At 39.7% G+C, this 144,179-nt stretch overlaps 2 protein-coding genes across 5 annotated transcripts; both read right to left on the bottom strand.

Annotated features, from left to right (window-relative positions):
- Window positions 1-22,492: 22,492 nt before the first annotated feature.
- BBS10 (Bardet-Biedl syndrome 10) lies at window positions 22,493-24,584 on the bottom strand. Its single transcript, XM_032687501.1, has 2 exons — window positions 24,370-24,584; window positions 22,493-24,301 (listed from the first exon to the last, which is right to left on the bottom strand). The coding sequence occupies exons 1-2, from the start codon at window positions 24,567-24,569 to the stop codon at window positions 22,528-22,530; spliced, it is 1,974 nt and encodes a 657-aa protein (XP_032543392.1). The 5' UTR covers window positions 24,570-24,584; the 3' UTR covers window positions 22,493-22,527.
- Window positions 24,585-28,158: 3,574 nt separating this feature from the next.
- On the bottom strand, window positions 28,159-112,659 carry OSBPL8 (oxysterol binding protein like 8). Of its 4 annotated transcripts, none has more exons than XM_032687498.1 (24): window positions 112,537-112,659; window positions 82,845-82,950; window positions 77,354-77,390; window positions 74,938-75,072; window positions 55,778-55,848; window positions 52,360-52,440; window positions 51,504-51,605; window positions 50,091-50,294; window positions 45,542-45,626; window positions 44,246-44,417; window positions 40,747-40,981; window positions 39,217-39,401; window positions 38,465-38,546; window positions 37,664-37,762; window positions 37,106-37,202; window positions 36,696-36,794; window positions 35,116-35,213; window positions 33,641-33,730; window positions 32,943-33,079; window positions 32,465-32,650; window positions 30,079-30,166; window positions 29,574-29,676; window positions 28,902-29,007; window positions 28,159-28,666 (listed from the first exon to the last, which is right to left on the bottom strand). In XM_032687498.1, the coding sequence occupies exons 2-24, from the start codon at window positions 82,884-82,886 to the stop codon at window positions 28,531-28,533; spliced, it is 2,670 nt and encodes an 889-aa protein (XP_032543389.1). In that variant the 5' UTR covers window positions 82,887-82,950; window positions 112,537-112,659; the 3' UTR covers window positions 28,159-28,530. The 4 variants fall into 4 exon arrangements, with proteins under 4 accessions (XP_032543389.1, XP_032543388.1, XP_032543390.1 ...); XM_032687497.1 differs by having other exon boundaries at window positions 74,938-75,075; XM_032687499.1 differs by lacking the exons at window positions 77,354-77,390; window positions 112,537-112,659 and having other exon boundaries at window positions 74,938-75,075.
- Window positions 112,660-144,179: the final 31,520 nt, after the last annotated feature.

Raw genomic sequence — 144,179 nt, forward strand, 5'->3', positions numbered from 1 at the left:
TGCCTGGCACAAGGGGATAGGTTGCAGCCCACAGTTTGTCTGTGCAAAGAATAAGGTGAAGCAAAAATGCTCCCAATAGCATTCTGTGTCCCACCCACAGCCCAATACTTCTGTTTATGGAGGTTTCTGACATAAAAATACATCTTACTGACTAATGGTAACTAGCAAATATTACCTACATGTCTTCAAACAACAATATCTGCTTGACAGTGATAGGAATCAACATGAACAAAATGCTGTAGTCCAGAACAAGGATATCCCAGTTGTTCAGGCTTAACATGGCATAGTTCAGGGCAGGACTGAAGTCAACATTATGGACAAAAATAAACCCCAGTTGTTGTTGGAAGCTTTCAGAACAAAAGCAGGCTTGAAGCACAGCCAGTACTCTTCTCCTCTGATGCCTCTCCCACGAGGAACAGTGAGGAAGGCACAAAGAAGTGGGATTTTATTTATTTTTAATTAGCTGCAATGGTGTTTCCCCTCCATCTCACTTGTTCTCGCCGTGGCACTCAGTGTGTGTGTTTGTTTGCCCACCATTTTCTTGTTCACTACTATATTTCTGTGAAGAAGCACACAATGCCAAGTAGGCTATTGCTACTGCCATGGTCTAAGGTCAGAGGAGAGGTGAGAATGGCAGGGAAGGGTCATGTCTTTTAGACCAAACAATACACTCAGAAAAAATTGGAGATACCTGTGTGCACCAAAACTTGCCAGCTCTTTTCTCCTGCCTGTGTCTGGTGGTCTAATAAAAGATAATAAGCTCTCCTGACAGAGCCTGTCTCCTGATGCCAAGGGATGTTCGCTTTGCCCTAACATTTTAGGTGAGCATAGAGACTGTGAGGTGCTTTGTCTCTGCATTCAGCAGTCCCACGAGAGCCTTCCCACATCTTTTGGTGGGTGCAGACCCAGAACTCCAAAGCGGGAAAAACCTCCCTTTTGTGCAGAGCAGTCCTTTGCATAGTCAGACACATCATCAGGGTGCACTGAGCCACCTGGCTGGCTAATTGTCTCCAAATGTCTTCCAGTGTGGATAGACAAACTCCAGAGCAAGGAAGCACTGCATTTAGTGACGTGCTGTGAGAAATACACAACCAGCCAGTTGCCTTTGTCCCCACCAACCAGTCACGCCAGCTGAGGGAGCGAAGACAGACAAGTCCCAGGCATGAGACTTGCACTGTTGGGCTGGAAGAACGCTTAGTACATGGGCTGGTTTAAGTGCAGAGGACAAGCTCTGCAGGGTTTTTTCCCATCCCGGGGCTATCTTGCTTAGGGCTGAGCAGGCCAAAGTGGATGCTGGTGAGGACAGGCTGGGGTTTCCTCGGCCAGTGGGGTGCCTTGCAAAGCCAGAGACCCCTGGGAGTCAGGTAGCTGCTTGCTGCCCCAGGGACAGGGGCTGCCAGCAGGAGCAGCTGGATGCAGGGGACATGAGGGATGGGATAGTATCTCACCTTGCACTTTCAGGGCCCCTAGGAGCCTGGGCCCTGTGGCTAGTGTCTGAGTACTAAGGAGTGTAATTTCTCCTTCTGCCCTAAAGGCAAATGGTTATGGTTCAGCAGGAGAGAAAGCCACATGCTGACACCCTGTGGGGCAGCCACAGCTGAAAATGCTGGTTTCCTTGAGCAAGGATTAAACAGCTCACCAGAATAATATTGCTGTGGTTTCTGACTGATTTCAGTTTTGCAGAAACATAAAAAGAGGGTAAAAAGAGAAAGGGAAAGAGTTTGTTTGCTCTTGTATTCAGATATTGCTCTTTGGAGGCAGTGGCTGCACTGACTGCTCATCCCTGAGCTCCCTTTCCTCTGTCTGTGCCCCTTGCATTGACAGAAGAGCAGCTCCTTTTGTGTGTTTGATTTTCATACCCACACATGAGCGGTTTCCTTTCACCTGTGGTCAGCTGTAGCATCGTTCAGTCTTAGGACTCCAATCTGGTATTTCGTCAAAATTATGCAAATAGATGCCCCTCCTTCCCCAAGTAGTCTGAGCTCTGGAAACTCATTTAGCTATTTCTTTCAGTGAATGATATCTGTTTCAGTTCTGAATCCCAATAAAGATGAGGAAATTGCAGAAGTCTGCTACGCAGAAAGAGATGATTTTATCTTTTTTTCAACCTGAGATGGAAAAGTCTGTGTAAGCAATTCTAGAGGAGACATGCTCCAAGGACAAGGACAAGAGCTGGCAGGGACAGTGGGTGGCCTTGGCAAGCCACCCTGCAGTGAAACCCAAGTGAAACCACAACTCTGCTTTCACCTCAGGACTGCTCACCCTCACGCCTTGCCTGGGAGGGAGCCCAGAAACATCCCACATCCCATCAGCCTCACCTCCACAAAGTTTGTGGTTTTTACTTTTCACATGCTCAAGCAAAACGGGCACCCAACAACTCTTAGAGCCTGTTCTCTCATGGCCAGGGGATATTTTTGGAGGTGGATTGGATGGATTTGTTTGACTGGCTTTTTTGCCTGTCTTGCACTGGATCAGATACCAGTGGCTCATGTTCCTGGGAGGAAGGCTTCTGGCAGGGATTACTGTTGGTAGACATGGCTTAGCCTGCCTTCCTCTCCCAGGACAAATCACCTCTCTGAATAGCGAAGGCCAAATCTGCAGGGTCGGCATGTGCCAGTTAATCCATACTGCAGGATGATTCTGCTCCAGACGTCCTGAGAACAGCACTAAAAACATCTGCACTTGGGCAATCAGTCAGGAGATGCAGCTGCTTCAGTAACCTCTGATCCCAGCCAGGAGATGGTCTGTAGGAGCCTACCCTCCAGATACCTCTAATTTTAGTCTGGACTGAGCTTCAGAAGGGTAAAGTGAGAATGACTGTGGGTTACTCATCCTCTCCAAGAGCGTGACAGGAGGTACCTGTGGCCACTGCCCTTTGCTGTGGGTAGTGCTACATGGGTAGATCTGAAGCCCCTCTAGCCCTGGGCAGGGGCTGTGAGCCATGCCAGCTGCAACACCATGAGCCCCTGGAGCCACCACTCCAGGTCGAGAGGCTGGAGCACCATCAGAGCTCATGCAACAATAAGCTGTGATGCCAAAGAATAAGCCAGATGAAGCAGAAGATCCATATTCCTCCTGAAAGCCCAAAAGACATAACAAGAGCGGTGTGACATTCCCCTTTTCAAGCTCTGGAGGACACATACATCTGGACAGTGGAGCTCTTGAGAAGCACTAACAGCCTGGGGGCTGCTTTTGGCTGATATGTTTGGGGCTGAAGGAAAACTGATGTCCTTCAGGCTCTTTCAAGCAAATAATGAGGATGCTCAAGGTGATTGTAAAGCAGTTGGGCAACAGAAATGGCATAACAGTAATTCTTTAGAGATAAGGGAGAGAAAAGAAACAAAGAAAAACTGGCAATGACAAACACCACTGGGAGAGCATCTTCTCAAAACCAAGTAAGAGTCATCTGGGGCTCAGGACAGCTGCTGCTTTTCCTCAGCTGTGATTTCTATTGTTTATGCAGCCTCTGAAGCCAGCCGAGGCCACTGGTCTCAGCTGTCAAGGACCATGAGCCAAGGTCTCAGTTTGAACCAGCCATAGAAAACAAAAGCTGAAAGCAAAAGGTTCAGAGGAGAGTCTCTCAGGCCAACACAGACATACTTCCACAACACGAGGGGCAGACAGAGGTTTGGTGTTATTTCTTCTGGACACCTTCCCAGGCAAGTGATGAGCTGCCAAGTACCTCCATTTGGATACTCCATCTATATCACTCAGGCAGTTTCTCAGGGTCCAAGTTGAAGGCTGTCTCAGTTAAAGTCAAAATCCCTGGTGAACTCCAGCTTCCCAAACTGGAGTCACCAGTGCTGGGGCTTTGCTGGAGCTTCACAACAACCGTGGTGCAGTGATATCTCTTACTAACAAAGCAGAAAGTGAATTAAGGAGTCTATGTGAGCCAAACTTTCTTTGGTCACCTGTGTCTCCTCACCTAAAGAAGATGCAAGATGAAAACTTCCCACACAGCAGACCTTACCTCCGAAATCACTTTCCCACTGCCAGTTGCTAGTCCCCAACTGACCAGCAATGAGGAATGAGAGATTAACGGTGTTCAAATGGCTGTGCAGACCTCGTCGCACACCTAGTTGTTTGTTTTCTGTCCAAAATGAGTCATTAGCACAGGTATCCAGATGCCTGCATGGCCCATGCTGAACATTTTCCTGTGCTGACCTTCCATCTTTGCATCCCCTCTCTGCTACCAGGTACCAGTATTCTCTGAAAACCTTACACTGTGCAGCAAGGGGGCTCTTCATCAAGACTGAGGGCATTGACCTACATAATCAGTTTACCTTCTGTTACACATAAGTATATATATATATGTATATGTATACCTACACCTGTGCACATGTATGCATACATACACAGGGGCACACATGAACTCTTCATCTGTGTGGTCCACAGCGAGCAGAGGACCCTGTGGCCAGAGGTGGGAGGCTTTATGCACACAAGCTGCTTGCACAGGTCCCGTCAGACCCAGATGGGTGCTGAGCCTTTCCCAAGCTTGGTGCTCCAGTGTTGCAGAGACAGGGAGAGCTGCACCACTAAGCCACAAGGCAAATGTGCCCCTACAAGGTCCCTCTCCATTTTTTTGGGCAAACAGGTTTGAGTCTGGGTGCAGCATCCCTGGGGACAGCAGGTGACATGTCTGTTGTGCCCCATGGCCAAAGTATATGAGTTCTCTGCCTAATTTAGCAGCACTCAGTCAAATTGTGACTGCTCACACCCATCTGGGCTGCCTTGAGTCTGCTGAGGTGTCCCAGGATGACCGCACTGCCCGTGAGTAAGCTGGAGCTGGCAAGCTGCCTGCCGGAGCACAGTGTGTCCTGCCCCTCTGGCAGGCTCGCAGCTCACTCTGGCAGCCAACTCTTCAACAAAGCTGAGGTGACACAGCAGAAAGAGCAGCGTTCACTCATTGAATCAATCAAATGGTTTGAGTTGGAAGGGACCTTAAAGATTATCTAGCTCCAACTCCCCTGCCATGTGCAGGGACATCTACTAGACCAGGTTGCTCAAAGCCCCATCCAGCCTGGCCTTGAGCACTTCCAGGGATGAACCTCCTTCCCCTTCTGGAAGGCAGAAGGAAGGACCAAGCTGGATCAGCTGTGTGACCAATACCCCAGACCCCTTCTGCGGGCACTGTGCAGGCAGGACTGGTGGGCAGAGGTCCCCTAGACCTTGCCTGATGCACTCCAGCCACCAGGGCTGTGGCAGGATGCTCTGCGCTGATAAGGCCTTGAATCCTGTCAGAGAATCCCAACCATGCAAGCTACCTGTGATGAGTTACTGTGGTGCCAAGGTGCTGGGTTTAGTGTTGAAATATGTTAAAACCAGCCTGGTTCACCAAGCTTCAAACACACATGCTGCTTTTTGAAGCAGGATTCGACAGATAAGCTGCTAGCTGACCTGGCAACACGTGACTGGCAGTATATCACTTTATAACTATGAAAGCCCAGTCAATTTTCATATAGCAGATCCTTCCACATACTTTCTTGAACTATGTGGAGCTTCTCCTGCAAAGCAGGGATGCCTCTTCATGGTTACTCCTCAGAGGTTAAGTGAAAGAGACAGATCTGCTTGCTATCATTTTGCGGTGAGTTAGATCAATCTCTACTTAATGATTGTTTCTTTTTGCTAGCTTTGATACAATTCCTTTAATACAGTTGCTTTGACATAGTGCACTATACTATTTTATGCTCTATTATACTCTACTAGTAGATTTTAGCTTTTACACTGTGTAGTAAATAATTCTGCTTAAGATCTTTCGTCTGTTCACTTGTCTGTTCATTTGCCATAATAAATAATTCATTTTATATAAATATATTTTATTTGCCATCATTAAAACCTGAGGGACAAAGTGATTTAAGCACACCTCTCTAATTCCTTAAAGTTAAACCATTGACAAAATTGGGGCTAAGATTGGATACAGCTGTACCCAGGCTCCTCTCTGAGAAGGAATTTAGAAAGCAAGGGGGTCCTTTCTGCACCTTGTAGCTCAATGAAAGGGCTACTCTAATAAACTTTGTCTAAGCCTTCCCCTGCCCCATGACAAAGGTCAGTGCTGGGGGAGGTGAACCAACCAGGAGCACATACAGATCAGGCTGCATGAGCTGTGCAGCAATTTCTGTCTGAGCACTAATGCTTGTGCCGTTCCTGCAGCCTGAATTAGCAAAGGGGAAAGTAACTCTGCTTAGTACATTAAAGCAACCCCCCCAAGTCCACATTTCAATGAATTCACACGTGTTCCTCAGAAATTGTCTTGAGGAACAGATGCTTTCATTCTGTGAGGATGGGTACGGATGTTAAAACTGATCAAGTACAGGGTAGGACAGGTCTGTAGCCATGCACAAAGAACAGGGAAATTTGCTGCAAAAGACTGCAGTGGGAGATGTCCTTGGCAGTTGTCCTTCCCAGGTGTGAAGGACAAGATTTATTCAAATCCAGCTGAAGCACGTTTCCCAGCAGCTGCAGCAGCCCTCCTTGCACCTGGTGCAAGAGGTGCAGGTGGGTTGGGGGAGGCCACTGCCAGAGTCCTGCAGCCCTCCTTTAAGATCAAGGTGGTTGCTTTGGGCCATGCAGAATGTAGAAACACCTCAGGAGGAGACACAAGTGAGCAGGCAGTCTGTTCAGACTGCTGGGCAGGTGGCCCTAACCAGCCTGTTCTCTCCATTCTGGGCACAGCAGCCCTTTGCAAATGTGAAGGCAAGCACTGTCTGCGTAACGTTCGGTTGCCCTGGGTTTGCTACAAACAAATTGTGCCAGCAGGCAAGCTGCGATCAAATGAGTTTACACCATCTAAGCACTGTGAGGTAGAGGCAGAAATTGTTCAGGAGGGGATTTGGGGAATTGGGTCCTGCTGGAGTTGCTGTCCCCAGGGCCCATCACTGCATGGACTCTGCACCTGTGCTCCTCTGGGGTCAGTTCCCCAAAGTTTTATTCCAGATTCTGTTTCATGGGAGGAAAAAATTGTTGCAACAGACGAGCTGACAGTGCATAACATATGCTTAATGTATAACATCACCAGGGATTGGTCAGGGAAGGAGAGAAGAAGAGAGGAAAAGAGTCATAGGTGCACAAGGCAGAATAAAAGGAAAGAGAAAAAAAGCAAAGGTAGCAGAGTTGAAAACAAAAAAAAACCCGCCAAAAATACCCAACCAGAACCCCCAGAATTAAGCCAGTCAATCTGCCATTCCGCTCTCTCATGGCTGATTTCTCACTTGCCTGCTGCCAATTGCTCACACACAAATTAGCTAAGTTATAGATTGCAATTTCCCAGAGTTTGCCTTACTACTCAGCTTTGTGTGATTCCCTGGCAGCATCTGTGCCAGCAGCTACCTCCAAGGAAAATGGATGTGTTTTTCTTGCTGTTGTCTGATTTAAGATATTATAAGTCTGCGGTTCTGTATCTGGAAAGTCTGCTGCCTCTCCACAGGAAGCTTGCTCTCACTTTTCAGGAAAAGTTTTTGGTTGTTGGCCACAAACAGCTGATAGCTTATGACTCCTGCCTCTGTCTTACAGTCAGTTGAAAATGGATTGTGAGATTCACTTCTTTAACTTAGTTTTCTTCATTATTTTCCATTTAATCAACATGGGCAACATTGTTCATCCTATAACATTTATTAAAAGCAAGGGATAAAAAGCATGACAGTGATTCATTCACACACATTTTACTTGGAAGGCTTTGTTTATTTGTTGGGGAAAGGATTAAATTAAAACAAAAAGGGGAAAAGAAACAAAATTAAGAAAAAAACTTCTCCAAAGATTTTCTCCTCCTGCAGAATGAGTGGCTGTCCTTTCCATTTGCTACTGTGACTAGTAGCAGTCTAATGACTCCAGCAGTTTTGTGCTAGTGTAAGGGAGCTATTAATTAGGCCCAAAGATTTATTTTACTCTGGAATAATCCTGTGCTTTGCCTTGTGCCAAAATAGATGGGACACTTTTCTCTCTGGTACTCAGGAAGAGCCCAAATTTCCCCCCAAGCATCAAACACTCAGCTAGGAGGGATTCATAACCTCCCATGGTTGGGGAAAGAGGGGGACACGTCAAGGAGTGATTCAGCTCTGAGTGACAAAGCTAGAGGCATCTCTCTCATCCCAGGGACTGTTGAGGGAATCAAGGGCAGCCCAGAACTTCATGGCACAGCCTTCTGGAAACGCTTTAAGTGGCAGCATTAATAGGAGTCCAGGTGTCCCAAAAATGCTCATAAAGGGCTGAGTTGAAGGGGCAGGCTGGGAATAGAGTCTTTTTAAATAGGAGTTTTGTACAAGGTGCAATCATCACAGTAAAACAATTGGTCCAGAGGTGCAGAGGCTGGGCAGGCAGGCACCATGCTGACTCAGCTCCCATGTTGCTGTCTCCACATACAAACCTTGAATATTTTTGTGAAACAACTTGCACTGCAAAAGGTTGCCTAACATCTTAATGTTACAATGACAACAAGTCCTTGTAACTGATCTGGTCTTGTTTTTACCTCTTAGCTGGGGTATTGGTATCCCATGGACTTCATGCATGGATCAGGTGGGAGGAAGCCAGGCTGTGAGCATAGACAGGATGCCCCTCAGGCACAGGGGCAGCAGCTGCTCCTTGGGGATGGGGAAAAGTGTCACAACAGCACAACCCTCCCTCCCAAGCCTGGTTGCACAGTCATGCACCACTCATCAGCAAATATATCAGGTTTTCCTCAGCATCAGAATTGTTTCAAGATGTGATCGAAGAGCTGGGCCCAGCAGTGCTAGTTGGCTCCTGCTCAGATCGTGCGTCTCCATTTCCCATATGGACCAGATGGACTTCACTGTTACACGACAAGCTCATCTGGGCTGTACTCCTTCCAGACAGCACAAGGACAAGGGACCACATGTGACATTTTTGTTCCTCCCTCTCTGGAAGGTGATAAAACACCTGAGCGCCAGGACTGCCTCCCAGCACAGCTGGATAATCACAGATGCTGCTTTCTCTGAATTCTCCTACCACTCAGGGGTGTCTGTCCTTGGTAGCTAATGCCTAGCCTTCAAAGGCACAACACAGAGTAGGTCCTGACAAGGGGCTTGCTTGGGGACAGCAAGGACCACCCACCCTGACACTGCTGTCCGTGGAGAACTCTGGATCACAGCTCCATGGTGTTGAGCTGGGAATGAAGGAGAGATGAAGTTCAGCCATGGCCCCACTACCACTCACGTGTGTGCATAGGTCTCCATCCATGGCACTGGCACTGGGTCAGCTGTGGGCACTCAGGACAGAGACCTCAAAGGCACTGGAAATCGCAAAATGTTGGCTCAGATGTGAGTGAGAGTCACAAGGGAAGCAATATTAGGGGCAAGAAGGAGAGGAAATACTGTTCTGTGACTCTAACAAGACCAGGCATGTGCATACCTTAGGTATCATGCACTATTCCAACTGGTTCTTTTAAAAGTATATCTATTGTAGGGATAGAAAATATAAAGAAAAAAGTAAAGGGGTTGAACATACAGGTATAGAAAAGCTTTGTATGAGAAAGACTAGACTCTTCTGCTTGGAAATGAGAAATGAAGGAGAGGAAAGAGCATGACCTCTATAAAATCCCTAGTGGCCCTAGAAGGAACATGCAGAAAGAGACTTACCACTTGGGTTAACATAAACCAAAGGAACTCGGTCCTCACTCAACCCACCACTGCACTATAAATGTGTTGCCTCAGGTGGCAAAACCTGAACGTTTTGATCTTGGTTCAAAATCCAAGAACACTGATTAACACAGGATAAGGCAAGGCCAGTGGTGGCAATTAAAAATTATATAAAAAAGCAAATCCTCCTTTAGATGTGGTGAAAAAGTGGCCTCACAGATGTCTTTCATTAGAAGGTCAGAAGACAGAGAATTGAGTGAGAAGGTGAGGCACAGTGAGGCATCTGCTGTCAATCCTCAAAAATACATTTGAAATCTACTTTCCACTGATTACATCATTCACACATACTTGAGGAGGCTCCTGCTGCTTAACCCATGGCTTTACCAGAAGAAAGGCTGGATATTTCAGTAGCAAACCTATTCCTGAGCTTTTCTAATGCCAAGGGGGTTGCTGCAGCACAGCAACAAGCCAAGCGCCCATCATACCAGCTCCTTTCTCAGCAGCCCAGACGGTGAAGCACAGGGGAAAGCAGGGTCAGCATTCAGCCAGAGCCAGCTGTGCCAGCAGGGACCAGTGGCCTCCTTCAGGTAGCTCCTGATGGTAGCTAAAGCCAGGTGAGGTTTTAATCTTGCACCATTTCACTCAGCGGGGCTTACAGACACAAGAGTTATTTAGAGATTCCAGCACAAGTAAAGATTTTTTCCTAGTAAATAAAAAAAAAACAGTGAAAAGATGGCTTTAGGATTTTCCAAAGATAAAGCTGCTGCACTGGGTACACCAAGAACAAAACCATGCATGGGAAAAGATGCCTTTTTCATTCTTACTAGCATCACAGGAGCTGGCAGATTAAAAATTGATAATAAACAAGCAAATAAATTTTAATATATTTGTGGTATGGATGTCTAACAGTCATTAGGAACATACCTCTTTTTGCAGTGAAGAAAAGGCCAGAGAGAAAAATATTTACAGCAATAACTTGCTTTATGTGCTTGTATTGAGTAAAGAAAAGCCTAGTTTGTACCCTGCTGTTTAGTAACAGCTCATTTCTAGGTCTCTGACTCACTCGAAGCACAGCAGCCATGTACATTATTTACTGAACTGAAACAAAATTGTGTGCAGTGCTTACAGATAGTGTCTGATGCTTTGTAGTGTAGCAGGCAGGCAGCAAATGCCTGCTGTGGTTGATTTATACCTGAAGCACAGCAGAGGTACACAATGAAACTCAAAGTTGCAAGAAGGACTTTGGTTATTTCCATAAGGGTAGAGAAAGCAGCAAACACGTAACGTTCTCCTATCCACAGCCAACTGGAGTTATAGCTGGACCAACTTCATCTTTTCCAGAAGCATGACATTAGAAAATGACTGGGTTGAAGCCATGCACAGAGACAGGCTTAAATAGTGGGTTGTGCTCTAAGAAGCCGACTGGGGAGACCAAATAAAGTCGTGACTAGGGAAAGGCCTTATTGTGAGGACACAATAAGCAATATTTTAAGACCATGAGTAGGAGTGCTTTTTTAGATAATTCATGTTACCTCTGTTGAGAAGGACAGCAATTCCTGCTCAATCTACTGTGTTACCTTATAACAATGCAGCAAAAACCATACTGCCTGCAGTATGCATCTCAGAAACTGGAGATATGCCAATCATTTAAAGGTTATTTGATCCCATAGCTTACCCAATAATTTCAGGACATCTGAGGCTTGCTGCTCCTTTGTTGGTGCTGCAGGAGCACTGTACAGACAGCAAGGTGTGAAGGCAGTTGCAGCACTTGAGCACCGCAAGCCATGGTGGCATTTGCCTGGTGTCGCGTCCCTCCCCAGGGGTTTGGAGTGTGCTCTGCCACCCTCACTCAGAGGCACTGCCATCTCCTCAATGGTCTGGAGCCCCTCCGGCAGCTGCTGCACAATTCCACTTTCCCCCACCAATGACACATGGCATGGAGTCAGATTGCTTGGGAGCACTGCTCTGCTCTGCTTTCCACACCTGCCCAGGGCATTGAGCGTAAAATGCTCCCTTCCTAAATGAATCTTGAGGAACTGGGGCCCCTGCAACACAGTCCTGAGATCTATTTTAAAAGAAAACCATGTGAAAATGATCAACTGCTAATAAATACCATAGTCTTGAAGGGTTGCTTGTAGTCAAAGCATAGCACGTCTCAGAATGGGCTGGGAGTGATTTAATACACTGACAATCAAACACAGTCCACGGGTTTCGGTAAGACTTTTGAAAAGTCTTCTTTGAGCAAAGCCTTGTGACAGAACACAGCTTCATTTTCAACTACAACTTTCAATACTTTCAGGATTCCATTCATTATTTTCCAGCCTTTTAAAATTTGGTTTTCAGATTATTTCTTAGCTGTTATTCAATGTTTTTATTAGTGTTAACTAAACCCAGGGAGCATTTGCAGTTTTAGTCTGAATTAGTCCTTTATTCCTCATTGTTTTAAATGCATGGAAGTCAACCGAGTTGTTTCGTTTGATGTTCTCCATGCCACGGTGAATTCCGTGCTGGTAGGACCATAAATGGGCCACGTTGTTCATTAATTACTAATCCCTGTCACTCACATTTTCTGGGGAACAAATGCTATATTTAGTCCTTATACTTGGAAAAACAAATTTGGAGAACTTTGAGGCTATTTTTCTCAATAGGAGCCTTTAGAATATTCCCTAAAAATGATAATTCAAGTCAGATAATTCAGTCACGTAAGTGTGAGTAAGTGCTATTCATTAACTATGGTGGAAATTAGACCCTTGAATTGAGAGGCTAATTAAGATAATTATATCTAAAGCCTGAAAGGAAACTACACAGACACTTCTTAAAATTTCATTTGTACTTATGTAAATCTGGACCAACTCCACTGTCACTTTCTGGATTTAAACCCAAGTAATTGAAATCACTATTGAGCCCTTCTAAGCTCTCAATATCAGAAAAAGGCATTGAAGTAAAACAATTAACAGTCAGGCTGTGTTTTTCTCTGTAACTTCTAGATGAACTTAATAACACAATGCTCTTCTTTCCAAACATACTTTGCCATTCTGATGGATAACTTATTTTTAAAAAAACCAAACCAAAACCCATGATTAATTTAGAGGGCTGTCATCAATTTAAAGAGCTGCCAACTTTTACAACATTAGCAAATGAAGAAAGTTGAAATGCTCCAGTGTAAACTACTGCCTCTTCCAGAGGGGACATTATTTTTAATCTGTGTCTTTCCTATAATAGGAATTTTCTCCTCTGCTGTTTCTTGTGACTGACAACTTCAGTAAACCATCATTAAGTAAAAAACACTAAATAAATACTGTACGTGAACCAAGTAGAAAAGTGGACACAGTCAGTGAGGAACATCATTAAATTACACACAGGTAGGAATTTTAACAGTGTGCATTCATGTGCAATCACCTGCCATGCAGTTATCAGGAAAGTGAGTGTTTCTTGGCTTGCATTTGGTAGAGAGGGTTGGACAGATTTCTGACAAGCTATTCTCCCTCCTACCCCATCCTAACAGGGATATAGCTGTAACCAGAGCTGTGCCAGTCTGTCGGACAGGGAGCTAATGTGAAATGAAAGGCAGCCTGCCCAGACAGCTATGAAACACTGAGCCCTGTAGTCTGCTTATCTCTTACATCCAAAATCTGTCATGAGAAACTGGGAGAGTTCATGGCTCCCTCTGACCCGGCTCGCCTAAGACAGTTCCAGGGGACACATCCCTCACACCTAAAATCTGCAGACAGGCAAGCATTAAAAACACTAAAGATCCAAACCCTGTCCATCACCAAAAATACCATGTTATTCTATGTTTTGGAGCTGGTTTTCCTCTCAACCTCAAAGAACTGAAGGAACCAAGAGCAAGAAGCAGCCTGGAGGAGACCAGATGCTTCAGTGAGAGCTGTTGGCAAAGAGTTTACAAAAATATCTTAACAGTAAAGAAAGAAGCGGATGGAAAGAAGGGCACCATAAGATAACAGCAGGACTACTAGCTCAGCCAAAGGGTCTCTCCAGTCCTTTAACCTGTAGGTTGACACCTTCCAAACAAATGCTTCAGAGCTTCTCAGGATTCCTAGTTCCTTCATCATCCTTTGGTGACATTTCAAGAAGATCAACAATGCCCAGAGCAAGCACAACCTTTACTTGGTTTCACATGTGGTGTCTGGAGCAGAAAGAAGGGCCTCCAGTGAAAGAAAGAGGTTTCCTTTCATCTGGAGTAAAAAAGAGGTAGAGGGGAGCCAGGCTTATTTAGTATATAGGTACCTAAGCTGCTTTTGCATAAGGCCCTGAAGAGTATCCAGGATACCTGAAGCAGATGTGGAATCTGAGGCTAACATCTGTTCTCATTACTGATATGAAGTGTTGTTTCTTTTTTAAAAATTCTCTTCTTTGGAAGGTTTTCTAGTGCTGCACACAGCAGTCAGAGAAAGACTGCCAGCCTCGGCATGGGAGGCTGCTGTGTCATGAGGAGTGTTAGCTTGCCTCTGGAAGACGGCCAGTTCTGTCTCCTGCAGCTCTGGCATCTCAGTGGGAATTGGGAGTCATTGCCTTGCAGACAGCAGATATCCTTGGCTCGATAAATAAGCATGGTGCTCTCAATGAAACCAGAGACAAATGCAAATAGGCCACTTCAGTCCAACCCCTGACTCCCATTCCCATTTCACAGCACTTACAGTCTGAATTCAAATTTGTGGAGTCAATGCAAGCTCTCCTGAGTTCAGGATCAACCCTTCCCAAATGTCCTTTGCCTCATAAACCTAAAACCTTCAAGTCGACATCCTGTGGGAACCCATGTTCTGTAGAGTATCTTGAATTTAAGAAATAAAAGAGGTCCCCATTTCACCAAATGCAAAGGGGAGTTCAAGCTCCAGGACTGTACACTCTGTATCTTTTCCATTTGTACTCTGGATTCGATTTTTATTTATTAAGACAAATCACTGCAAGTGACTTCTTTCAGCAGGCAGTAAGGCAAGGCAGCTTTCCAGCTATGCACAGCTCAGGGCATGAGACCAGTCTGTCCCTCCTGGTCATGGCAAAGCCCAAAAAAAGCTTCCCCCGCTTCCCAGCTTCATCAGTACTCTGACATTTAATGTCATCCACACACTGGTGTGGTTGGGATTCTCCTTTGCAGCAGCAGTCAGATTTTAATCAAAATCTGTTGCTTGTTTTATGAGCAACAATAGGCATGAATTCTTTTTTTTTTTTTAGCATAAAATTGGGGTTTCAGTTGCTAATGGTGTATGATTCAGTTCTCTCTGACTTTCCTGTATAATCTTCAAGGTAATTAGTCAGCTTTTTTAATACAGTCATGCCTCTCTGTCCTTTTCCTTGCTGCTAGGATGCTCTGTCAAGGAACGTGAGGAAGCTAAAGTTCAAAGTCAGAGCACTGCAACAACCTGACCACAACTAACATATGTAACTCTACAAATAAACATTGTGTTGGACCTGTATTAGTGTAAACACAAAGTTTCTAGCATTTTTTAAAAAATGTCGTCTCCAATAGCTATGGAGAAAGAAGCAAAATATAATATAATATAAATATAAATATATGGGCATTGGACGACTTATTTTAATAGCAGTAGTAAATCTTCCAAAATGTGGACTATTTCACGAAGTTAAAATTTAGCAATCTAAGGAGAATTGCAAGACATTTTTACTTGTGCTGGTGATTCACAGAAGCAAATATTGGAATTTTGTGACAAGTATAACCCACTAAATGGTCTCTGTCTCTACACGTTTCATTCCAATGTAATCATCCAGTGTTACATGGATAGTCTGATGCACACTTAACCCAGGCTCCCAGCAAACCAAATGACACACTAGATAACAATTCGGCATATGTTGTTCCCGAAACATTAGATCTGGACTTGGATTAAGGAACTAATAAATCAAAAATCAGGCTGCACAGGAAGAAGAGAGAGCTTCCCAGGCAGTGCTTTTCCATACACTTCTCCTCCATTGCTTTTAGGAGACAGAGCCAGTGCCAGGCAGTATGGCAACACTCCTAGTTGTCTGACTATGGAGATCATATAATTGACCTGGACACCATTATACCACAGACAGGCCATGCAAGCTACAGGAGTGAGGCAGCTTGCCCTTGAAGGCTGGCTCAGTCAGGGATACCAGGGCTTCTCTTCACACCTTTTGGAAGTCACTGCTATGGGGTCTATACCACATATCCTGATTATCACTTGTTCCAAGCTGCTTGGAGTTCGAGTCATGTGCAATGGCTCAGGAAAACACAGGAACAAATACAGGGTTGCAGCAAGGGAAAGGGACAGGCTCATTTTAAACACTTCACCATACTGCACACAGAAATCCTTAGTATGCGAGGGAGTCAATCTTCTATTAGAAGGGAAAAGGACACAGCAATGGTGCCTGCTTCCTCATTAACAACTCAGTTTTCCTATAGTAGTCATGGGTAAAGGAAAATACACAATATCTGCAATCCTGGCAGAAAAAGTTTTCCACATTTTATAAAAAGATAACTGAGAGATTGAGAGGACATCCAATGCAATAATTTTTTTTTAACAGACAATGATTGCACCTGCATCCATCCTTGAATTCCCAAAGATTTAAAGCACAGCCTGAAACCTTTATGAATATGAAGCCCACTAATATCTCATGATGAAAAATTATCACATGGGCAATAACTGACTTACTCCAGGCTTTGCAGTAAATAAGTGCCAGCAATGATAAAATCCTGGGGTCTTAAACTCTGACTCCTCCTCTAGCTGACGTCTTCACTCCATGATATTTAACAGCTATTTCTGCAGAAGATCAACTGTTGGTTAGTTATTTCTACAAGAAATGCCTGTCACTGTGAAAAGTTTGAAAAGTCCTCAGCATTTGCTTTCTTTAAATTGAATATTCATATCTGCTGTTCTGTATTGAATCATTCAATGACTCTTAAACATAATTTTTGAATAGGGCAATTAAAAATATGTGAACAGATAAGTAGTAAGTCAAGAGAAACTCTTGCATCTAAGATTGTAACAGAACATGACAACTTTCTACCTTCAGGAAAAAAAACAGATAAGTAATGGCCAGTGTCACATGGCACTTCAAAACAGTGCAAGGGAGGAAAATAAGTGAGGGAAAACACCTGTCACATTATGGAAACTAAGGACAGGTACACACACACACACATATATTTTTTTCCTACAGATGTGGGTGTTTTTATGAGTGGAACACATTTATTCCAAGTTCAAAACTGGAGCTTTTAGAAAGCTCATGATGACAAGTGCAACAACATTAGGAGCTGAAGAGGCAGCATTTCAAGGCACTAGCATTTTTTCTACCTTCTGACGTGAACACCCACTCATTCTGACAACAGAAATCCAGCAGGAATAATGATGAGAAATTTATTTCTCTGCATTATAGATTCAGACTTTGTTATGAACCTGAGCAGTGTCAAAATGTAAAGGTACAATTGTTAAAAGGTTGCATAATTTATGAGATACTAAACACAGTTTGCAGGTGCTGCTGGTTCAGGACCCAATCCTAATCTCAGGCACACATTGTTATAAAACTCTGGAAGACAAAATCCACTGGTTTTCCCCAATGGTTCATAGTATCAGATTTCCAAGATACTCAGAGATGTTTGCTGTGTTTTTATTATAATTTGATCTTCACTGTTAAAATGTTACAGCCAAAGTCAGGCAGTTACTGAACGATTATGAAGCTTTTAAAATCAGATATTAATCATATTTACAAAACCCTAGAGACAGCACAGAAAAAATGGTTAAAGCACAAATATTTTAAATACAATACCAAGAAAATGATCTATGATCTTGTTCACACATTTTATTTCAACCATGCATTTTTTTTTTCTGTAGGAAAAACAATGAGAATTGTTATTAAAAAAAAAAATCTGGTATCAATCATCATCTGCTCCAAAGTACTATGCAATTAATTTTACTGGGCTGGTAGCCTGTCAGTTCAGTATCTTCTGATCACTTGAATACATCTGGATTAGCGGTCTGGAGTACGCAAGGCAGAAATGTGCTATTTTCGGTGGGGATAGACCTTTTTCATGGTCATAAGTGCTAGCTAATAAACAAACAAGATGTTGTCAATAACAGATTGGTACTGGAAATGCTGTAATCTATAATTTTTAGAATAATTGTTTCTCTGGAAACTGTTCAGTCTTATGAGAAGTCAGAACTACACAAGAAAATTAATTTTTCCCTACAATAAGGAGGCTAATGGCATTGAACTCCTGTTATAATTCACTATGAAAAACAAGCTTCAAGGTCCTAGACAGGCTTTCTCTGCTCAAACACAAGTAAATTTAGATTCATTATCTAAGGCCTAGCAGATGGCAAATTTATCAGGCGATGATTTATAACGTCAATAACAGTTCATGAAATTCTTTTCAAAGCAGTAGACCCAGCAGCTTCCCATTACAACCCTGTGTTTTCACAGTATGACCTGTAACATGAACTGGCTCAGTGCTCCCCAGGCACGAGGCACCACACAAGCTCAAGCCCAGAACCTCTGCTCACCGAGGCTGGGGAGCCAAGCACTGTATTACTGATGACCCCTGCCTGTACTTTGCAACTACCTAGGGATCAAAGCACATTCCAGAGGCTCGGGACAGTGAGGGCAAGATGTGCTATCTAAACAAATGTAATCCACACCCAGTAATTTCTCATCCACTCCTACACTCTTTGAGCCTCAGGAACAGAAATGTGCATCTCTTATCTCAGGCTGTCACAAGTTTACAGCCCAGGACTCCCTTGAGATATGCAGACAGGCTGTCTCCACAGCTCCTAATGCTTTCCAAGGTAGCTACTCTCCTACATCAGCACAGGAAAAAATTAGTTTCATGGATTTTTTGTCCACTTGGCAACCATCTTCTGCTAGTCTTCCAAGGGGAGAGCAGAACTTAATGCCTTCCTTTTGCTACTGCATCCCAGGGAGGTAGGTGTGAAAGCTGGGGCTGTTTCTTCCCATTCATGTATCTGAGACTCTACATTCTTCCTTCTACATGACAGTCCTTTTCTATGCTCTATTCACCATTCAATCTTCATCTTTTCTCTGCTCTTCCTTTTGAACTGGGTCTTCTTATCTCCTGACTTCTCTTATTCTTGTCCCTCCTCTCCACCCACACACCCATGGAGTTATTACTGTATTACACTGTCTCATGAGCTTCACAGTCACACAGAATAGAAGCAACTAAAACAGGAGAAAATTTCCTGCTTTCTGGATGATTACAAATTGGCTCCATAAATCCAAGCCATGTAAATTCTGCAACATTTAGGATTATAGCCCAGGTGACAAACTTCTGAAATAGAGGGGAGTTCTAGAACAAAAGAATGCTGATACTTGCTAATAACTGCTAAGGCTTAAAAAGTGTCTCACTGGAAAATTCTGCAAGGTGACAAAAAGGTCTCAAATTACAGGGAATGCAATTTCCAATACTTGCTCTATTATAAGCACCAGTAGTTGGGAAATGCCAAAAACCCCCCCACTTACCTACACCGCAGTTTGCAAGATTGACTGAGCTGCCGAAATTCATTCATAAACACTCTGGGGCAAGGTGAACTGTACAGCTTAGGCTAGGCACAGTAGGACCACTCTTAGGTGTGACTGCTGGAGCGCAAGGGCAGAGCTAGCCCCAGTCCCAACGGGAATGGCAGCAGAAGCCCTGCTGTGGGGCATTGGTCCTCAGGATTATACTCCTAACACCAGTACTTTAAAAAACACTTATGCCAATAAACATCTCCAGCACAGTCAACACTGATAACAGACTTTTTTGAGCATTGTGTAACTATTTTGTACCTTTTTCAGTACTGCATCAGTAATTAGAGGCCTCAGAGTATTTCTGATTTTAGAAAACAGCTCCCAAGCAGTTTATTTGCCCTATGAATATAATCCAGCTGTTTCTACAATGACTTTCAGTGTTCTAAAAGCAGTGGTATATAAATATAATCCTTATACATGAGAACCCAGCTGCGTTGGGCAGGGCACGTCTCAAGGATGAAGGACCACCGCCTCCCTAAGATCTTGCTCTATGGTGAACTTGCCACTGGCTGCCGCAAGAGAGGAGCCCCGAAGAAAAGATACAAGGACTCCCTGAAACAACATCTCAGCCTTGGCCATATTGATCACCATAATTGGTCCACTCTGGCCTCAAATCGGGAGGCTTGGAGACACAGCATCTATAACGCTGCGGAAGCCTTTGAGAACACACGCAGGATCTCTCTCGAGGAGAAAAGGCAACGCAGGAAGAACCGTGTCTTGCTGAATACTTCATCTAAGGAGTCTTTCTGTTGTGCTTTTTGCAACCGGATATGTCTGTCACGTATTGGCCTCATAAGTCACCAACGTGCCTGTAACAAATGTGGATAAAGCCTTCCCAAATCTTCGTTCGCGAAGCCCAGCCATGATGACATGATATTAGACACGTATCAAGTCTAATGTTAAAATCTCGGCAGACATTACTCTCATCTGGAACTGTCTGTTCTGCCACATACACTGAGAAATCCCTACCATGTGTTCCCTCTCTGCATTCCCATTTTAAGGTAATATTTAATCAGATGTTAAGCCTGCAAAATGAAGACATCCACTGAAAGTAGGTCATGATTATTATCAAAAGCAAAATCACCATTCTGGCTTATTTTACTGGGAATCTCAAAATAAGAACAGATTAGAGATTCTGTTTAGTAAAATAATACCTTTTTTTAAAATACCTTAAATGGAAATTTTATCTTTTATAGTGATTTCTGCTGTAGGTGGTTTAGGACACAGCCATGTAGGACACAGTATTACTGATGTGCCCTTAATCCCACACTAAACCAAAGCCTCAGTGTAACAGTTCTTTTATCTGCTGGTGACTTTGTGAGAAATAAACTGTCTGCTGAACTAGCACAAATGGTGTTCCTATGGAAAACTATATTGTATTCTTTTTGACAGAACTGTTTTTAGAAAGAGTGAACTGCTTGATCTATCACAGGAATAAACACTGCTTACATAGTCTAGTCTTTTACTGAATCATATAATAAAGAAGGAGCTACTACATATTACATTTATTACATTTTTGCTACCATTATTTTTAGTTTTGGAATGAAAAAATTAGAATTTCTATTCCTGGATATAATTATTAGCTTAATATTCTCAGAGGGAAGTAATTTACATAATCCTAGATCCAAACATCTATTTCTAGTCTCATTAACAGAATATAAATGACACCTTGCACAAAATGATGCTGCAAAATTATAATTGCGTTTATTACAGCCAATGCATTTCCAAAGCAACTGCTGATAAATTCAGACATTACTCTCTTGATTTGTTCAGTCTTAAAAGCAATAATGTGATAAATACAATAGTAAATAGAGCAAGTATTTCATATTTGTGTTCACTAGTGACAAAACCACAGTTTCTTAGATTTCAAAATCAAGATGTAAACAGAATTTTGCAACTGAATATTGAAACAGTTTCTCTCTTAGCATGAGATTTAAAAGAACCTCACTAAAAAACAAATATGTAAGGGGATGGATTAACCTAAACAAGCATAGAAACAATTCAGAAATCAAAACAGGAGTCTCTACCACTAATAGCAGATTTGTCACATAACAAAAAGCAAATTTAGAACAGATGAATAGAATTCTAGTGAAGAATTTAATCTTCCTTAATCTTCTCACATGGCGTGATTAATGCCCTACCTTTGGGCTCTGGAAGATGATTTATAAAGATAACAACAGAAACCATATACATTTTTCTGCATGCAAAATATACAGAAAAATATAAAATATGCCACTATACAGTTATGCTCCTAAACAAGATGTTGCAGTCCCCTATTTCCTCTTACAAACGTGATTCAGCAGCGTGAGATTTGTGACACAACAGAATAATATTCTTTGTTGTGCCTGGTTCCTATTAACGATGCTCTCTGTATAGCTGCCAAAAACGCTAAAGGTCAGCAATCAGCTAAGCATGGATGAAAATGTAAGGCCATACTTAGGTTGCATAACTTTCACTACAGAAACTAAGCAATGCCTATTTGGTAAACAGGGAGATACTGTTCCAGAGATCAGTGAGAAGGACCAGGGAAGGTGTAGAGCAGGGAGCCAGCTGGGCCAGCGGCAGGGGTGGCAGCTGGAGGAGAGCTGGGGAATGGAGGCTGTCTCAGTGTGATTCCAGCACCTGTAAAAGTCTGTTCAGACTCGACCCCCACACAAACCAACAAATAAAACCAGACCATTCCCATTCTCAAGAGTTGCATGCAGCTTCAATCTAGTCTTATTGTACATTACTACTCATGCATCTTAAAAACTGGTTTTTAATTAAAAAAAAAAGGAAACTACCTGCCCGTATATGTGAATCTGCTACCTGACAAATAGGATCACTTTGCTTAAAACGCACCTACACTCCTTGCGGTTGGGGTGAGCACCTTCAAAATAGTCTGCTGAATTTCACATGGGGCAGAATGCAAGTTTGCCAAGGGCTGCAGAAAGGAGGCTTAAAACATCAAGATTTTTTTAAAAAACATTCTTTTAATCTTTGTCTATTAATACCAGTATGCCTGCACTTTACATGATATTTTGAGTTTAGATCTCAGTCGAAACGTGTCCATGTGTACCTGAATTTCACTTTGCATGGAGGACAACCCATATTTAGAAATATGATAGAATAACAGCACAAAACAGAAATAATCTCTGGGAAACAGTGCATGAAGAAAAACCCATAGGCTGCTACAACCTCAGTGCATGCCCAAACACACCACTCCCTGTGGTGTGTAAACTGAGTCAACACATTCTCCCAAGCTGTCCCAGCCTATCTTCAGCTGGTTAGCCCTTTTTTTCCTTTTCTTCTAAAAGAAGTAGCACAGTAGATCTCTAGACTTAAAAAGATATCTTTTAGTCTCTAGCACTGAATTTTGAGACACGTCCATTTGACAAGAAGACATAAGGACATAAGACATAATCAAAACCATTCTTTATTAATGATTTCAAAAGTCATCTTCTGAATCATGGTCCTCAGTTTTTTGCACCAGCTGCTTAATACCAATTATTAAGTCAATGGAGAGAAGCTCTGTAACACAATGAAGAACTGAAACGACTAACTGGTATTTGCAATACACTGACTCTAAGCCTTCCTTGTTCTCTGGTAGTGGTTGATTTTTTCGGAGTGAATTAACAGCTTTGAGATAGAATTTGGTAAAGCTGTCTAGTTCTGTTGTCCTGTACAAGGCCTTAGGGATACTTAGCAAAGCATCAGCAACCACATTAGATACGACAGCTATCTCTGACTGCTGACACTGTTTTGCATAGTACTGAATATAATAATGTAAAAGGATTTCAAAGTAACCTCCTACTGGCAAAACTGATCCTGCTTCTATGAGGGAGCTGGAATGATCCTGTGCAATAGCTACACAACTCTCTTCCTGTTTAAATGGAAGTATATTGCAACGTGTTTTATCTAGTCCTTTGCCAACATCCAGGAGCTCACATGCAGTCACTGTATCAGCGTTACATGCCAACACAGCAGTGCTGTAGCTCTTTTGCTTGTCCACCAGTGAACTACCTTTATCAGGGTCTAAAATTTTTGTCTCTGTTTCATCACTAAATGCTTTCAGCTGACATTCAGAAACCTGGTTACTATTACAAGAAATATTTTCTACTACAATTTGTTTCTGAGTAGGTGAAGAATCCCAACTGCAAACATCTGAGGCTTTGTTCTGGCTTTCACCTTCCGCTTTGCATTCCCCCCTCTGATCAACTGTTTTAAACAGCTGCTGCAGCATAATGAAGGCCTCTTGTAAAGCAGCGGTATGTTGCTCATTGACCCCATCGACTGGCCCACAAAGGATCAGGCAATGGGGCTGGAAGGCACACACACTGGTGAAGCCAATGTGGACACATCTCTTGGAGCCGAGCAGCAAGGGCTGGCAAAACGATGCCACCGCAGTTTCAGTGATTTCCCTGTACATGTCATCACCAAAAGGTGCATAAGGCGAGACGCCGGTGATTTCACCGATAAGGGCCATTTCTTCTGACAATAAGCACTCTACAACAGAAACACCATATAGTTGGGCATAATAGATAACTACTTCGTCTTGCTTCGTGCTCGACAGTAACAGCTTAACGCTGTTGCTCTGCAAGTGTTTCACTAAGGCTTCTGTCCTCCTTGTGATCCAGCGCAGGGAAGCCTCATATTGACCCTCGGAGTCGACAACAAACTCGACGCCGGGGGCCGTCAGGGCGGGCTGCAGGGGCTCAGTGACTAGCAGGACCCGCAGCTCCCCCTCGGCCGGACAGTAAGCAGCGAAGTCCCTGCGGAGGACGATGCCGGGCAGGATGGTGGAGCTGGCCAGGGGCAGGCCGGGCACGGCGGCGTGCAGGGCCGCGAACCGCCGCGCGAGGAGCCGCAGCGCCTCAGGGCGGGCGGCGGCGGCCGGGGCGCAGCGGCGGCACAATTCGGCGCAGAGCCGCGCCAGGCGCCGCCGCTCGCCAGGGCCCAGCCGGCCGGCCAGGTACGGCTCCAGCAGCGCCTCCAGCAGCGCCTCCGGGAGCCCGGGCGGCGCCGGCCGCCAGTGGCGCCGCAGCCCCCGCGCCGCCGCCCGCTCCAGCACCTGCGCCTCGAAGGCCCGCAGCGCCCGCCGCAGCCCAGCGCCGCCGCCCGCAGCCCGCAGCCCGCCCAGCACGGCCGCCAGCAGCACCACGAAGCTCTTGGCGCCGTCCCCCGTCGCGGCGCGGTGGCTGCAGGCGCGGGCCGCTATCACCCTGCGGGCACACGGGCAGCGTTAAGGAGCCGCCGCCGCCGGCCCCGCCCGGCCCCCCCGCCGCGGTACCTGGCCGCAGGCGGCTCCAACCTCAGCGCCTCCAGCAGCCGCCGCCCGTCCCGCGTCGGCACCGCCTCGCCCGTGGGCCGCAGCAGCAGCGCCCGCCCGCCCCGCGGCCCCAGCGCGCCGCGCACCGCCCCCGCCAGCGCTGCCGCCTCCTGCCACAGCCGCGGCAGGTCCGGCACGGGCTCCGCCATCGCCGCCGCCATCGCACCGCCCCTTCCGCCTGCCGCGCGTCACGGCCGCGCCTGGGCAAGGGCCGAGGGGCGGCCCAGGGGGACGGGGAGAGCGGGAGCGGGAATCGGTCCGGCCCGGGGACCGGCGCACAGAGCCGAGAGGCTGAGCCGAGGTGCGACACATCTTTATTGGAGGCGGCGGCGGCGGATTCCGCCGCCCTATTACAGTTCAGATCCCTCACAGAGAGCGGTGATCCCGAATGACGGACTGCGCGGGACACGCGGGGACGGGGGAGGCGGGCGCTGTGTCCTGAGGGCTGATTTTCGCGCTTGGCAGAGCGGGGCAGGGCAGAAATGGGAAAAAGTTAAAAGAAAAGGCCCAAATAATGTCTCCGTGAAGTTCTTACTTCGTTATGGCTATTTCTGTATCACTACAAAGTAGTGCAGCTTCACTGTAAACACCCAAAATCCTCCACTTTCGGCTCGCCAGCCAGAAAGAGAGAGTAATGCAATGCTTTAAGAGTTTTTTTTCCCCTCCCAGAGTCTGACTAAGCAGGAAAATCAGTTCACAACCACAAAAGCCCTAACAAAAGGTCAGATGTTACATATGGCACAAATTTGACAAATCTTTACATGTCTCGGAACAGCAAAAAACCCATCAAGAAGGCACTGTTTACAATACTTGAATATCTGCTAAATTTTCTGTGATTTGAGGATACTCTTGAAATAAAAATAATTAAAACTTACAGATGTACAGAATTCTTGTTATACGTTATTTACACAAACAGTGGTAATAACCAAAAGTAACAGCATTTAAGAAACTATAGGAAACATTGAATCCCAAGTCTATTTCATAAACACTAGTCCAGCAAAAAAGAAAAAATTGCCAAAGGCACAGGAGAGCAGCAAACAACAACCAAACCAAACCAAACATGACATGACGACCAGGCTATATACTCTCATGTAATGTCAACTATTTAAAAGGAATCAACATGTGAAATGCAAGAAACATCATCTACTGCTGAAAATGATACTTGTTGCATTTCACATGGCATATTTACTTTTTCTTAGCTTAGGTCATCTGTACCCAACTAGGCAATCTGTACCTAAATGGCAAATTAAAGGCATAGAGTGCATTTGAAAACAAACAAACCAAACAAAACCACATGGCAACAAATTCTGAAAATATTTCCTGTACAAGAGAAGAAACCCAAACAAAACAAGATTTGTAAATCAAATGTGAAGTGCTGTTTTAAACTTCAAAAACTAGTAGGAGGCCACAGCTCTCCAACATCTGCAAACTGTACAATCCATTTTTATAACTATGAGCAGAACTCAAGCAGGCAGGAGAGTCAAGATCTGCTATACATCATGGTTAAACAGGACAATGGTGATACACTAAAGAAAAGGCTCCATACGTGCCTGTGACCAGCTGTACTGCAAAAATTCAAGAAGTTTCTTTGTTCTGTTCAAATGAGGGAACATCATATAAAACCCATCAGAATAGGAATTACTACATTTTCACTGTACTTTTCAAAATTTATCTGATCATACACTCAAGAAGTCTGCAATTTTACTTTTCAAAAAGTTTCATCACATATCCTTTACCTTTTCAGATCATCACTAAAACCACTTTTACAACAGAATTCAACTCTAAAAAATAAGTTGAAGAGGAAAATAAGCATAGGGATTTTGTCTTGCTCTGTTCAAGTGCTTTACTTATCTTCTTGCTGGGTCAAATCCAGTTACTACCACGCAGTCCATGTACAAATACATGCGAACTGTGTTACCTACTGCTCTTGAACAGAAGTGATTAAAAAATCAACATGAAAAGGCAGAAGGACATTTCTATTTACAAGGGAAACAGAAACTTATAACTATCGGTCAAGAGTTTCAGCACCACAAATTTAGCAGAGTATTATTTCAGGCGATTGAAGTCATGGCCCAAATCTCATTTAGTGGATTATTCTCATGTACAGAATATGTTTAAAGGCTCGAACTGGATCTTAAGACAGGTGAAGCTTTGACATCTGAATGCAATAACGAATGGCCAAATTCCAGGCTGAGAACATTAAGTGAAAGCTGTAATATTCTGCTTTCTTAATGCTATTTTATACATGGCTAACAATTTCAGTTTCCACTTAGAGACTTAGGCATTTGTAATTTTTTGTTTACAAAGGGACTTTGGTCTTGCCCATAGATGCAAGACCTGCTTAAGGTACCACATTCCAGAAAAATTATTCAAGACCAAACCATGCTAATGTGAAGCTGTAAGCAATATGCTGAAGTTGAGTGCTTACACAATAAACTTTCACATAGCTAAGGCTCAAAGGGGAAAGGTAAAAAAGAAGGGGAGGTGTGTGAAGCTGTCAGCCACAGAAATATATAAGCTAGACAGATAAAAGAGTAAACAGTATTTTCACTAAATACTAGTGAGACTGATGCAGAACAGAAAGGCAGATCACCTGGTGAGTCAAGGAGGCTACCCCAAGGCAGAGGGATAACCTGGCCATGCCAAAAAGCCAAACATGCCCTTTGAACTGTTCCACTGCCCAGGATGGATTTGATTCCTGAGAGGATCCCCTGAAAATGAACTTGTCTGCACTTCACGTTGTGCCGCTCGTCTTCCTGTTGTCTCATCTGGGTAACTGAGAGTATCTTTACAATACTACAGCCTCTTCTTGACTTGGTACGCTTGACTGGCACAAGGAACTCACCAGATAAACACCAGCACTAAATTTTTTTGCTGAAATTTTACAAATTCTACACATGCATAATAAAAAACATTAGGAACCCTGCTTCTGAATTGAAATTTAATCTTCACATTAATTTGTATGGCTACAGCATACTAAGTAGGTGTATTCATGTATTCTGGTAGGTAGTATATACTTGCAGTAAGGAGGGATTTCCTTCCTCACAAATACTTAGGGTTTCCCTCTCATTTGTTTTGATATATGTGGTGTTAGCCACTGCAAAATTTCTGAACTTTACCCTTGTAAACACACGTTTCATTTGCAAGTGAACTCATGACAGTACCCGAATCCTGTTCTACATTGTCTGCCTTTTGGGAGGTTCAGCTCAAGCTACACACTAAACACACCTCTTCGTCTTCACATTTTGTTTCAAAAATAAGCAAGAATTCTGGCATCAGCAGTCTTACCCTGACATGGCCATACACAAATCTAAAGTCAAAACTGTAGATTTATCAAGACTTACAAACATACCAGAAATTCTTGACATTTGCAGTTCATGAGAGAGAGTACCTTCCTGGGTGCTGTACAGTTAAAAATGTGCTCTGTACAGTAGATGCAGGAATGTTTTTATGAAGAATCTGAAGTTTTAAAACTATAAAACAGCTGGCTTTCAAGCCTATAGTGATTCAGGATAAAAACTTCATACTTCCAAAACAAATCAAGGACATTATGTTGCAGATTTCCCAAAGACTTCAGCTTTTTACTTGCCAGTTCCTAACGCTCATGATTTTTTGTATAATAATGTATTTGTTTGACCTTAAGCAAAAGCTTACTTCCAAACTCCCAACGCTATTTACAAAAGCTGTTGGCTACTTCAAAAGTTCCTTTTTTATAAAAATGATAAGTTTATATGTAATGAAGTATATTCGTTTATCATTCTACCATAATAGTAATCACATCCTACCTACAAGGTCTGACCTCTGAGTTTTTAACTTCATCTATTCTGTGGTGAAGATTGATCAGTACAGTGTATGATGTAATATAAACGCAAGGCTGATGTCGTATGACTACGAGACAGAGGCACACACCAGGAGCAAGAGTGTACTGGCACTTACACAATTCTTACTTCAACTGGGTAGACAGGAGTATGATTCTGAACCATGAACGCTGACGCAAAGTTCTGTGAGTTGTTGCTACACGGTTCTTTTAGATAATATTGCATCATTTAAAGTCCAGTTTAAAATATGGTCCCCAGTAACAGTTTGATCGTTCCAGTTTGAGAAGGCCTTTGTTCACACTTCCTATTTGAACAAGAAATTAATGACAAGCTGTAGTAGAACCAAGAGTAAAATGAAGACATAGTGCTTAAACTGCAGGAAATGGTAGTCCACGGGTGGTGAATTAGAAGAGACTCTATTTCGTAGAGCCATAATGTCCCTGTAAGATAGAAAACAATATCCTGTAAATTACAAACTAGACAATTTGGCATTTTCTACTATGTTAAGGCTCCCTGTCGAAGGGAGCTTTTGAGGAAAACTATAAAATATCAATGAGCAATCAATAGTTGTGAAGAAGAATAAAAACAGTAAGGCTCTAAAGCAGAAAATGGGGGGAAAAAAGCTATGGAATTACTATTCTCTAAACAATTTTCAAGTATTTTGATTAGTACTACCTCTTAATGTCTTCTTGTGTTTCCTTTATAGATTCAATGGCACTCTGCAGTTCACCAAGGTCTGCCCCTTTTTTCCTTATTCTTGTATTATGCTTCAGAAGTTGTGCTTGAAGGATAGAAAAGCCAGATGTAACTGAAGTGACTTCAGCCACAAAAGGAATAAAGTACAAATGACTAACTAAACCGGTTGCAAAAATGAGGAGAAAGTTTTCTAATTATTTTCTACTGAAACCTTTATTTCTGAGTGACCTATAGCACGGAAGGACAGCAATTTAGGCGCTTGAAATATCTTAAACTCACGATGTTGTTTAATTTTTGCAAGCATTGTCAACAACAAAAATCTGCCCCCTTGCCACATACTAAACTACAAATTAAAACAATTCATCTTGTTTTAAGAAAGAAAAGATTTTACAAACACCATTATTTTCCCCCAGGTATTAAGTACGTGCAGCATTTAAGCCTGCCTACACTGCATTTAATAGGACAGGAAAGTTTGCAATTAAAACCATGAGTTGTTCTGCTCCTTTTGTTTTCCAGAACGTGCTTCACATCATATTCAACGTGATATAAAACATAATACAGTCACTGAGATAAGAAGAGTATGTGTGACTCTGAACTCTTTAGCTGTCAAATAAATTTATTATTTCTGTATGCAAATATATCTTTTCATACCTTCACTCCCAGAGGAATCCTGGTTATCAGGCTCTGGGGATGAGAAACCACACTCTCCTTTCTTCTGACTGGCTGGCTTTCGTTTAATTTTTGGAACAGTAACCTAAAATTGATAAACCTATGTGTTATATCCAGAGAACCAGAACTGTAGCAAAGCAGGACATTCTAACAGTTACAGTTAAAAGAATAATATTCAATAGAAGTCCAAGTTAAAATTTTTGAGGCATAAGCAGCCTAAAGTTTGTGCATCTTACCCTTTTAGGATAATACACATTAAACTGCTGAGTTCAAGTTTGCATATTTTATACTCCCATCCATTCAAGTTCATCTTTACTGCTTAGGATGCAACACACAAGTGAAAGACTATGGACTGGGCAAACAACATTTTTGTTGGATAACAGCATTTCCCATCAATCCCAGTGCTTTGATGACCTTTATACAGATAATGCATAATATATGCAAGTCCCTGGATCTTGCTGCACGTGCTATCAGAACTGGAACATACCATTGGTGTCCGATGTCGAACTTTTGTTTGGATTGTGCCATCTTTTTCAAACTGGATCATATCATTCAAAGGGTCCCATGGTCTGGTACTAGAAAAAGGAAATATTATTAACACTACAGCGATTTAAATATTTCCTTGCTCAGTAACTACTCAGTATGAAGAGGCTAAAGCTCTCCCTATATAAAAGTCAGACATGGAATAAGCGATCTGATCTTCCACTTATAGCCCAGTCCTAACCTAAAGGGCCAAGAGAGACAAAAAATAAAGTTCACATCCAGGTCAAATCCTCAGCCATCTGGTAAGAATACAAGCTATTGTATTAACCAACAATATCATGAATTTATTTGGTCAGTGATATGTATTTGTCAAACATGGAGAGATTTCCTGCTTAAGATACAGTTATTATTTTAGAACTACAAGGAAATTAGGGGAAATTAAAAATTATTTTAGTTTTTGACCACTTTTTGTTGCAATTTTTTTTTCTTTTAAAAGATGCCTAGGAAGAAGAGGTTAAAAATCAGTTACCTCAAACCTGCTTTCATCCCAAAGGGGGCTAATAGTAATCAAGACTGACTTCATGAGACACTAATGAGCTATGCACAGTTTTCTTGTTCTGATTTTTTAAGAAAGCTTTTCCAAGTATAGCCTGATATAGAACTTAAAAAAAAAAAGCGTAAGACACATAGCTCAGTGGAGAGTAACAAGTAGCCAAAGGCAAAGACCAATGGCCCCACTGATTACAGCTGTGGACTGTTTCAGGAAACTGCAAGTGAGCTGCATCAGAGTCGTTCTGACATGCAGCTTTAGGGAGAGTAGATTAAGCATGGATTTCCTTTCATGTGCTTCTGTATGCCTTTTAATAGTTTGTAGATGTTTCATGTGTGGTGAACATAGTCCTGCACTTAACATCTTAGCTTAACCTGACTTGAATTAAATGCCATCTGAGGTAACTGGGTTAAGAACTAGGCATTGCTCTCTTCTGTATTTGTAATCCAGATGCCTTAATCTATAATCCAGATACCTTAACAAATGCCACAGCTCACTGACCACATCTTTCACAGTGAGCATAAAAAACTGCTCTCTACATGGACCAGGTGGTTAGCCAGCATTATACGCTTAAAGGAGACAGAAGCTTCTTCCAAGGAATGCTGACAGTGCAGGCTGCTTTCTAGCACATAGTAAAATTTCCATGGCACATCCTTGAACCATAAGGCCTCAAGGTCACAAGAAATAATGCAGATTAGCAAGATAGGTATTAAAGCTGCAGGGGATAGTCTAACAGATTTGAAGTACAGTACTTTTCCTAATGGTTTTACACAGCGTTCGAGAGTATGGGCAGTCAATTCAGCTGGACTGTCCTAACAGGAAGAGACATCAACAGCACTAGAGGGTTCAAACCAAGAGAGGGTGTGTCACAGAGCATTTAATCTAGTTAGGGAATTTCCCTGCTGCTGGATGTTTTCAGTGGTAAGAGTCTGCACAAACTTAAAAGAAAACCAAGGAAATTCACAGAAAAGACATTTACTGAGAGTTGCTAAATACACAGGTTCTCTGCTTGGTTCCAGGAAACCTCTAAGTTGCAAATTTCATGGAGACATGAAGAGTACTCAGGATTCTTGTAGTCTTCTCTATACATATACTTAGGCCACTGCCCCAATATTTGCCTTTCTTCTACAGAAAGGAGAAGGCCTCCCAGATTTAGCCACAGGAATATACTTCCATCATCCATGGCATCAGAGTTACTCAACTCGTGTATCATCCTTGGATATTTTACTTTTACAGTCTCTACAATACAGAACGATGCTGGGTACTGAAAAACAATCAGTAGAATGTGGGTGTTCTATCAAAACCATCACTAGTAAAGGCCTCAGCTCCAAGCTGACTTTAGTGACATTGGTGAGAACACAGAATGCATCCCAGCAGTCAGGGAGACAGCTACATCTTCATCTTCTGATCCAGATCATCACAGAGATTCACGCACACACATGTACGCCGGGCATATTCGACAGCCAGGCAGAGCCACCTGGTCCCAGCATTAAGCATTGCTGTAAACTTGTTATTCTCAGAGTTACTCTAATACATAACAAATTAAACAGCTCAAATCAACTAAGCACAGGCTTCTCTGATTTTCAGACACTTGATTTTCTGATTTCCAGCTGGTATGGAAAATCTCTATAGCTGCTTTGGTCAGTGTAGGGGGGAAAAAGGGAGCACAATAAACCCCAAGGTGCCATGCCCAAGAAAATCTAGAACATAGTACAGATTTGTCACTATACGTAAGCTGTATGTCTCAGTACTTTTGCTCCTAAAGCCACAGGAAGAGGCTCAGCAACATCACCTCAAGCACTTAACAGGCAGTTTTTGCTACAAGCACTTCAAGACTCACTCAGCGTATTTGTAGTGCCATTCTCCCGTGACTGAATCCTGATCAAACAGCTTGCACGTCCACTCTTCACCCTTAAGTTTTCTCTCTTTGGCACTCTTTCTTTGAGCTTCTTCCAGAACATATTTCTCCTGAGTAGCTTCTGTTTGGTCTTTATTATTTATTGCTCTTGTCACTTGTTGCCAAAGCCTGACAAATGAACAATACACAGACAGAATCTGGTTGACAAAATAATTGCAAACTATTTCCTCAATTATAGGCTACGTAAATAGACCACCCTCCAAACAGAACATTATCTACATTTCTACCGTGACTGTCCATGATTGTAAAGTTTATAAATTATGATCTTATTAACAGTGTTACTTGTTTTACAGGCCAGTATCATTAAACATGGAAAAGAAATTATAATTTGCTTATAATTTGGAGAAGATAATGAGTTTTATTTTGTCAAAATAAATACATGGTTCTAAAGTGAACTTACTTCTCTGACTCAAAGTCATCTTGCTCTTCAAACTTCACTGTGTATCTAGGTAATCTGCGCTGCTTGATATCAGATGTTGGGTTCCAGAATGTCTCTGAAACACCTGTCTTCTTGTCAGTAATAGTAACTTCACTGTCCTGTAACAGATATGGTTACCTTAATTGTAATTACAAGGTAATTACAAAATTACAAAAAAGGGAGGAATAAGCCTTTTTTTTTTTGTAATGAGAATTTATTATCTTTTGAATGCATGCAGTTAAGGATATTTAGATATGCTAAGTTTAAAATTCTATTTCTCCCTTTTGTAGTAGGTTCTAACTTGGAACAATAGAATCATACCATGTTCAAAAACCAGCAAGGCCATGTCACCTCACAAGAACTGGAACAAGCTTAAATATTTCATGTTGGTGCCATAACAATTCTTCATAGTACTAACGCATATACCAAAACATTTCACAAGCTTCATTGTGAAGAAACATTTTACTTTCTTCATTAACTATTCAAACATGCACAACTTCTCAATTTTCTAACAGCTACAAATAGCACTATGTTGATTCTATACCTTCTTGAATACTTTCTATAAAATCAGTACTTAACTCTTTTATTTTTAAACTTGAGTCTTTTTTGTAACTAAGTGCTATTTTCACCTGTCTCAACTGTCAGCCAGAATTTAAAAAAGACCATCACTCACTACTTACCCAGTGACCCTCTAAAAGAGCCAGAACTTCTTTGCCAAGCTTAATTTTCCCTGATATTTGGTTAACACTGTCGTTGTTACCCAAAAAAGGCTGCAAAATAAAAATAAATGGTTTCATGTTTATTTTGATAATCTATTATTTTTGTTTCTATGTTTAGTGTTACGGAAAAAAGTACATTTATGAAATGTGCTGTAAACAGCCCTGATGGCTTTTAGTATTATTTCTTCCGATTTAATTCCCAAAAGAAGTCTAAAAGCACAGTAAGTAGTTTCTTCAGGCTATATTTCAAGAGATTTGATGAGCAAAAGTATTGTCTAAGAAATGTGTAAAGAAAACAGTAAATAATGCAGAAAATAGTGACATAATAATATCCCAAAGGGGACAGTCATTTGCTATGGTAATTTCACCAATTTGCCAAGGACCATTTATTACGAGATTAACTCTTGCACAAACACAACCACCGGGATTTTCTTTGGCCTTTTGACAGACTGCATATGTATGCTGTGGACTGACAAGGCAAAATTAACAAGGCAAAGTTAACACAGCCTCTCACCTTTTATGTTTCCCCTGTAATTTCAATCACATGCAATTTCCCTCTCCATGTGCACACTTGTTGGCAACTATTTATTCAGCTTTAAATCAGTTTCTGCCTCAAAGATGGCAAACGTATTTTTCAGTAGTAGAAAGTAGTAGTATTAGTAGAATTAGTACTAGAAGTAGTTTAGAAACCTTTGTTTAGCTTATGTGAACGGAGAGATGCTCCTACATTATGCTCAGCTGCCAAAAATAGTCCATGTAAACTGTTGCTTAGCATGGGGCATTAGGCTGACATAAATCTTAGCCAACTGTTAGCCTTGGACTCATTTTTATTAGAGGTGTTGTGAGCAACTTAAATTTACCCAGGATTAAAGAGGGGAACACAGGTGTGAGTTCTCCTCCATGGGCTCTCTAGGAGTTTAAAAAGATCCTGAACATTTTCAGAGAAATAAAAACTACCAAGGTGTATTAACAACAACACACGAAATGCTTGAAACACTGATCAGATCACTGAACACTTCCCCCTGTTCCTACACTTTCCTAGACACACACTGTTGCCACTGCTGAAGATGAGACAGACCATTGCTTTTTCCCCAACAGAGCTGTTCTTAAGAGTCATACAACTAACTATATGTTTGCATCTGTTATCACCAGACTTGTATAGAGCACCGTAAATTTCAGTCAAAAGCTTTAGATTCAGAAGAATACATTAAGAAAAGAATGACAACTCCTTTTATTAAAAAAATGAAAACATAAAAACATCACAATTTGCTAGATTAAGACATATGGAAATGTAGCAGTTAAAACAAAATTCCTCTACTTTCTGAAAGATAATTCCATACTAAATCAGACCATATCTAAGGAGTCACCTAATGATTTTTTTTTAAGTATGATTATGTTCATTCTCCTTTTTGTGCCCACTAGCAGCATTTACTAACCTTGAGTTTGAATTCAATTGTTGCACTGTAGCCAGTTTTCTCACAGGTGATGTTGACTGTTCCTCCAAGCTCTAAGGTCATTGTGCCATAAAGAATTCCTGCAAGAGAAAAAAAAAGGTAAAACGAGTATTTTTAACGGAACAAAACAAAAAACATAAGCTATGTGGGTACAATTCCTAGAGTAAACATGCTTGTGCCAGAGGAAAAGTTGTATTTTCAGATGACCTTTCCTAACGATGATCATGATCTTTCTGCCAAATAAGATAACCCAAACAGAAACAAAAAGATCTAAGTGAATTACAGATAAGCAGGAAAAACAGTTTACGAAGACATATCTTTGGCAGCCTATGCTGCTGGCTCTAGCAAGGGTGATGTTTAGTCTTATTGGAAATGACTGGGGAAGGGAAGCTTCTGAGGTTAAGACAAAAAAATAACCTACAACAAAAAGAACAAAGAAAAACTTCCCTCAAACAGAAGCAGTATGTACAATCAGACCACAGGTGAAGGCAATCATGGACAACCAATATAAAACAACACTGATCACCTCCCTGAAGACTTCTGGAAGTACAAGATTGACAATGCTGAGCATACTTTCCTTCCCATGTCTTTCCCTTGCAATCCAGTGCTTGAAACACTGAATATATTTTACATACAGTGGATGGATGTGCAAATAGCTTTGTTTCACCATGCACATTCTCCTTCCCTGCATATTCTTCTACCTTTCTCCCTCTCTATCAGCTTTACTAGTCACACTAGTCCTCCTTCTTCCTGTTTGACTTGAATGTATAAATATATGTTATCTGGTTTAATTGTTTAGTATTATTTTAGTCGCCAAAGCCATAAAAAAATTGAACATAATGTTAAAAACTTTAAAAAACAATGGAAAGAGAAAAGCCTACTAAGCTCATGTCAAATTATCTAATTCTGCTAATTGATCTTCATACACCTCAAATGAAGAAATTATTATATTTGCTGCCTTTATAGTCGGCCTTCTGAAAGAGAATTCTAGCTATTCTGAATGAGAATTTTGGAATATATGGGTAGACAATCCTGAATAAGTTTCACCTTAAAAATAAGCAATTCTACAATGTATTTTGCACCACTACTGACCTTCCAGAAAGCTTTACAAACCACTGACTGGTTTCTCATAAAGACAAATGTTCATGATTTACGCTTGAATCACAAAGTGTAGTATAGATACTACACTGCCTTCTATGTTTACAAGAGGAAAATATTGGAAAAGCTCAAAATTGTTCTAACAAAAAGGCAATTCAAACAGTAAATTAGTATCATGTAGTGACAGCTATATATATATATGTTCTTACTATTTCTTAGTATTTATGAAAAAAAATCTTTTTCTGTGCCAAAAAATAAAACATGGCTTAAACGACAGATGTATTTTTCTCTTTATAAAATATGCAGAAGCCTAGATCCACCAATGTTGCCAATGTTCAGAACACTCTTCTCAGATGACAGGCTTGAATCCAACACAGTATGTTATTTAGAATAATGAACTATTTAGAATAACAAACTTCTGTTCTCAAAACTTTACCATCTAGAGCATGAAAAAACCCCACTACCTTTGCAATGAGCATATGGCATTGTCATTACGTAATCTTCTCCCCTATTTAAAAATGTTAGCCGTCCTTCTCCATCTAGTATGGCAGATAATGAATTCCCTGAAATTCAAAAACAGAATATCATATTTCTCACCCTGAAAGACAACAGCCAATATTTCCTAATAACTGAGCAATAAAATTAAGAACATCAGTATATTTAGCACTGCAATCTGTTCTGTCTAGTGAAGCCACTATAATACAGTGTCTCCAATTAAAAATTAAAATACTCCAAAAATAGAAATTAGAAAGGATAATACAACAGTCAAACACTGATTCTTCTAACAGCCTTCTTTCACCCACAAAACACAGCTCAAGTGCACCTATTTTACATTCCTCAATAAAAGTACAACCAAAAAAACCTCATTATTTACCATAGAACTTTGATTTGGCCAGAATGCTACCACTAAGGCAAAAACCATCCTTGCGGTTGCTAACATAGAAGGCAGATATTGGAGGGTGATGTGATACCTGTTGAAAAAAACCACATATTTGAAAAAAAAAAAAAAAGAGAGGAAAAAAAGAAAACCAAGAACATGCAATATAGTATAAAACTTGAGCTAATAATGACAGAATGTAAACTTCAGGCTGCACATATTGGAATACAGTTAATTTATGTGAAATGTGGCTATAATCTTTAGAGACAAAGATCAAGCAAATACGTACTGCATTTCAACAGTTAAGAAAATTAGCATCTGACTTTTCGTGGAGTAAGAGGGAACAGAAATGCTGTAAACACCTTTCTCTCTGTCTCTCTAGGAAGGGACACTTAAAGGAGACATCTGTAAGAACACTATGATCACCAGGAGAGTTTTTAGGATACTATTCATACATTTCAATACATTTTCTGAAACTACCATGTCATTTTGCTAGCACAAATATACAACACATTTATTTCTCTTAAAAATATTTGTTCCAGTCATTGCATCTACCTGTTCTGCAATATAAAAAGTCTTGCTATTTGTCCTTGGATGAATCCACATGCAGCGGAAAGTCTCTCCAAGTATAGGATTGTACGGCTTTTTTAGTCCCTAAAAAGAAATAGAGAGTAAGCACACTATGCATGTACACAAGCCACAGTCTGTCACTGAAGATAAGACACACACACAAAAATAATAATAATATATATGCTGAAGTACATGATATATGTGCTAAACTATATAGTGTTTTATTTCATCATTTCAATATTGTGCTCAGTTACTCTGCTCTTCATTCTAAGGAAATTGTCATACATTTAGTATATCCAGAAAACTATTCCAGGCTACATGTAAGGACACACAGAATATAAGATTTTTTTTGGTAGAATTATTACAGAGCTTTTGTCTGAAGTTAGGTAGTAAGTACTTACTTTCAATACTGTTTCCCACCAACATGACTATAAAGAGTATTTAGCGAAAAGCTAAATGAAGTAGTGGAAACATTAGTCCTCCAATTGCAGAACGTTATCACTGAAGAATGATAAATATAGAACTGGCTTAACTTTATCAGAAAATATTTAGCTCAACTTCTACTCCGAGGGACAAAAGAAATTGAATAGAGTCTATTTTAAGCATGGCAAGGGACTAGAAAGTTCCATGATCTATTTGCGTAAGAAATAAAACCTAAACACTTAACTTTGCTTTTTTAAAAAATGCATAACAATGTAATTTGAAAGGAAAAATTTACTCCAGCACAATCCTAAGCCCTCAAACTAGACACAATGACTAACAACAAAATAATATGTGGAAGTACACCTTTGGCTTTTTGTAGAATCCTGACAAATACCACTTCACTACTTTTTTCATGCGGTTGTAAGCATTCTCTTCAAGAGCAGCTCTGTGAAACAGAACACACAGACTGTCAGCTTATTGAGACAATACAATCAGTATTGTCTCAGCTATAAACACACTATCAATTGTTATGACATATCTTGAATCTATGAGCTGACTAAAACAACAGGTTTGTGAATTGCAGTACTGTAAAACTTTCAGCCTAATCTCACCCAAATTCAAAGTTTTCAAATAATTTTCAGAAAACTGAAATCAAACAAAAAAATCAGAAACCGTATTTCCATATTTGAGTCTGTTCTTTGTAACAATAAATTCTGTTCCACCTCCACTAAAGTCTTCCATTTATAAGATACTACTCCAGAGAACATAATATTTCAATTTACAGTCTTTAATTTATTAGCTACATTTGAGCAGGCAACTATAAATTTGGACAGAACACTGTATTAAAAGTTTAACTGGTACTGGATTACCATTTTTAATACGCTTCTTTGAGAAAAAATAATTAAACTAATTTTGAGAAGTCTTCTAACCAGTCTTCAGAAGCTAAACTGCAACATGATTGCTATTAAATTACTAAGAGGGGCCAGCCTTCAAGATGTTCTATATGAGTTCTTAGGCAGTTAGCTTCCAGAAAACAAGGATATCTGACATTGTTGCCCTATTTTAATTAAAAAAAAAAAATGGAAAGAATGAAAACAGAGATAGAATTTACTTACTCAGACAAAAAGTCTGCATGGTAGTAGTAATCAGACAGCTTGTCCAGGAAAGAGCGAGGTTCCAAGATAAATGTAGGCAGTACAACCTTGGACAAATCCATTCCTGGCCGAACTTGCTTTAATAGTGTCCAGATCAAACTTTTATTTTCTTCTGACACTACTTCTGTCTGAGCAGCCTCTCCTGCCTAGGATGAACCAAAAACCGCTTACAGAAACGAGAAAGAAAATAATCCTCCAGAAGACAGGTCAACATTTTCTATGGTTGCAGTGAGAATGGAAAATGGATACTTAAAACGAACCACTCAGAGATGCTGAAGTAACTATGGAAGAAAGATCAGGTTTCTATAAATACACTTATGATACATATTTAATGAAGTATGATAAATATACTATTCAGCATTAAAAACTGTTTGTTAGCATCAGCCCTAGACAAAAAATCTTGAGGTAGAATATTGTTCAGAAAACCTTCCTTAGTCCTTTCCTAGGCATCAAGTGCATTACTCTGTTCTCAGTGCATGACTTATACACCAAAGGGCTGTTCATTCTACCAGCTTTTCCCAACCATGAAAGCTGACACATTTATGCTTTTCACTGCCTTGACCAGTCAGCAGTATCAGTGGTTTTTCTTAAAAACACATATGACTTAAGGGTAAATGAGCAAAATCAGCAGCCACATTCCAGTATGCTTCTGTCTGACGGAAGATATTCTTCCTTACAGTTTCTGAAATCAAAAGCAATGGTTGTAGGAAAAGCAAGCAAAAACACCTTTTCAGAACAGTTCTAAAATGCATATTCAAGAATTTGTTGTCATCCTAAACTCCTCAGCTTCCCTAAAATATTGCTTTGTCTAGACACAACAATAGAAAGCACTAAAGCATAAAGTATGCAAATTCCATAGGTATGAAAAAAATCTCATAGTTTGCACTTGAGGAGAAAGGAAAGATTTGAGAAGAAAGCTTATCTCTGTTTCTGTTACTAAGCTTTTTCGTTTACAAATCCCTGTCATATTTGCCTGTGTAGATACATAAAACAACCTGCAGAAGTGGAATGGTATCTGGGGTATCATTAGAATGCAAGGTGACATCAGGAACACAGCAGGCTTTCCACTAAATTCTGCACATCCCACAGCTGCTTAACTCCTTGCTTGCAGTAGAAAAAAGAAGTGTCAGTTTGCATTCAAACCTTCAACTTGAAGATTTTTAGTTGAAGAAAAAACAGGACTAAGTTAATAAAAATCAAATAGAAGTAACAACAAAACAAGTAGTCATGGTCAACTTCTGCTGCAGCACCTTCAAACAGCACCTTCTGTCTAAGCAATATTCCAGATAATTTCATTATCTCTGTTAAAATCTCATATATTAGCACAAGAGTGGCAAAGCAGAGTGGGTGAACAGAACCTTTTCCACTCATTATTACTGAAAATATGGAAAGCCAATCCTGCAAGTCAGCTTTCAAGTGTAGTCTGACCCCTAAAATACCAGCTTTCTATTTGGAGAAGCTGCTTGCTCACTACATCAACAGCACTTATACCTCCCCAAGTTCTTCATGACTCTGTTCTAAGTAAGTAGTTTCCTTGATATCAATTGGTTCTGGATCAACGAAAGAATCATCCTGTCGCTCTGATGTGTCGCTGTCGCTTTCTTCGCTTTTCCCCAATCCTTCATTATCAGACTCCTCGTGGTCATGGTCATTTTCTTTATCAGATTTGTCAGAGTACGTATCTTGATCTTTAAAGTGATGCCTTTCAACTTCACTGTCATTTAGCCTATTAAAAAAAAAAAAAAAGGCTAAATGAATCTTCAACTTTACACAATAATTTCATTGTTTCCAAACTAGGATCTTAATAAAATATATACTAAAATTGCCAATATCAAGCCTCATCTGGCAGCAGTGTCAAACTAGCTTTGCTGGAAACATATAGGATGTCCTCTTCTCACTGAACTGACAAACATACCAAGTTTAGAACAGTTACACTGGAAGGGACCTGCAAGTGTTCTGGTCCAACTGCCTGACCAACAGTTGAAGCACGGTATTAAAGGCATTGTCTAAGTGACTTTTAAACACCGATGAGCCTGGGGCATCAACCACCTCTCTAGGAAGCCTGTTCCAGTGTCTGACTGTCCTCTCAGTAAAGAAATACTCCCTAATGTCCAGCCTAAAACTCTCCTGATGCAGTTTTAAACCATTTCCATGCTTCCTACCCCTGGATACCGGGGAGAAGAGTTCAGCAGTTCCCTTTCCACCTCTCCTCCTCAGGAAGCTGTAAGAGAGCAATCAGGTTGTCCCTCAGCCTCCTTTTCTCCAAACTAGACACACTGGAAGTTCTCAGTCACTCCTCACAGGACATGCCTTCCAGCTCTTTCACCAGCTTTGCTGCCTCCTCAGGATAGTCAAGAACCTTCATATCCTTCTTAAATTGTGGGGCCCAGAAGTGCACACAGCACTCAAGATGAGGCTACATGAACACTGAATACAGTGGCATAATCATCTCTTTTGACCAGCAGGTTATCTGGGTTTGATGCACCCCAGGATGGGGTTTGCCCTCTTGGCTGCCAGGGCACACTGCTGATCCATGTTGACCCCACTCTCAGCCAGCACCCCCAGACCTTTTTCCACTGCCCCTCAGCTGGGCCCTAAGCCCACTTCATGCTCAACGATCACCTCAGCACCCCCAGGGCTGTGGTGAGAGTAGGGCTGGTCTCCAGCCACTCTTCTCCCAATTTATACTTGTGCCCAGCGTTACTCTGTCCTAGGTGCAGGCTCCAACATTTAGACCTGTTAAATTTCATGCCAATCTACCCAGATTCCTCTGCAAGGCCTCTCATCCCTTGAGAGAGTTAACAGCACCTCCCAGTTTGGTATCATCAGCAAACCTGCTAATGGTGCATTCAATTCCTACATCCAGATGACTGATAAAAATACCCAATGGAACAGGCCCTAGGACTGAGCCCTGAGTGACACCACTGGCAACCAGTTGTCAGCCAGATGTAGCCCCATTCACCACATCCCTTTGAGTCCTGCCATTCACCCAGTTCTTCAATCAGCACATTGTGACTCTCATAGCTGGATAATGATCTTGTGAGGGACAGTATCAAAAGCCTTACTAAAATCCAGAAAAACTACATCCACTGCCTTCCTTTCATCCAGTAGGCAAGTGATCCTATCATAGAAGAATGCCACATTAGTTAAACATGACTTTCCCCATGCCAACTGTGCCTGGTGATTGCACTGTTCTTTAAATGTCTTTCAACAGCACACAGTATGACCTCTATAATTTTTCCAGATACTGAGGTTAGACTCACAGGTCTTTCCTCAGGCCTTTCTTGTAAATCTGAATACTGTTGGCTAATTTCCAGTCAGTGGAGTCCTCCTCAGACTCCCAAGACTCTTGGTAGATGCTTGAGAGATTTCCCGCCGTAACATCCACTAGCTCCTCCAGTACTCTGGGATGTATCACATGAGACCCCATGGACTTAAAAACATTCAGCTGATACACTGATCTCTTAAAATTTCAGTGTCCACAAATGGAAATTCACTACTAGCATTATTAATGACTGAGGGGAAAAAAAAAAAAGCAGCATTGAATGTGCCTGCTTTTTCTTCATCCCTGTTTTTCAGGTGACCATCTTGAACATATATTGGTCCAATGCTTTCCTTGCACCTCCTCTTGCTATTAACATACTTAAAAAACTCACTCTCAGTGGAAGCTAAAATTGCTTTCATCACCTTTCTTCTCCCTCTTCTGCCAACCCCATTAAAGCTAGACCTGCCAGGTTTTCACTTAGATAGTTAAACACACTAAATAATCTTACAATATGCTATATCAAAAGATCTACTTAATTAAAGCATTAATCTTAATTAGACTTAACAGCTGTAGCTAATTGCTGTGATTGCAATCAGGGCCAGCAGCTGATATTAAACTACTTTTCAAGAGTACAGATCTCCAGCTGAATTGCACACAGCACTTGTATTGTTTCTACAAGATAACAGAAGGAGCAAAACTGTAGCTGAGCCAAGCTTGGTCATCTGGATAGGGCCTTGAATTGTTGCCAGAGGCAACAATTTGCCTTTATTGTGCTTTTCTCAGACCATCTATTCCAAAAAGAATTACATTTTCCCAGTTTAGGCCTCTGTCTCAAATACAGAAGCATACTCTTAACAGCAGTACAAAATTCCTGCCCTCTCAGAAAAGACAGATGGACAGCAAAGTCTTCATAGGTGGGAGATATTTGAAATAAATATATGACCACCTGAAAGTATATTGAATTGGTGGAAGTCTACTGAGAGAAACTGTTCATAGCACAAGCTTCAGACCCAATTATTTCAAATAAAGAACTAAATCTGTTATAATTTCTAATGCACTTTGGAAACACAGTTGAAGCATTTGAAAACACCATTCATTCACTACACTTGTTTAATAATGTATTTCCACACAAGCTTCTGCTCTCAAAAGCTGGCTGAAAGCATTTATTGAAATAAACAGGGAGTTAGTCAAGGGCACTCACACATTAGATACCAGGTGATACCAGACAATTTTAACTTTTATGCATTTAATTTAATAATAGGGTGACTGAATACATCCATCTGATGGTTCAAAGATAAGACATGCTGAAATAATTTAAAGAAGATTATTCATTTCTATTCATCCATTAAGAACAGCAACCTAAATTCACATCTACCAACTTGTGCCACATGTACTAAGCTTCTTATCTTCTGGTGAAGCTAACAAGAGACATGAACTTAAAATTTTCATTTTTTTCTATCTTGAACAGTTTAGCCAAGTACTTAAAACTTACTGATGTGATACTCAGCTTCAAGTTCCTTGGGCCAAACTTTCCTCTGGATCCACTTTTCTTGAAAAAAGATTTTTTTTTTTGTTTTATGTGCAGACTATAAAACACAGTGCAAAGAAGGCATGTAAAGAGAACTCAGGAGCAAAATGAACTGCAGCCTTAATGTCCCTGTGGAGAAGTCATCACTACAAGGTTCTGCCAAAAAGACAATCAGGTTTAGTAATTAATTCACTTACGGTAGGTTTTCTCCACTGTGCATGTTGTTGGCACGAAGCAGACCATAGAAAGAGACATGACTACTGTCTGCTGAAGAGTTCAAATCATGTTCTTTACCTTCCCTAATCATTGTACGTTTAAGCAGACTTGAACATTTGAGTGCCAGCTCCAAAGCATCCATCCAACACCTGCCTAAAAACAAATTTAGTATTAGACTAAAAATTAAGGATTGAACAGAACTATACTACTTCCATTTTCTAATTGGGAAAATTAGTCTTTTAGGCCTGCTTACATTGCCTTTGAAGACCCACTTCAGACTTGTTCCATGTTACATGCATTAGATTTTATAATCCGGTAGGGACATAAGAACAACTTACAACTACCCAGCTCTGGTACAAGGATGCTTCAGAGCAGGACATGCAAGGTAAATCATAATTACATTAGAGTATATTTTAGCATTTCTTCCTTAATACAAGTCTGACTCCACCCAGGCCCTGACTGTGAATGCCTCCAAAGTTGTCTGCAACCCTGCTCTAATTCTGAAGACTAAGTAACTGCATCAGTTGGCAAAATTTGCCAAGTAATACGATAACAGTGTGGAAAAAGACAGCATATAAATACTGTTTCAAAATATAAAAAGTAGATATTCTAATTTTCTTTGGAAAAAAATAATTAAAGAAATTTGTGCATTCTTTCCACTTCATAATTTTTCATTTCTTTATATCAAATCAATTTCTCAATACAGAAGGCAAACTATTTTTAAAGTCTGCAGGGGTATGCTTAATTAACTAGTAGATGAAAAGCACCTGCTAGAAAGGTTAAACAATTTTGTTTAACCTTTAAAGGTTAAAAAATTTTGTTAAATTTTGTTTTCACATTGTAACCTTGGAAGGTACTTGCACTGATCACCACCTTCCCAATGAAGGGTGTTACAAAACTATGTCTTGAGGGAATTTTTACTCCTAGAACTCTAGGCAACTGCTGCACTTACCACACAAATGCTTTCATGAGAATGCACATTAGCACTTTAGAAAGGCACCAGCTTGATATTTAGACATACATTAATATAGCTAAATCATAAATAACCCCTTCCCTCTCCTCTACCCTGTCAACACAAGGGAACTGCAAGGAGTTCTTCAATGACCAGGAAAATCTACTAGTACCAACACAAATGAATGTACTAAATTAAGGGAGAACTTTAACAACAATTAAACTGCAATCAAAGTGCTGTAACAGATATGATAAGACAACTGAAACCACCTCTTTCTAATAACTAACTGTTGTCACTGCTGAAAAACAATGCAACATCTATTTACCATCTGATTCTGAAGCGGCTCGGATGATCAAATAACTGCTGGGCAATGGCTGAGTTATAGAACCAACTGCTTCACCTTTGGGACCCTTGAAACAGATAAAACAAGGAACAGCATCAGATATTTTAACTCAGTTTTGCAGTTTATCATTTAATGTAATAACAAGTTGACACACTGCAGGGCTATTTACTGTCACTCAGCAACATCTAACAAAGACATGAATGGAAAGATGGACAGCCCTCTTTTACTGGATTTCTTCTTCAAAGTCTTCATTCTAAGCACAGGACCGAATTCAAGCCCACTTTAAAAAGAATGGTCTTTGGGATTAAAAAAATTTTTGTTGTGGTTTTTTCGGGTTTTTTTGTGTAAATCAGACTTGGCATAGTAACTTGGAAACGCTCTGCTGATGCTACTTATAGCAAGATGACAAAAGCATCAAAAGGAATGGCATGGGGGTCACCCTCACTGTACAGGAATTCCTGCAGATTGGTGTAAAGAGATCACAAAGGACAGGCTATTCCTCTTACACTCAGTATTTCAGCTGAAGAGGTAAGACTGAAAACAAGCAAAACTAAAGACATGTCTGTGGGCTGATATAAGTGAGTTGATTTACAACAAATATTGCCTAGCAGAAGACCCCACATTTATACAGCAACTGCCTTTTCTCCCCCTCAAGTGTCATTTGCTCTGGATGAGAGCAAAGATTTCTCTCAACTCACAGAAGGATGCTATGGTTCATAGAATAGAGAGACACCAGTGCAAGCCAAACCCTTGCAAAGAATGGGAGGTCTTACTCAGGGATCTACTTCATGCTTATTTTATATGCCAGTGTGTTTGGTGTCTCAACAGCATCCAGAACTACACAATTTTTGCCTGTCTTCAGAATACAGATGAGTCAATTGTTATTTAAATAAAAGGGAAATAACTGCCATGTATTGCTACTGAGACCCACTAATCCTTTCTCCCTCTCTCCTCTCTCTTCAACTTTTTTACCTATGCAGTAGTCAATTCCACAAAACATTCAGATGCCTAACTGTAAACTTGTCATTTTATCAAGAAAAAAACAAGATGATGACTGGGTCCACAAAAAAAGACATTTAGATGCTTAAGTCTCTCTATAAAGGGCATCGGCAACCTTGACATTAAGTTCAGCCAAAAGATACACGGAGGATATCAAATGCCAAAGTTTTATATTCACTATGAAGTTCTTCACATTTCACATTAAAAAAAAATAAAATCCAAAAGACCTTTCCATTTCATTTTGGAATAAAATGTTAAATAACCATTTTAAAGCCCCTTCCAAAAAAAGTTTACATATGGTAACATTAAGACAATTGATAGGCAAAGAGGGCTGTATAAACATACTTGAAGCTATCACTGAAAGCTGGGTTAAGTCTGCCTAACTGATGAGTTAACACACTTTGGTCTTCACTGATTTCCCCCAGAGAAGCCTAATGAAAAGCCAGTACAATGTTTAGAAGAGGGAATTGGAAAGCCAGCAGAAGTTTTGAGCAAAAGCAGATAAAGGCAGATTATTTTAGAAGCAAGCAAATGAAACAGCCAGAACGTTTCTGAGGGTGAGAAGCGGGTAAACAAGTAGTCTTGGTGGCACTTAAATACCAATATAGACAAGCTAGTGCTGGTGTAAATGATGTTCAGAAACTCACAAAGAGTCAGCATAGAGTAACAGCAATTGGGTGTTAGAAACAAGACTCCAAACCTCAGTCTCCCCCTTCGTGAGCACAAAGGTGTGCCTATGAAAAGTCTTTGGTGAAGCAGCAACACTGGGATTAGGAGTTAGTGGGTACCAAGAACCAGAAGGGGCAACCCCATGCATGGCCACTGCTCACCCTAAGGGTGGGAAGACAGGGAAGAAGCCCACTCTCACCTGAGGAGGGGAGAGCACCACGCCAGGCAGGGGTGGGAGAAGTGCTGGGGTGCTGCACAGAGGGGCCATGGCACCAGCACTGTGCACAGGCCTCAGCCATCACAAGTCCTTAAAACTCTTGGGTCACAGGACATGGACTAAGGGCGGATTTCTGCTCATGAGATCTGTCCTTTAAGTTCATACTGCGAGCACTTTAGGGTATGCTACTTACTCTGTACCAAGCCACTATAATTTACAGATGAAGTGTGGTTTTGGTGTCTGGTTTTGTTTTTTTAATGCAAGAAAGTTACACTCCCCCAAGTGTTTTAACACTACATTAAAACCAAATGAGTAATTTATAGCAAACATTTATGTATGTTGACTTAATTTAAACAACTGCTCATGGATCTTGATTTCCTCTAATGGATTGCTGTTCCAAAGGCACTGGATACTTTTCTTTGATACCACCATTATGGTTTCAAAATCAATTTTCAGTATGTTAGTGTTCTGTACAAGAGGCACATTAGTTTCCATGTGCTAGGTAACTTTATGTGGATTGACTGCTCCTGATGGATGATGCTACAACTACTCCGAGGCAATGGTCAAGTTAAAAATTCCATGAGATTAAAAAACTTTTGAAGTTTACTTCCTACAGAATATTCATGCCAATAAAACTCAAATGCCATGAACCTTCATTCAAAAACAGCAATGAAAACTGATAAGCAGCTACCCCTGACTAAATTTACTCACAAAAAATTATTCGCATTAACTTTTCTAGTTATTAATTTTAGGAAACTGAGATGGCATCAGGACCAGGCAAAGTACAAAGACAAAACAAACTACAGTGCATCAGCTACCTCAGAGTGTAGGAGGAACATCAAAGACCACAGCAACAGGCTTAAGGGAGCATGTGAAGTGACTGGTCACAAACTACTGCAGGAGAGAATTCGTAGTCTGCCACCGCACTATAGGAAGTGTGTTCAAGCGAGAAAATCTCCCGCAGTACTTAACACCTCTGTACCTGTTTCCTGCAATGCCATCTTCCTGCACTGACTTCAAACAAGGCTCATTTTGCCTTAGACTTGAGGCTCTTTCTGGTAAATCTACTCTAGATCAGTCAATTGCTATTACACTTATGCAAGTTTGCCTCATGGTAATAAATCTAGGACATTATGATTGACTAGGTAAACAAGGCAGAAAAAGGTTTCAAACTTCAAGGCCTTTCATCTAATAAAATCCAGTAATTCTCAACTGCAAATAGCCATACCAAAATGAACAAATGCCACTCCAGCTCTCAGCACATTTAGAATGGACAATATCAACTGGTTCAGGTTTAAAATTTGACCTACCTTAAAAAAGTAAAAATCTGGTGGGGCATGTCCTCTAAACTCTAAATATCTAGTTAAAAAAAACAAACAAATCCATTTCTCATTGCCAAGCAATAAAGAAATATAAGACTGATTTCTGATCTTCTGCAGACAGGCCACCACTTTGCAATGTATGCATACACGTCATAAATAAGCACATTAACACCAAACACTATAGCTTTGGAAAAGGATATGAAGTTTGTATTCTGTAAATGTGAGATCACTAATTACTGAAAAGTCCTCCTAAGCAATAATAAAACAAAATTATTCAAAAGCAAGTACAAATGATTTGATCTAAGTTTGGTAAATTTAGATAACATTGATATTGATAACAATTCAGAATGATCACAAGCATCAGGAATTATACGGACTGACTTCCCTAAGAAAAGGATGACAAAATCAGTTCAGCGTATTAAACAGATGCGACAGTACATCTGTATCAATTTAAGATTTAGAACATAAGATAGCTACTAATTGTACGATTGTAAGATGTTGCAGAGGGCATAATTAATTAATTATGACAAGGTTTCTAATATTGTACTGTAATCTCATCTAATGCAAGATGTCACTTCAGGAGGAAAATATGTTCACTTGTGCTGTGCTTCCACACCCCCTCTCCATGTAAACACAAAACAAGGACTACAATAGTTTATCAGATTGTAAACAATGAGTAATAGCAAGCATTAAAGATTCTTTTGAGAAATTAAAATAAACCTTTGCTGTGCAGAATACACACTGTGCATTTCAACACAGATAGGAGCCACTCACAATATTATGCCAAAGGCAAACAGACATCAGAACTGGATGAAAATATTTATCTTCCTAACATTGTAGCCAAAACCGAGTAGACTCGGCTAACAAGTTGCAGTATAAGCTATTATTGAACAAGGAAGTTACTTGAATTTACTCTTACAAGCAAATTGAACTAGGGTGACATTTTATTACATGAATATAGGGTTGGACACCAAAAAACATTTATAACACAACTCTTTCATTTTGGAAAATCCCACCTTAATTTCTCAGATTTGATTGATGTAAAATATGTTAAACATTCATTCCTTCATATGATTGCCAGTGATGGCATTACCCTCTTTAATGGCATCCCTTTGCACACCACACTTCTAAAGCTCTTTATAGAGCAGCATAAATCAAATCGTTTTTCTGATGAACAGGACGAGATGTTGAAGGTTTATATTCAGAATAAAAAAACCACTAAAGTTGTAAAAGAAAATGCAGTTCAGCTTTTCATTAGGGTTGTCTTTACTCATGGCTCACTAATGCTACTCATCCTTTAAGAACCATGCATGCTACCACTAACCTTTATAGCCCATATGGACTGCTCCAAAGGATGAAAAAGTTTGAAACAAAAGCCATCTTTTTTAGAAGGCCTCTCGATGAGTTCACAAGCATTCAGGAGCACTGTTCCTACCCACTGGCCATTTTTGGGGGTTTTGTAAATAAGCAACACTCCTGGTTTCAGTACACACCACAGTTTGGTCCAGCTTTTCAAGGTACCACGAATCTAGAAGATAAATAGTTACAGTTACATCTGAGTGAAATCAATACCAAAACCGTTCCCCTTAACAAAATTAAAATTGAAATAATTTATTAGCTTTTATTTCAAAGCAAAGTTTATCAGGTCTATCAAAAGTTTATCCAGGTTGATCAAAGAATACAAAGGTACAATTTCAATGCTCTCTCTTCTGTTCTCTCTTTATGAGTACTTAACTCTACAAATGCATATACACACATCCAGATATAGGAAGTATGACAATTAATCTGAAACCTTAATGAATTTTCCTACCTGAAGACAGGATAATCTTTGGAAACAGAACTCCCCTGAACACAGGGCAGACTTAATAAGAAAAGCAAGATATTCACAAACTAACTCATATATTTGAATTTCTTAGAGAAAAGCTTTTAGAATAGGTGTTAGCTTCAACATGTATGTGAAATAAAAGAACCTTTCAATTCTCTGAATTTCCACATCTCATTAGACTGCTTGCATCAATTCTGTCAATTCTGGATTTTATTCACTTCTGTGTCTGTAGGACTGAATGACAACTTGACCTCTGAGCAATATTTTAGCCTGTTTACACTGATTTTTGCAAAAACTGGAGAAATCTTTTTCTGGCAAGTTACTGTTTGGAGCAAACAAAAACAAGTAAGGTTTTTTTTTTCTTGCACTATTAGTACAGTACTACTGTACCATTTCTATCCAAAGATTATATTTACAAATGTAAGGAATATGTACAAATATATTAACTGCACTACTGTTGATAACACTGACTGCTATCTTTGAGAAATTAATTCCTTGCCTTTTGTACCAGTTAGTTCTTAATAGAGGAAAAGAAAATCACCAAAATGCAGAAAGAAACCTGTATTCAAATATCTGACTGAATCATTTTCACTGCTGTTATGGATGTAACAGAGCTTCACCTCAAAGTGTAAAATGAGAAGGACAAAATAAGAATTGCAAAACCAACTCATCCAAAGTTAATGGCTATACGTGCAAGATGCATGTGACTAGGGTGACTGCAGCAAGTGGCAGTTAGGTTCCTCTATTACTCCCCTAGGATTTGAGCACAGAGACCTTGGGATGCAATTAGTGGCTGCTGTGCCTGTAGAAAAACATTAACAGCAAGTAAAAGATTGAGCCTTTTCTGTTCTGGTCAGAAAGCAGCAAGCAGCTGCTACATTTTCAACTCAGGTTTCACACTTGGATTCTGACCTTCAGCCAGTCAGCCATAACAATAACTGATGGGTCTGTGATCGTGCTAAGTAACTCTTTTGTGGCTCTCTTCTTTTCTTCTCTGTAATTTTTCTTTTGAACCTGTAAATAAAAATATTTACAATGTCACAGCCATAAGCCAGTTATCAGCATAAAAAGGCATTGATCAATAAAAGATGAGGAAAAACCTGCTAAATTCGATTTGCAGTACAGATACAGAGAAGGACTTTAAAACTCCTGTTATAATCACACAGGAGAATAAACAACCAAACCAACCTCCCTCCCCTCTTCCTTTCCTGGTGTAAAGCAGAAAATGAGAATTGGGGTGGATTCAGATTTACAGGTAGATTATCTGATCAGTAGTCTTTATCCATCAATTATGTTTCCTCCCCAGTAGAAATTTGCAGCAATGTATCTCCCTCTTTTAGAGCCAAATAATGTTATGTTTCTCCTGACATGGTATCTGCCAAATAGTGGAGTATGGTATTGTTACAACACAGGGGGAAGAAGGCAGTGGAAAAACTACAAGTAATGCATTCAAACTGTAATTTTGATAATTCCATTTATCATTTCATTGCATGTAGATATCCTGAGGTTGCTGCCAACCTGAATTATCCTGTAATCTTCTGAGTTATCTACAATCTTGTGCCATCTTAAAGACTGCATTATAGAAGCCCATTATGCAAGTAACAGTACAGTAAAATTTGAAGAGACTCAACAGCACAACATCTCACAATACTTAAATATTCCATAAGTCTCATGATTATTTGGCATTTTTGTCTTCCCATTAGGGAAAAAGGTAAAATTATGTGAATGCATTTGTAGTTCATAAGGAGTTACTAGGAAATTAATTCACCTTGAGAGATTCTTTTTTTGTGAGCTTGCTTGAAGGTGAAGAGATGTCCTTCTCAGAGCCATTGAAAAGCTTGGATTCAGACTGAAATTCACAAAACACATAATAAATAAATTGCAATGATAGATACAAGGATATATTACTTATGCAGGCACGTTAGAAAGTGTTTGCAGTGCAGTTATGTTTGTAAGGTTCCCGTTCCCACTCACTTCTCTACTGTTTTCCCCACTTTAAAAAAAACCCCAAAGCAACAAGCCACAACTTGTAACATGAGCTGTTCACCACCTATTTACTGAGCCTCTTTTCATATAGGTTTTATGGGAAAGAAGTCTGTGATTCCTCCAGAAACAGCTGAACTACGTACAGTATATATTTAGCTCATGTAGCCTGTTACTTGATAGAGCGGGCTTGAATAGTTTGGCGTTACTTTAGCAGAGGGAGAATGTTTTAGGCGAATCCTGGTGTTTAAACACAAGAGTCGTTCCCACGATATATGAATCCCAATGTCTTCATCCATTACTTGACAGCTCCTCCAAATGGACTGCTATAGAGACACTTACCCTGTAACTCATGAAGGAATATACAGCCTCTTCAATCTAGGATTCAGTGCTTTATAAATCACCAAAATAGAACTGTCCACTAATGGCACTTGTTCTGCTCCTTGCTCCTTAATCCCACACTCTGATTACTTTGCAAGTCATCTCCAAGAAGCTCACAATGGCAACAGACAGGGGAAAAGACTTAGGTTTGTTTATGACACCCAAGTCCTTGTTCATGCAGGACAATAAGCTGCCTCAGCACCACATGATTTCTCCCCCCCCCGCCTCTTCCACGTCTTTTAAGGTTCAAAGTTTACTAATCGGCACTTGTTGTCTACTAGTTAAAAGAGAAATCAAGCCACCAAATATTCACTGTGGGATTCAGCACTCTTTGGCGGGGGCAAAAAAAAGGGAAAAAGAGGAGTCTATCACAGAATTCTCACATCATTCCTCCTGGAGGTCAGAGAACACTGAGTGGGTATCCACTACATACAAACTTAGATAAATTACAAAGAGTTCTATTTCTTTGTGCGCTGAAACATAAGCCTTTGGGTGGACCCAAAGCTTTTGCCTTGTCAAAAAAACCAAATAAATAGGAAAATCAATGTAACATTCTAAACTGTGTATTCAGTTCAAGGACAGTTCATGAAAACTGCTTCTCAAGCTGCTCAGCATTTCAAATCTCAGACTACAGTGCAAAATCTATTCACCAAATTTGCATTCTGGAATACTATAAAATGACAATCAAAAAATATGCAAGCTTTGAGGAAAACTTACTGCAATAATAAAAACAGTGCACTTGAGCACTCTTAACTCACAAGCTGCTCAAAAAAAAAAGAAACAAAAATTAAAGATTTACAAGCAGAATAAAGCAATTTAACTTTATTCTACTTTCATGTCTTTTATTCTAAGGACTAAGACTTTACAGGAATCTACTTAGCTACTGTACAAAATATGTGCAGTAACTGGAAAAACTGTAGTGCAACGTTATTTCAATGGTACATAAATGTTCTTTAATTTCCATACATATCTTAGAAAAATGAAGCAAACCTCTTCATTTTGTAGTAAAGGTATGTTCTTGACATTCAAAATTTAGCTTTAATATAAGCATACACCTTGAAATTAAATTCCTCTCTTTAGATGTTAAAGGAAATACAGTACTTTAAATGTAATAACAGAAGAGGGGAAAAATGCTTATCACTGTCACATAAGAAGAGGTAATGAACTCATTATGCAAGCTATAATGGAGCAACTTAAGCAAAACATTCATAAATATTCTAGTTGCTCACTAACAGAAAGCTAAGACAATTCAAAGGTCATGCATATAAACCAGTAAGTATCACAGGCTACAAAAACTCATTTTCTCATTGTCTCAGTTTTAAAGCTCACTAATATGACACTGAGTAGAGTTCTACATTTACCTGTCCAATGGATTATGAGACAGGTCAGTGATCCGTGTATTTTTACACTAGTAACTTCCTCAGTGTTACATCCACACAAAGTGGATGGGATAAAAAAATTTAGAAGAAAACATTTTAAAAGAACCTGCTGCAACTCCCAGCAAGGTACATTCAGTACCAGATTCCAGGCAAGTCTCATCACTGCTTTTCCATTCTCACTTAGAAAGAAGGGCTGCTACTTCATCTCCACTAGTATAATCAAGCGTCACATGCAGTAATTGCAAAAAGACAGATGAAGAAGAATATCTACGAGCAGAAGTACGAATACTGATCTCATCTTTGATAGCAGAAAGACACAAACAAAAGTAACACCAAAGAACACAAAGACTTAAGATCCTGGAAAGACAAGAACCAAGAAAAATAAATGTAAGAAAGAGAAAAAAGGAATTGGATAGTCAAAGAGAAGTGATTAAGAGTGTCTGAAATAAATGCAATTCAAAAGAAACCATACTAATTTGATTTCCAAGTCAAAAATTATTTAGATCTCTGGACCAAAATAAATATTTTGATCAGAAGCAAGCTGGATGGTAAAGTATACTTCCTTGATATTCCTGACAAGGAATCCATTCTAGGATGCAGTAAAGCTAAAAGACACAAAGTTTTGTAATTCCAAGTCACATGTAAGACACCAACAGCTTGAAATGCTTAGCTACACACCAAAAAATGCACCATCAGCTCCAGAAGCTGATTCTGGAGATGCCATTTCAGCCAGGAAATGCTACCGTAACCTTTAAGTCTCTTGGTTTTCCTTCAATATCTTTGTAACGTTTCCCTTTAAGGCTCTGACACATCAAATATCACAGAAAAATTTGTGTCAAGACCTCAAGTGCAGCTCTTCTGTTTCCAAAGTGCGGCTGCCTTGGCCAGGACCACCTCCAACAGGTGCAGTGCCCACCTGGCAGCAGAGCACTGTGGGCAGAGCTGTGCGCGACAGCGGCAAAACACAGGCATGTCTCCCATTCCCGCTGGGAGCTACTTGTATTCAAGCTCAGGTCCTCACCTGCTAGAGCGGCCCATATCTGCTGCGCCCTGACAATCTGTTTAAGTTGTTTGTTATCACATTTGCCACTGTAAAAAGACATCCTAGCAGAAAATAGAAAACCACAGAACAGAAACACAGCTGGGTAAGTTAAAGCTTTTAAACTCTACAGATGGCAAAGCAACATCCCACTCTAAGATGACAGGAAGAAGAGTCCATATTTCATTTTCACTACTTTGATCTTTGAACCATAAACTTTCACGTGATGTCATCCAGGGAACTATATTAAGAAATTCACTTTAATCTTTACCTATTGCTGATTCTGAAGAGTAATCTTCAAGATTATCTACACAAAAGTTAAATATATTTGCCTTTAATTAAAAATGCATAACTCCATTATGTACTAACATTCTTAAGCCAGATTAGGAGGTTGGTATCCTTACCTTACTTTTTGACATAGAATATGCTGCATCCTCTTTACTTTGTGACACATCATCCTTCCCTCTGTCAAAACCTTAAAGAAAAGACAGCATTGTTGCAATGATCTGAAGATATTAACATTTTGTATGAGCTAGCCTTTGAAATAAATTTGCAAATTGTGTTTAGCCTAAGAAGGCAAAGTGCAAGTAGATCAATTTTCATATAATGTATACATACCAGTCTGTCTTACCAGCTGAAAACGTACCAGCTACTAATTTAATACCCATTAAGAGGCAAGAACAGTCCACTGTATTTGGAAAATGCTGCGCCCGATCCAATAACCTGATGCTTTGTAAATATAATGTGCCAACTTTTGTCCTTTTATCTTCTCATTCTCTCCTGCCTGCATGCATGCAGGTACAAAGCAGAATACTAAATAAAGCCTTTTCTGATTAGTTCATTTCTGTAGCTAGAAATAATTGTTACATAGCACCTACATGAAAGCCCATCTGATCATCAATCATGTTTTTTTGCAAGAAAATGGAAAAGGTTCCTTACATTAGCCTTGAATTTATACTTTCAACTCGACACTGAATAAGCCTAAGTACAAGGTTTTATATAAAACAGTTGTTGAAATCTCACATTTATCTTCTGTTACTTACAGTACAAACCCCACACTTTCCCAGAATCCAAAAAGCAAAGTGAATTGGTGTATGTGCAACTATGGAAAAGAGGTTCACAACTGGCATGGGTGCTGCCACACAGCTGCTACATGCCACAGAACATACACCGAGAACCTAGCATCCTCTTGCAGAAAAATCATCTACTCTGGTTACAAGACACAACATCTCAACAATCCATTTTATTTGACAAGGGTGGTGGTAGCCTAAAGCTTTTATAAACAGGAACAAAACAAATTGTGCAATGCATTTATCCGAGTAAGTAAACATGCCATCATTTGCACACTCTCCGGAGAGCAGGCAGATAACTGTGAAGTCATCCATGGATTTCAAGAACAGCCCAGGCAACTGAGAAGGCTGGTACGGGGGTGCCCTAGAGCTGCGGCCCACCAGAGGGCACTGCACCAGCAGGCAAATTGCATCCACAGACACCACAAGCTCTTCAGAGCACTCGTTTGAACACGGTCCCAACTTTGAAACAGAAATTGGTACTTAGAGCTCTGAAATGAGAAGAGTTATCAGAGAAACTCCTTGATTTCACATTCTTCAGGAGAATGTGTGTATGTGCAGGCAAACTATAAGCCTTGAAAGAATTTTCATTAACTCTCTGTAGCAGTGTTGAGTAGTTTGTTCATTGTAGGATTTTTTTTTTTATTAATATCTTCACCCTTCCACAACTTACAATACAGAAATTATTCATTTATCACAATTACATACATTATTAAAACTATACACATCTTGGGAAGTTTCACAGACTTAAAGAGGCATTAGGTTGATCTTCAAGTTACATGAGAAACTGGAGATTCCTCTTGGTTTTGGTCTGGTAATCAGTTCTTTGTTTCTTTTTGGGTTGGTTTTTGGAGGTTTTTCTAATTATATTTATTAGCTTTTGCAAATAGTCTTTATTAAGACCAGATTTTTAAAAATTATATACTGCAATACAGTATTTCATTTTATGTTCACACAAAGGAAACACTACATGCCTTAAAAAAAACCAAACCAAACCAAAAACCAAACAATTTTTATACATCTTTACAGAAGCCATTCTATGCACAGTTTATTAAACCCTTCATTTTGGAATTCTTCAAACACATCTGCAATAGGTTTGTTCAGCTAATGAAAACCTGTAACGCAGAAGACCATTTGATCACAAGGAAGAAGTACCTAGACAGGCAGAAGATTTGTAGTACTAGGGAATCCACAAAAAGGCACGTCATGATCTAGAGACCATAAGCCACATTTCATATGTAACACTAAATACAAAAGCACTTTTTTACAGCACTAGTTATCAGGTGCTGAAACAAAACAAAGGTTGCTTCAAGCCTCAGAGATCTGCCTTAGTTCACTGAGAAGTTACCACATCAGATGTCAGTCTTAGGCAGTCAAACACACACCAGAACCACAGTACAGAGGCTTAATCCTCACCCCAAAACCCAAAATCCCTCAATAGGAACAAACTCCCACTGAAAATGCAATGCAGGCCTTTTCTAGTTACTTTCCCATTTTTACTGATTTATTTAATGGCACATACAGAAGACTTAGTGATGGGAATCAGCGAGGAACTGCTAAGTCAGGATTATTTTAACAGAAGAGAAGTTATAATTCACAGTGTGCTTTCTAAAGCACAACGGCTTTAAAGATTTTATACATCCTTATCTAACGGACATACATTTTTATTTTCACAAATACTTTTTATCAGTATCACCAAGCAGAAATGAAAACATAAAGAGCTAATCTGTCCCAGAGAACTGGACATGAAGACCAAAGTTCAGTTCCATTTCCATGAATTTCACCTCCTTCCTTTCAGTATCTTGAGCCCGAGAGGTGTGCATGTCTGTTGATTCATAAACATGCCACCACACTCACTGTTTCCTTCCTCACCCACATGCACAGAAAAGGGCTCTCTCAGGGGTTCTTTAGCAAAGCCAAGTCAGGGTGCTGCACCTGCTGGTGCACCTTGCACTGCTCCATCTCAGTCTGTGAGGAAACCCAGTCAGTCAACTTCACATCCCACACCATCCTACTTGTAACATCCCTCTATATAGAAGGGATCAGCTCACTCACAATATAGATGGCTTTTCTCCCTATGTGCTAAAATAAAATGTACGTTAAAAAAATTAATTCTAACTCAGGAGCTAATCCAGACACAGCCTCAATCACTACAAAGACACGTTTTCGAGGGAGCCTCTATTAAGGTGGAGACACCTCAATACTAGAAAGCAGTCTTACTTCTAACAAGAACAGTTTAATACTAACACCTGGAGGTAAATTTGTACTGAAACATCACAAAAAGTTATATGTGGGACATACACACTTTGCCATGGAAATACTTGGTCAAGGAAACAACAACAACAGAAAAATTATACTCACAGAATCATCAATAAGAAATACTGTTTTCACTCTTCCTGCTACCAGTTATGAAGAATAAATCTATGGATTTCTGACAAATACAACAGCAAAGCCAAGAAAGCTGCATCTCTAAAGGTGGGGTTTTTTGTGCTTTTGTTCACCCCAACAGTACTAAAAATTGCACGATAAAAAGTCATTGAATCAGTGTCTGGAGCAGAGACTACCAGGGTATGAGAGGCTAGAGGCAAGGTCTGATAAAAAGGAAGTGTTTCAAGCTTTTCAGCACTTATCAGCAGTGGTCTTGGACTTAATATTTTAGTTTACTTTCTCTTTCCCATCTTGTAATTCAATCAGAAACTCGTCAGCAAAATAACCTGAGGTCACATTTCACACTGGAGAAATTCAGGTGTTGGAGATGCAGTCCCTTTCTCTACTTTTCTCTCTATTAAATCCCTCGAATTTGTGTATGATTTTCTATCTACAATCCTGAAAGCAATCTTCAGAGTTAAGAGCTCCACTATGTACTGTGTAAAGCAGTTCTCAACACCAGGGATTGTGTTCAAAGCAACATTATATCTTAACAGACTCTCTCCCAGTGTGGCCTTCCGTGTCTTAACAGCACAAGCCCCATGGGCTCTGAAAGCTGATCCCAATGCCAGTGCAGTCAGCTGCAGTTCATGGTTCCCTTAGAACCCAAGGGAAACTCTCCAATAGTGTGTTCCTACTGTGAGCACTCATCAAGTCCTTCCAAAACTTGCAGGCCAAAACCTACATAAAAACTCGTGATGAGCTTTCACACAGATGCAAGAGCCTGACAACTGCACACAGCTGAAGAAACTAAAACCCTTTGCACACAAGATGTTGATGAAAAAAAAAAAAAAAATCCAACAGTGCTTCTTTAGAGACTGAGCCAGGATATGTAGTCAATACCAAAAGAAAAAAAAAAATCCTTCAAAACACTGTCAATGACAAAAAATGAGGATTAAATTAAGCTTAAAGACTGCTTAGGATAAAGTCTGTAGTAGGGTACATTTTCAAACAAAACTATCCAGTTAATACATTTCAATTTTCAAGCATAACACAAGGATTATTCTTTAAAGTTGCACCCACAATATGTCCCTTTAATCAGTTTTGTGGTTTTGTTCACCCCAAGGGAAAAAGCAAAACTGACCACATAGTAACTCCTACATCTCAAATACTAGTTTTGTACCTCTCAGCAAATACCATCTGCAATTAGGACACATGAAAAACATATGTTACTTTCTAAATGTCAGATCTATTTTATCCATAAAAGAAGTAATACCTATTCACTGGAAGATCCTTTTCCAACATACAGAAGAACCAGTAAAAAAGCAAAGCAATGCATTAAAAAATCATAAATAGCAAGCCAAGCAACAATATTACTGACTACAACATGAAAAGAAAGGAACAGCCCAATTTCATTACTGGTGTGCATGTGCAGTTGTGAAGAACAAATAATAGAGCTGAAAAATTATATGCTTCTGGAAGAAGTATGAGCTACATTTAGTGGAAAATATCAATACTGGTGCTATACAATAAACAGGTCAGAAAAAACCCAAAATAATCCTTTTAAAGAATTGAACACAGGGAACAATAGTCTTTTTAACTGACTGATTTTCAAAAGCTTACTGACAACCAGTTTTAAGAAAACAGTCTCATATTAACTAATTCAGATTCCTCCACGGATTATGAAATCGAAGTAATCAGAAAAGTAAGCAAAGTCCTTTTTATTTTCTCACAGTTGTGTTTTCTTTTGTAAATACCATACAAAATAAACAATAACCAAAGACTGTCAACACTGTAACTACACATGAGCATCTTTTAGACAGGCAACAACTACTCTTTTTTTAAACAAGTCTAAAAGACTACACCTTCCAGCATATTAAGAATGTTTTAAATTCTTCAGAGATATATGAAAAATTCTGAAAAAGAAAACAGTTTTAGTTAAATGTTTACACTTGAATTTTTTCATTAAAAAATGCAGAACAAATGGAAAACAGTTAAGAAGTCTTTCATTGTCCACTTATGGACAGCGATCAGCTTCAATTGCAGAATTCTATATGAAGGAAGCAAATACAAAACTAAACCTTTTTTGCTTCAGTAATTACCAGATTACACGTATTTATTTTAAAGGTAGGAAGGATCTGTCTAGTTGCCAGCCTCATGCATTCAGGCTTTGAGATCTTTATTTCCTGAGCGGCTTGAATAAAACAGTGTTAGATGCTTGGCACAAGGCTAATAATTTTCTGAAGCAGAGTGAAAGGAAATGTTATAGGGTAAAACAGGAAGTTTAATAAGATGTCATGTCTCCCACCCGCCTGAGGCTGAACACACTGCTCCAATGATTCTGCAAGCCAGGATTGGCCACTGATGCAGAGCCCCCTAATCACCAGTTTGCAACCTCTCCTATGTGCTGTACCCAACTCTTCTCCATGTCTTCAGAACCAGGGCTTACAAATTCAGTGAGCCCTACTGCAGAAGATGTGCAATACAAAGTGAAAGCTATTTTAGTCCTCCCTCCCCTTCTACCCATGGGACTATGCAATAAAGTGCGCGTGTGCGCATGCACAAGATAAATCACACTGTATACAGAGTAATTCTGGTAAGTATGCACAATTTCTACAGTGTTCCCTTTCAGGAAGAGGTGACCTGGTAACACATTTTCAAGCATTGAAGCTTCCTGAAATAAACTGCTGAAATTCAGGTATCTCTATCAGAGGGACACACTATGGACAATGAAACTCTACAAATTTATTTCAATATTCCACTACTGATTTTCAGGAGACAACAAATCTCAGCAAAAGGCAATTCAAGCCCTTTCAGGGCTTATAAATCTTAAAAATCTTGCACTACAGAGTTTAGCAAGGCTGTTTTCAGCCCTCATTTTCTACTTTGTCATTTTATGTCAAACCACTGATGACAAGCATGCAGATTCTCCTGCAGTTCAAGCTAACTGAAAACCTTCTGTTGTACCTTCCTGTTTTAAAACAAATCCATGGGGGGGGGGGGGCAGGGGAAGGTAGTGAAATGCACAAGGGAGGAAGGCATTTATAAACCCCATCACAGAACATCAGTTATTAAAATCCAAACAACCAAGACATTCCAGTCAGTCTCCATGCATACACCAGTGCATTTTAAAGTAAGATTTGCAGCAGTGTAAAAGCTAACTTACTCCTTTGCCCATCTGCAAATCTTGCTACTATGAAGAGCTGTTACCTAAATGCACAGAAGCAATACTCTTTCTGATTTCTACCAACATCTCAGTACATTACTTTCATTTAATCTTAAAAACTGGAAGTAGAAATTATATTATCCTATTCTGTTTATTTTAAGAAATGCAAGACCAAAACAAACCTGGTAAAGCAGGAGAGAGTTCGTTATATCCTCCAAATGAAGCATTCCGGACAAGCTTTCGGCCATCGGCTCTTGGAGAAAACACAGATGAAACCCCAGCACATGAAGAAAACCTACGTCGCACTGGACCCTCTTCCTTCATGAGTTAAGATGTTTGTGTAAGGATTATGTTCTCTGTGAAAGCTGGTTAGCATTAGCTGCTTGGAATAAGAGTGTTGCAGTAACAGCTTTTTACCTCACATTCTGATGAGTAAGATATAAAAGGGGGGGGAAGAAACAAACGAAGGGCACACATGAAAAATGCAGTGAAGAGACAGAGGCTGCCAAATCAGCAGCAAGCCAAGCAACACTACACTCCTCTCATCAAAGCCGTTATGATGCTTAAAGTGGAATGGCTTTGCTTCAGGTCTTCTTTTCCAGAAATACACATCTCATTTTTTACATCTCAGTTTTGGTCCCACTCATTTCTAAGCACACAAAAACGGTGTTTATTTAGGTTTTAAGGATTCCTTAAATCAAGTTCCTTTTAGTCTTTCAAGTCCTAAATTTCTACTGCAGAGAGCACAAACTCATGAGCTACGTGGCTTCCCCATTTGATATCGTGAATCTGAAAAGGGAGTCAATGGTTTGCATTATGCAGCCCTGCTGAACTTTCCTGTTCAGGACTTACCTAACTAGTTTTTATCAACTGATTACCATAACCTAAACATCTTCATTTCTTATTTAAAAGGTGAGGTGATTGCTTTTTCTTCTCTAAAACTCTCTCATATTTATATATACAAACCAGCCTGACACCTGGAAAAGTTGTAATAAATAATCTCCACAAAAAAGGCTTTTTACTGTTAATGCTCCAAATATTTTATGCAATGAATAAAACACTTAAATGGACCAACTTAAATTTTAAGCTTAAAAAATATTTCAGTAAATTGTGCTTCAAGAACTAGAAATCTCCTGATCCAAACTCTTCTTGATGGCAGTTACCAGAATAAAGTCAAATAAGTTCTCCCTAACCTCCTCCTCCTTAGTTCACCTGCTTCTCTGCCCTGATGACTACCTTGCATGGGCACCCTCTTCCATATTTGCAATTTCCTTCCCATTTGGTGTTTCTCTGCTGATCCTATTTTCCCCACCACACCTTATTTCTGACAAAATAGGTTTTGAAACCTTCTCTGTTTGCAGAAAAGCAGAAAAATAAGACACTAAGAACTGGCTTGCAAATAAGAACTTGCCTTCTCCCTTACTCCATAGTAGATATCTCCTTTTCTTACAAAGTGAAACACAGCCCACAAATTAAATCAATGGTAGCGTGAATGTGATTAATTCTCAAATAATACTGTTTACTCCACCTGCTTATGCAAAAGAAAAAACCAAATCACTACAATTTCTTCATGCCTTGTAACAGACTAATGTCCCAGGATATGACAAGGAGAAAAGATGTACCAGAAAAAAAACAAACATGAGGCATCAATTAGCCATCAAGAGAAACCATTATATGAAATATGAAAAACACCACTCACTTGAGCACAGGGAGTGGGAAAAACTGGATGAGCATGTCAAATATTCAGGCCTGTCTTCATTTATCCATTACTGTGTCTCGCACTTCTCTCAGCTGAAGCAGTCCTTGTCCAAATGTCCCGGAAGGAACAGGAAAAGCAGATGAAAAACTAAAGGAGTGGAATGCTGGGGCAATCGGGAAGAAATGCAAGGAGGGAGAATAAAACTTTTTTTCCTCTCTTTTTTTTTCCTCTTTTAATAAACAGAGTTCCACATCACTTCTCCAAATCTATCTGCTTAACTACCAAACAGAGCAACTACCTTGATCCAAATCTATTCAGAACATGTATTTTCTTTTTTTTTTTTTTCTGATTAAAATCAAGAGAAAGCTGCAGTAGAAGAACTCTCCTTACACCCAGAAGGAACTGTATCCTCTCATTACAGACCTATCTTGCCCAGTTAATGGGGCTATTATCTCCTCTTTCAGAGTCAGGGTTGTGACCCTGCCTGGAAAGCTCTGCTGACACTGGTATCAAGACGCTTCCATGTCTTGTACCGGAGTAGCTGGATCTCACAGACTAATGGGAGGGGAGGCTCCACCATGAGCCACCCACACACCACTTGGTCTGCATGTGCATCTAGCTGCTGAGCCAGTTCTGGAGCCCTACTGATCATGACTCTGCTAGGGTGGAAGAACCTGCCTACTTGGTTCTTCCACAACTTAGTCTTCTCTGCCAATTTATGTCCACATTACGAGAAAGTGAATAGACTTCCAGGGGTTTGACGAAACAACATAATCCTGAAGGCCTTCCCCTTAGGTCTCTCCATGCCCTCACAGTTCCCTTGACACTACTCATGTAGCCAAACTGTAAACAGGAACAGATTCAAATACCTCTTTCTCCTTCCTATGACCTCTTCTCCATTTAGAAGTGAAACTGAAATCTAGGGTAGATAAAATTAACATTTCAATATGGATAATGTTACATTTCCTCCCTGTGAATCTTCCTCCAATCAGAGAAACTGTACTCAGGTATTCTAAGAACCCTGGACTTCAACTAAACAGCAACGCAGGAAAGGCAGGCTCTGTGCCTCTTGCCAAGATATGACTCTGTCTCACCATCACAAAAGAAGACAAAAAGCGAAAATCGAATTTAAGCTTCCTCCTTCATCTTCCCCTGCCCCCCATCATCTTCATGTTTCACTTAAATCTGCAGCAGTAAAACAGTTATTTATAGTCAAACCATGTAAAAATTCACTAGTTCTCCAACTTTTCAACACCTTGTGATTTATGCCTGTGAATACCTCTATACACATGCTCATTTGCTTCTACTATTTTAAAGTAGTATGTGTTGCTGCAGAGACACCTGACAAAACTGAAAGGCTGCTAGAGCAAAAGGAATCTGCAACTTTTAATAAACATCAGGATTCTTCTACATGGTGTAATTCTAAGCTCAATTTTATTTTAACTCTTGAGCATCAGCCTGTGATATTAGAGGGGTTTCTGCTCTCCATACACTCAGTGTTCAAAGCTCTTAGAAACCCTTTTAATTCCTTGCAATAAATTGGATTTCTGAAAGGAAGAAGAGGTACCTTTAAGTAGTTGAAAGTGCTTTTATTTGCATGTTCTGTATATGACATTTCAAAGGTGCACTTCACTAGCCATCACATATTAGACAAAAAACCCCATTAAATCCTTCTTCTACTTCTCCCATCCCTGAAAATAAATTTAGACAGAACAGATCTGATGAAATCAGACTTCAGTGATCTTAGACTAATGTCCCAGCAAGCCTTCTATCCTTTTGATATCAGTTCCCAGTGCCTTAATAAATTGATATACTTATAAAATGCGCTAATATACACAGCTCGGAAGTGTACACAGTTTCAGAATACTCAGAAACACAGTTACAGCCAAGTCCAACTGTAGAAGTCAGACAGAGCTAAAAAGCCAGCATAAAAAAGAAAGCACCTGCATGCTAGCCTAAATGCATCAGGTGTGTGCCAATGTATCAGTACATGAAAATATGAGTTTTCTCATAACAAAAGTTTACCACATGAAAGTAGGCACTAGACTAAGTATAACACTGAAAGAGAGAAAAAGCGTCCTAGTTTTTCTCTGTTTTATATAACACGTAAATCAGTAGGAAGACAAAAAAGCCCATATGACTGAAATATTGAGTTCATGTATCTCAGGCTAGAGGGGTGGGGGAGCATGAAGGGAAGAAACCATTCTTAGTCGATCTGTTGAACACCTCTCTAGAGGAGGAAAACTTATCTGTTGTATAAATTTTCTAAAAGGCAGAATGCATTTCTCATATCAGCTATCCAATCAGGGCTTCTTCAGCAGTAAATGCTGGCTGAAAAACAAACCATAATCCTATGTTTAAGACATTCTTCCAGGATACTGCTTGAAGCAAAATGTAAATCTCAGTATACAAAACAAAGTCAAATAGAAGACACATGCAATTCGAACAGCTCATGAACACTTTTGACAAAGCCTGGTTTTAGCTTTCAAACATTTCTCCAATTGAAAAATACTTACAAGCTGAGAAAAACACAGGTTTATCAGTAAAGACATCTCTGAATTGTACAGGTATGAGCTCCAAGCATGGAAATTGAACTCAAATCAAATCTAATTGGACTATCCAACTCAGAAATTTTAAATGTAACAATCCTTTTTATACAGATTTTAGAAGTAACAATCACATTACACAAACTGATACTGATGGAGTAATACAACTAAGAGTATATCTTGTGATACAAATTTTAAAAAAATCCTTTTCCCCTTAGAGGTAGGTACAAGGAAAAGCCAAAATCTTCTTAAAACCAAACTCTGCGAAAGGTAAAGGGAAAAGAAGGAGGAGGGAAAACTGTTGGTGTAGTAGAAGGCAGCAGAAGCCTTTTAGACTTGCATTTCAATTCTGACAGTAATTTGCCCTGACGTTTTGACAATGCTACCTTTCGCAGTAGAATTCTCTTTCCAGTCCAAGAAAAGAAAAGGTCATAAATAATTCTCCACATGCAGCATAAACACACACTTTGCAGCACACAGAAAACAGGAAAAACAAGAAGACTGTCATACCTATAAAATTTTTATCCAACACCTGATTTTTGTACATGAACATGAAGTGAAAGTGGTTTTCTCCTATTTAACAAAAAGGGTATTAAAGATATACTTGCCTTCAGCACTGATATTTGATTCAGAAAAAAAAGATACCTAAACCATGAGGCTACAAGTTGGGACAGTAAGTTTCTTTCACCAAATATTCTTCTGTTCTCTGGTATTTCCAAGTCCAGTGCAGTTTAGCTGAAGAGTAATTCCAAAGGCAAGCCTGAGAGTGGTTTTGAATGAACACCACAGGCACTGTTGACAGCTGTACTTGGCTGCACCTCCTCACTTGCTAACAGCCTGCTCAGCTCCTCCCACAGAGAGTAAACAGGCCTGCTTATTGCTCAGGTCTCAACCTTTCTCATGACAGCCCTTATGAGATTCTCAAGGTCACAGCTCAGGTTCAAGTAGGCCAGAGATTGTCATGGACAACGAAAAATTGCTCGAGCTGTTTCACAGCAATCAGCCTTGCTGTGCCTTTGAAACTCAGTAACACACTTTCATAAAGCTATAACCCACACAGAAGGGAGTACATGCAATTTACCGGAGCCACAAACACTGGGTGGAGTAGTATTGCAGAAATGGCAAGTTTTAATAAACACACAATGACTTGCAGAGAGGATTGTGCCAGACTATGCATTACAGTAAGAAAGCAGGAAGTCAAGATAATATATTCAGGAGACTAACCACACACAGCAGAACTTAAAACATTTTATAAGAAATTCAGTCTGATAACACAGACTAAAATCAGATTATTTAGGGCTCAAGCTCCTTCCTCCATTACTGTGACCAGAACCCAACTCACATTTCATTTGAGACAAGCATCACTAAAGTTATTTAAGTAAGTTATACAATTTTGTGGAGCTGGGGCTTCACCTTCGTGAGGAACTCTGTCAAAACCTTAAAAGTGACCACCTGTGTCACTGGGGTCAGGTCCCTGCAGCAGTACAATAGATATTAATCCAGAACTACCTAAAGAACAACCAGTGCATATGGCTCCTATACACTGCTGACTACAAGATATTCCTCATCATCAAAAGACAAGGCAAAACAAATTAAAACACCTCCCAGTGAAGCATCAAGAAAGACCAAGAGTCTGCAAGCGTGACCGCTTGCAGGGTTTTAGAAAGAATTCCTATGGGGCAGGAGAAAGCAAGTGTTAACATTTTTCTAAGACATTAAACCCACTCTGGAGAGAAGGTGGTTTACTTCAGAAGTAATACTTACTGTTAATATGGAAGTATTAAAAAAAAAAAAAAGCTTTTTGGAGGGCCTCAAGAAGGCCTTTAACAGTTTCTTCTCTAGTGCTGAGACAAGGAGACAGACTTATGGGAAGATGAAGTGAAGTAACAAAGCATGACAGCCTTAGTAATAAATTGTTCTTATTGTGTCTAGATAGTAATTTAGCCATTCTTCAGCTTCTCTATTCAAAGAACAGACATAGTGAGGGAAACAGGAGACTGCATGAAGTTACTTCCATGACTAAGTTTGTCTGGATGTACAGAGTAAGCTCAAAGGAAAACAGAAATCACTATCAAAGATTAAATATAACCCAAATATTCAGGAAACAGCTTGATCTGGAAACAGATAGACTGGCAAGATTTTGCCATCTGCAAGCCAAATACTATTATCAAAAAGAATTATTAACACACTGACAGCACTAGTTGAAAAAAAAAGCAGGAACTGGCATTTAAGCAGTGATCAACTCCCAGTAGAGTTACATCCTCCCCTGTGCTTGATGCATCCATCTGCTATAACTATAGGCAGCAGGATTTCTCTCTCCATCTCCAAGGCAGTTCCTCTCTGCTGTGGTGCCAGTCTCATGGATCCACATGAAAGAACAGGCTCTTGTGACCTCTTGGCAGAAATGTGCTCCGACCACCGAAGCCAAGTGCCCATCTCAGGTATGAGTTGCTAATACTTTGAAAAGGGTTCCAGTTCACTGACATAGGGCTGCATCTTTCCTTCCACTGGTCCACAGAACCTGTCTTCCACTGACAGCTGGTTAAGAGGAGGTGTGTGCTATGCCTCAAGGGCTTCTTGCACACCGACCACCAGTGACCCAAGAACAGGGATGAGGGGTCAGGAGTTCCAGACATTTCTTACTGCCCAGCGAAACAAAACGTGCTACTGCTATCAACTGAGCCAAACAACCAAAACAAATGTTTTTTAAAAACTGCAAGTTGCACAGGTCAACAACAAACCAGCTTTGCTTGCTGCCTCAGGCAGACAGTAAGTAGCATGTGAGTCTTGTATTTTCTTGGTCATTATGGATCCAAAGGCATCTATCTCATCCCTTCAACAGCTAGTAAGTAGAGTGTTCTTTAGGACCTACTGCTTGAAAACAGCTGTTCTTCACTTTCCACCTTCTTTCATATACAAAAATAGTTAAATTTGTATTTTCTCCCAAAATGGAGCATCCTGTGGATTAAAATCGTAGCGCTACCACATCCTTCAAATGTTTACTCTGGAGCTGTTTAAAGTATAAGATCAGCACAGCCAAAAATGCCCTCACTCTTCCCCAAAAATCAGTTTGACCTCCGTCCAGTTCATGGTGATCATCACTACTGGCTGATCTCTAATTTTGTTTCCACTGTCAACCCACCTCCCTGCACCTAAGCCACTTCATTTCTCAGTCACGTAACACAGAATATGTTTTTATTGTATTGCAAATTGAATTAACAATTACTTCTCTAATGGAAAAGAGGAGCAGTTTCTCAATCTCAAGTCATGCTCCTTCTGGGCACACACTTCCTTACACACACATTGCTTACCCTTATTTGATGAACTGACTGGAAAAAGTATTAAAAAAAAAAATCAACCCCAAAACCACCAAAACCCAAGCCCAACAGTAAGAAGCTGTTAATTTAGCTGAAAGATTTACATCCCTCATAATGCTTTTCTGAGATACTACTCACATTTTCACCCCATCTGCATCTCAATGTTTTGAATAAAGACGGGAAAAATACAGAAAAGTCTGACATTTTCAAGCATCCTTTTAATAATACTATCTTAACTAGATTTCTCTCTTTACCATCAATAGAGCTTATTGCTATTTAAGCATCTATGCTGTCTTCATAAAAAGTTTGCAGTATGTTTTAGGAACATAAGTTAAAAATACTAAAAAACATTTATGAGGAGACTTCTGATTTTTTTAATAAATTTTAATAATCACTATTTCTATATTAAACCATTTTATCAAAGAAATAAATCAGTTCGTCTGAGTTAAAAAGATTTACAAGAATCCATTTCACCAGGGATAATTTGACAGATTACATCAGCATGCACAGTTCTGCTCTACAACTTTTGAAAATGTAGTCTTGTACTTTCATGCTAATTTTTTAACTGCAATAAAATAATTTTTTCAATTATTGCTTTTGGTCACACAGCAAGTTAAAAAAGGAAAAATTCCAAAAACAAGCTTGATAAAACTTTAGTTGTTTGTCCATTAATAGTTAATAACATTTTCGACCACAGAATGCAAACACAGAAAATGAGCTAAACTGGCATTATACAGTCTATGCGTCAGCTACTAGAACTGGAAGATGATTTAGTAGTACTAACATCTATATGCACCACACTTAAAAAAACCTGGTCTTGCTGAATTGGCAAGGCCATGCTGCTCACTAAGGCCTAAAAACACACCATCCCACAAACAGAAGCAAAGCTTTACAGATAAAGCTAACTTCCCAAGCTCATTAAAGTTGCCATCAGAAGGCTACTGAATTATTTAGGTCCAATTCCAAGTCTGACAATTCTAAATAAAAAATTTAGCAAAAAAACGTACTATGATCATTTAGTATGTTCAAAACATTAATTGCATTATGATCAGGACTAGGTTGTTCTCACACTCTAGTTAACTACTTGATGGGCAAGGCAGAAATAAATTAATCCAGGACAATTAGAAGTCCATCTCAGGCTCAGTGCTATATATGGCTCACTTAGCATTTCACCACTAAAATTCTAAACTTTCTACAGAAACAGATTAAGATCATACGAGAATGTGATAGTTTCAGCCTAGGCCTTCCTGGAGATGTTGTCTACCACGTGTGAGGGTAGAGTACTGGCCCGTGTCCAACTGTCCTGCTTTTTCTCAAGGGAAGTGGTGAGATTTAACTAGTTCTTTATTTTGTTAGTTACCAGGTTTCTCAATTGTGCATACCTGTTTTGGTTTTGTCCCTTTTTGCCCCTTTTTCCCATTTTCCCTTCCATTCTCCCCTTTCTTGGGAGTTGTACATAATATCCTTATATTATGTATATAACTGTATATATGTAAAAATACACATATATTTTGGTATAATTCAGTTGGTTTAGGTTTCTCTCAGTTTCTATAATTTTTTTTTCCCCTTTCCTTTCTTTGCTGAAAAGGGGAGGGAGGAGAAGGGCTTTTGCTGAGCATTGGAGATTTTGGCAGGAAGCCAGCTCAAACTTGCTCAGAGAAAAATCCCTACCATCATTTTTTTTTAATATATTTCCTTCAAACAACCTTGCTGAACCTTTCTATGGAAGCAAGTCTGACCTCCACACCTACACATGCCAGTCAGTAGCCTCAAAGGTAAGCTACTTCAGCCTCAGAATAAAGGACAAAGATTATACAGAACAGCAATATTGTAAACAGACTTTTGCTGAACAGTCACTAGACAATGCTGCCAGATCAAACTGTTCTCTACCTTTGTAAAACAAATCTGCACTGGACTCCTAAAAGAAGATTCCTCATCTCCAGCTCAGACAACACACTAAGTTCCATCTCACAAGGTGACAGGAGTGAGGAAAGAGGAAGACATGTCTTAAGCTAAGCAAACAAGTACAGGAAAACAGAAGCTTTCTGAAAACCAGAACTATGGTCACACAGTATTTATACATGGGAGCACCTAAAATTATAAAATATATACCACTTACAACTTTACATTGGCACATTACATGGTTCTTCTTTTTCCAAATAGAAAGTCAATGGCCTAAACTGACATTAAATGTTTACCTCCACTTCCTCATAGTAGAACTTATCTAGTTTCAACCATATTTGTAATACTTGTCATTAGGATCTTATTTGAAATACAAGCAGAAGACACAAATGAGGCTTATTCCAGTAGATTTACCATGAGATGGAAAGCTTGACTCTCCTTGGACAGCTGCTGGCCAGCCAAAGAATCCAGCATGCACGGTGATGTTTCTCTGCTAACATCAAAGTTAGTGTTGGATGCTCCAGAGATTGCCTCTTGATAGGTTTTGTTTCATTCCAGTTCACCTGGTTATGAACTACAAGCTCTATACAAAACTGGCCTTGCAACACAGGCACTTTTATTCAGGCAGCAGGAAGCATAACCCAGGTAATAGCAGCCAAATAGCATTCAACAACATCCAACTGTTCAGCACCAAAAGCTAAGTACCTAAGTCCCAGCTCTCCTTTATATACATGTAATCAGTTCTTTGCAGACTGTACCACACATTTTTCTGTTTTGATTCTCTTTATCCTGTGCCTAGCATGATTTTGAATTGTTTATTTACGTTATCTATCTCCTAAAGATGAATTCAGGTGCCAGTGACTAAAAGTAATTCACAGTAAATGCCTTTAAATTCTGTATTTAAACGTTTCCTATCTCATCATACAGGCTTATTGTAAATACCTTTGTTAACTGGATTTCAGTTACAACAATTAACCTCAAATACTCCATCACTTTAAACTCTGTTTTACTTCATATTTTTCAGGCTTCCACAGCATCTCTTTTCCCCATATTTAATAAGCTCACATTTTCTCTAGTACTGTAATTTTGCCATAGGAATAACTACCATAGAATATTCACCCAATTTTTACATATGGGTCATTCCCCTCCATAAAAATCAAAGCTACACCTCCTGAGTTGCAGATAGGCTACAAGTTAGTAACTTTGGGTTGCTGAAGCCTAGCCCACATCCTACCTTTTCACTACTCAAACTGAATGCAAGCCAAATTTCTTGTTTTATGAAACTACAGCTTTATTTCTAGTAGTGCCCCTGGAAGACTAAGACAGTGATGACTGATGCTAAAAAAGGCACAAATACATTTAACCATCTTAAGTTCACTTATATCAGCCCTGAAATAATCAGAGGGAAAAAAAAATAGTCAGGAGAGAGGACAATCTCTGCAAAGAGTTTGACGTAGCACCACGAAGTCTTAGGGCATTTAAAGCCCTTTTTAATGATATTCCTATGAGTGAAAGCCCTTAAAAAACCACAACAGTTTGACTTTATAGATTAGTGGAAATAGCAACACTAAAAAGAAGACTTTATTAGAATATTCAAATACACATATAACTACAGCATTTGTCTAATAAGGGATACAACACAGCAAATAGGGAGACAAACAAAAAAATTTTTTAACCCTAATAAAAATTACAAACAAGATATATATGTATATTATACATATATTTCCAGAAAATATTTCCAGATTAAGCATAACACAAGCCAGAGAACATCAAGAGCTGTTCCAGTGAGATAACAGCAGCTGTTAGAAAATACATCAGAGCTAGCTATGAGTAATACTGAAAATAGTACCATAATAACTTAAAATACGCTAAAAGATTACTACTTTCAGCATGGTAACATCTATATTTTGTTTTAAAGTTTTTTTCTTATCTAAATAGTACTGAATAGGTGTGCTGGTTTAAAGGTAAACCAGCAGGGGAAATGAACCCAACTCGAAAGAGAGATTATAAATCAGAATAACAATTTAATAAAATAATACAATAAGTACAATTATACAGACAAACAATTGGTTTTAACCCACAAAACCCAAATGTATAACCCAGCACCCTGGGGCCTGAACAGAGTGGTGTTCGTTGGGCCCCCTGAGTCCAAAGTAAAAGGAGAGGGGAAAACCTGTTGGTGAGAGTGGTGGTTGCAGTCTGGTCAAGAGTGGTGGTTGCAGTCTGGTTGAAAAGTGGTGGTTGCAGTCCGGTTGAGAGCAGTGGTCTTCAGTCTTCCTCTGGATCCCACGAGTGGTTAAAAAAGTCCCAAGACCCCAAGATTATATATCCTCCAGTTCAGGCAGGAATGCCCAGTACCTCCCTCAGGGCAGGGAGTTCCACAATGGGTGTGAGGACAGGAGCATCCTCTTATCTCACAGGCCTCTTAACACCCAGTTTATAGCCTGAGGAGTCAGGGGTGCTCTGGGCAGATGGTGTAAATGGTCTATTGATAACAGTTTCTGGGAAATGGCATGGAAGGCTATAGAATACACAGTTTTGGGTTACACCCTTACAGTGATGAACTGGTCCCAGCTGTTCTAACTAGGACATCAGGAAAACAGGAAAATGATTTAAAGTTACCTGAGACACTGCCTTTATTACTCTGACACACTTGACAAAGCAAGCTATGGCAGCTAGGGAGGTTCATACCAAAAAAGTAAAAATAAAAAGCCACTTCAGAACACTGCTCATGGGAAGAACTAAAGAAAGCATAGATGACTAGTATGGTTGCCAAGAGTAAAAGGGAAGAGAATATTAATTTTAAAAGCCTGAGGTTTTCAGTAAGGACTTCACACACCATAATAAACACATCTAATGATATCCTAGGCAATAAGACAATGCAAGCAGTATCCAATGCAAATAAGCACAAGGAGAGCTTGTTTATTTGCTTGGTTTTTTGTTTCTTGAACAGACTATCAACATGACAGGTCTACTAATGAGTTTCACTTTGCATCCACTCAATTCAGATGGATCTACAGAGTTTGTTTTCAAGAGGTTTAGCAAGGCAGAGAGACTGAAAGCTGGTAAAAAGTTGTGTTAAGGCTTTTCTTTTTTTCACTTTTCTAAAGAGAAGGATCTTTCTGTTAAAAGATCTTTACACAAAGGTTCCAGGCTTAGGCGGTACATCATAATACTTCTGCATAAAGACACAACTTAAGTACTGAGAAAAGAATGTTACCATTGGTTACACACAAATATGATTTCCCATTATATGGCCTGTTGTCCCATCCCACAAATCACAGCGTGCTTTAATAAATTAGTGCACCACATAATGAATTTTTTTCCTCTTTCAGATTAACACAAGGATACAAATAATTACATACAACATTTCAATATGCTTTCTTTCTTACCTCTTTACTGTAAAAAGCAGTGTTTTTGAACCAATTTTTGGAACAGATAACTAACATCAGAATTTAAGTTCTTGAAAACCTCTGTAAAAAACAGCTTTGTCTTACCATGGCTATGGGCAGTTCCTGGGCTCAGACACGGCTGGAGTAACTCTTTGGTTGGAGTAAAATAGGCTTCTTTCCCCTGTTGCTGGTTCATTTTTCCTGGAGTTACAAGCTGTGATTCATCGCTGTTTGTTACCACTGCTGAAATACAAAATGATGCTCAGTCAATGATGTTACGTGCTTGTGCATAGATTTCTATTAAGAACTTCACTGCTATTTATGAAACTGGTATTCAACTGCTGTCTTGCAAAACATTTCATTCTAGAAAATGAGGTTTTCAAGTCAGAGATTTGCTTTGGAGAGGATGGCTAAAAGAAGCCAATAAGACTGGTCTAAGACACGAGACGAAAACAAAACTAGGAGGAGGTGAAAAGGCTGCTACTGAATACAGATACAACATGAAGCTGTAACTTCTGAAATACTTCTTTCTTTGCCACTTTTGTGATAGCCACAATTCAGTCAACCCAGGAAACAGCTTTGCAGTGAAATCTTGGCAAACTAATCAAAACCTGTAAGTCTCAAAACCCACACTCAGTTTCTCACTAATCTTCAAAGCCCTTACACTTTCCAATGAATTTACATGAGAACAACCAAAATAGGACTTATATGGGTTTTTTAAAATGTCCCTGGGGAAGGCCTCATCTAGTGAAATTATGAGGGAGGGAAAAACACGTCCAATGAAGAAAGCTAAGAGAGTTGGGGTTGATCAACCTGGAGAAGAGAAGGCTCTGGGGAGACCTTACTGCAGCCTTTCACTATATGAAGGGAGTTTATAAGAAAGACAAAGACTTTTTACCATAGCCTGTAATGACAAGACAAGGACAATGGTTTTAAACTCAAAGAGGGCAGGTTTAGATCAGATACTAGGAAAAAATTCTTTACTGTGAGGGTGGTGGGGCACTGGAACAGGTTGCCCAGAGAAGTAGTGGATGCTTCATCCCTGGAAGTTTTCAAGGCTGGGTTGGATGGGGCTCAGAGCAACCTGAGCTAGTAGAATATGTTCCTCCTTACACCAACGGGGTGGGTCTAGATGATCTTTAAGGTTCCTTCTATTCTATTATTCTAATTCTTCTTAGGTTTCACATGCCATTTCTGCCACTTGAAAAACAGATTTGATATGCATATGCTCAGTGTGTCTGAGAAGACATACAATGGCATTGCCAACCATTCCTTCCACTCAAAGGCCTCAAAGTGGTGATTTATTTTTAGACTTTCACTCAGGCTTCAGAGCAGCCACCCAAGAGAAAGACCACCTCTCTTCCTACCTTCCTTCAACTGAGTGAGTTTAAACTCATACCATCTATCTTCTTGAAAACAAGCAGAGGATAATTTTAGAGAAGAAACATTAATTAGTAAACGTCAAAGCCTCCTCATGACTCTTTAGAGGGCACATTTCAATACCAACAGAACTGTTATAGTTGAGAATACATACTTTGTTCATTTTCATCATACTGGCCATCAGATTACTAATACACAGTTTTTCAGTACAATTCATGCATCGAAGAAATACAAATCAGGGTATTTACAGCCAATTTATTTCAGGTAAGACTATGAAAGAAAAAATCTGAAGTGTCAGATTCCCAGTTCTTCTGTTTCTGTAAGGAGCATATGAAAGTGCCTATACCCCTGAAAATAGTACAATGACATCAGATATAGGAAAAGGTTTATTATGATTCAATTAAACATTGTTTTCTTAATGTCTATAATAAGCCACGTCAGCTAAGACCACAGCTTCTTCGCAGATTTCTTATCAAAAAGAAACAATTTGTACCTGCACCTCTCCTTTCCCCACACATGCAAACTCTCAATTCCAGGCAAAATTATTCTGCCAATCATACTATCATCCTAATGCCCATGAACCAACAGCACCAACAAGTCCTTGGCTGAATGCAAGCATATATATACCCACGTCTGAAGTTTTCCCTATGACTTCACCAGATCCAGTTCTGGAGTATTACAGTATATACACCTGGTCAGTTCTGAATATGTAAAGTTGTTGAAATTAAGTAACCATATAGCACTATAAACAGACAAGCTCAAAAATAAAAGCGCTTCTGAACCATTATTTCCATATCTTTACCATCTATACTACAATAGCATTTGAAGGTTTCATTTCAAACAGATAAAAATAGCTTCTTCTCTTCCAGATAAGCAATATGAGATATATTTTTGGCAGCCATGACAGAGAGGTGAAGAATAAACTTTTCCCACTTAAAAAAAAAAAAGTTAAGGCAGGGAAACAGTCAGATGAGTGGTATGCCAGGCAAAATACTTTTCCAACAGCAAATTTTCATCATACTTCAAATTCTCAATTATGATACAGAAGAAAACCTAGTATTTAACCCAGCAACCCATATGCAAAATATATGCTATTATGAACATATATGCAAACATACTGTAGGAGAGAGGAGTTACTTACTTGATGGTCCATGAGAATCTCTGTTCTCACCATGTTGCTGTGTACACATACAATTGAAGAACGAAGAACAGCAAACATAAAAATCCAGGCCAGGAAGAAGCAAGTGCGCAAAAGCAGCAGCAGCGGGAAAGAAGAAAGACAATTAAAACAGTGTTAGTTCATAACTAAAATAAAACATGCACCTCAATGCCAAAGGCAAGACCTCAAGAGACTTAGCAGACCTTAGTTCAGAAAAGGTGAAGCAACAAAACTGACAAATATGCTTATAGAAAAGCCATTATTAGAAGCTATCATTAGTAAACAGCAACTACTTCATCTGCTTATTCTGAGTGGAACTTTTCCAGCAGCAATTTAGTGCTCATATGACTTGATACACAATGTTTTCAAAAGACTGAAGCTCTGAAGAAAGCTGAAATAACAGAAAATTTGTTTCCAAAACCATTCCACTTTCAGACAAGAGTTTTGGAAAGAAAAAACCTTTAAAACCATCAAAAACATGCAAGCACCCACTAATGCTTGATCCAAACCTAACTGCTTTTGCACACAAACACAAAAGTAGAAGCCACAGATTCAGCTCATCTATGAACACAGGTAATATTTTAAATTGCTTAGGATACAAGACAAGCAGTGCAGTTTTAAATTTAAGAGGACATTTTACATCATCATCATCATGGCTAGGCTTCGCAAATGACAATTTGGGAAGGACATCAAAGTACTTCCAAAGAATCATGTAAAAAAAATTATTTGTGGTCCACTGAATGCATCAAATATAGGCACTAGAGGAGGGTAACTACATAGTAATAGCCTGTACTCCTTTCTGATATCTGATCTGAAATCTTTTTTAAATCATTGCTAACCAAGACCAAAATCAAGGCTAAGATCCCACTGTGCTCAGTTGTGTACAGATGTAAGGCAAGTTCCAACTATGTGTTAAAGGATTTACTACATTTGAAAACTGTGAAAAGGAGAAAACAAGTATACTGATCAGCATGAACATTTCCTCCTTAAAAATAAATCCAAACATGATGTATCTTCTATATCCCCAAGAAAAAAAACTTATATTCCATAAAGAAGAGAAATTCTTGCCCTGCTTTATAGAGGATCCAATCTTGCCTCTCTTTATCAGGACTAAACAGCAGGAAACAAAAAAAAGAAAAATCATAATCAAAATCTTTGCAAGTGTCTTCGCTTGCACTCCTGATCTCAAAACAGATTTTTTAATACATTTCTTTTTGTTAACCCTCACATCTGCCTAGGGGTGTTAAATTGACAGCGCAATGTGCAAATGTAAAGTATTGCAGTGAGAATATAGCAACTGCAGTACACATCATTAGAAATGTGAGGCAACCCTTCTTTCATAATTCTGTAGTTTCCGTAACAAGATTTGATTAAACAACAAAGGCTGAAATAAAATATAAGCAAACGTGGTAAATAACCTTCAATTCCTGTCAGAGACTAAATTTACATCGGAGTTAAATGTTGCTAAGGGAACCCATGAACTTACCAGGCAGATTTCAGTACTAGTACATGAAAAGTATTCAAGAATTCAATGGCTTTCAAGGCAAAGTGTTTCTTTTAACGTACAGATAATATAACTGCAGATTAGGAAACAATTTATGTTTGGACTGGAACTGTACTACCCTACGCTGACTTTAGATTCAAGAGAATAGTGACTGACAAGAGAGCAAGAAGACTGCAGTAACTGTACAGAGATCCAGTAACTGACTGAAGGACAGAAAAGAACACTGCTATTCAGTGCTGGTCTGCTTTATTTCACACTAGAAGTTGGAAAGCAAGAGCACAGATCCGGAAAAATACATTGTAAATGGACATATAGGATCAGAAGTGTCAGAGACTGAGACAGCATGTTCACTCGCAGTGAGTACTTACATGTTGAAGAAATAAGAGTGAAAAAGCACCGCAGCAGATTCGGTCTCACTGCCTGCCTCTCAAGCAGCCCTGGCCAGGATACAACATGACACCACAGAGCAGGGCAACCTGTCACCGGAGACGATGGTGCAGGGGCTTTTCATGTAAATATTTTAGCATTGCATGGTTAATCCTATGAACTGGTACAAACAGCTCCTACACCAGAGGCTGAAACACAAGCCTGTCTAACTGTCCTTGATCTTCTCCAATAGACATTCTGTTTACACACCAAACTACCTCCGTTGCTGGTCAACCTCCTCTCTTCATTAGATGTATTTGGGCCTGTGTATTTACCTAAAACATGCAGAATATATATTTCTAAACACCGATGCCAGATGTTAAGGTACTGAAGTGAGACTATTTTGGGCAAAAAGACCTCTTCGTTTTCTAGTGGCCTACTGAACCTCTGTCATCTGCAATTCATATATCTACAGATTTGGGATCCAAACCACTAAAGGAACAAAACATGACAGTTCTACTACTTCAATGTTTGCTCTGAAAAGACTGTTCTCAGGACATTCCTGTCCATCGCCTCCCACAACTCTTATTCTAAATATGCAAAATTAAGAGAAACATATGCATATTTCCAGAGACACAGCCTACTCTTACTTTCACATTATATAATTGATGACTTTGATTATTACACATTACAGAACAAGTCCTTTGACAAGGCAGGTTCTCAACACTACATGTTTAATTTAGCTTCTACTGAAGCACAATTTCCTTAAAATGTGACTACCAAAACATACAAAACCTAGTCCTCCTCACAGTAAAGTTTTTGAGTAAGATTTAGGAATAAAACCAGCAATATAAAGCATCCCATGAGACAGCAGCCATAATTCTGGTTTTATACAAAGGCAGCTCATGTGCTTCAGAAAAGCACTATTTTTAGACATTCATTTCTCAGAAATAAAACTAATAACAACTGCTACTAAACTTTAAGTTACATCTGCCAAGTTGTCCTGAAAATCAAAATCCTTTTCCTGTTGAATATTAGGGGAAAAGAAAAAGCATATGTCATACTAACATATCTGAATCTCATACTACAAAAGATTAGTTTTTTAAATAGATTTACTAGTTTTACAATCAAAACCTACAGCTACATTTTTAATAGAGTTGAAATGCACATTCTAAAGCCAAGTTAGAGTTTTCAACCCTGCTGAAGACAGACTTTTCCTGAAGGCAGTAGTTGAATATGTGTAAATCATTAAGATTATTCCAGTTACATTTAAATTCAGGACCACTAACCCAACCTGCAAGTCTGATAAATAGAGAGGACCTCTATTCTATACTTCAAGGAAAAAAGGTACTTCTATGTCTACTGATGTATTTAAATAGCAAGGACTGACTGTACCAGTTATATCACAGGCAATTTATTTATTAAATATATGTTTTGGTAAAATATAGAGGCAACTAAAAATTAGTAAAAAAATAATTTTGAAAAAGAATAGTTTTTACCAAACATTCCCATGTAATGTTCTGAATTCTGAGCCAGTGAGGGCTGTTTAAATTAAACTACTATTTTATAGAAAGATAGGCAAAACTGTTCTCAAACAAGAACTCAAACCAAAGGTTCTAGTATTTTGCATTGTTTTAATGGTGCCAGAGTACAAAAATAGTTTGCTGAGTTGTCACAGCCTTTGTGTTCAGATTTATTGCAGTATGTATAAACGTAATTGTTAGAAAATATAAGAATTTAATGTAAGACTTTTCTCCCTATATTTATTCTGAAAAGATCACAGTACTAAGTTCTGTAATCTCCTCCTCCGTTTTTTGTTTTTGTTTGTTTGTTTTGGTTGCATGGTTTGTTTTTTTTTTTTTACATACAAGCCAAAAAAAAAAAACAAATTAGAAAGCTGACACCTCTAAAAAAGGGCTTTTTCAGGTACCTCCTGGAAACATCCTAAAGAACTTAAAATGGTGGGAAAAAAATGTTGATGAGTATTCATCGTGCATGTTCCACCTCATTGTATTTAATGAATTTTAATCACACAAATGGAACTTAAAACCAAACCAACCTATTGCAGCTAAAAGTCTGGAATACAGAAAACTTTTAAACATGATTTCAAAAAATTTAAAATTCTGGGAAGAGTCAGGATTTGCATTGATTCAAGGTCTTCAAAATTACTGGGTTAATCTCTCTTAAAATGTATATGGGGGTTTTAATATTTAATTTTCACTTTTTTTACTACGATATACAACAGATCAAGAATATTAAACTACCAGATAAGCTTTCAAAAACATTTTTAACACCTGCATGCAAAACAAAAAACTTGATGTTGTAACTGCAATTAAGACAGACATTTACCCCACTAGCTGATATTTTGGTAAGAAATGCTTAGAGTAGCCTATAACAGTATACCATCAGTTAAAACAAATTATTCTGAGATTACACTTCAGGTGCCTAAGCACACAGAACAAAAGGCAATCTATTGTTACACTTACAATTCTTCTGAAGGAGACTTGGTAAGACATACAGAGACTCATTTCAAGATACCTTTTAAATACCATGCTATTCTGAATGCACGTCACAAAAAGAAGATTAGCACATCTTATGTTACTTTGAAGTGTTTTGTAAACTGGTACTTTTTTATTTTAGGAAACAAGGAGTAGAACAACTGAACTAACAGATTTTTTTTTTAAAAAGTCGACAGTTGATACTCATAGTACTTTGCATCTAGGATATAGATGTGTTGTCCATGCAACAAAACAATGAATTTGTTTATTACAGGAAAAAGTCAAGGATTTTCTTAATGCACTACAAAATAGTTTTTCTACAAATTTATCACTTCAGTTAAAAAAAGTAATAAAACACTTGAACAAATTAATAGCTCTGTGTAGTAGCTGGCTGTCACAAATAATGTTTGTCACTAATGAAGTGTTAAACTTGACCTTCACCACAGTTACAGAAAATATATCTTATTTTTGCCTTTGGGAGGCAGTGCTTTCTATCACGAAGCAACTCTGGAAACTGAAAAACATTTTCTGCTTCAGCTATTAGAGTGCTTCTACATAACACAGTTTGTGGAAAACCAAATTCTTAAATAATTTCAATATTACAATGATGATGAAGTGTGATACTACTCACTAGCCTTTCCTGGTTTTAAACTGTGCTTAGAAAGAGCTTCACTACATCAGAAATTTTGTTATCAGTACAGATTATCAACTCTTAACCTTAGACTGCTCTGATAACATATAATTATCACTCCTCCTGCTTTTTCTGCTCCTCATTCCACCAAGAAATACATTATTTTTACTATTGTCCATAGTCACTAACTAGCAAAATGCCAATTAGACAGAGGAATTCTTTTTTTCTTTGGGACTCTGAGATAAAATCAAAAAAAGTAAATCAAATCCAAAATCCAAATGTTTTTTGACATTCAGTCTTCTTGCCATGAGAATCTAGGAAATGGTACATGACACTATGCAATATTTGAAATACATTCACCAGAAAAGTATCAATTCAAACCAAAACTGAAAAGATTCAAGCCATTTTACCCTCTCTCTGCAAAAGTATCTTCACATTCATCTCATTACACAAAGGCACATTTAAGTTACTCACTGAATTTCTATCAAATTCCCCATCAACTGGAGTCGTCTCCATGCTGAAAGGGCCTGTTGTCTGTCTCTCTGTCAATTAGAGTTCTTCCATCCTGCTGCTCGAGATCCTAGAGAAGAAAAATACAGTAATTCAATTCCAATCTGTTAAGAGAGCTACACTTTATCTTCCATAAGTTTTAAGAGTGTAAATAGTCCTAAATGCAAACTTTGCATTTTACAGTTGCTTGCAAAACATGGACATTTACCCAGAAAAATCAACTTTTTAGGAATGGATAGAATAGTTTCAAATAAAATGGCCAATACAAAAGCTACTCACACAGGCAAGTATTTACTTTTACAAATAAGGAAAAGTTACGCAAAAAAACCAGAAACCCACAGGTTTCTCGCTGTATTTCCCCTTGTTTCAGAGTTCCCAGCAGCCACAACACTCCCACCCCACAGGCACACAAGCTGTTTGGGTACAGAAAAAGCTGTTCCAGAGCAGTCACAGTTGTGGGCTTGCCAGCATAACTCCAAAAACAGCCATGTATTGCTTTGTGGAACCAAGACACAGAAATTAAATAATTTGTGCAAGCCAGCACCCTCTGTGGCAGAGCAGGCACTCAGCTGGGGGTCACCACACACAGACAGAAAGCAATGCCTCATTCTTTAAGTGTTTCCTATTTAATTTTTTTGCAAGAGAATGAAACCTACAATGAATCGTAGTATTCACAGCACTTTTGAAGTCACAAGTGAGACAAGAAAATGCTTTGGAATCAAGCAAAACTTGGTAGAAAAAACATGCTTTAACCACATATTCATTTAGTGGGTTTCAGGGGAGAAGCAGATCAAATTGGGATGCCTACTGAGATGTCCAACTACAGTCACTGCTCTGCTGGTCTCTACAAGGCCTCCATCAGCAAGATACAAGCAGATGAGAAAGCTGTACACTGAACTGTGTGAAACAGGACCGTCAGTATTCCGCAGGAAGAAAACCCTGTGGTTCCACTCTCAGCAAAGCCATGCTCTCTCCACCCTTACCATCATCCAGAGAAAGTGTTTGATCAGAGAATTACCCCAAGGACACATTTTTCCCTTTCATTTTGTCTTGAGTGGGGTGAGGGGGCAGGAAGCACTAAATTACAAACTAGATTGCTAAATCAACACTTGTGCAAGAGCAGGGGTAGCATGGAGATGGTGGGGTTTTTTTTAAGATAGGATGTTATCATATCGTGCTTAATGTATATATCAAGCTACAGCAAGCTTTAGTAGAAACAGTTTAAATGAGGACAGAAGGGTGAGGTGGGAGGAAGTATCCCCACTAGGGAACCTGAGGAGCATCCTGCGTGCAGGAGAATGGGAGAAAGTCAAACGGATGACCAGAATACACAAGGTCTTGTGTTTCAAGGCCTGCCTAAGAAATAGACACTCATGAAAACAAATATCACTATAAAGAATAAACATTTATTCAACTACTTTTAATGTTTTTATTATCCTGTTTGTTTTGTATTATGTAAAGCACGTTAGAATTAGAATTTTTCCTCAGGAAAAACATACAGTATTAACACACTATAGCAATTTACCATATATCACTAAAACACAAGTAGAAGCATTAAAAAAAAGTTTAACAAAATGACTGAGTGCTAACAAAATTGCAAAGTTAATAGTTCCCTATGACTTAGTCCAAAGAACTGATGAGGATATTACTCAAGTCCCTGAGTAATTAACTGAGGTGGCATGTAACTGGAAAGCATAACTGGTAAGCGTATGGCTACATGTTCTCATGTAAATTAGAAACAGTAGACATCTGAAAGGAGATTACTACAAGTGATTCATTTGCATTAATAAAAGTAAAGATGGCATTACCACAGAAAGAAGAATTCACCCCAGAAGGTCTGTTTCCTAGAGCAGCAGGCACTGCGACGCATACCTTCCACATCCCAGCGCAAGGATGCAGAACTGGGTAATGACTTGATGTCTGTTCCTTGTCATCTCTCCCCCACATGCCCATTTTAGGTTCCCTTATTAGCAGGAAATTCAGCAACACCAGACTGCATGCATATTCAATTGACGGAAACACTAAACTCTTTTAAACACGATGAAAAATGAGTTGCATAACAAACAGATGTATGCACTGATATTTAAAGCAGTTTGCCAGCTTTTTTTAGTTATGCAAACTTGCAACCACACTCAAGTTATCTGAATAAATAGATCTTTCCTGACACAGGAACATTTACCCTAAAAAACTTTTAACCCATCTCTATATTTAACATTTTTCAACTCTTAATTTTTATTGTCAATGCTCCTGGTGTATTCTGTTCCTCCATTTGTTCACATGACCACAGCCACTACATCCCCTCCTTATCTCAGTCTCAAGAGCAGTATCATCAGACAGGTACCATACTGTCTAATCCCTAGCATTCACAACCACTTGTGGTGCCCAAGACGCTCATAATCCAGCAGGGTCCCAAAGGCTGCAGTGAAGTTTTCTGGGAGAGGGGAGGAGAAAATTCAGCCTGCTCATGTTTGACCAGTAAAGTAGGTGCAGAAATGGTTAAGGACTACCTTCCCTGACATTGCTTAGCTTATGAGTAGACAGCCAGCTTGGCTTATTTTTCTTGGCAAAATGAAAGCTAAAAGTGAACAATATTGCTTCTGACATATGCCAAAATAAATATCAAGGAAGGAAAAGGGCTCTATCAGCAAAAGGAGAACATATTTATTTTGAAAATTACAGAATGCTTCTAACCATCTGAGCCCCAAGGCTTTGAAACAACGTTCTAATCAATGTAGGGAAGGGGAATTTATTTGTAAATGCAGCCAGATTACTGTGAGGGGTGCTTCCACAAGTGAACAAGCTCTTTTTTACTTCAGCTAACCCAACCATTAGATTTGAAGATACAACCGATGTATAATTTTTGGGTTTTTTGGTTTGTTTTTTTTTTTTTAGCTTTTGGGAGACATTTATGACATGCCTTTGCTGTTCTCTCCACATTCCCAAGTGTTTGCAGTTTGGTTGGTTTGAGGTTTTAATTAACAAATGTTCCTTCACAACCAGAATTCTTAAAAGCTTAAGTGTTCAGGAGGACACACACACAAGCTGAAATTATTTGAAAATAACTATATGATGGCATCCAGCTAGTCATCCATTTTTCTTTTATAGACAATGGATACAATCCAGCTCTTACAAAGGTATTGCTTATTTTAACACAGCTGTACCTATCAGACAAATCATGCCACAAAAGAAGCTATTTCTCTCCAACTGTGAAGAAGGTTGAACAGGTCAGAGACATACCTTTAATGCAGAAGGGAAATGTATCCCTCTTATCACATGATCCATAACCTGTTCTGTTAACATCTGTATTCCATCTTAACTTATTTTTGATGATGATACCAAACTATGTGGTGCAGCTGACACACTGAAGGGGAAGGATGCCATCCAGAGGGACCTTGACACACTTGAGAGTGGGTCTGTGAGAACCTTAGAAGTTCAACAATGTCAAGTACAAGGTCCTGCACCTGAGTTGAGGCAATCCCAAGCACAAATACAGGTTGGGTGGAAAATGGGTTGAGAACAGTCCTGAGAAAAACGAATTTGGGATACTGGTGGATGAAAAACTGGACATGATCCAGCAATGCACTCTTGCAGCCCAGAAAGCGAACCACATCCTGGGCAGCATCAAAAGAAGCATGGCCAGCAGGTGACTCTGACAGGTCACTCATCAGGAGGTCTACTTTGTTCTCAGAAGACCCCAACTGGAATACTGCATCCATCTCTGGGGTTTCCAAGATATTAAGGATGTGGACCTGCTGGAGCAAGTCCAGAGGAAGGCCATGAAGAAGATCAGAAGGGCTGGAGCACCTCTCCTATGAGGACAGGCTAGGAGAGCTGGTGCTGTTCAGCCTAGAGAAGAGAAGGCTCCAGGAAGACCTCAGCACCTTCCAGTACCTAAACAGGGCTACAAGGGAGCTGGAGAGGGATTTTTTACAAGGGATTTTTGTCCTAGTGATAGGACAAAAGGGAATGACTTTAAACTGAAGCAGGGAAGGTTTAGATTTGATATTAGTAAGAAATTCTTTACTGTGAGGGTGGTGAAACACTGGAACAGGTTGCCCAGAGAAGTTGTGTATGCCCCATTCCTGGAAGTATTCAAGGCCAGGTTGGACGGGGCTTTGAGCAATCTGGTCTGGTGGGAGGTATCCCTGCTTATGGCAAGGGGGTTGGAGCTACATGGTCTTTAAGGTTCCTTCCAACCCAAACCATTCTAACAGACTGCTTCAGCCATTTGTAGTTTTTGTAACTATTTGGGTTTCAGTTAGTTCCACCTTGAAAATAGGAAAATCCTCCTTGGGTCTCCCACATAAGGAAAGGAAAGCATGCATCAATGAAAGCTACTACTCTGCGTGAACAGGATCTTTTTTAACTATCTACACACATGGATGCTTAAATGTCCTGTGGGAAGAGGTAAGAAGACAACTCCCACCAATTTAAAAAAAATATCAGAAGCCATTATGCCTCAGTACTATAATGTTACACGATATTTTCTAAGATACAGTAACAGATCACAGAGCAAAAGCAGCACAAGTTGAGTGCCCTGGCCATGAGAGAAGACTGTGGCAGCAAGCCTTGTTTTTAGAGATCAGTGAAGTGGATTTGGCAGTGCTCTGCATTGACTTATAAATTCTGTAAGTTAACCAGATGACATGAACTTTTACTGTAGGGAATGTTTGTTTAACCGAATAAAGGCATTAGTATGAAATATAACCCCCTTTTTCTGCCAGTATAAAAAAAAGTTCCTCACCAAACATGATACTTGTTCCAGGCACATTAGAGAATTTAGTCCGGACACTGTGGCAGTAATATCCTATTGGAAGTACTTTTCTAACATTAAATCATAATTCAACCCACAAAAAGACACTTCTTCCCCTTCTCCCACACCTTAGCTTCAGTTCAAACACTTCACTAAATCTGGAGAGTTTCATCAAGAGTCTTTGCCTGATCTCATGGCTGAAAGGGGTTTTGCTTTCTCCCTAAGCACTATCACCTACGGTCATTAGATATGGCATTTGCACTGCGATACTGTTTTGTGATCTGTTATAGTATCAGAGTACCCTCTTGCACTCCAGCATCACATCTCACGGGCAAGGTACAGCCTCACCAGTGATCTGCCACCGGGCAACACCAAGTGCGTGGTGAAATGGCTACTGCGTGCTGACCCGGCCTTTCCAAAGGGGAAGTGTTCTCCAGGGCTCTGACCTCCAAACTGACCTAAGTTCTGCTGGATGCCTGACTTCTTTACTTAAAGCCTAAAATAAGTAAAAGCACTTAAATTGCCTAAGATATGTATCAGATAAGAATATACTGCAATTTTTTTAAAAATGACACAGGCATAATAATACACTGTTTCAAAGATCAACATGGCAACAAGGACAGGCAAGGCATGCTAGGAAAACAGAAAACTAGTTGTTCACATTAATGTCAAGAAGGATAAAAATTCACCCAGGTCCTTGGTTTGGTCACCCTCGTAGTCAAAAAATGTTTCCTGATGTTGGGACAAAACCTCCTGTGTTTCTGTTTGTGCCCATTGCCTCTTGTCCCATCACTGGGCACCACTGGAAAGAACCTGGGTCTGTCACCTTTATACCCTCCCTTTAGCTATTTATACATATTGATGAGATCGCCCTGAGCCTTCAGTCCCAGCTCTTTCAGCCTTTTATCATAAAAGAGATGATCCAGGCCTTTGATCATCTTCATGGCCCTTCACTGGACTCTCTTCAATATGTCCATGTCTCTCCTGTACTGGGTTGCCCTGAACTGGAGCCAACACTCCAGATGTGGACTCACCAGTGCTAAGCAGAGAGGAGGGATCACTGTTCTTGACCTGCTGGAAATGCTTTGTCTAATGCATCCAAGAACACCATTCCTCTTCTTTGTGGCAAGGACATATTGATGACGTGTTCAACCACTCATCCGGATAACCAGGTGAACCCTAGGTAAGCAGTTCTGAAGTGTGGTTATTAGTGCACTCAGTTCTGTAAGGTCCATAAGGAAGTTTAAGTTAACACTCTTAAGAAAGGTATCTAAGTGCTGAAACAAACAAATAAAAAGGAACAAGTTTAATAGAAATTAAGAGCTAGCAGGTATAGGATCAGTTTTAAGAGATTAAAGGAAATCTACTTTCTAAATCTAACTAGGGTGATCAAACCGAGGCTCTCAATCTAAGTGTAACTCATGCTGTCATTGAATCCAGTGGACCAGAGGAACTGCAGCCTCCTAGTTGTAGTGTAAGGCCACAGATCATCCATCCCTTTTAGCTAACAAGTCCACACACCAAGTACACTTCAGGCCAATTTCTTGCACATGATACAGTGCTACTGCATGTCAAGTACTCTGCGTTTGTTGTGATTAGTTCCCAGAAAGCAGGAACTGAAGCTCAGTTACTGGTAAACATGGAGGAGGGGCAACAGGATAAAATATCAGCAAAATATCTGGTAAACAAAGAAATCACAATTTTTCCTCAACTCTCAAGCTAAGCATCTTATACTATTAAGAACTTGGAAGAACTAGGAGGATGTTGCATAGTGCAATTCTAGAAGAGAAATTCGAGAGTTGAGTAAATCTCTAGGTTCCTTCTACTGTTAAGTCAGTCCAAACGGAAGAGCTTGACAAAAATCAGTAATTATATAGGAGAAGTCATAGATGACAAACGACAGTTACATTAACTCTGAACTGGAATGTTTGAATGCTCAAAAGTCTGCTACGAGTATAAGCACAGCAGAACTCAACAACTGCCTCAAGTCCCCCAGGTATACTGTGATCACTTAATGCTATCAGCCACCAAATCTACCTGTACATAACACTTCCTTCCACCCCACGTTTCATCACCTGCCTCTTCATTTCCCAAACAGTCCACATGCAAAGAACGCTATTTCCTCTGTTTCTGTAGTGCTCTTTTCAGAAGGGGAAAAAAATATCAAATACCAAAACACCGAAAAACAGGAAATTTGAAGCTTAAGAAAAAGACTTGAAAACATCTCTCATCTAGAAATAAGTTAGCTGAGGTATCTGGACTGTGCTTCCACTTGCCATCTTTTGAAAGAGTTAGATGGCAAGGAATACCAAGGAAAGTGTAGCAAACTTCTGAATATCCACTGCAACGTTAATAATTACTACCTTAGAGACAAACTTTAATAGATTACTACCAGACACCAACTTGTCCTGATAAAAATACAGTACAGAAGAGATGGTAAGAATAACCATCAGGTAATAAAATCCATCATCCTCTCTAAAAGCTAAATCCCAAGGGTTCAGGAGTCCTTTGGCCATTGAAATACACTTCAAAGCTCTCCAACCTGTCCCACTCCACAAGATATATATTCTGCACGACTGTTCCCATAATTCAAATGAGTTGTTAGTCTTAATAGTAAAAATGTCTATTTCTTCACTTACAGGTGTCTAGTTACTTGAAGCATTACACAGTTTGCCTCCACAAGACATTTTTACCTAGGGCTCAATCTAACTTTTGAGTATAAGAATAAGAGAGGCAATAAATCATTGGTTTTGTTCATTTAAGCTAGAATCAGAGAAATTCTATGAAGCTTCATAAAATATCCAGAAGATTTTTTTTTTTGCTTCATTGTGAATTAGGCAAAGAAGATTTAATCTAACCTTACAACACCAAATCTAGCATTTTATTTTTACACACATTTTAGTTTTTACATTATTTTACTGCAGTACCGGCCAGTAAAATAACTATGTGGATGCTATGCAGAACCTTAAACAAGGTTAAATTGGCCAATGACAGTTTTGGTTTTGAAGAAAAAAGGATGCACTCAAAGTAATGGTTAGACACATTGCAAACCATATTCCTTAGATACATTCCAAACCATATTCCTTTCAGAACTCTGCCCTGCAACTTAAGGGTACATTTGCTATTTGGGCCTTGCATTTTTTCCTGCACAATGACAAAATCTAGAAGAAAGCAACATGTTAAATTTAGTACTTTAAAGTCAAGGAATCCTGCCTTTCTTCTAACAGCATTAGCAGTTTTCTTTCACATCTGTGAAGGTAATACTAATAGTCTTTCACACACACCTGCATCTCCTCAGATATCTAGTTAATTCATGTTCATCTAGAACTTTGCATTAGAAACCAAGATGCCTCTCATAATAGCTCAGAGTATTAAAAAAAAAAAAAAAAAGAAAAGAAAAAGGTTGTTCTGCACTGTGATGAGAGGCCAGATGGCACCCTGTCATTTTTTCTCTCATTTTGGCAGCTGTATGAAGATGCAGTGTGACACATTCTTCTAGAGACAACTGAAAGGGATTAGGAGATTACTAGTCCCCCACACCTGGTCCTTACCACCACCTCTTTTCCCACTGTGGCTGCTGCCTTTCTGAACCGTCTGTGCAGGTGCTCCCTAACCCTCTTCTGTCACAGAAACCCCCCTGTTGCAAATTATTTTAAACAGACACCCACAGAATGCACATAATCTAAACTGAGCTAGGTCATAGGACTCCTACGAGTCTGGCATAGCAGCAGTAAAGAACAGCTGAGGGTCACCTTTTAACTCACCTCCATTCCAACCACAACAGCCTGTGTAAGCACAGACTGTGCTTACAACTACACACTCCCCAACACCTGCAGGATATGAAGGGAATCGAGCCAAGGCAAAAGGAAAAGCAATGTTGTTTTTAAAGGTTTTTCTGAAATGAAACAGTAAGATAAATCAGCAGATATGTTTCCCCAGTCAAGCTGGATAGGTGGCAGAACAAATCCTTCTGTTTCTGATGCCAGAGTGGAATCAGTTGCCATCCTGAGACAGGAGATAGATCTGGATTTCCTCTGCATGGAACATTCCAAAACAAAATCCAACCTTGCTTTTCCTAAAAGAAATACTTCACCTTGACAGACATTACTGTCAAACAGAGAGTCAAAGCATTAAAGAGAAAGAAAAAAAAAAAGACTATTTCAAGACTATGAAAAACATTTTAAGAATATGATTAACAATTCATCCATTGTGCTGAAAAAACCTCAAGAAGGTATTAAAAGTCTAATACATCAAATGATGTATCTAAACATCTTACAATGAGATCATAGATATAGAAATATTTTAAGCCTTACTTGCAGGTCAAAAATACAATCAACTGCATAAGGAATAAAGTTGCAGAAAGCTGTTCTGAGAGTATATATAAAGAATTGCTTTCAAAGGTAGCAAGCCCCACTGGAAGTAGTAAAATTTTTTTTCACCAGCAAGTACTGTTGAAGAATAGCATTAATGTGGAGTGAATAAAATAATGACCTTTATTCATCCAGAGCTCCCAAAGACCTACCAGTACAGAATCACTTTTCTGTACCCCAGTGGCTGTATCAGCGAAATAAGAATTGATATTACCTCTCTGGGTCCTGCTAATGAGCATCATGAATACATTTCACAGGAGCTCAGGTAAGAGAGTAACTACAATCTTAATTTCTGCTCTAAACTGAAATACATAAAATAGAAAAATCAATGGAAGTTCTAAGATTAAAAGTGTGAAAGAAGACAACACAGACAAACATGTCTGAGTTGAGCTGTGCTTAGCTGCAACACAGTTATGTTTGAGAGGTTTTTAAGAAATGGACTTTCTACAGGATTAAATTTGGATATTTCTAACAGGAACCTAATGTTTATTCTCATGTACAATTTAATTTCCGTATCTTGGCAGCACTGCCTCTTCTTGATATTAAAATAGAGTTGATGACAAAAGAGATGGCCTTCATTTGGATTTCTTTTGGCTAGTGCTAGAAGGTAGTTTCCACAATTTCAAGATAGATGATATCTGTATGAAAATTTAGGAACAAAAGGTCAGAGTAGCCTACTGCAATAGGAAAAACTCTAAAAATCCTAACTTAAAGTAGCAGCAGGTTCAAACAGGCAGTGATACTATCTGGCTTACACATCATGGTTTATTAAAAAGATTTAGAAAGTCTAATTTAGATTTCCACTGTTGATGCCAAGTTTCTTTTTTTTCACTCTAATACTGAATTAAAATAAGCTGATGAACATAACTTTGCTTTTCAGGTGTCAGTGCTATTCTACACGTTCGCAATTCAGAATCTTTCATAGGTTTTTTGGCGGGGTTGTTTTTTTATTTGGGGAAGTTGTTTTTTTATGGGAGTTTTTGCATTGTTTTTGTTCTGTGGGGGTTTTCTAAAGACAGGAAAAAAATATTACAAATGGACTTTGTACAGCCTTAAGAAGGACTAGTGCTTTTTGTCTTCTGAAGCAACTGAGTAACTGCTGATCAACTTGGATTTGGAACTGCTGCAAGAATCTCACATAGCTTTTAGTTAACCAGGATACTAATAACATTAAAATGACATAGCTTGATCCACTGGAACTGTAAAATATTGTTGCATTGCAGACTTGGCAAGTGACCTAGCACTAAACCCCTTGTTTACCCACCTATTTCTACACATTACATGCTCCTCCATGACATTTCTTTGGGCGAGGAGAAGCACCTAGCCTGCCACAACAAGCAGCTATGGAAGAATTACAAGCATTATCAAGTGACAACAGACCTGTAATTCAGAGCCCTCAGAAATCAGGTCAATATCACTGCCTAATAGAAGTCAGGCAACTGCTCACACTCTTTGCAACAAACAAGGAACTTATAAAAAAATAATTTTTGCCAGAGCTGAAAATAGAAGGTAAGCCTTTCACACATCAAAGCCAGCCCTCAAGCACAGGAGTTAGACATTTTGTTCCCAAAGCTATCCCATTTCTGAAGAGCAGAATGCTTTTTGCTCCCAGTATTGGGAGGAGACACCAAGATTCTTCACAGTAAGAAACACATATTATCAGGGTACATTTAACATTTTGCTTCAGGGACCAATAAAGGAGATACTTTCTTTTCTGCCTGCATGAATTTAGTACACGTCATGGTTGGGATAAAGGGTTCTGTTCCCTGACAACCAGGGAGTGGTCGTAAGCATGTACAGGAAAATAAAGTCTTGACACTTCCTTGAAAATTCTTTGAAATGCTTCAGAGAAGAAAACAAAGAGAGAAAAAAAATAGCATCCTGGACGAAGAATTATTGTGTTCAAGGCTAAACAAATATTTAATGGACAAGGCACATCCTCCTGCCCTTCCACCCAGTCTACTCAAGTAGTGGGAATTCTCTTTCCCATAAAATGGTTTAAGAGGGCCATCAGATAGCTTGAACACCTGATTTAAAGTGAATACAATCCTCTCAGCTGTGCAATACCATAGCATTGTGTGATAGGAAGTTTTGAATCCTGCTTCTCCACCATCCTCTATCCAGCCCCCCAGTGCTCATTTAGTTAAGGGAGTCAGAACAGCACGGTGCAGGTTGTGAGAGACATCACAGAGTTCAGGAATGCAGGGTCAGACGGAAGACAGGCACAAGTGCTTGGAAGGAAGGATGCAACACTTGTGAGCTCAAGCAAATTCTGTTGCTATTTTTATAATAAGTAAGAATAATTCCAAGACAAATGTATTTATCTTTCAAAAGAAAAAAACGACATTCCTCTCTTTTACAGCATTACCTCATTCCAGTACTATCACCCAAACTGACAAGAGTTATCAGTTAATAACATTTCATAATTTACTTTCATATTTAAAATTACACACAATACCAAGATAACACGAGCTAAACTACCAAGATAATATTAGCATAAAGCAATTCAATACCCTGTATCTCTGCCACAGCAGTTAACTACACCTCTGTGTATAATGTTACACATTTTATTCCCTTGGAAATACATGTGTAAGCTGCTTTCAAGTCTGGCATGTAGGAAAAGAATGAAATGCTAATTTCTATACTTCACAATGTATATGGGAGCCAGGCAGCAATAGCTCAAAAGCTGTAACTGAACAAAAACGCATGTCCAACTTACTCATAGAGTAAGAGTGTTCCTGGGGCACATCCCATCTCTGACACTCACTTTCACACGTTGCACTGCTATGTTGGAAGGAGGAAAACTGCATGTACCCCTTTAGACTTCCTGCAGGAGCAGCTGTAAGAGTAACCAGCACTACATGCTTCCAACTATGTGCAATGCTAAAAGGGGCGACGGGAGAAGCCTTGTGGTCCTGCATTTTCAGTTCACTGCTGAGTGCCCAGACTGAATATCCAAAACCAGCTGTTACAGATACAAACCAGTCAACTTCAGCAGGTACACTGTAGTTACAACTAGAGTTTTTAACTTCTAAAAACTCTGATTTATCGAAGAAATCTTATAATGAACATGTAGGAGTAAAAGTTTGTTGGTTTGGTTTTTTCTCAAAATTGTCAAAAAGCACATGTAATATTGATTTCAATGACATCAACAAGCATGCAGAGCCTCTGATCTCAAAAACACCTCAAAACACCTCAAAAACACAGGCATACAGAATCTTTCCCATAAGAAAGGATTTTGTTCCTTCCTTTTGTAGCCCTCAACAGAATTCAGAGAAGGATGAGTTGTCCGCCTCCTGATGATCACAACCTGAGAAAAAAATACCGTAAGCCAGTAGTTCTTAATACAATGGCATGTTTTACACTTCCGTGATGGCTTCTAGAAAGTCTGTGATATTCATAATTTCAGCTTTTTCATATTCAAGTTGTCTGCAACAGACATTGAATATAAAATTAAGGTAACTCCAGGAGTGCTGGTAACTTCATAAAATCCAGATTTAAAGTGAAAAGCCAGTTGGATATTTCAAAGCCCAAACTGTAAAATAACTGAGAGGCTTACCTATGGAAACCACCTAACCACAATAAGCACACAAGCAATCCAGATACATGATGAAGTAATAAGCAATTTCCGCCCCAAGAGAAAAGCACTATTCCAACACTTCACATACAAAGAGAATTGACTGTTCCCAAATGTTGGTAAGTATAATTAACCTTCATAACCCTGTCTTTGGCCTTGAACATTAAAGCTGAATTCATCTTGAAAACCAATTAAAATGCTAAGCAGTCTATCTACTCTGAGACTGGAGAAGAGCATACTGCATTCAATCAAAAAACAAAGCATAGCACAATTGTCTCCTTGGACACCTTCAAGGATCTGTTAGCTGTTTTAGTAAAAATCATAATTCATAAATAAATCACATTTTAAGAAGAACTGAAAAATTCTTCAATTCTTCACAAAGATCCCAAAACACGTACAGTTTATGAAGGCAAAATTGAAGGTTTAACAGAAAAAAATAGGTCTAGAAATAAAGGATAAAGATGAGCTAAGTGGGCTATGAAGTTTGATTTTGCCTTCTCATGCTTATCTTTAACAACAGATATTAGTTGTATGGTACAGTTCACATTCACAGAGCTTAACCTGATTCTCCCTAGCAAGGTATCTTCATCCTTTTAGACTGGCTCTTGACAATGAAATACACTTAAAATTTATGTCATCCAACCTGCTTTTTCCATGGTTGCAATTTTTAAATTCGTAGAACAACTGGACAGGCAGAAGGAGCTGGAATTCTCATTTCTCTTTCTAACTTCTTTCCTAGATGATAGTTATTTCCTCTTAAAAAATCATGCCTACTTGCCATGAAATTCAGATGCATGTGAATCTCTGATGATCAGGTTTCTTTTCAACTCCTTGGTTTTGTTGCAGCTGGGGCAATCACTATGTTACTCTATTACCACACCCTTGAATAATGAAGGGAATAGAAGACTATAGTCACACTCCTAAATATCAAAGGAAACAGAAGACTATAGTAAACATATGCCCAGTCACTTACAAGAGCCTTTCAGAGTACCCAGACTCTGAACAAAGTGCTATTCCGCATGACAAATGCTGTCACAGGTGCACACCAAAAGCACTCTCTAGGTTTGCTTAAAAGTAAATTATAACCATTCCTGGTTTCCAGAATTTTCCATTTAATGTTGAAATTCATATTATACTAGAAGATTTTGGGCCAGGTATGAAATTCTGCTCTTTTAAGGACAATACAATTTTTTCTAAGCTGTTCTGGTACAGGAGGCTGTTGCATCATAACAGCAGAAAAAAAAAAATCTGTATCTCTCTGTACTTTCTTGTTGCATCTATGCCTTCATATTAATCATCATTATTAGCGTTTAGTATCAGAACAAATAAAGTCATGCTTTTTTTTTTCCAGTTAAGACACTAGGTAGAAACATTACTTTTTCAACAGAAGGAAAAGCAGGTAAAGCAATTTCTGATTGTTTAGTGATTCTGAGCTGATGAGCACCATTTTATAGTTCCAACTCAGTTTAAACATCAGAATTTTGTTTCCAGTAATATAGATGCTATATCTTAGTATAACTTTATTCACTACTGAAGTTCAGAGTGGTGTTAATTATTTTTTTCCATTTTTAAAACTTATTTTCAAATATACACAATATATCTGCTCAACAAGCATTTGTTTGGGTATATAAACAACCTTGAACTAGCTCTTCATTTCAAAAACAGATCCTTTATGAGGTGGCTAAAAGTCAGAATCATCTCCATGTTCAGTTAAGGCATATTTCAAGTCTTAGCTTCTAAGGAGTTCTCTTGGTTGCTGTTCAGTTACCCTTGGCAGTGCTGTAGATGGCAGTATTTCACAAAGCTGACCTCCCTGCCTCAACCCTGGGCAAGGGCCGCAATACAGAGAATATTGTTGAATATTATTGAAATACGCTATAAGGGTGCTGCAAGAATCTTCAGTTCAGGCACTTCCAGAACATACCTCACATAGTAAGAAAATATGCAAGATGCATTAATTTGAAAAACAATTTTCTCAGCTCACTAAAGAAATAGTAATAAATAATGCCAGTTAAACAAAATTTTTAAGGTGAGATCATCCTTAAAACAGAGATTCACAATAAACTGTTCCTGCTATGGGATTTGAGCACACTCAAGACATTTCATTTCAGCTGACCAAAACGAAATTAGGTTTTCTGTAGTAACCCTGAAATCCTGACGAGAAAGTGCTATTCTTGTGTAGGTGGGTACACCTGGACTCTCTGAGCTTCCAATTGACCTGAAATTGGGGCACTTTCCAGAAAATAATGGCCTGCACAGCAAACATCTCAGTTTCACAGTGAAAGATGGCTAAACACACTAAACTGTTAGCAACACAGTTTCCATGTAGAACCTCCCAGAAGCAGTCACTTTTGTCTTAAAGTTGACTGTCCACATCATGAGAAACACAGTAGGAGCTTCACAAGAACAAACTACTCCTCAGTCCTAGAAACAGAAGTCACATGAATCCACGTATACATTGCCTTGACCCATAATTCCCTTTCTTCCTAAAATTTTAACTGGAGCCTTGACCCATAATTCCCTTTCTTCCTAAAATTTTAACTGGAGTTGACAAAAGCAAAGTACGTTCTATCCCATTGCAAAAACTCTTAGAGGTTCTGCGCACATCAGAAGCAAACTGAATCAAGAGCAAACTATGCAAAATCCCAGGCCACCATCATGGTGGGTTCACATTATTTCATAATGGGTAGAAAAATGGCACAATCACTACCAAGTCAGTACCTTTAGGAACCACCTCACCAGCAATTTCAATGCTCCCCCAGATAAATGCCTCCTCCTAGCTGTGAGCCTCATTATGCATCTCAAGCGAAGTACAAAAACACTAGCTCTCAGGACACAGAGCGTGCAAGCTTCTCTTTGTAATGCTCACAAATCAGAATTCATAAGAGGTTCATTTCCATTCCCTATGAGGAAGGACGGCCTGCTAAAGATCAAAACTGCTTTCTTTGCTACTCAGCAAAATGTTTGCTGGCAACTAGAAAATGCATGAGATAGCAGAAACAGTGACAGGAGGAGCAGAAGCCAAGACACAAAATAACATGTCATCTTCGTTAGCTCTGCAAACAAAGTCCAAGGATGTAATGGAGAGCAGACTGATACCACTGCATTCCACCAGATCTGATATCAGCAGTAGGGCTCCTACAAGTAGTGCTCCTAGCAAATAAATTTATGCTGATGACAACCTCCCTGGACACAGTTTTGGGAGGAGTGGAGTGTTACTATATTTGCTTGTACAGCTTATGCTTGCAGTAATTTGTTTGAGGAGGGAGGAGACGCTGACATAAGCACCTGCACTGCAGCTTCTCTCACACTGTCACAATAGCACGATCTTTGCAAGTTAAGCAGCAAAGACTGCCATGCACAGGCTTCAAATAGAGACATTTAAAATTTCACAACTGCAAAATATGCATGCATCATGCAAGCTTACATCAGCGAACACCTGTATTTTCCTCCAGAGAAAGTAAAGCAAAGAACAAGAACACAGAAGAATGCTACTAGGTTTCTGAATTGCTAAGACAGATAGGACAGCAGCAAAGAAGAAACAAATATGCTACTATATGCTTAAGTGAAAGAAGAGAGCTAAACGTGTGGGGCTAAAGATAAAACAATCATGCGTGGAATACTGCTGGGATGGTAAAAAGACATTTAGAAATGTCAGAAAATTATAACCAAAACAGTTAATGACACAGAGTCATCGCCTAAAAGACGGCTACAGCAGGACAAACACAGAAATAAATTTTTAAATAAATCTATTTTTTTAAAAACGCAGAACAAATTTCAAACAAACATGACCCTGTAACAGGGTGGTGACTAAGGCCCCCAGACCTCAAGGGGACTTTCATTCCGTATTGAGGGCAACAGCAACATTGCATCAAAAGAAGAGGACAGGTGAAGTTGGAAAACTGCACCTACTACAACTGGAGGTGGTAATAGAAAAGCCCCATTATTTCTTCTCTTCTCCTTCAAGACTCGACTCTTGGGACCCCTGACACCAGAAAAGGAGGTGAGGACTTAGTGAGAGCTTTCAGATTGCAAATTAAAACCCCAATAACATGCACACACCTTCCTTTACTCAGGTCTTTTTCCAAGTCTTCACCAACATGACAGTCGTTTAGAAATTACTTTTCCTACTCTACAATTTCTCCTGTCTGGGCTGCCCTGCTGCAGAACACAGAAAATCACAAAAACCCACCACATTTCTCTCTTCCTTCCCTCCTCCAAGAGTTTACAGACAGAAGTGCAAATTCAAACATCATTTGCCTATCAAGGCATTAAACCATATTCAGAATTCATTCTACAAGCCAAGCGCTCACTTCTACAACACTTCCCCCAACACCTTAAAACCAAATGAATAATATAAGATGCTACTCATCTGGTAAGAAAGACAACCCAAGCTTCTTAAGTCTGCATTTTTAAGATAGAAACATCTGCTAAACAAGAAGTTTTAATCACCTACAAGAAACTAACAGTGAAGGACAAAAACAAAAACAAAATAAACACCAAACTGTTTAAATTAAATTGTTTGTTAACAATGGAAACTTAAGCATTTTTTAAAACCCACAAAAATGTCTATAAAATACCTATAATGAATCACAGTCCAAACTTATATTTAATACCTCAGACATGTTTCAGCTATCATTTCTGGATGCTGTACACTGAGAGTAACATTAGGTCTCTGTCACTCTAGTTTCCTCTTCCTCTACCATGCCTGCTGGCACAAATGTTTTTGTACAAACTAAATTCACAAAAGGTCAACTGCCAGACAATATTCTGTATACAGAATTAAAAGCAAAAAAGTTAAAACTCATTGTCTGTAGTTCTTAAGAACAATATACTATCGATTTACCCTTAACACTGGTTTTTTAAGATGCAACAAGCCTTAGCTTCCTGAAGTTTAAAATTAAAACTAGAAACATCAGTGGTTTGAGAAGCTGTTTGAGAAGTGGTTTGAGCCTGCTGTTACTACACAGCAATACCACAGTGTTACAGAAGAATTACTGGTCTCTTTTACGAAAAGCAGACTAAGCCATGCAGTCATCTAATTTTTCTGCTGGATCTTCATCAGCCTGATGCATAAGCTATTGTTGCAAGTTCTGATGAAGAAGACAGGAAGATATAATTTTTAACTGTTCACAGCATGAGAAGTGTCATACTGATAACTATTTCAGAGGCATAATGAATTCTTGTAGCTGTAATAAGAGGAAGGAGGAGTCCACAAATTATAATGCAGAATAATTAAGGAATGGAATTCAGAAATAAATCCGTGTAAGGGAACAAAGAACTACAATGCAGGAAGATAGGCAGACAAAGATCTGCAATACATTTGTCTGAGATTCCAATTGGCAAATATTTAATCTATAGAGCCTGTAAAGGTAATACTTGAAAGCACTCACAGATTACAGCAACTGAAACAGTACAGCTCAGTGTTGACTTTTACCTTATTCTTATTCATGCCCCAATTCCATCTATGCTGTTTATATGGCAATTGCTAAAATGGAGGTTATTTACATTAAGAGATAACACAAGTCCTGTTCACAAGTGGGTTATATTTACAAAAACAACTTGTCAATCAGAGAGGAAAGTGACTTAAGCAAAAAACAACCATTTTTCTTCATTTCATAAAAAGGGATGAAATATAATTTGATAATTGATAAAATAAACAGTAAAAAAATGTGTATTTAAGTTATTTTCTGGTCAATTAGTAACAAAAAATAAATATTTATACGCAAAAAATGGTACAACATGCAGTCACTGATTTGTTAAGCTTGAAAAATAACCACCACCTACCAGATCTTTAATCTTTTGGACATAAATCAAGCTCTGTACAGGAAGAAGGTAGAAATCAACAATGACATATACGAGGACAAATTTTTAAAGTTCACTGAATACAAATATTGTTTATAAGCCAAAAACATGGGGAAAGTATTAAAGATTGTTTTAATTGAACAAGAATGTGTCTGATCAGCAAGGTAGTACAATTTGTAACATGTGATCTGAGAGTGACTAGAGCAGAGATTTCCAAATTTAAAAAGAAAACAAAGCAAACCACCAAAAGCCAAGCCCTCTGACACCACAGGCCTCATTTCCTTACACTGGTTCTTAGCTTGCATAGAAATAAAGTATGTTTCCCTGCTCTGAGCTGAGAACCAAATGGAGTATATGACACTGAAAGAAACTGATTATTAAGCTTCAAAGAAAATATTCTTGTTAATGAACAGAGAGGAATATTGAGCGCTGTTCTTTGAAGCACTGACAGTAAGTGGGTATAGTTAATATTTAATTAAAGTAGCTGACATGGTACAGGACCCATCTGAACACCCTCTCAGGTTTCTTTTTCACCATTTTCTCTCATTTTATAGGGCAGCTCATTGATCTCTATTCTGTGTTCTACCTTGATTAGCATGTACAAGCTTGCTGGTACGTGCTTCTTTGCCTTAGCAGACTTGCTTTTTTAATCAAAGAAGAACTTTTTTCATCAAGGTAGAACATTCATTCTTGTTGAAAATTTCAAAATTATGTCTTAGAACCTCTCCTTACACTCAGTAATTTTGTGCACCATTTAAATAGATGTAATCCTCATTTCTGAAGAGGAGGTGTCTCCACTCAGTGGGTTAGAACATAGTGCCAATAATGTCACAGTTGTGGGTTCGATCCCTATATGGGCTATTCACTTAAGAGCTGGACTTGATGATCCTTGTGAGTCCCTTCCAACCCAGAATATTCTGTGATTCAGCTTACCAGTATCACAAGCTTTAAGTAAGTCCATGCTTTCCCCTTATGATTTTCTATCCCAGGTATTTTAATGTAGCTGTTTGCATTAAGGTTTGTCCTGCCCCTTTTCAAGGCAGCACAGTTTAGTGACAGTTAAGTATAACTACAATCCTATTTGCAAGATACAATCAAGGTACTGTTTGTAAAAACAGCAAGCAGTAAATCTTTACAGGTAGGTTAGTGCGGGGTCCTTAGTTCTGCGTACAAAACAAGATTCAAACATTAGTTTATTGGCTTCTCTCTACAATCACTAGGAGTACGTTTTAATTACCGATGAGATTTTTCATTTGCTAACAAAAGAAACACTACAAAATTGTAATTTCAGTACAGGAAATATGTGCTATTACATGAATCTTTCAGTATCCAACAGATCATAAGAGACAGTCCAGCAAGATCTTTAGTGTTAGAATTGCAACTTTTTATGTATTGTGCAGACCCAATTTAAAGTTGGATTTTTTTTTTTTTAAATACACTAATTGAAGCAAAGATATACCTTCAAAGTCTACAATTTGCATAATACAGATTAATAAAAGTTGCTTTACTTACCCATACAAAAAGCTTCATTTCTCTAAAGGAGACTGCAAATAATGAAGTTATTTTATATTATATGTATAATTTTATTATACATAGCATATATATTTATAGTATATAATATACATGTTATATTATTAAATAATATTTATTAGTATATAAATAATGAAGTAAAAATAAATTAAGGACTCCAGGTCACAGCTACCCCCCAGCTGTTGTGTTAGCCTAAAGACCTAGCTGAGAGCCCTAAACTGAGGATTGCCAACTAGCAGTTCACAGGAGGTCATCTCCTTCCAGTGTCTTACTAGTACGCTTATTTTCAATGCAAATATATACATGCACACACGCAAATTCTGTTCAGGTTCAACAAGTCCTTGCAGTGAAGCAGATACTACATGGGCACTGTGTATATCACATAGAGGCAGCACACACTACTGTCTAACCAACACAAGCAGGCCTATCACTTCAGAAAAATCAAACAAACAGAACAACTAAAAAGCCAAAGAACAACTAAAAAGCCAATCCACTCCCCCAGCTAGTAGTCCTCTGCAGTGTCTGAGCTATCTGGAGAGAATACAAGCCACAGTTAGTCAGATGGTGCCTAGAGTTACAAGAAATGAGAAAGAAAATTCCCTGCAGCACTCTGATGGTGATTTTTGTAGAAGACCAAGCCAGGGGAAAGATGGAAGTATCCACCGAAATTGGAGCAGGTAATGTAGCTGGAATTGCAGGATAAAGTAGACAGGTCATATCTCGCAACAGAAAGCAGTAATCCCAAATGCTTTTTCTTCAATAAAACTAACAAGAAGGCAGCCCTCACCATGCTACTTACACAGAAAAAATGGATGGAAAAGAAGCAAAAAGGCCACCTCAACATTAGCAGAGCAGATGCCATTACGTTAGGAAAGTGATTTTAGAATGTAATTCTAAAATTACATTGTCTTCACTCACAAAAGGTACTCCTCCATTAGCGATGTGCACCTTACATCCACACTCAGTATGTTAGACATCAGCTACAAGAAGTGTGGCCAGATGTTCAGTCACACTAAGTTAACCCTATCTGTTACTTCAGGTAAGAATTTTAAGACTTCCTCAATCCTCCTGCCCCTCTCCTCCATGTTACCATAATTTTCATGACATTGCCTTAATTGGAAAAGAGTATGATTAGGGACAAAAACCACAAGACAATATCACAGAGAACCACAGAGGATTGTAAGGTCTCCCCATAAGAAATGGAATGAGCAGAGGAGCAGATAACTCATTCAGAGGATTACTAATGGTCAAGCATCTGAAGAACTGGAAAATATGCAAATCTAAACACTATTATTATTGTTGCTGAAATTTCCTCTTGTAAACCTTGTATTTTGGCTCCCCAGTACCTAAATGACTTCTGATGCACAGACCTCTCTCTTTGCCTCCCTAAGGGGAAAGACAGCATTAAGAATAACATAGCACTAACTTCTGCTGCAGCATAATCGGTTATTCAAGTGTACAGCTCATACTAGCAAAATTTAACGTGTTTTCTAAAATTACATTGTCTGGTATACTATACTCAGAATAAATGTATGGTGGCTGTATAGTACATATAATAAATCCACTAAGATTAGTCAAAGCCAAATTTTCACTGCATTTGCCCCAGTTTTACAGTGCAGAGTATTAACAAAGTTTAGCTGGTGCATAGTACATCCATGTGTCAATATTGTCCAGAAAGATAATGAGCAATTGACCCTAAGTTGATGCCTATTTCTGGCACAAGTCTACAGAACTTTTCCCTTGCATTTTTTCCTCCCAATAACACTAGCTATTATTTGAAGTCTTCTACAAATAATTTTTAAGCTTTTTTTAATTTATTTAACTCTGCTTCAGCTTCCAGACAAAGCTATTTCCTCTAGATTTGAATTACACATATTCATAATTACTCAAGGACTGTTTGCTAAAAGGAGCAATAGTCGTGCCATTTCCAAGTCTTGTCATTTTTATCATGTTAATATTTCAGCTCTGGATCACTCTTATATTTCTAGGACTAGTATACTACAAAAAGTTAACACTTCCCTTAGTTAGCAACCGGATGTCTTCAGATACTTTATTCCATATTTATACATGGACTACACATTAATAAAATCAGCATGTTTCAAGTACTTAAAGTATATATGCTTTTTTTAAAGTTACTCGGTCCTTTTTGAAAAAAAATCCAGTAAACTTGAGTGTCCAATAGTCCCTCAAAAAGTGCAGTGCAGCAGCTTTCATGACATGGAAAAACAGGGCAACACTGGCATTAGTGTTGCCAGTGTATAAGAGTATGTGATTTCTACCAAAAATAATTAAATTATACATCCACCTACTTGGGGAAAAGAGGTCCACTTTATAAAGCACTTGGTTGACTTCAGAGGTTCTCTTCACCTGGAAATGATGAAGGCCTGAAACAAAGCTTCCCCAGGAGTTCAGACCACCTCCACCCAGCACCACTCCTAGGGTTTACTTTTAGTTTAGCTCCTAGTTGTAACTCTCTGGAGTTACTCTGTGTTCAGGCAAGCACACCTACAAATGCAGCTTCGTGTTCAGGAGCCATAGTGTAGGTGGCAACACTGGCAAGGAGTCTGCACTACTGCCATGTTCACAGGAAGCACAAAGATTATCTGTGCCTGTCCATGAAGTAGATACACCAACGGTAAACTGCCTAAGAAAGAACAAATAAATGAATCCATCAAGCAGGTGAGGTGCCTCATTTTCATACTACACACGTGAGGGTTGGGATAAGGGAGAAGAAAAAGCTAAGTGGTTCACTCTCAAGAGTCAAGCCCAAGTAGCATAGACTGCATTATATGCATTAAGGTATAACACATTTGTTTCAACCAAAACATTATCCATGTATTATGTAGTCAATTGCACTACTCTAAACAGACATCTAAACTGCCTCAGTGACACAAATAAACTTGTTCTTGTGATTGCTTTCCACTGGAAAAAATACTGAAAAAAATATCATGAGAGGCCTGTTTACATCAAAAGTCTTAAAATAGAACTGTTATGAGACAAAGGTAAAGTCATGCAATGAAGGAGATTGGTGATCTTCTACAGCCACGCTAAATATTTGGTTTTGGGCTATTATGTATTTAGAGTTTCAGACAAACTCTAGTATGTTTCAGTCCTCTCAGACTAGTTCCCAGTGACGAACAATGGTAAACCCACTCTCCTGGTACAGTATGGTGCTGCTGGATGCGACTCCCACAGTTGCAAAACAACAAACTGCAGTTTATTCAGGCTCACTGGTTTAATGTCTAAACAATATCCTAGCTATCCCTTCTGTGTTAAAGAACAGTATTTGGTTTATGCAGCATAAAGGTTCACAAGTTGCACCAAAATCTCCACTGCAAATAAACTGCCTCCTCCTCCTCCTAGCAGCACTGGCATTCCACTGCACAAAGAACAGAACTCCTACGCTGCTCCTCTCCACCACCCATCCCCATGCACAGAGGAGCACGGCGCAGCAGGTCCCTCAGGCAGCCACCTCTGAGATGAGTCTGGGAGGAACAGCTTGAGCAGGGGGTGACAAATTTGTGGAGATTTATTTTGAAAGCTTCATATGGCTGTGAACATTATTTTTCCCTAGCTCCAGTCATACACTCCACAGTATTTACATCCCCTGCAGAAACAAACCACGCTATGGCCTGCTTCTAAGAAAAAAGAGTGGCCCATAAGCAGCTATTTACATCAGAACTAAATGTGCAAGAATAAAGAGAAAAATATGCTATTTAGTACTTAAAATGGCTTATATCCATTACCACATATCCTCATACCAACTGATCTTTCCTGTTACACTTCGGTTAGACAAGGGAAGCTAAGGTTTCAAGTTTCTTAATTCAGTGCCATTTAAGGAGTATCTAATCACAGATTTACAGCATCATCACACTTCTTTTTAAAACCTGCAAGGACTGTAAGACCATAAAATATGAATATATTAACTAAAAAATTAGGTCAATGTAATATTTAAGAAAACGTCACCCATGTTACCGAGAAAAAGTATTCATTTTGCCCATAAAAGCATCCTTTCTACTACATGTCTTCAAAGTAATTAGGAAGAAAAAATCCACAAAATTTCAAGCAAAAGAACTTGCTGTGTACATGGCCAAAAGTATTTCATGAATCTTAATATGTTGCATTTCGCCTTTAGAATAAATCCAGGAATCTTTTATAATTCATGAACTAGAAACCAACTGAATCTATAATTTACCACACAAATCTTGTATCAACAGTATAACACTCTTTTTAAGTATCACCATCTAGTTCTAAGTAATAAACTGTTTGCCTTAACTCCCCAAATCATCTGTAAGAAATATAAAATCTAAAGAATATTTTTGAGGAAAAATATGCAATCACTGAGATGTGGCCACATGAGGTATTTAGAAAAAAACCTACTGCACATGAGACAAAGCCAGGTTTGGAATGATACTTATGCTACTTGAAGAGTCAAGGAAATAATTTACAGGTATAATTCATTATGTTAGGGTGTAAGGAGAAGTGAAATTTAATTTATTAAATCTTGGAAATGCTTTATTTATCTTAGGAATAGATAAATAATGCCCAAGCCACAGTCAAGTACCCAACCTGGTTTACTAGACCACCTGTTTACTACCAGTTAAACATGGGAATTCTAAAAAAACCCACCTATTTTCTGATGCCTACTTCCTTAAATAACTAGAACCATCAATTAAAAGAAATGTCCTACAACACGCATGCTCCCATAAGCTGTGCAAGAACACTAAATTCAATAAAAATATTTTTTTCACATGTTTAAATGACATGTATTACAGCTGCATGTCCAAGTTCAATCCTTTTCAAAAGCAACTCACTGGTCTTTTGAAATAATATTCAAAATACCATGGCTTCTGTTTGCAGGTATGCAAAAGATAACTCTGGAAAGAAACATGCTGGTTTTCCTTATCTCAATTGAATAGTCATATTAATAGCTTCTGCAGTACTACAACACAAACACTGGGTGACAGGATTAATGCACTGGAAAATGTATGAACATACAGATAGCATATGAACTAGCTCAAGCTTCGATGCAATGAGAATACTTTCAAATGGATGAATGAATGCTTGAATGAAAAAAAGAGTAAGATCATATACACACATTCCAATACTGTGTCAAAGTCACTGTTAACCTTTAAGAATTTCCAGACAGATGTAGTATTTTTAGTGGATGGATGATCAGTGCTGTATCCTGTACTGAGGGAACATGCAGATATAAAACCTCATATCCACAGTTAAGAGTGTGAAGAAAATGAGGTTTATTTATTTCTCTCCTAACACCAGAAGTCCAAGCTATTTCCTCAAAATTAAAATCTCACTTCCAAATGCCTCTTACCATCTGTCAAGCAGTTTTAGCTGTTCTGAAGAGGCTTCTTATGCTACTGTATATGTTACATCTGCAACAGATTTTCTTCTTGTAGAGTACAGATGGAATAAAACATTGTTTTATAACAAATATAGCAAAATACTGCACCGGATTTCAACTGTGTACAATTCAGAACCAGTTACTCTGAATACAACACTTCTAACATATCTGCTACTAATCAGTGGCCTATTATGAGCACTGTTTCCCAAACTTCACTTGATCCATTTAGAGGATTCAACACTGCACGTAGGCCTTTTTTTTAAAAGTCAATGTCAGTCCTCAAAACATCAAGATGCACCAAGTCTCTTTACTACAGTATGAAATTACAAAAATGAGAAAAACCACAAGAAAAGCATGCAACTTGCTGTTCTCACAAGCTGAAAAAGTGTATGTTTTAAGATAAAGCTACATAAAGCTGCTTCGACTGTGTCTAAACTGATGGGGTTTCTTAGGCAGAGAAACCATCTCCTCAGTCAGAAGCTAATTTATAAAAACATCCCTGAAACTATGCAGATTCTTCAAGTCCGGGGTTCCAATTAGTCCATGAGGCAACAATATATCTCCTCTACTAATTATCAATACCATGAAGTATTTATTGTTCAAAGTCAGTGACTTATTTTTTATACTTTCTGGTTACAATTAAACCTTCTAAGATCTAGAAAACTTGCAAAAGTCGCACCTGTCTCAATATTTGTTCATACGTTCTCAAAAGAAGTAAGAGCTTTACAAACCCTTTACATTACTCAGTTTTAAACTCAAAGCATGACTCTCCACTCTGTATTAGTGGGAAAGCTGTAGGTAGCAGACGGAAGGAAGGAAACTATTGACAGGTTGAAGCTAAACAGAGAGGTTATCAACCCAAAACAAGAGAACAGCAAAAGAAATCACTCAAGCAAAATCCAGAAACAGTCCTCTAAAATGAGTCAAAGCCTTTGGAAAAAAACAAAACAAAACAAAACATTTTTTGTTGTTATGGGGGTTTTTGTTGGATTGGTTTTTTCTTTGTTTTTTTTTTTAAACCAAACCAAACAACCAAGACTGCCTATCACCTCTTCTATCTTAAAGGATATATATTTCTGAATTATATTAGCACCAACTACCTATTATAATAAAAGTTAATTGTAAATATTGGCTAAAAAGCCAGGAAAGATTAATTAATTCAACATCATTATGACAACTTAAGAACACAGAGAGGAAAAAACAGTAAAAACAGTTCACTCAAGAAAAAAATCTAACGAATCACTTGACATTTAGAAGTGCTTTTTTTTACTTCCTCACCAATTCGCTGAAATAGCCTAGGCAAAGAACTACGCTGCTTCACTTCCTGTAAAAACAGCAACTGCACAAATACCTGCCCCAAAAAGCTTTCTATTACTGCTCCTCTACTCTCCAACAGTACATGTGCTGAAGAAGCAAGATCTTCATTAACAGCATACTGTATTATGAACCACAATTTACCCAACCAAGATGTCCACATTACAGTTTGGGGAACAGGATCATCGACTTCTGTGTTTATACTACTTCTATCACATTGCATAGACTGAAGCAAAACCCACACCTGTAGGTAGTAAGACTGTGCTGTTTTCTACAGCTATCACTATTTCTTCACAAGGTCTTTTTCTGTCTTCCTTTACAATTCTCCATTTTGTTGAACAATAAAAATTGTGTTTAATCGTAAATTTGACTAATGCAGAGCTTGATACTTGTTCATTAAAAAGAAACAAAGAAACAAAACTAAAGCAAACCCCATTGCTTGACCCATTGGGAAGTTTTAAGTATATGACATCATGTAGTTTCTCCAAAAAATTTATTTTCTGTTCTGAAACAGAAGAGCAAGAGACTAACAGATAAGTTATCTGACAGCCTAAAGTAAGAGGAATTTCACAGCACTAGGAGGGAGAAGTGAGCAAAAACCCTTAGAAAACTCCCCTGCATGCTTCAGGAAACAGAATTTGTGGGAAATCGGGGCGGGGGGGGGGGCAGGTGGTAAAACAGTAATCAGTGAAGAGATGAAAGCCTAATAACTGACTTGACACAGTTAATTAAAACTTGGCTGAGTGCTCCACGCAAAGATTTACTGGATGGAGAGGAGGCTGGAGCACAGCTTCACAGAATACAAAGTATGCATTTTCTTGTACTAGGTAATTGCACAACCATTTCTTTGAAAGCATAACAGCAGACAAAAGAAAACGGATAAGTGCTGCATCACCTCAGACCCTTTTTGATCACTTCAACAGAATTTAAGAAAAGGCTATCTAAAAATGAGCAGTCTTCAATAAACTTCCTTTCTCCCAAAACTACTTTCCAGTAATTCCTGCATTTTATTTCCCTTTTGAGCAAAACCCTGAGATTATACAGCACTATTAAAAGAACAGGAGAAGCCTGACTTTCTGTCCCAACTCAGTTCCCTGCAAAAAGTGTACAAGTCCAGCATTTTTTCCTGCAAATTAGAAAATTCCTCCTTATGTTGTAAGAGTTAACAAACTTTCACAAGCATTTATAGAACAGAGTTTGAAGTACCCCAGAAGTTCACACGTGCAGCAGAAATATGAGCTGGATGGCCCTTTACTGAAAAGTCAGTTTTTAACTAATTTGACAGAGCAGCATGTTTAAAAGGAGCTCTTTCCCTCACCCATGATTAAAGTAGAAAAAAAGATCTATTCATTGCTAGGTCTAAGCTGTATCAGCCTCGACGAATTCAGTTTACTTACAACACGATTTTTAGTCTTTTCCAAGCTAAATGACTATGCTTCACAACTCTACAACAATAAAGAAAAAAAAGGAACCAAAGAGCCAGCAAGTGACCACAATCCCACATCTCTCTTTTCCCAACTAGTTTCAATCCTGAAGCAGATGTATTAAACCAGCATCTGGAAAGGAGGGCTCTAACGCCAAGTTTTGGAAAGTTGTATAATCACAAAACAAATTACTTCAAAGTTCAGGAGTTTTGATTAAAAACTAGTACATGGCTAAAACAACAAATGACCTCAAAAGCTTTCAGGGAACTCTAAAACAAAATAGCACACAGAAAATTTCACCAGTCCCTTCTACAGCTACTTGATAGCCAACAAATGCAATTATGTTCTTTTCTTTTTTATGTCGTTTAAAACCAGAACTGTATCAACTCTCAATTCTCACTTGCTGACGAACAGAGAACAGACCTGACAAAGACAAGTGGGAAGCACGACTCCATATATACTTCTGCTACTGTCCATTCACTGCAGACTAACAACTCAGTATCAAATCCTGTCTCTTTAACGCTTCAAACATGAGGTTGATAATTAACAAGCATCAGCAGGGCCACAAATACATTAAAACTTAATGGATCAAACAGATTTATATTTTCTATGATTAAATTGAAACTATTAAAATTATGAAAATTGACAGATGAAAACCAGCCGTTCTTAAAAGGTTTCCTGTCCTCGGTCCCAAGAACTGTTTCGTTTGGACAGCAGCAGCAATGAAACTCGTTAGAAACATCTTCAGTAACACACTGAATTGATGGCTTTCCTCCTTTCATAGAAGGAATTCTATAGCGCGTTGCTGTAACACACAATTTATGAAGACTACTAGTTCAAGAAAACGTCTGAAGCTCATCCGAACGATCACCGAGTACGTTAAGCACGAACCCTCTCAGACAGGAGGGGAACGCGTTCTTTCGGAAGTGAGCCATTTAGAAGGCCTGCTAATAGTCACAAGCGCGGCTGGCAGCAGCAAGGGACCAGGGACAGTAACATGGATCTAGGTTTCATTCCCCGCGGCATTGCTACGTTAGAAGACTGTTTTCCCAGTGCGAGGGAAAGGAGGCTGCCGACAGTCAAAGGAGCTAAATTTTAACTGCATTCCGCAGGCGGTTTCCACCCGTGGCTGGCGGACCCCGGGGTGTCCCGGAGTGTGATCGCGGCAATCAGAACAGCCGGGGATGGCGAGGCGGCCCTGCAGCCCCCAGCCGAGGTGTCCCGCTTCACCGGGAGCGCTGGGGTCCGATACCGACCCGACCTGTCGCGCCCCGCTCAGCCTCCACTGCGGGACCCGGTCCGGCCACCGCCGAGCGTCCGGCAACACCCACCGCGGCCCCAGCACTGCCGGAGACTCCGAGGGGCTCCCAGAGCCCCCTCCCGCCCAGCGGCGGCGGGGCGGCAACACACACGCCACCTCCTCCTGCCACCGCCGGCAGCGCCGGCAGGGACCTGGGTGGCATCATGACACACCCCCAGCCTGACTCCCGTCCGCTGCCCCAGACCCGCCGCTGCTCTCACCTCTGCCCGCAGCCGCGTCCGGCGGGAAGCGTGGAGGGGCAGCTGTCCGGTGCGGGGTGGGTGGCGGCCGGGACCCCTCCCTGCCGCCGGCTCCGCCTGCCCCGCGCGGCACCAACCGCTCCTCCTCCTGCCGCCGCTCTCGCCCCGTCTCTGCTCCTGCCGCTGCCACTGCCGCTGCCGCCGTTCCAGCCCCGCCCGCGCGGCGCCACCCGGTCGCCGCTTGATCCGCTCATCCGCCGCGGCGGGAGCGCGCGCGCAGGCGCGGGCGCAGCGGCCCCGCCCCGCGGCCCTGGAGCCGAGGGAGTCCCCACGGCGGGTGAACTGCGAGTTCGGGGAGCCGAACTAATACCACCACTGTAGTTAAAACCTGAGTCTGACCGGGTGACGTAGATTGACCAGTTTAATAACTGGTCAATAACTGTAACTCCTTGTGAGCAAGACAGTTTTCTTGGGTTTTTGCTTTTGCCCCTGTTCTCCCATTGTTTCTTTTGTTTAGTTGGGCAGGCAGGGGTCGTTGGCGGAGAGGACCATCTGCCGTTCTCTTTCCCTGTTGTTCCCAGGGGACCCCATGAGGCCATGAATTCCCCTTTTTTTGTGGGTAAACGAGTTCTTCTATATCTTTATGGTGTTGCTATTTTGCTTGTCAGTAAATTGTTATTTTTTCACTTATACCTCCTTACATTTTTGTCTATGTTTGAGGAGGGAGTTCATTTTACTGGAGCTCCCACCCCAATATTTGTCTTTAAACCAAGACACCACACTACACTTTTTGCTTCTCCTGGCCGTCACCAGTAAACTCTTTGTTACTTACTCCTTGGAGTGCTTTTGTAGCTTTACAGAGTTCTTGTATTCCTGTCTGTGATGGAAGGGGGAGGCTGGCAGCACACCAAAAATACAACAGTTTATGGAGAGGCTCAGACCTCTGCTCACGTGGCTTACACTGAATCACATACATGCTGATGTTTTCATAGTTTACACAAAGCTGAATTATGTCACAGATATTTTGCATTGAAGGACCTCATATGGGGAAAATGGGGGGAAATGACCACAAAGTATCATGTTTTCAGATTTGAGGACACAGGGAAATTATGAGTAGTGGGATCTTGTACCTCACACCATAGGGCTGTCAGGTGGAAGAAATACTCAACTGTCATCACAAATACATAGAATCATGGAATGGTTTGGATTGGAAGGGACCTTAAAGACCATCTAGCTCCAAGCCCCCTGCCATGAGCAGGGACACCTTCCACTAGACCAGGTTACTCAAAGCCCCATCCAACCTGGCCTTGAACACTTCCAGGGGTGAGGCATCCACAACTTCTCTGTGCAGTCTATCTGAGTGTTTCACAACCCTCACAGTAAAGAATTTCTTCCTAATATCTAGTCTGAATCTACCCTATTTCATTTTGAAGGTATTACAATTACATAGTCATAGAATGTTTGGCTAGGAAAGGACCTTTGAAGGTCATGTAGCCCCTAGCAAAGTGCCTTCATCTAGACCAGGGTGCTCAGGGTTCTGTCCAATCCAGCCTTGAATGTTTTCAGAGATGGAACATCAATCACCTTTCTGGAGAACTTGTTCCAATGTTTTACCACCCTTCATTATAAGAAATTTCTTCCTTATATCTAGTCTGGATCTGTCCTCTTTCACTTCAAAGCTATTCCCCCTTGTCCTATCACATGCCCTTGTAAAAAGTCCCTCCTCAGCTTTCTTGTAGGTCCACTTTAGGTACTGGAAGGTGCTGTAAGGTCACCCTGGAGCCTTCTGTCCTCTGGGCTAAACAGCCTCAACTGTCTCATCCTATCCTCAGAGGAGAGGTGCTCCATCCCTCTGGTCATCTTCATGGCCTTCCTCTTGACTTGCTTCAGCAGGTCCACATCCTTCTTATATTGGGGATCCCAGAGCTGGACTAGGGAAAGCATTTGCCTGCATCTGTGACCAGGTATAAACCAACACGAGGCCCACAGCTAGTAGGGAAAGAATGATCTATTTTTTCCTTTAGGAACACCACAACTACCAACCTTGTTAATATGAGGGTCAGAAAAAGGATATGAAAACTGCTGCATGAAAGGGAAGAAGCTGTTTCATCTTTGACATAGGCTTTTAATTAGACCATATTTCCAACCCATTTAAAATAGCAGGGATTCAAGTAACTTTAAGGTGAATCTGATGTTTGAGGTTGTCAGGCAACAGTAAGAACAGGATTGTTCCCTGAAGGGAAAGTGAGCTAGGAGCCAAAAAGGGTAACTTAATAACTTAACTGCTCTTACTGTCAGGGCAGGGACTTCACCATCCAGGACCCACTCTCACAGTAGTTGAGCCAGGTAGACCTAGAGACAGAGGTAACATTCAGCCAAGAGTCCAGATCATAAAGCAGTATCAGAACGAAGAGAGAGATCCAAGGTGAAGCCAGGAGCAAAATTCCTCAGTCATGGTTTGGGTGAGGTCCAGCAACCACCAAGGCAGTGAGACCAAGCTGATGTCAAGCCAGGTAGTCCACAGGTTGAGGCTTGGATCAAGAAGTACTATGGCATAGACTTAGTACTCTTCTAACATAGCTCAGGTGAAGACTGAAGGCCCAGGGCTAAGCTTAAATAGAACTCTTGGGCCTATGGGTATAAGTAGGAGCTGCAGATGAGGCTGCTCATAGCCATTAAGGTTTATTAGTGCACTCAGGACCACAAAGAGTTCATCTAGTTCCTTTTTTCCTTACAGGATAAAATTTACAATAACATATTGAACCAAGCCTTTCACCTCAGCTACCTACAGCTGCTCCATCCTGACTCAACTCTTGCAAAAGGAAGGGTGAAATGGTGAGCAGAAGAGCTGGGTGCTAGACACCAGGCTCAGCCACAGGCAAGAACAGCTTCCATGTGGAGCCTGGGAGCTTCTGACAGTGCTGCCATCTCATGGTTCATTCCCAAAGTCATCTGTACTTGAGAGCTGAAGGTGAACAACAACAAAAAGGCAGTGTTTTGTTTTGTGGTTGTACATATCTTTGATTATGATATGCACATGATTAGGGCTGGTAGGTGCTATAGGAACACAAACAAGGTTTGTTAAGAGAGAAGATAAGAAAATTAGCACTATTCTCAGATAACATACTTGCAGAGTCACTAGAGGATTATTCATTGTAATCCTGCTGGGTGTTACCTTATTATCTAGTGGTAACACTCACCACTTGGGGCTTTAGGGGTAAAGGAAAACGGAGAAAGACTAAAAGCAAAAGTAAAGTCTGAAGTAAAGTGAGAAGTCTACAGTCCTGGCAAGAGAGACTTCTACACACATTCCCTGTATTTTTTGGTTTCTCTGAAGTCTGTAGTAGTTTCCTGCTACATCTGTAGGCGCAGAGAGCTCTGACAGCTAGGGAAAAAGTAACAAAACCAGAAGTAAACTAGAAATATTGTATTAAAAACACGAGGAGGAAAGCAGTTTTATGTTTTCAGGGAAGGTGTCCTTTCCTTGCTCTTCCTGAAAGTTTTGGCTTCCAACACCTGTCAAAGAGAATGGAGGGTTTTGTTCTCAGCTTGAAAAAGAAAACATTTTTGGTAAAAGTTAAAATTGAGATCTTAGTTCTAATTAACAAATCTTGGTCTTAATTAAAAAGCAGCTGGAGTTGAACAAAGTAACAAAAGACTTTTTAGGCAAATGCTCACCTGAAGTGGTTTTAGCCTGTTCTGATGGAAAGCATCATAGTTTTGTGTCCCTCCATGTCCCTCTTTGAGAGACCCTCAGTGCTCCTGGGAGAGCCTTCAGCTCTGCAGCCACTGAACGTTTCTGACCTCTCTGCGTAGCTTCGTATTTTGGAGAAATTATCTGCATTCTGACATCAATGAAATTAAGAGTTTTAATTAAAATTAGAAAGGGTTATTATTTGGTGGTAAGTACATTGTACATGGTATGAAACAATGTTTAGTAGTAGCCTTTTTGTGATGGAGTTTGGTAATACATGGCTGTTTTAGAAGCAATGTTTTGAAGCTTTAAAACTACAGACATTGCTAATTACTTGTCTCTGATTTGAAGTCAGCATGTTTGTGCTAATTAAAAATGAGATGACAATGTTTTCACTTTGATTCTAAAAGCTGTGTGGCAGGTTTCTGAAGTATTTATTATTTTCAGTACAGAAAATCTCATTGTCTTCAGTTTCTTCACAGTTATGAATGCTATCCTTATGAAATTACTTCTGCTGCAGTAATCCATCACTTACTCCAGTCATGCACAGGACTGACATAAAAAAAAAAAAAATCAAACTTAGTTTTCCAGTGTTAGATCACATTTTTATTTTATAAGATGTAGAACTACTCATTCTGTCACAGACATTGGCACTACAGAATGTTCCTCCTTCCTTTAGATCTAAGCTTGTCTCTATGAGGTGTGTCAGTCCTGATCTTTTGCATTATATTTAGTTATTTAGGACATGATGTTACAGGATTTTTAATTCAACTCAGGCATTTTTCAAGTACAAGCATATTTTTATTCTTCTGCATCACCAGTTCAAGTATTCTTAGCCCTGATCTGGTTTGTCATTTTTGCAGTTTTCAGTATGCTCTTGTCTGACAACTCCTCTTTAAATATCTGCTGTATCATCTCCTTTTCTGCCTTGAAGAAGCTCTTTCTCCCCCTGCACCTCTTTTTAGCCTCCAACTTTCATGCAGAGAGCTTCACATTTCTCATGTACAGAGAACTGATCTTGATAAGATTATATTTAGCTGTATCAGTAGGATTTTAATCCAGTAATCCTGCTGAGAGGGAGTTCTTCCAGCAAGGAGACCTAATGCACCTGTTTCATCTTCCACTTAGCTTGCACATCTTTGCAGTCAGTTTTCTCAGAACTTCTTGTATTAGTGTTTGTTACTGTGAGGAAATAGAAATAGAAAACAAAAATGCACCCACTCTTACACTGAAGGTAAATGTACATGAAGGATGTAAAACATTCCGATCATACAAAATGTCAGTTCTTTTTGCCTGCTGGGGGGAAATAGTACATGAATTCCTTATTTTGCTTTGCTTGCATATATGGCTTTAGCTTTCCCTATTACACTCTTTATCTCAGCCCACAAGTTTTCTCATTTTTACCTTTTGGGTTCTCTCCCCATCCTACAGGTGGGGGGGGGGTGAGGGAGGAGCTGCATGGGACTAAGATGCTGACTGGGGCCAACCCATTGGCACCATTCCTTTACCACATGCCGATTATTTTTCAGGAAGGAAGGAAGACATGCACACATTAAGATCAGGATGCTCCAGGCTGAAACTTCATTTCCGGAATTTCTGGCTGACATGTTGTGTTTTCCTCAGTGTACAAAATGGAAGAAAGTATACTCAAATTCATAAAGACTATGTCTTTCAAAAGGACATAGCCTACTTGTTGCAGGAGGAAGGGACCTCCATAGCTGTGAGGTTTCTTTCTGGTCCCTTGTCAAGTTACTGGGCAGAATCTGATGGTCCTTCCATCACAGGCTTTTTATCAAGGCTCTCTTTTCAGTCTCCTTTTGGAGTCCTTTTGTTCTCTGGATGATTCTTTCACTCTTATGTTTTTTCCAATAGCTCTCTACTATATTGAATGCAATACTATTATACAGCCTAAATTTGGAAAAAGAAAGTTCAGTTAATTCAGAGTGAGTCCAGGCCCTCCCTTTTCTCAGACCTATTTTCAGTTGCTGGCTATGCAAGATCATGCAGCTAGACCATGATAGGTATGAATATGGTTCTCTTGTGAGTAGCTGTTGAGATCAGTGCTTCAGTGGAAACAGCAATTGCAATTGGTCCTTAGCAGACTGCAAATTAGAGCTTGTGTATTGCTGTAAGCCTCCCTCCTGACCCTTGATTGCCAGCTCGATTCATACCCTTGATCTATGTAGGTTTTATGTCTTTATGTTGTATGTCATTAATGCATAACCCACAAAGCATACTCTATTTCCAGACCTCATCTTAACATTCAGTAGTGTTGACCATGTATCAGTTCCTTCATTTTCTTGGCAGATAGCTAAGTTCACTTAGCTTGTAAATGCTTGGTCTCTAGTACATCATTACTGAAAACAAAACATATATTCACTGCTCAGGGTGGTTATATAGTCAGTGCTTGGGGGATTTTGTCAAAGAAAGTCTACTGTCACATTTGATTTCCTCTCACAGACAAATATTCATTAATTCAGTGTAAAGAATAGACCTCTCTCAGAGTCTTATTAGGATTTTTATTTAGCAGTAGGGCAATTGAACCAAGAATCCATCCACCTCTGCAAATGTGTGTTGTGATTACATGGTCTCCAGCCTGTCAGAAGCTTATGAAACATTTTCTAATCAAGGAAAGGCAACTCAGGCAATTTTCTCTAGTTCAGTTCTTGTACCACACAGTTCCTGTATTATCTGACACTTTGTTTATGTCATAAGAAAGTCTGATGCAGAGAAAACTATGTAAAAGCAATACATCCCAGGTGTTTTTAGGTCCTTACCATGTCATGCAATTCTATTTTTCATTCTTCATCATGTTTTTATAACCTTCGTAATGTGTTAAAGGCCAGTGTCTCACATCTGGACTTGACAGCTGATCTTTATGTGCTGAGAGCTATGTTTATAACTATAAACATCACAAATTAAATATGATGTGTATGCTCACCATTGCCCCAGCTACAAAAAAATTCTTGTCATTCCTCTCTGCTTGTAACCTTGCTGTCTGCAAATAGAGTTGGATGTTGCCTAAATGGCTCTGCATTTCTGTCTCATGAAATATCTGAGCTGTCTTCTCCTTTTAGGTTTTATTTGTGTGAGTGCAGTTGCCATGAAACTTGTCCATGAGCAACAGCCCAGGAGTCCTGAGCCCTTTATTTATTTCCAGAAGAAAATATATTATTGAGGATGAGGGAAATTCTAGAGGCCTGTGAAATGGAAATCACAGTGATGGTCTTCAAAAGGATGGAAGAGGAGAAGAAAGCAACCAAGGAAAATATACTTAGCCCACTTTCACTTCCAGGATAAGTTATCTCTGTGTAAACACTACAAGATAACAAGATAATGAGCAACAGCTGACATTAATAAATCAGAAAAAATCATGTTGAATTACCCTCTTTTCTTCTACCTAAGGAAGTTTCTGAATAGGAGGAAATCAATGTAATATGTTTTAAATTTAGTAATACCTTAATACATAGGAAGACGCAGTCTAAATATAACATCTGGAGAGCGGGAATATAAGCTACTCTTAGTTTTAGCTTTCTGGTTTGAAAAACAGAAAAGTTGCCAGTGACTCCTTTGGGTTTCAGAAAAGGGTTAAAGGTAATATAATAGTATCCTTAATTTCATGTACTCTATTGAAATAAATGTGAAAGTTCTCTGGTAGCGAGAACTCTGGTAGTTATGCTGCTTTTTCTTCTGTTTTTGCTTGTGTAAAGGCTTCGTGAAGTCCAGCCAGTGCATAGCATTTGTTTGCTGAAGAAAAGCATTTGCATAGTTTGTCTTCAATAGACATGAACTCATAGGACTGAAAAAACCCACTGTAGTTGGACACTTTATTACGTTATTTTCCAGTGTGTATTTGTGACCCGATTCTGCACTGTGGTACTTTTACTACGGAAATGAACCCGCCTCTTCCAAGTGAGTTGCACCAGTGGGAATGGGTGTAGATTCAAGCTTATTGCATCCTGAAATCTGAAACCTAAAATTTCAGGGGCTGATTTTTTTCATGAAAGTTTTAACTTGGCAAATAGCTCCATTAAATAGTGCTTCTCATAACTAAAAATGGCTGAATCTGAACCTAGATTATTACTTCTAATAGATTTCAGTGAATCTGAATTCAATTCTGCCTTCCTGGGTAGGGTTCTGTTAAGTCAGTGGAGTGATCATTACGGTATAAACTGAGTAGGACTAAAACCACCTGCTGCTTCCCCAGTACTCCTCAGAAAAGCACTGCTTGCTAGGAGAATGTGTTTTGAGCTGCTATACTTCATACAAATGATACAGCTGTGAAGTCTAGAATAAAAAAAAAACAGCAAAGGAAAGCATAGGAATAGGCACAGGAGAAAAAATGTGGAGGTGAGACCTGAAAGCAAGTGAGATGAAAAGAGAGGGCGTGTGGGACAGCAGGACAGTGAAAGGCACAGCTGTGCAAGTGGGAGGGGGGGAGAGCAGCTACAGATATGTACACAGCCTGTAAGCCTTTGCAAAACCACCCCAATTCTAGGATTAATAAAAAAACCTGGGGGGAGGCAGTTTTGAATTTCCTGGAATTGCAGGAGGGGAGAAAAGTGGGTTTAATTTTTTTTCTTTTTGTCCTGTTACAGGTGAAACTCTCAAATCAGGGAATTTTTATTTACTCCCAGTTAGCCCCAACTACTGATCACTGATTCAGATATTGAGTGGGGGAAAAGAGAGAACATAATTAAACACTTTAGGAAACACATTTCCTTTCTCAAGCTCTGCTTTGGCTGAACATCTCTTCTGCTCCCATGCCAGTCCCCTGTTTCACTGCAGGGCACACACAGTCATCCCAGGGGGAGATACTGATTGTGTGGTGGCTGCTCTCTGCCACTCTCTGTTTCTCACTCCTTCACCTCAGGCCTCCCTGGGGCTTCATGTCCCCAGACAGCATCTTCCATGACATCCCCAGCTGTAACAAAGGTCTTAAACACCTTTTACTTCTGCTAAATCCATGGTTTCCTATGGTACTGTAAAAATGGCTAGACAGGCATTTGAAACACATGCTTTGTATGTCCTAAAACATGGGCTGATGGCCTTTCAAAAGCAATATGCATTTTATTTCACTGTAGAGTGCATTTGCATGTTAAAAGCAATTTAGTAATATAGAAATGGCTTCACAATATCTATAAAAGCTATGTAAAGTATCCTCTTTTTTCATAAATAGAAATGCTGAAGTAGAAAGTCGAAGTGTTTGACCCAAGTGACAAAGAATAAGCATGCCAGGATTTCCAACCGTTTCTCAAACAGAGGAAAACTTCACCCTGAAAAGACTGTTACGTCTGTGAGTGATGCATTGGGGTATCTTCAAGAGGAGCTTTCTTCCTTATCAAAAGACCGAGGTAAGCTACTCTTCCCAGGGAGCTGAAAACCTTCATTACAACTGATCTTAGTATACTTCCACTGTAGTTCGCAGCCGCTTGTGTACTGAAGTTTCCTCTTGCTGGTGTCGAGCCCAAATATAATGAATAGACTATAGGATCAGTTTATAAAGCTACAGATGGCTCCTATAAGCACTCTCACTTATCCTCTGTGCCCGACAATGCATAAATCACTAGCTCCATCTGGCGCTATTTCTTTCAGCATCTTGGGCATTATAACTCATTAGGAGGTGGCAGGGAAACTCATCCCAAACAGCAAGGGCTTTACCAAAAAGCACAAGACTTTCAACCCTCAGGAAAACCCACGCCTCAACATTTTGCTAGCACTCTGTCACAGGAAGAAATGCCTGCTTTATTTTGTACTTTGATCAAGGGAGAAAATGGGCTATTCAAAGCCTGGAATATCAGGCAGGAAATCCTCATTCCCTGTTTTTCTGTACTTTGCAGTGAGAGAGAGTGATGATGAGTTCATATCCTGGCAAATCTCACCATCATTCTGTTTGGCACGGAGTCACTTGCAGTCACTCCTGTGCTTGCCTGCTTACTATAAATAACGTACAGTCAGAATAAAAGAATTCACAGCTTCTTACTCTGTTGCTGGCAATAGGAAGCTATTTTCATGCTGCTTTTTTAGTATTTCGGGCTTTGGCTTGGATTTCTACAATCACGTCTAGAATAAATCACATTAAAAGCAGTTTATTTGTGATACATGTTGAGTTTTGTTCAAGGAAATTTTTACTGGAGGATGAGTAGGGGGCAAGACACCAGATGAAGGAAATAGTTAATATTGTCTCAGCTACAGAGAGTGAACAGTATGGGATGATGCAGTCTGAGGGAAAGGCTATAGGAAAATAATAGGGCAAACAAATGCTTAGGGTGAGGAAAAGAACTTGTGGGGAAGAAGAGGACATCTGTAGCTGGAGCAAGGCTGAGCTCAGTGGCTGTGGGAGACAGAGACTCAATTGCTGATTTGGTAAGGGTGGGCTCAGGAGAGAGAATTCTCATTGCTACTGATGGGTGCAGCTTTTTTCCTAACTAATAAATCTTTACAAATTTTTAATGATGATGATCTTCTTAACATGATTTGGAAATTAAATGTTCTCCCTAGCATCTATTACCTTTAAAAATACCCCTTTTTTGATCTCTGAAAGCACATATTGTTTACTTACTATTACTCACTGCTTATCCCCAGCACAGGTATATTCTCTGTGCTGTGTTCAGACAGGGGTCCTGATTCAAAAGAGTTATTGTACTGGGTGAGTACTGCATCTTGCCAGACACTGAAACAAACCAGCAAAGGCACCCTTCTGTTGGTTATTTCCTGGATCTCACTGCATTTCTCAAACACTGATATTCTTCTAATGCCATTTTTTTGGAGGGCGTGGCCTTGCATGCATAAAGCTGAGTGGTGTTGAGATTCCTAGGTGTCTAAGAAGCAAGAGCAATCAAACAGCTATAAAATAAGGATGTGCTTACAGTCTTTTCACTCACAGGCCTATGAGAGAGAATGTTTTTCTCTAACCTTGGTGTCTAGAATGATGGAAGCATTATCAGTGGATTCTCCAGAAGATATTTTTTGCTCTTTTGAGCAATATCCAGTGAGATATTTCGAGTCTTATCCATATAGAGCATTCAATGACATTTTTAGAAATTGTGTACTTATACTAGTGCAGGCCAATATGTAGGTAGCCCTAAGTTGTTTTATGTTGATTTTTTTCAAGCTGATCATCCAAATAAGTAACTGATAAACTAATGCAGGTATCTGCATGGGGATGTTACATTAGACAAATCAGTTGAAGTCATAATGTAGATGAAGTAACAAAAGTGTGTCTGCAAGCAAGAATCTAGTGTGTGTTTTCTATTCTCACTTAAACATCATAAGAATTAGCTGTTCTAATTTTTCCAGTTTTTTTATTTTTACATCTTTTCTTCGTCTCCTCGCATTTCCTGCATCTCCTTGCGTATATGCATTTTAAATTGTTTACGGCGTTCCTTTCTGACACTCCCTGAGAAAATCTATGATGTTCTTATCTAAAATGCCTCATACACACCAAAGAACTGATTTTTTCACAAACTATTTTTCCTGCATTTTTTTTCTAATTCTGTATGTGACTTTAGATCAGAAAAGCTTATTCTTGTTTGAATGTAAAGCATCAAAGGATTCCAGCATTATATTCTTTTCTAGTTGTACGATGAAAAGAAATTATAATCTACAGCAGTAGCTTATAACAAGGAAAACATTCTGCCTAATGTCCAATGCATTGTAGTCAGGCTGAAGTTTATGGTAACTGCTGGATTGCTGCAAATGCACAAAATAGAAATCGGTGGAGGTGTGTCTTGCAACTACAACTTCAGGCTGTAACTTTGTAATAAAACCATCCAAAGCCCTCATTCCCTGTCAGCACGTGCTTGACTTACATTATGCAGAAAATTCCCTAGAACTCAGTGATCTGCCAGAGGTAGATTATCATTCTTCAGATACACTGCAGAATGTGATTTTTCTTTCTTTTTTTTCTGCAACTGTCCGGGAGGGAACAAGCAGTAGGCTTGATGGATTTTCACCTTGTCAAAGAACAGACTTCAGATTGTTAGAGAAAGGTCCTTTTACATGATTCTTCATATTATTCTAGGTATAAGATGCACAGAATGCAGAGTGAAACCTACTGTTTTAATTTATGTACTTGAAGAGAGAAATAACATATAAGATCAAAGATACCTTAGCTACCTTCCCAGATTTTCATGTGCTCCTTTTTGTTTTTTCATAATGCAGACAGCTATATATTAGGCCATAAATCATTCTGTTTCTTTTGATGGCGTTACTGCAGGTGACCAAAGCAGAATAACAGTGTTCAAAATATGAGTCCCATTGCTTTTGGTTTCCTTGCTTTTACACGTGGTAGAAAGAATAAAATAAAATTTTTTAAACCTGTGACTTGCAGAGTTATGGAAGAGTTTGACTCTTAGATTGTATGTCATTATAAATAGTGTTTAAAAACTGGGAGTCTAGATAGATATATGTTGAACACTGGGGCTACATTATGGTAGTAGAAGTAGTGAAACTGAGGAAGAATAGAGCAAAAAACTTCTCTGTCTGCCTGGCTTCCTGCTGGTTTTTGTTATGGTCCATCATAGCACAAAAGCTAACTTAGCTGGAAGAAAAATACCACGAGTATTTACGTGGGTAAAGGGCTAGTTAGAGTTGCAATAAATGTCTGTGATACCGCCAAGCTCCATGTGACCCCAGCAGACACACCCAGGAATGCATTCCTGGTGTTTTTGCTCTTGGGTTTGCTGCAGGAGTGAGGATGGTGCTACTGGAGAAGCAGTATAGAAGAGGGCCATAGCTATTGCTTTGGCTCCAACAAATGCATCCATCAAAGCCTTGGCAGATGGAGCCAGGATGCACAACCAAGCTCGTAGGCATGTATGTGTGCGTGCATCTAGACCTGGTGTCCTGTGTTTAACATGGGACATAAACACCATGAGGTAGTGACAGCAAATATGCCAGCCTTCTGTCTTCTTTGATAAAGGTCTGGAATTGAATGCACTATCATAGGTAGGGCTGTTACCATAATGTATTCTTCCTTCAGATGACTTCAGTTATGTTGAAACTGATAGCAGGCTGGCAGGATGGACAAAAAGAAACTGTTACCATGCTTTAAATATGTAATGAGCACATGTTCTGTACTGGGTTGGGGTCTTGAAGAAAGCTGACTGTGAAAAGGGTCCCAAAGAACTGCCAGCCCCATCTTCCACAGCATTCCTTTCATTACAAGGGACAGATAGTGCATGGATCAGCGCTGCATTTGCTGTGTGCTTTAAGAAAAAATGATGGTCAAACCTCACAGCAGGTAATGGAGTTCAGGGGCTTCTCTTTGTTTTCATCATTAGATAGCCTCCAAAGTCTGAAAAAGTATCTGCTGTGACAAGTGCTTTGGTTGAGTGGCTCAGTCGACTTGCAATACTGGCCAGGATTTGAAGAGCTGACTTAGGCCATTTCTGATTCCAGACAAAGGCTCAGGCAGAATTGATGGTCCTGCTTCCTAGGAATAAGCTAGTGGGAAGTTGCAAAGTAATAAGTAAAGAGCTGTACTGGATTGGAGTGACATTATCAGGTTAATTTGCTTATATTCTGTTGTAGTCCACATGAAAAGCCTGCTTTTCAGAAAAATACTGGATCAAGTCACCTTATACCTCAATAAGTAATAAACTATGGTCAAGTAAGCTTTTTTCCCCCACTTACAGCTTCTAATTACTATGAATGAAGTGAAGCTGTGTTTGCCTCACTGTGAAACAGCAGTGGGAATTAAAAAACTGAGTGAACATCCCTGATATCAACATATATATGCACACAAGTGACTTAGACAAATCTTTATGCACACAGGATCATTAAACCATCTTAAACTTTTAAATAAAATAAAAAAAGTACTGAAACAACAATGAGATGAGCACATGAGGTACAGGAGGAGTAGTTACAGCTGCAGGAACCAGAGAAGATTTTCTTCTCTCCAGCAGATGGTAGAATTTTCTCAGCTACGAACAGGCAACAGGAAGCTGAATCACCCAAAACCTAATCTCTAAATAAGCAATCTCCAGCCTTTTTTGACTTGCAGATCCCTAAAAAATTTTGTCGAGTTAGGAGTTCAATAAATAACAAAATAAATAATCACTTCTGATGGAAGAGATTTGAAAGTTACCTGGCAGGACTGGTAGCTGTATTCCGTGTAGCTCGGATTTACTGAGCTGAATTGTCATATCTTGTCTATAATACATAGGAAAGCCCACAGAGTTTTTCTACATTACTTTGACATGCAGTTTAGGAAGATCAGACAAGCAAATGTGCTGAGTAGAAGGGTAGTAGAAAGATAATTCAGCTTTTGTGAGAGCATTCAACGTCTGTTTTCAGCCACTGATGAAGGTAGGATACTGTGCTAAACAGATCTTTCATATGACATCATATGGCTGCTCTTGTGATACTTTCCTGTGTTACTGTAGTAAATGATTTAAATAATGTGAGGAAATGAAATTTTGCTACAGATGTTATTTAGGTCCTTATTCACCACTATGTGCTGAAGGAGCTGCTGGGTAAGGCAGCAAGGTTTTAACTCCAGGCATCAATACAGATATTCTCTGTATATCTTTTGGCAAGTCACTCATCAGTCAGTTTTTCAACTTTCTACCAATCTGAAGATTGGGTGCAATGCCCTCAAGAGATAAAGTTGTATTCTTTTGATGACTTCATCTTTATTAGGTGCTCAGACACAATAGAGAAGAGTTAGAATAATGGCTAGGAAGATGGACTGTAAGCATGAACTCTTTATCTAAATACATCCTTTTAGCTAAGCTTTGAAATAACTTCTGACATCTCATATTCTGCCAAACACTGCATTTTAGGTTTTTTTACAATAACCATTCATTCTTTTTGTGTTGTTGAAATTGTTGTTTGAGGGTTTAGAAACTTAGAATAGCCCAAGTAGGAAGGGTTTTCTTCCACTGGGAACAGCAACTAGTTATGTAACTCATGTAACATGTTACTCATGTAACTTGTACCAAAATTGGGGGGTTTCTGTGTTGCTTGATTTTTATGATAAATAAATAAAATGTTTTTCAACTACAGAAATATGTGGTCAAATAATTTAGTTTTTTTTCAGAGACCAGTTCTGGCACGTTTCTTATTTGGTGGCCTATCCTGCAAGTAAACCCATTAGAATTGGTGGGTAGTGTGCTGTTCCCTGCTCTCCTACTAGCTTCTGTCTTCCTCAGATTGTAGCCCAGCTGTGAAATCCTGCAATGAAATGTAATTCTTCTGCCTGTGCTCTCCTAATACAAGCAGAATTTAAAATAGATGAAGATTCAAGAACTTTTCCCCCTCTTTTCAGGAAGGTAGTAGGAGAGGATTGAATTCAGTGTGATTCTGCATTAATTCATACATTCTATTCAAAATTGAGGTCAGTGGAACGAAGTCACTTAAAAAATCAGCTGTCATATGTTTCTTGTTCTTTTAATGAGCCATATTAAATAAGGATAAGGAAGTACTAATTGATCTCTACAGATGTGTAGGTTTTATTTATGCTTTGGTTTCTGAGTGAACCTTACCATGTGTCTTTTGTGCAGGTTTAGAAGTTTTGGATTAGCAGAATTCAAGGTTTTCCATAATACTTCCCTGGGTTAGCAGCTTCTGAATTGATAGATATTCAACCATCTGTCATGGGCATTGTTTACAAGGTGGCCAAGTTGGTCCTTCAGCTTGTAAGGTAAGAGACCCTGAATAATTTTGCTGCAGTTTTTACTCTGTTCAATCCCGGCCATCTGTAGTCCCTGGAGCATCACGGATGTCCCCAGAGCTTCTAAACCTGTTTTCCATCTGTTGTCTTCTCACCTATAAGCAGTACTAATATGCCCCAGAAGATTTTGCTGCTTTCACTGACAGCAAGAGCAACATTTGGAGCCTTCTGTTGTGTGCTGGTGCTGCTGGGAGCTGCCAGGCAAGCAGCAGGAATTAACGGCTTCAGAGCCCTGCAGATTAGGGTTAGACTCGGAGTTAGACCGTGGTCAAAGCCATGTACTAGTCCTGGGAATTGAGAAGCTCCCCTGCAACCTTAAGGGTGCTACCAGGACCTGACATTTGAATGTTCAGAGCTGTCAATATGATTCCCCTCACCACAGGTAGCTGGACAGAGGGTAGAGCCTTCATTCCATTTTGGTGTACTTGCTGGTCAGACCAGCTGACCCAATTTATCAGCTGAAGCAATTTACTGCTGTGCAACCGAGGAGTAAGGAGAAAAGGTGAAGGTGAATGTGACGTGTCTTGTGGACATAACTATCTGCAGGATGGCCAGTTGTCCCGGCTGTTGCTCAGAACTGAAGGCTCAAGCACAGCTGACTTCTCTGCATGGTGCAGGGTGGGTGGAGAATGGAGGCAAGTTTTTTATGCTTTGGGGGATGGGATAATATCAGAGACAGGAAAAAGCTTTCAGAGCCAGTAGAGGGAATGAATTTTTGAGAATAATACCCCAAAAAAGAAATAATATCTGTTGATTTAGTGATCTTACCTCAGGTCTGGGGCACAGAATCTATTAATCTTTCAGCTGTGGGTGCACTTTGGTAGTTCATGGTTCCCATACAGGCTCTCCTTTCCTCGATCCTTCACCTTATAAATTCTATACCAGCCATGTGTTGCCTAAAAGACTGAGAAGAAAAAAAGACTCCAGGCCAAATTAGGTAGGAAATAAGATAAGGGAGCAGAAGCTTTAATGAGCCTCCAGGTCCCAGGAATACAAACCGTCGCGCACGCCTTCTGACCCAGGTGCTACAATTTTTATAATGTTGTCCATCCAATCCTGGCTCGTCCACCCCCCGGTTCTGCTCTGTTCCACCTCTCAGCACACCCCTTCGGGAATTGAGTCGGGGGAGTTTGGGACCCCTCTTTCATCATCTTCATTCTCCTCTCCTCACATTGAGTCCTTGGAGGCCCTCCAAAGTTCCTGGCTTGAAGGTCACTGTGCCTATTTTTACATCTCCTGGCGTGCAGACATTAAGGTGCTTTCTGCAATTCCACATTGAAATGAAGACTAAACAGCTAACGGACTTTTGAGGGATTGATATGAGACGGGGTTTGATGTGCAACCGTTAAGCTGCTGCCATTACTTCTACTGGTAAAAGATATAACGCTGTGAGAAACAGAATACAGCTGCATCTAAAATCTACATTCACTACATAACTACTTCAAAAGTCTATAAAAATTAAAAAATCAAAAACTCTAAGGCATCAGTGTGAGCGGAAAACTGGAGATTGTTGCCATACTTCCTTTTCACACCTGCTTCCCTGTCACAGCTAGAGTCGCATAACCATGTTTCACAGAGAAATTACTGGTGACTCACAGAAAGCAGTATTGGAGGGCTCATTCTTATTTTTCTCCAAGCACTAAGGTGCATCAATAAACAGCCAAACAGTTGTTTCCTAATGCTTCTTTTCTATGTAAATGACTGCAGGAATTGGGATATTATGTGATTGTGTTGAAGTGATGGGATAGCATCAGGAACCATATCTCTGTAAGGAGAAAGATGCTTTATAAGTGAGTCTGAGAGGCTGATTAAGTCTAATGATAGGAAGGAAAGAGGGATAATTGGAGAGGGAGATATCCATCCCCAGTTTCAGAAGCCAAAATGTGCAAAAGGAAGAATAGAGTAGAGCAGAGCAAAACTCTTAACAGAGCGGAGCTGAATGTGGTTTGCTAGGGATGTATTGTGAATCTTGTGCTGTAGAGATACAGCAATTAATGTTGTCAATATAATTTGATTTGATATCATGTTGAGTAATAATTTGGCCCCTCACAGTGATCTTCAGAGCCTCTTTTGCGTAATGTGAACATCCAGGTTAGGAGGTGTTATGATCCGCCCCCGAAGAAGAGGGTAACTCAGGTTCTTGTCAACAGATCCTCCTCCTCCTCAGCCAGGGGTGCGAACCCAGCCTCATCAAAACACCCCTCACCTCCACAAATGGACAATTGTTTTGTGTCATTAACCATTAACACTTCAGCCTCTCACAGGAGGTGCTTCATGGAAGGGACCTTTTCATTCAGCTGAATTTAGGAAGAGCAGCTATGAGCAACAGGAAGGCGTGGACACTCTTCGGCTGCCACCTTGCTGGTCACACAGAAATTCGCCATCCTGGCAGTCTTACTTGGCTCCATGGCATGAGTGAGTGCTGCTCCATATTAAAACAAGTTGTCCATGTTGCCATGGAAGCTGCTTTAGAGATGGAAGTTCATATTTGGCAGGGTAATGCCCTCATGTAATAAATTTGCTATTTCCTTGTCTCCAGACAATAGACCATTTTTGAAAAGGTTGTAAAGCACTCTGGTAGCTCAGTTAATGTGAACTCCATAAAGACTTGTCAGAGTTTGGTACCCATTTTCCCAGGAAATCTGATCTGCAGTAAGCGCAGTTCTTGCCCAAGCTGAAATGTGGGGAACAGCTTCTTCTGGTTGATGAAAACTTTGTGGTCCTTGACAAAACATCTGAGAGCAATGAGCCAGCCTCTTGAGAATTTTCAGTGCTCCTTCTACTGCACCAGTCCCGGCAGCAACAGGACAAGAACTGGAGTACATTAGGTAGTGATAGGGAGGTAGAGTGATAAAAAGGGGCAAAGTGTCTAGAAAGAAGACTGGAGCAGGGAGTATTTGGAAGAGGACAAACACTGGAACCTGTATAAGACTGCATAAGGATGAGGGGTTTCACTCTTTCAGGTACGTTGAGAAAAGAGTCTGGAATGCAAGAAAAATTAGTTTCTCCTAAGGAAAAGAAACCACATTGTGACAGTATGAAAGGCCAACAATCTATTTCCAAATAGAATGGAATCAAAAGTCACAATAATTACCTAGTAATGGAAATTAGAAAGTAGAGAAGACAAGAAGAGGGAGTAGCAATAAAATAGACCTGCAAAGATATTGCTTGAAACATTTGGATACTGAAGGGGCAGAGGGAAGAGAATAGGAAAAGTAATTTGAAATAAGAAACTCGTGATAGATAACCAAAATAAACATGAAGATGACAAGAGCTGTCAGGAAGCTTTACAGACCAGCTTTAAAACCAGAAACAGCAATTTCCTACATATCTACAAGACTTTACCACATAAGTAAATAGACCATATCTCATGTGGTATCTTATACAACTGTTCTTTCTAGAAGAATTTACCCTCCAGCTTCCTACACTAATTGTTGAAGGACTGTATGCCTGTGATTTCTTTTATAGTGTTGGCAATTTAGAGGAACTGGTAATGTTCAGTCACGAACAAAATTATCAAAATTCTCCCTTCACTTCTGAGTGTTCCAGGCACAATAAATAAAGGAAGGGAGTTGGATTAACAGGATACTGGTAGCTTCGTTATTTGTCTGTAGAGCTCCCGCAGAAAGACTGAACAAGATTAACTGCAGAAATGGAAGAGGAGAATGAAAGGAAAAGAACAAAGAGAGAAGTGAAAATGGACTCTATAGCAAATAGCTATCTGATTAGGCACCCTCTTGCACTGTGAGTTAGACCGAGAGAAATTTCATCCTTGCTGCCCATCCATTGACCACTGGAGACAGAGCAATATTGAAAAAAGCCTTGGCTCTCTTATGTTTTCCTTGTAGGGAACATTAAATAGAAGAAAAGATAAATGAGAGTCTGTTTCTAGCTTTGCCACTGACTTGCCAAATGATACTGACTTGCCAAAATGATACTGTTTATGTGGTTAGTTTCTGTGTAGGATTGTCTTTCTCACTCCTGCTGCCTGGAAGCTGATGCAGAGTTTGCTCCTTGTGCCAGGCCCAACTCTTGGCCAAAAATGTGTACTTCAGGACTTGAGGAGCACAACAGTGCCTGGGATTGAGGAGAACACGGGTGGACAGTGCTGTCCATACCTCCCGAAGTTGAGTGAGGTTCCAAAAATATTCATGTCACTGTTGTGATCAGAGTACAGCACCTTCTACTGCAGCAATTGTGTTTTGTTTGCTGTTGATGAAAGCCTCTGTGAGAAACCACAAATGGACACACAGCTCCATCACACCTCTTGAAGCAAGCAAAAACTCTGGGAGTCCTTTTCACTGCTGCTTCTGTGTTTCATCTCTACAAAGCTTGGTTCCGCAGAATACCGTATGGTCTCATTTACTAATGACTCTGGAGCTCTTTTGTCTTTAGAGGAAAGGCCTTTAATGACAACTATAATGCTGCAGTCCTATATTAATCTCTGGAAGTCTGATACAGATGGGACTAGAATGTGTGTGCATTACCCAATTCAATAAAGAGCAATGTAGTGTTCTCAGCAGACCCCTGAATGGCCTTTCTAGACTATAAAAAATGACATATACATGTTTGTTTTGCCTAAGCAGCACCATCTTCTACTAATATTTTCTCCTCAACTGGAAACCAATACCAAATTACTCAAGCAAAGGAACTTTGCTTGTGTTTAACAACCCCAGTCCTTCTTGTCTAGCCCACCACCCTGCAATCAAAATCTCATTTCATATTGTAGAACTATATGAAAATGTTCTTTGTTTGGTTGGGTTTTTGTTTGGTTTTGTTTTGGGAGGTTTTTTTGTTTGTTTTTTTTTTAGAAGAAAAGCACCTTGTAGTTTGTTTTTTTATTATGACTACATATGTTCACCTGGCACTAAATGTTTTGTGTCAATTATAGCAATTACTGTGGACCTAATACCATAGAAACCATTTTAAATCAACAGAGTCCACTGAATGATATTGTTATGCTGCTCTCTACACAGAAAGGGTCCCTTTGGTTTTTTTTCAAATCTGCACAAATCTGAAAATTCACTTGTAAACCTGCATAGATTTCCAAGGAGTAGAAAAAAGGTAATACCTTGGAAAAATAGGCAAGAGGCATGCATGCCTGAAAAGAACAATTATTTCTAAATTAGCAGTAATTGTCTGCAAGGAGTAGTCAGTAAAGGAAGGCCACATCTCTCAAAAGGACATCTTCATAGGGCACAAGTTTGGGTGGGTGATAACCAGAGCAATAGACAAATGTGACACTGATAGGTAGCTGCTACCCTGCTGACAGAGCTAAGGAGAATATGTTCATTTCAACTTACAGACACAGGACTAAAACTGAGACGCACAAGAGAGTGTAATATAAGTACAGAAAATCAATGAAAGAATTAATTACCATCTACAAAAAGTGTCTCTCTCAGTGACTTTTAATCCTTTCTGATTTTTTTGTGTTTCCATAGACAGATCAAAGATTTGGAGATGGAAGGTTGAATTAGAAGACACTTCAAGTTGTAATCTAACAAAAAGACCTGTACTGTTCATTCTTTTCTTTGTCTTACATTTGGGATTCTTAATTTGTGGGGGAGGTTATCACCTCCAATTCTCTCACTATACTTCACAGTTAATTTTTTGAACCCTGCAGTCAGCAAATGTGTAACTGAAGTATACCATAGGAACCTGCACTTCCATAGAGCAGAGCAAGGGAAGCATGTCCCTTGGAGTGTGCTCTCATGTCTGCATGATGGAGAAAGAGACTGACTACATTACAGAGTGAAGAAAGCTAGAGAATGGCTGGGGTAATATAATGAAGATGTTTGAATCCTCCCAAAGAGGAGGGCACATTTGGGTCAGAACTGCTGGATAGAGATATATTAATGGAAACTGTAAGAATCCATCAGGCAGTGAGACACTGACACTGGTAAGGAAAAAGAAATGAGAAGAATGTAGCTGGTACCAGTGAAGTAGCAGTGATTGAAGGTACGGATAGTCAGACCAGCTACTGGCGTGAATTTGTGCTGGTGATTTGACCCTTTCCGCTCATTAAGAAGCGAAACACGAGGCAGAGAATAGCCAAGATGTTGAATAAAACTGCTCATTACTCTAGTCAGTTTAAGCAGGGTAAGGAGCTGGAATCTCCTCCTCCAAGGAGGGGTTTCAAAGGAGTTTTGGGGGGTTTGGCTCAGTTCTTACCCCAAAACTCTGTCTCTGTAGAGCTTAGTTCTCTCTCTCTCTCCATTAGAGATCTCTGTCTCTCTGCTTAGCTGCATGCTTGTTTCTGCTGCTCCTTATCTCCTTCTGGCTCTCTGCCACTGTTCTCCATCCACTGCTGCTCTGCCGCCACTTTTAGTATCTCCTGCTGCCCACTCACAGTGGAGAAAGACTCTCAGCTTCTCAGTTACAGACCTCAGTCCAGTTTAACACTGTTTCCAAATTTCTATGACCCCAGCCGGGGGCTGGAGGGGCCTAGCCCCCAATGGGGCTCCTGGCCCCTCAGCTCCTCGTGGCTTTACAACATGGCCACTCTCTTCCAACTACCTCATCATCCTTCTTTTCCAGTCTAGTTGTGATATGTTTAAATTTTGCATGAGTGCTGATTGGATCAACCCCAAGGGACACCACCCCCTCGGGGGTTATCATTTTTTTAACTCCAGGGGGAAAAAACACCTTATTTTCCCCACCACAAAAAGCATAGAAGAAAATTTGGCATTTTCAGGACAAAGAAGAGCTTGCACATAGGCTAGTGAGGAGAGAAAGGCAGAGTGGGAAATGGGTTCTTACCTCCAAATCAAATACTCTTTTCACTGCAGGCTGCAGGTTCATGTTGCCTCTTGCTCTCTGGTTTCCCTACCTTGGAAATCTTCATCTTTGCTGTATGGTGGTCCAGCTTTAACAGGCAGACTGTAATATCCTTTTTTCCCCCCTAATCTTCTTTGACTTTAGAAAAAAAGATTCATTTTTGGGGTGACCATATTTGGTGGAATAGGTTGCCCAGGGAAGTGGGTTAAGAGGCATCTGGATCTGGCGCTGGGTGATGTAGTTTAGTGGTTTAGAGATTACAGTGGTAGCGCTGGGTTGATGATCTTAAAAGTCTCTTCCAACCTTGATGATTCAATGATTCTGTATGTGAACACTGCTAGAAAAGAAGGGCTATTGACTATGGACAATTTGTTCAAAACAGAGACTTGAATCAAGCTGCATACATCCTATTCTGCTGCAACTCAATTGCAGAAACCACTTCTCTAGAAATGTCCTAAACATTTGAGAAGCTGACCTCACTCTAAAAAAACTTCTGCTCACTCCAGTGCACCACTTGTACAAAGATACAACTCATATTTAAATTAGTTTTCTTTGAAGAGTACATCTTTGGAACTCTAATACGCAAGATTAATCTTTTTTTTTTTAACTTGATAGCTGGAACAGTTGAAATACCACTACAAAATAAGAAAAAATTAATTAGGTGTTGATAAAGTAATTGAAATGCCAGTCATCAAAATGCCACTTAATCAGTGAATCCACCTGTATTTGTGCACGTTGTTGTTTTAATAGCTAGCTCGTGACATATGCTCCACCCTCTGCTTGGAAGGAAACACTCAGTCTCTACACAATTATTTATTTATTTTAGCAGGACCCCTAATAATAAAATCAGCTGGACAAAGTTTCATGAAGAAGTAACTGCTCTTATAATCAGTTTTCTGTGCCGGTTGTAGAAACTGTATTTGTGAAATAATGTCTTAGAAAAATGACAGGGGAAAATATAGAGATGACACAGAGAAGGGCGTAACATATTTTTACTCTGAGTCAAGTCTGTCAACCTATAAAGTTTCCATTGCCTAATTTTCCTTTGTCCTGACTGCCTACAACATTTCTCAGCATGGCAAACAGTAGCAGACTGGGGCTTTTAATAAAATGCACATTTAACCACAAGAAACCTTGGGAAAACTTCCTCAAATCCCAACCACCCTCGGCTAGAGCAGCACAAGCTTTTGTTAGAATTACGCAACCCTTTGGGACACGTAAGAATAGTATTGTTATGTGTAAAGTGTAGCCACTGTGTTTGTAATGGATGGCAAATTAATCCCTTTCCCACAGTCGCCATCTGTAATAATGTCACTTTAGAAGGATTACGTTAACTTCCTGTTGCTTTTAACCAGCATCGTTTATGTTTGTTAGCCACAGAGGCTGTACAACACACACAGGCATGCAGAGCCTAAAGAAAAGGAGTTCTTGAAAGGTCCTTGGGTTTCATCTCTTTCAGATTCCCTCAGCAGGCCTGGCTGATAGTTTCCTTTCAATTTCTCTGTGTAAGAAAGCCCAGTAACTTGGCTTTGTAATCCATAATTCACACAGATACTGCCTGCTGCAAGCAGTGCTCTGCTGATCTACTGGGACACCTTCATCATCCAGAGGGGAGAACGTTTCTTCATGCTTTGGCTGAGGGTGCCTTGGAGGCCTTTGGATTAAAAGACCAGATCAGCAAGGCATAAGTGACAGGGGAGCTTCAGAGCGATTCAGAGAGCTCAGTCTTGCACAGATGAATGAAGTTAACTTGCTGTTGAGAAAAATCTGCCTGTTACATCTTTGGCAGCCACTTGTCCTCAGAATCAGGCATGCTTCTGAGCTCTTCCACTATACCTCCCTGATGGGAACAGCACTTCTTGCAGAGCAAGGATATTTTTCATAGAATCAAAGTTGAAAATTTTGTTTTCTGCAACAGTAGTATAGTCTATCTATTATGCTACAGGTTGTTCTCAGTCATGTCTGTACCAGTGTTGCTTTTCTGCATCCCTTTCTGCCACCCAAGGGTATAAAATACCAAAAAAAGGTCATACCAAGCTTTCACAATATTGCAGACCACTGTGCTTAGTTGCATGTCATTTAAAAACATTGGCCAATCCTCCAGACTTTTTTGAATGGAAAATATTCCTTCTTTACTGATCAAAGAAATATCCAATTTAGTTTTGACTTTCCTCTGTAGTTCATGTAATCAATTCTTTTGTCTTAAGTGAAAAGCAATTCTGGTCCTGCAGAAGTAGTTTATCAGTTTATCATTCATATGTCCAGAAATACCTGATGAAAGCAACACAGATGAGAGAGATTTTCAGGAAGACTCTTTTTAACACAGAAAAAAAAAAAAAAAAAGAGAGAGATTATTTGATGTGACCAGCAGGCAAGGTTTTATGTCACAAAGCCACCATTATGTCACCATAATGGAAATTAATTGGCAGCTTTTCTTCATGGGGGTGGTAAAATTGATGCAATGATACCTAGCAACTTTAATTCAAATAAAATGTTTTGTTAAAAAGCATGCAAAAAATCAAGAACAATCTTTTGATTGGCTATACCACTGATCTTTTATACATATCTGTAATGGCAAATTGTCATGAAAAATTTTTAGTGGGAGCTGTATATTTCTTTTCAGGGCAGTCATTAAGTACCTGCTGCCCTAATTGCTTTGATATATTTCCTCACCATAAAATGAGACTTTTCCTGTGCAGAGCTTGTAATTTTTACTGCCTTTTAAAACTTCAGCACCTACTGCATGTTTATATTTTTGATTATTCTAATCAGAAATTAACAAATTAACAACCTCATAGTTAATAAATAAACTTTTTTTTTTCCACTGGGCATCTATTGCTAAAAGAAGAGACAGTCTTGAAATGTCAGATAAAGACACACACTCAGAAATATCCAGACACATTTGACACTGGCAGCCAGTAACGAGACCATCAAATGCCTGTCGAATTTCAGATGTTTTAGTTGTGAGGCTCGGTGATGCCTATGAGCACTGCCAACAGATTGTTAAAATAACCCCAGGAACACACCCTTTCTAGGTCAAAACCAACTGTGAAGCTGAGTACACTGTAATTATAGTGCACTAAATGAGTTACAGCTTGAGCTAATCACACCCCACTGAACTAAAAAGCTGTAATTACACAGGGAGATAATGTGAGCTTGGCAGGATCTCCTGTGGCAGCCTATGGCTGTGAGGGAAGCTTCACGTCCAGTTTGCTGGTTGCTGCAAGCTGGGGTTCAGGTGGGCCAATTTGCAATTCAACAGGTAAGATCCAAGTTTGTGCTCAACAAAGCAAAGATCATAGAAAGAATGATTCATTTGAAAATTTATTTGAAATTAATGATATCTGTCAAAACAACCAATATGATACTGGTTTTATGATGGCATTGTGATGTTTGAAGGAAGCTGATATAATTTATCAATGTAACTATATGAAGAATTGGGACTTCTGCATTTTTCTAGTGTTCCCTGTGTTCCTCCTGTGTTAAACAGGAGTCTGGATGAGTTATCAGATTTAGAGCTTCACATTTAAATCTTGATTTCTTGATTTTCTGACAGTTTTTTTGCTTTGTCTTTGAAAAGGTATAAAATACTATTAAGGCAACTTTAACATCGTTCTATTAAATATTTAATTACTGATTAGGTCTTAATAAATGGATGATTTTGGCTCTGTTTGTGATGCATATGGACTCTGTTACAAGTAAAGCACTTAATATACAGGACCTCCTTAGCAGCCTAGAAGTCCCACAGAGAACAGTTCATAGAAATAACTATATTAATCTTAAACAAAATGCCAGATTGTCATATTTAAAAGCTTCCTGGTGACCTCTTCTTCCTAAAGGAGCAAAGCTGTAATAAGTATAAGTAAGAGTGGAGGTATTTAACTTACATTTAACAAATATTAGCAGCCTGACCTAGTTGAAGCTGTCCCCACTCGTTCCAGGGGACTTTGACTAGATGACTTTTAAATGCCCTTTCCAACCTGAACTATTCTAGGATTCTATGAAATAGGAAGAGAAAAGGAAGAGACTGGAGAAAAAAAGTCATTAGTGAAATATTGGGTGGCTAACTTAGCAGAGAAGTCATACTGCATGAGGTGAATCCTGAGCATTTTGCTGGAATATTTCTAAAGACAGCCTGGGAGACAGTGGTCTTAATAGTAATGGCTTTTAGTCTTGATCCGCTCCTTTAATTGGTGGAGAACTGAATTTAGACTTTGTATTCATTCACACAGTATGACATGCAAATTGTTCTACTACAACAGTATCTGCTCCAAAAGGTGCTGTCTACCACAAACATCTCTGTTGCTGTTAAATGCAATCTGATAACTCAGTCAACTAAAATGCAGCTTTAAATTTAGTGTCTGTAGGCACTTCTTTTCACTGGAAAATGTTTCCATGTCACGTTTCAGCTGTCCCCTCCAACCCTTTGGCTGATAGATCTGTGCAAGAAAGGTTGCTCTAATTTTCTGGAAAATATTGCTTACAGAAGAGGACCAGATGTTCACTTGTGCCAAAGAGCAGAGGATAATGCAGGAACAGTGGGATGGAAGGGGCTCGTCGTGCTTCTAAGAGGAGGCCTGTGTAACCTGCACCCTACTGGAGACACATGAGCCTCCAGCAGGCAGGAAAGAGAAGATATCAAATCATCAGCTTCAGGAGCAGCTGCAGTGAGAGATCCCTGGATAAAAGCCACCTGGGCAGAAAAGTGACTGTGTGGGTACACAGTGGAGAGGCATCTGGCTGAAGCCAAGAGTGGAATCAGGGAAAGAGTGTGAGAAGGTCTCTCAGAACAGGTTTCTGCCAGGATGGACTTGAGTGAGATGACCTTATCTTGTGGTTGTTGTAACCTATCTAATTCTCTTCCCTTCTTTTTCTGAAAAGAGGTGAAATGGAAATTGCAGATGAGGTAGGAATTCCTGCACACATCTGGCAGGTGGTCATCAGGATATGGCAAATTCTAATGCACAAGGTGTTGTTCCTTTCTCTTGGTATTACGACTTGTCCAAACAAATTCCCACCATGCTGGGTTTAAAACTGTGGCCTTTCCTTAACTCTTATTCATCAGTGTTTATTTCCTGGAAATCTCTGTGAGAACAGTATTTAGGGTTCTAGAGAACCAGATAAGCCTGGAGCAAGTAGCTGGTTTCTTAAACAAGGTTGGAACCAGGAAGAGAGCAAGGGATGGGGCATTTTTAACACTTTCCCTCAAGAAATTGAACAAGTGATCAGTGATAAAATGGTTTAGTTAACTTTTTTAAATCTCACACTTTGGAGACTGCAGGGCAGATGGGATGAACTGTCAAGCTCAGTTTTGTCAATAAACTGCAGAATGTTATTGCTCCTTCTGGAATCTGATACTGAAAAGTGGCAGAAACAAACTCCTTAACGCTAATTTGTAGGTGTTAAAAAAGGCATTCTTTATTCAGCATTCTGGATGTTCGGAGGATAGCTCCTCTAATTGAACATGCCAGATGACAGACAGGGCTTTTTATTACACGTGTTCGTATATTTATATATTCATTAGATAGTCTTGCTTACTTAATACATATTCATTAGTTTGCTTTACGTAGTCACAGCCCTATTGGAAGTCCTTTTTTTGTCCTTCCAGGTCTTCTTTGTCGTCTTGACCTCAGATATTGAGCAGGCACAGCATCATTGTGTTTCACCATCAAAAATTGTAACGTTTGTTCTTTATCTTATCTGGGTACACAGAGCTTAGTTTACTTCCTGGTTTTTTGAGTTACATCCCTTATCTAATTCTCTAGGACTTATCTAAAATTATGCTGTTCCTTATTTGGGCATTCTGGGGTACTGTGAGTGAAGTTTCTTTCTCCTACCATATCAGCCAGAGAACTTTCCTTGTAAATAAAAGCCAAGAAATGCACGCTGTGACTGAGAATGCTGGTAGCCTGGGAGAGCCCTCTCCAGCCAGCTGCTGAGCTCCATGTATGACCACAAGTGAGATAATAAAGGAAGGAAAAGGCAAGGGTGATGGGGAATGAGGCTGCTTGGAACAGAGACATACCAGCAAAGGTATCTCTGCAACTGAAATAGGTGGGAAAGCTGGGAGAAGTAAAATAGCCCTCTCCAATGCACAAACACAGTTTTCCTTTCTTAAAATATTAATTGGCTATTTTTAAGCCATAGGGCAGTTTGTCCTCCCTCTGCTCCCCAGTCTTATTAACTTCCTTGCTGTGTTCCCTTCTGCCATCTGTCCTGACTCAGCAGGCAGGGAAGCGGCTCTTGTGGAGTGACAGATTCAAGGCTGTCAGTGATGCTGGTTTAGCACAGCAAAAAAAGCAGCCACTTGGAAAAGTCTAATGGGTGGGATGCAATAATTAAACAGTGCATGGTAGCAGAAGAAAGTAAAGAATCAAGGCTACTAGACTCTAGGTTGGTTTTGATACTCACAGCAGTGAGCAAGCCTTCATTCCTGAGCCAGATAGTGTGGTTTTTTCCCCCCACACGCTGCAAGGCTGGGGTTTGTGGTCTGGATGGGACAGGCTGCTTGTTCCTGCTGGTCTTAATTCCTCACCACTACCATGGTGCAACAGTTTGCAGTAGCACTTTGCTCTTTCTTGCTCTTGGTCTCTTCAGCAGATGCTGCACTAATGTCTTGCTTGACTCATGCACTTCATGCACTTGGCACATGCTGCATAGGGAACAAGCCAAATGCCCAGATCAGGGACTGCTCAGTGTTCAGCTTCCAGTAGAGTTCATGCTGTTGCTCAGTAGTGATGATACTGAGGCCTGCCGCAGTCCTTTTTTATCCCTTGAGGTGTAGCCAGATAGATCTGTGCTGGATACAAACTATCCTAAGGTAATGAATGCAGTTGCTTGATATACAGGGAAAGCATGAGATATTTGAACCACTCCCATTATCCAGATATAAACCATAACCCAGGTTCTCTTGTAAAGAGAAGGGTTTGGGACTGGGACACTACATCATTTCAACAAGAGGAAGTGCCAGATTCTGCACCTGGGATGAGGCAACCCCAGATGTACAGACAGACTGGGGAATGAGATGCTGGAAAGAGGTGCAATGAAAAGGGACCTGGGGGTCCTGGTCGATGGCAAGTTGAATATGAGTCAGCAGTGCCCTGGCAGCCAGGAGGGCCAACTGTGTCCTGAGGGGCATCAGGCAAAGCATCCCCAGGGAAGTGGTCACAGCACCAAGCCTACCAGAGTTCAAGAAGTGTTTGGATGATACTCTCAGGCACATGGTGTGACTCTTGGGGATGATTCTGTGCAGGGCTTAGAGTTGGACTTGATGATCCGTGTGGGTCCCTTCCAATTCAATACATTCCGTGATTCAGCTTCATGGGAAAACCAGTAGAGAATAGAGAGAACCATATTCAAATCCTTGTGCCAGGAGCTGAGTTATTCTTCAAAATCAGTGAATTTTCTTGTCAACACCCAGGCCCAAGAGGAAAAGGGCTGCTATGCAAAGACTGACTATTGTCAGCTGGAGTCAACAGGTTTACTGTAGGCACAAAGGAGTGAAGTCTCTGGAAGCCCTTCTACAGGTCCCTGCATGATCAGTGTCTGCATGTTCCTGGTGAAATGTATACCAAAAAAGAAAGGACCATGAAAACTATTGAGATTTTCATGATGCCCACATGGAAATGAGTGCCCGTGAACTCACATCCTTAGCAGAAATGATCAGTGAGGAGTTTGGTTCATTTTATTAGGGTTTGACCTGTTTATATGTGTCCTAGTTAGAACAGCTGGGACCAGCTTATCGCTGTGTGGGTATAACCCAAAACTGTATATTCTATACCCTTCCATGCCATTTCCCAGAAACTGTTAACAACAAACCATTTACAGCAGCTGCCCAGAGTACGTCTGACACCTCAGGCTATAAGCTGTGTGAGATAGGAGGATGCTCCTGTCCTCTTACCCATTGTGGAACTCCCCACCCTGAGGGAGGTACTGGGCATTCCTGCATGAACCTGAGGATATGTAATCTTGGGGTTTGGGGAATTCTGGTACCTCTCGTGGGATCCAGAGAAGGACTGGAACTTGACTGCGACCACCTCTCTCAACCGGACTGCGACCACCACTCTCACCAACAGGTTTTCCCTCTCCTTTTACTTTTGGACTCAGGGGGACCATGTGGGGCTCAGCAGGGGGAGGGCAGCCCAATGAACACCAGTCTGTTCATGCCCCAGGGTGCTGAGTTATACATCTGGGTTTTGTGGGTTAAAACCAATTGTTTGTCTGTGTAATTGTATTTACTGTATTATTTTTATTAAATTATTATTCTGACTTATAATCTCTTTTGAGTTGGGTTCATTTCCCCTGCAGGTTTACCTTTAAACCAGCATATACGAAGGCAAAGGAGCCAAGCTGAAAGTCTGGAGAATGAAAAGCACCATATACATGTTAAACACATGTATATGTGTTTATTAATATATTTAGATATTGTGTGTTGTATTTATAAACCCTATGTTTGTATTTTAGCATTAAGGTACTACATAAATGTAAATATTAAGCTAGTTCCAAAGTTTAATAGATATTTTTTATGCTACAAAGCAGGTTGCAAAGTAAAGTTTTTCTTATAGTTTTCTTTTTAAAAATCTCCACTAAAAATAACTGGCTTAATTCTTATATTCCTATTTTTTTAACAAAAATGTCAGTGAGGGAACAACAGTGGTTCTGCATTGTGCCTGCACTTTCCTTCCCCAGGAGTAGTCTCTGCCATTAACCTACACTGTAGCAGCTCCCTGGAGCCTCAAAGTGCACTGCAGTTGGAGCACTGCTGAGGCAGGTGGTGCAGGATCAAGCCACCTCCACCCACTGCACCACCGTGAACTTCTCTGGTTTTGTAGGGACCACTACATTCAAACAGATGACATTCAAACAATCACCATAACACAGAAAGACTACATTAACCCAGAGGCTTTGAAAAGCTTGATTCTGAAGCTGGGGGTCAAGGTGGTCGGGCACTGGAAAAAGGGTCTTCAGAGATTAGTGACTCTCCCTCTCTGGAGGTGTTCTACTCGTGATGGGATTCTGAACAATCTATTCTAGCTATACATTTTTGAGCAGGCAGCTGAACTAGGTGACCTCCAGAGGGCCCTTCTAGCTTGAATTATTCTATGACTTTATTATCTTGGCAGAAAATCCCATTCTACTGGGTCATACATAGAAATTTATATTATTTATAGATAGCTAATAAAAGATGCTTTTATTGCCTTAGTTGTTGGAAATACATTGGTTTCTTGTTACTGTAACTCTCAACAACCTCTGTACTTCTCTGGCCCCACTGAGGAGCTAACAGTGTTCTCCAAGTAACACTGTCCATATACATTGTTTAATTTAAACCCTGTGTTGCTCGTACTCTGCAGGATGGTGCTAGCAGCTTTTTCCAATTTTCTCCTTTACCCGGGCATGCAAGTGTTTATGTCCTAAGCTATCTAACACTGCAAGGGAAATAGCAAATGAGTTTTTCTTAAGAAATTCTTGGCATTTTAACAACAGTACTCAGGCTGGAAATTATTTAAAGCATACAGT

This window comes from Chiroxiphia lanceolata, chromosome 5 (assembly GCF_009829145.1).
Source record: "Chiroxiphia lanceolata isolate bChiLan1 chromosome 5, bChiLan1.pri, whole genome shotgun sequence".
In the NCBI taxonomy this organism is placed as follows: domain Eukaryota; kingdom Metazoa; phylum Chordata; class Aves; order Passeriformes; family Pipridae; genus Chiroxiphia; species Chiroxiphia lanceolata.

Excerpts from the sequence above, each read along its gene's own strand:
- OSBPL8 (XM_032687497.1), bottom strand. The coding sequence starts at position 82,886 with ATGGAGACGACTCCAGTTGATGGGGAATTTGATAGAAATTCA. Across the intron at positions 44,418-45,541 it reads AGCCGCTTCAGAATCAGATG|GCAGGTGTTGGATGGATGCT; the intron begins GTAAATAGATGT and ends ATTTGTTTTTAG. Across the intron at positions 29,677-30,078 it reads TTCGACATCGGACACCAATG|GTTACTGTTCCAAAAATTAA; the intron begins GTATGTTCCAGT and ends TATCAATTTTAG.
- BBS10 (XM_032687501.1), bottom strand. The coding sequence starts at position 24,569 with ATGGCGGCGGCGATGGCGGAGCCCGTGCCGGACCTGCCGCGGCTGTGG. Across the intron at positions 24,302-24,369 it reads TTGGAGCCGCCTGCGGCCAG|GGTGATAGCGGCCCGCGCCT; the intron begins GTACCGCGGCGG and ends GTGTGCCCGCAG.